The sequence below is a fragment of the Octopus bimaculoides genome, chromosome 4 (assembly GCF_046866305.1).
Source record: "Octopus bimaculoides isolate indiv1 chromosome 4, ASM4686630v1, whole genome shotgun sequence".
In the NCBI taxonomy this organism is placed as follows: Eukaryota; Metazoa; Mollusca; class Cephalopoda; order Octopoda; family Octopodidae; genus Octopus; species Octopus bimaculoides.
The window spans coordinates 85,151,563-85,274,062 of NC_142931.1; the positions used below are offsets into that span (position 1 = coordinate 85,151,563).

The 122,500-nt window shown below is 36.7% G+C and overlaps 4 protein-coding genes across 11 annotated transcripts; 2 read left to right on the forward strand and 2 right to left on the reverse strand.

Annotated features, from left to right (window-relative positions):
- Positions 1-20,981: 20,981 nt before the first annotated feature.
- LOC106870736 (leucine-rich repeat-containing protein 42) lies at positions 20,982-37,681 on the reverse strand. Of its 5 annotated transcripts, none has more exons than XM_089350909.1 (6): positions 37,531-37,681; positions 27,994-28,470; positions 25,646-25,764; positions 25,401-25,489; positions 23,042-23,225; positions 20,982-21,147 (listed from the first exon to the last, which is right to left on the reverse strand). In XM_089350909.1, exons 2-6 carry the CDS (start codon positions 28,386-28,388, stop codon positions 21,065-21,067), a joined length of 870 nt encoding a protein of 289 aa, XP_089207035.1. In that variant the 5' UTR covers positions 28,389-28,470; positions 37,531-37,681; the 3' UTR covers positions 20,982-21,064. The 5 variants fall into 5 exon arrangements, with proteins under 5 accessions (XP_089207035.1, XP_089207036.1, XP_014772407.1 ...); XM_089350910.1 differs by lacking the exon at positions 37,531-37,681 and adding an exon at positions 37,441-37,464; XM_014916921.3 differs by lacking the exon at positions 37,531-37,681 and adding an exon at positions 33,240-33,421.
- Positions 33,515-46,562, forward strand: LOC106870737 (intraflagellar transport protein 25 homolog). Its single transcript, XM_014916923.3, has 4 exons — positions 33,515-33,707; positions 40,915-41,021; positions 43,714-43,788; positions 46,195-46,562. The coding sequence occupies exons 1-4, from the start codon at positions 33,616-33,618 to the stop codon at positions 46,338-46,340; spliced, it is 420 nt and encodes a 139-aa protein (XP_014772409.1). The 5' UTR covers positions 33,515-33,615; the 3' UTR covers positions 46,341-46,562.
- Positions 46,563-51,449: 4,887 nt separating this feature from the next.
- Positions 51,450-68,528, forward strand: LOC106870728 (leucine-rich repeat-containing protein 42). Of its 2 annotated transcripts, none has more exons than XM_014916898.2 (6): positions 51,450-51,586; positions 58,849-59,387; positions 61,699-61,817; positions 62,662-62,750; positions 65,343-65,532; positions 68,297-68,528. In XM_014916898.2, exons 2-6 carry the CDS (start codon positions 59,011-59,013, stop codon positions 68,365-68,367), a joined length of 846 nt encoding a protein of 281 aa, XP_014772384.1. In that variant the 5' UTR covers positions 51,450-51,586; positions 58,849-59,010; the 3' UTR covers positions 68,368-68,528. The 2 variants fall into 2 exon arrangements, with proteins under 2 accessions (XP_014772384.1, XP_089207037.1); XM_089350911.1 differs by lacking the exon at positions 51,450-51,586 and adding an exon at positions 57,741-58,120.
- Positions 68,529-72,969: 4,441 nt separating this feature from the next.
- On the reverse strand, positions 72,970-110,845 carry LOC106870730 (uncharacterized). Of its 3 annotated transcripts, none has more exons than XM_089350907.1 (9): positions 110,540-110,845; positions 102,998-103,052; positions 97,386-97,491; positions 95,456-95,538; positions 94,702-94,781; positions 88,947-89,117; positions 87,258-87,661; positions 79,754-79,873; positions 72,970-77,416 (listed from the first exon to the last, which is right to left on the reverse strand). In XM_089350907.1, exons 2-9 carry the CDS (start codon positions 102,999-103,001, stop codon positions 77,410-77,412), a joined length of 975 nt encoding a protein of 324 aa, XP_089207033.1. In that variant the 5' UTR covers positions 103,002-103,052; positions 110,540-110,845; the 3' UTR covers positions 72,970-77,409. The 3 variants fall into 3 exon arrangements, with proteins under 3 accessions (XP_089207033.1, XP_089207034.1, XP_014772389.3); XM_089350908.1 differs by having other exon boundaries at positions 110,536-110,845; XM_014916903.3 differs by lacking the exon at positions 110,540-110,845 and adding an exon at positions 108,679-108,794.
- Between the last annotated feature and the right edge of the window lie 11,655 nt (positions 110,846-122,500).

Consider the following 122,500-nt stretch of genomic DNA (forward strand, 5'->3'; position numbering starts at 1 on the left):
AAATTGAGTATTATCACTCATAATCCAGGAATGCGTCTATGATTAACTTTAAATGATTAGTTTTCATTGTTTTTTCTTCTTGTTTTTGCCTTTGTGAGTTACAAGTAACTGTTGGAGTCTCAGCTTTTTTAGCTGCTATTTCTGAACTTCGGTATGTGGTGAAGTAAATGCTTGCTGATCCCTTAATTATGTTTTTATATATATATATATATATATACGTTTTCTGATCAATAAGTATCCGGACTGTTGCTATAGTAACGAAGCTAAAGCACAGAGAGTGAAGCCGCTTGGCGCAGATTGACCTTGAACTCTACTGTGCATGCGCACTAAAGTTTAACGTTTTAGCTCATTAATGTCTTGCTCTTTATAGCAATGCTTGGAAGGAAGGTGTGTAGTGTGTGGTCGTCGCATTGACCATAACAGAGAAAGTGGAACAAAGACTCTGCATCAAATTTTGCCAAAAGCTTGGTGATACCTACTCAGAGGCCTACGCAAAGTTTTCAAAGCGTTTTCATCGTTCCCAACACAATGAAGGAGATCTTGTGTAACTGAAACCCAAGTGTCCTTTTGGTCAGCTGAAAGCAATTTTGGCACAAACTTGGCAGACACGCGTCTCATACTGAAATCTTCAGTGATAATGGACTGAACTGAACCGTAACTAATCTGCACATACTCTGATAACTCACGGATGGTGATTCGACAATTTTGCCTCATAGCTGCACGCACATCTGCTATGATTTTCTCAGTTCTGCTCGTTGCGGGTCTCCCAGAACGGTCGTCAATATCGTCATTTTTCGGCCATCTTGGAAACGTCTGAACCACTCGTACGCTTTTGTGCTGCTCATACACTTCTCTCCATATACTTTCTGAAACTTTGCGTAGGCCTCTGATCAGGTATCGCCATGACAACTTTCTCTGTCATGGTCAATGCAACGATCACACATATATATATAGCTTCATCCATGACAATTTGAAATTTCAGAGTGGGTCCAGACTCCAACGCCTCTTTGAAACTATCTAAAATTGCTATTCTCTATCTCTTGGAGTTTATGAATCAAATCAAACTTTGTGTTTGAGAAGATGATATAACTATTTGGATCTTATCTCTTTAAGCCACTAACAATATGCCGTTAGAAAAACCAGCTCTCTTTATCAGAAAAGATATTGAACCCATCTAATCTTAATGAATCACTTTTTATTCCAATGATGTTGGTTACATAAAAAAGAACATTTCTAAATTTGAGTTGAACTTTCTGATGTTCAGTAAAAATGTCTGGATTCTTTGATAAAAAAAAAACTGTCACAGTTGATATAGTGGACTTGTAAAAACGATCAATTAACTTTCTCATTGGTATAGCACGTGTCAGTTCCGTTTCTGACTTCGAATTTATCACAAAGTTTGTATTGTATTTGGTGACAGATGATGCTATCTTTTCAGAAGCATAGTAATATCCAGAATCATATTTGAAAGCACTCCTCTTCCACCAATATATACATGTACGTTTATGAATTCGTTTTGCAAGATTCCTGATGTGAAATCGTGTGTTGAAACAGATATTGTTTTACCCTATCTAATGGTTATCTAACGCTTTTCTAAACATTAGATCAGTATTAGATATGGTAAATCTACGGATTAAAGTAGTAGAACGACCAGGAACCTCCATAAAATCCTTGATCTATACAACATATCCATTCGATAGGTCACCATGTATGGAGAACGATTGTATAGTAAGATGAACCCACAGGTTAACTGTAAGATTAGGAATGTAGTCTATAGCTTACGATGTACTGAGGAACGGAGCAGAAACAAGACAATTTACATTGGGGAGACAGCACGTAGCATAGGGGAGCAGATAGGCGAACACTGGCGGGAGCTCAACGATGAGAACAGACATGACACTTAGACAGATTACAGCGGCCACACACATAGTAATAGACAGACCTCAACAGAAAACATGAATGAAACAATAACACCCCCACGACCACACTACGCAACACAACGACAAAGACAGAAAAGGAAAAAAAGATACAGATACAAACAGTATAATACATAAAGCCATATACACACATACAAAAGACAAACATACACATACTTATGAAATATAAGAAATAAGGTTAAATAAGTAAATAAATGGGGAAAAAACTATATAAAGGGCACGGATACAAACAATATAATAAGCAAACCCATATACACACTCATGAAACATGCAAACAAAACACATGAACACGCGTACACAAACGTGGTGGTGGTGGTGGCGGCGGCTTTTCTTCTTCTTGCTAGTGCATTGATGTTACTGTACGGTTGTTAATGTTATCACTATTGTTGTTTAACCCCATATTAGCTTCAAATGAGCAGACCTAAGTCCAGAGACATTCTAGCCTTGACCATCCCGTCGTTTTAAATATATTTTCCAGTATCCGGTACCCTTTTCTTTCTTTAATAAAAAATCAAAAAAGGTAGTACCTCGTGGATTCCAGAAACGCTGTTATTATTTCCTGCAGGTCAAATAACCAGATAGGGGTGTCCCCATTTCGTTGTCGATGTTGCCATGCAATTACGGCTGTTGTTTGCAGTTGTTACTTTTTGTTATTGCTATTTAGTTCTATGATATTTCAGCTCTAATCCACTAGATCCAGGAGTCCAGCTGTGATCATCCAATCTGGGCTTTTTAATAAATTATAATCTCTCTCTCTCTCTCTCTGTCTCTCTCTCTTTCTTCTTTCTTACTTTCTCTGTCTTTCTATTTTTATGTGTATCTTTCTGCGCACGTGTGCATCGTGTTTGCCTCCAACGCCAAAAAGTACTGTCGATATAACAAGCTGAATATCCAGTTAGCCGTGCCAAATCGTCAGCGTCCAATCCTCTCATTCCAATATGAGAAATATTTTGCTGTTATTTCAAGCAGATCGAACCTCTACCTAGATGCTCGTTCCAAAATATTATATTACAACCAAAATACATTCCTACAATCAAATCATTTCATGATTGCGTATTCCGTTAGCACATTTTTACGTTCAAATCATTTAAAAATATATTATTAAAGAGTCCATATTATATAATCACATAATTGAATATTTCGAAATACATAATTACAAACTAGTTTCACTTTTAATGGGTCATATTCATTGCGATGCATGTATGTAACGGCTTGCTACTAGCCTTCTCTTAATATGTATGTATGTATGTATGTATGCATGCATTTTTTTCTATATGTTTCTATGTAGACATGATGTGTACTTATATGTATGTACTAGCTCCTGTGGAGGTCTCTTCACTGGGCCTTGGGCCCAACAATGACACTTCATGCATTGAGCATATATTAAATTTTATTAACTTCAACAATATTTTTCAAGCAATGAACAATTTTCATCAAAATTATATAATTTGTCGACTTGGAACTTATTGCAAAGCTGCATAATAAACAACATTTTTTGTCTTCCCATTCAGGGTCTGTGCAAATAGCTTGTTTCCATTCCTTATCTTTGAACAACCAACATATAGCTGGCCGTAAGCAACAATAAACTTACCTTAATTCTTCTACCACCGCTTAATTTAAAGACAATTTAATGTACGTAGGGCCTTACTTTTCGTACAAACAATTATTTGTAGTAGCTGGTACGTATCTAAACTCCTGTTCGTAGTTTGAAGAAAAATTACACCACTGTCGCTAAACACTATTTTAAAGTGCGATTTTTATGGTTTGGAATTGCTCTAAACGTATCTGACCATAAAGATGTTTGAAATTTAGTATTTTTTAGGGTAATAATAAAATTAATCGAATCTATTGGGTTGTCCGGAAAGTTCGTGCCGATTTATAGTAGCTTACCTTTCGACTTATTTGCCATGAAACCACCTCAATTCTGGGAAGAGGGTATTTTCAAGTTGAAGGAAAGATGGAGACGCATTGTGCAATAAAATGGTTCATATTTGGTTGATCTAAAATGTAATGGCAAGTATTTATTGACCGTTTTCTTTCCTTTAAAAATCGGCACGAACTTTCCGGACAACCCAATATTTTCATGCGGTCGGAATGCACTAAGTTTCGACGGCCGACGGCATGAAAATAGGTCCAACAAATTTTATTAATATTTGACAAAATACTAAGTTTCCAACATTTTTATGGTAGAGAGTTATGAGAGGTAATATTGTATGAGAGAATTAATTCAATACGTATTTCAGTTCTGAACGTTATGAAGCACGTCTTATGGTTAAATTACTTGATACAGTTATAATATTTAGAGAAATATTTTTTCAAAATGTTTGTTTTGGAAATTACTTTTGGAAATAGTTCCAATATTTAGAGAAATATTTTTTCAGAATGTTAGGATTAAGAAAAAAACAAGAATGAAGAATAGGAGAAGAGTCATTGAATAGTAACAGAGGGGTAAAGCATGAGGAATAGTAGAAGTGTCATTCAACAGTAAGAGAGTATGAATGCATGACTGTGTTATAAGGAGCTAAGCATTGCATGGACACTTGTACCCTTAGCATTATCTTCAGATAGACTCAGCAGGTCATTGTGTAGAGCAAAGTCAAACTCATGTCCGCTTACCCAATTTCTCCCAAAGGGTTTGAGTCGACTCGATGGTATGATATGCGATACTTGCCAATGGTTTTTACAATGAGATCAAATGCTAAACTTTGTGGTTATAAAGCAAGCTTGTTAGCCATTCAACTGTCCATTCATATTGATGTACATATTGGTTTCAAATTGGTTTCAGCTTTTAGTACAATGCCAACAGGTTTGAGGAAGGGCTTAATCAATTACAACGAACCCAGTATTCAGCTGGTACTTACTTTATCAACCCTGAAAGGATGAAAGGCAAAATTGACCTCGGTGGAATTTGAACTCGGAACATAGAGACAGACGAAATGCTGCTAAGCACTTCGCCTGACATGCTAACGATTCTGTCAGCTTGCTGCCTTACATATCGATACATATATTAAAATCATTTATATATCTCTATGCTGATACATGCATATTGGTACAGATATCACTCCCGTCATCAGATGTCCTTTTTCAGAACTCTGACCATTGGAGTATCTCTAGAACTGCAGTGTCTTGATTCTTTGTCAGTTAGGTTACTTACAAACATGTCGTACCCATCACCTCTGTCTATGTTATAGGATTCCTACACAGCATTGTCACAATAGATACCTACCGCCATCACTACAAAAATAAATGTATCATCAACACTTCCACAACTATTACTAACACCACAGCGACAACAATAACAACACTATCATCACAACCACAACAACTGCTACAATCCCTTCTCCACAACTAATTACAACAACAATAACAACACCAATAAGTTTGATTATGTTCCTTACTTCCACATGGAAGGAGTTATCTCCAACAAAAAGAGTTAATGTAAAACAGTTTATATGGGAACAATATTATTGAGACTGCAAAGGCAAGTTGTGACAATAACCTCAAAGTATAAAACCATTTCTAGTTGAAACATGAAAATATTGGCACTGTGTCAACTACTGCTACCACCACCACCACCACCACCACTCCTATTTGTACTACTACCAGCACAGAAACTAATGTGGGTGTTTCAAAGTAACCACTTGACATGCTAGAAATAGAAGTCAAATCCTCAAAAAAAAAATAATAAATAATCCCACCTTGCTGTCACCCTACTATTTTAAAAAAGGAATGAGACTTATGTCTAAGCATAATTTATCCTGGGTACAGTAAATCTTGGACTAAGATACGATGGTCACAGCATGAACACTTTTGATCATAGAACTGCTCATCAGAGATAACTTGAGGTTAAACAATAACAACAACAACAACACCAATGACAATAGCATCTTTTTTCACTGAACTTTTTAAATGTTTACTTTGAGCTCCAAAGATTTTTGTAGGCAACTTTTGGCAGTTAAGGTGAGGACCTGTTAGACAGGAGAATAAAGGGACTATGTTATACCTGTGCCTAGGAATTTATTGGGATCTCATAAAATGTTTGCAGGAGTGGCTGTGTGGTAAGTAGCTTGCTTACCAACCACATGGTTCTGGGTTCAGTCCCACTGCATGACACCTTGGGCAAGTGTCTTCTACTATAGCCTCAGGCCAACCAAAGCCTTGTGAGTGGATTTGGCAGACGGAAACTGAAAGAAACCCGTCGTATATATGTATATATAGATATATGTATGTGATGTGTGTGTGTATGTTTGTGTATCTGTGTTTGTCCCCCTAGCTTTGCTTGACAACCGATGCTGGTGTGTTTATGTCCACGTCACTTAGCGGTTTGGCAAAAAGAGACTGATAGAATAAGTACTAGGCTTACAAAGAATAAGTCCTGGGGTCGATTTGCTCGACTAAAGGTGGTGCTCCAGCATGGCCACAGTCAAATGACTGAAACAAGTAAAAGAGTATACATTGAAGAATAACATTCACATTTTAAGAGGCAGTGCCACAAGAAATTTTATGTTTCCTGATAAGATTCCTCTCAGCAGCCTGGGGTGAGCTCAATGTAGCTTGAGCTGGCAGAAAATTCCAGAATCCAATTCTGAGGAGGAAGCATTGGAAAAAGTGTTTAGTGGGAGATTTTGTGAGTGAGACACAATGAGCACTTCACCATCTTCCTGGATTAAACAATTAGGATTAAGGATGGTGTAGGAGCTGTAACAGTTGCACCAAATGGATCTGGGTAGTTATTGGTGTTTTGCTGTTGCTGTTGTGTAGCCCCCGGTCTACCCTGACTGAGCGTGGAGGCTCAATGGCCCAGTGATTAGGGCAGCAGACTCGCGGTCATAGGATTGCGGTTTCGATTCCCAGACCGGCCGTTGTGAGTGTTTATTGAGCGAAAACACCTAAAGCTCCACAAGGCTCCGGCAGGGGATGGTGGTGAACCCTGCTGTACTCTTTCACCACAACTTTCTCTCACTCTTACTTCCTGTTTCTGTTGTGCCTGTAATTCAAAGGGTCAGCCTTATCACATTGTGTCATGCTGAATATCCCTGAGAACTACGTTAAGGGTACACGTGTCTGTGGAGTGCTCAGCCACTTGCACGTTAATTTCACGAGCAGGCTGTTCCGTTGATCGGATCAACTGGAACCCTCAACGTCATAAGCGACGGAGTGCCAACAACAACAACAACCCTGACTGAGAAGACTTATAATCAAAGGCATTTCAGTTATGAGCACACTATCATTTTCCTATGCGTAGAAAATTTGTTGGTGAATCTGTTTCTTCTGTGATAACTGTAGAAGAAACACCATCTCTGTGTGATAATGGCTATTGTGTGGTTGAGTCAGATACTGCTATAATCACAACAGAAGAAACAATACCTCTGTGAGATAGTGGCTGTGGTGTATTGGTGAGTTTGTCTCAGCCAATCAACCAATCAGCCTTTTTTTTAAGATATGATCTAGGATATTTATATATTAACAGTAATACTGTAACACATATGTGACCAGTAAAACAATTATGAGTTGAGGTGAGCTTTGTGGTAAGTTTTCAACTGATCAGGGTTGATATAATTTCTAGTCAAGGAGCTGTACTTTAGTCTTTGGGAACAATGTTAGTAGTGATATGATCCTCTGACAGTTTTGACAATGTATCTTTTATGTTGTTCGTTCATAGGTTGCATGTAATGTAAGTGTATTTATTTGATTTGTCTAGTGATTGTGTTTTTCGGTTTTTGAAGAAAACAGTGCTGTTATATGTTTGTTGGAGGCTGTTTTTCAAGTATGCTTTGTATGTGTTATTTACACTTTATCCAGAGGATGATTCTATGTAGAAAGTCATGGAGGAGTGACAGTTAGTATCATCTGAACAAGTATGTATATGCATGTGGTTAGATGCAACAGTGATTCATTAATGTTCAGAATAAAGAGACTAAAACACATTCAGCAAATCTGGGAAACACCAGATTTGATAAAATATAGTTAGATGTATGTGATAAAATTTTGTTTCTTTGTTTCTACCAATTAAGAATTGACGTAATTAAAAAAGAAAATTCATAGATTTTTACATAGATACGCACATACATACAAACACACATAGAAATGGAAAAGTAAAAATATGCAAGACATTTCTAAAGCTCAACATGTAACACTTATCATTGTTATTATCTGAAGCCTAGCAAGCATACAGACACATACATACGTATGTACATCACACACACACTTATATAGACTTTCTGTATGTATCTTATTTATGCATCCATTTGGCTGTGGGATAGTGTCAAAAGAAGAAATCCCTCTGAGATGCCACGTGTTAAAACACATCATCATCATCATCATCATCATCATCGTTTAACGTCCGCTTTCCATGCTAGCATGGGTTGGACGATTTGACTGAGGACTGGTGAAACCGGATGGCAACACCAGGCTCCAGTCTGATTTGGCAGAGTTTCTACAGCTGGATGCCCTTCCTAACGCCAACCACTCAGAGAGTGTAGTGGGTGCTTTTACGTGTCACCCGCACGAAAACGGCCACGCTCGAAATGGTGTCTTTTATGTGCCACCCGCACAAGCCAGTCCAGGGGCACTGGCAACGATCTCGCTCGAAAATCCTACAGGAGCCAGTCAGGCGGTACTGGCAACGGCCACGCTCAAAATGGTGCATCTCATGTGCCACCCGCACAAGAACCAGTCCAGGGGCACTGGCAACGATCTTACTTGGCTTGCCGGGTCTTCTCACGCACAGCCCATTTCCAAAGGTCTCGGTCCGTAGTCATCGCCTCGGTGAGGCCCAATGTACGAAGGTCTTGCCTCACCACCTCAGCCCAGGTCTTCCTGGGCCTACCTCTTCCACGGGTTCCCTCAACTGTTAGGGTGTGGCACTTTTTCACGCAGCTATCCTCCTCCATTCTCACCACATGTCCATACCAGCGCAATCGTCTCTCTTGCACGCCACAACTGATGCTTCTAATGTTCAGCTTTTCTCTCAAGATACTTACACTCTGACGGGTATTCACACTGAATACTTCAAACCAGGCAAGACAACTAACCTCATAAGTGATTGAGAATGATGGTTATCAATATTTTGCTGTTTTTGCTGCTCTTCAACATTGTGTACTCAAGTTACCTCAGAATAAATTGCAATTGCTAGTCTGAGGCTTATATGCAGTCCCTTCTTATTCATCATTGTCCTCCAGGCCAGAACAGAAATTTAAGCCCCACTGCTTCTGGGAACTACTATATACTGATGATTTCATTCTCATAGTGAAATCTGTAACAGAATTAGAAAGAAATTCTAGGTGTGGAAGCAAAACCTAGAATCAAAGGGCCATGGAGTTTACTTAGCAAAGATCAAAGTTTTAGTACACTGGAAAACAGACAGGACACCACCTACAGCAATGTAAATGGCCCTGCTCTATATGTAGGAAAAGTGTAGGCAGGACTTCCATAAGTGTAAGCTAGGGACACACAAGAAGTATAGTGGATTCACAGGAAGACTACCAGAGAAATGGTGTCGTATATGGAAGATACACTGGTAGATAATTGTTGTTACCTAGATGACCTAATTAGCAGTGATGGAAGATGTTCCAAAAGTATAGCTGCTAGAATAAGAATAGGCCAGAGAAAAGTTCAGAGAGTTATTACATCTGTTTGCAATAAAAGGTCTCTCTTCAAGTGATATGCAGATTGCATGTACTTGTGTATGGACAGCAATGCTATATGGTGATGAGATGTGGGCCCTGAATGCAGAAGACATGTGAAGAGAAGAGAGGAATGAAGTTAGTATGCTCTGTTGGATGTGCAATGCCAGTGTACATGCATGAAGTGCTAAAGTACTGAATAAAAAATTATGTATAAAAGGAGTCAGATGTAGTGCACAAGAAAGAAGACTGCACTGGTTTTGTCATAAAGTAGCACTGGTCACTTAAAGTGACCAGAACTGGGTCTCCCTCTTGTGGAAGAGGGTGACCCAAGAAGACATAGGACAAAATAGGGAAGGCTGATCTCAAGATGTTGACCCTTGTGGAGGAGATGACAAAGGACTGAGACAATTGGTGATTTGCTGTGCTTGAGACGATCCTTCCATCACAGCAAATATGAGGTCCTAAAAAAAATTTGTCTATACTTGTACATACTGGGCCCATTCCCTACACCCATACTGCTCAGTCAAACATCCTCTGTATCTCATCTCCCTACCCACCTCTTTCCCCAACATCGATCTCTCCTTAATACATATAACATCTCCTAACTCTGTGCTACCAATTACTGCCATCTCTCCACTTCCATCCCTCATTCTCATCTCTTACCACATATCTCCAACTATTCCCCCCACCTCCTCTGTCATGCTTCATTCTAACACCTCACATATCAACCATCATTGCCAGCAGTTTCTTGTGTCTACCACCACACCCACTCACTATAGCCACCCTTATGTACCTTTTCATCTCTCTTCCCATGGCACCTCTGCTTTGTTCATCCTCACCTACTTCTTGAACTATCATCCCTGAGTCACTCCTGTCTCTCTCACTTTACCATCCTCCACCTCAACCATACTTGTATGCCCTATCAAGCCACTCCTTCACTCTGTTCATTACTCTCTACATTCACCCATCTCTGATCATCTGTTACTCTTCCTTCTCACTCTTACAACTGCATATGTGGAGGTGCATGGCATGGTGGTTAGGGTGTTGGACTCAAGATTGTGGTTTCAATTCCTGGACTGGGTGACATATTGTGTTCTTGAACAAAACACTTCATTTTACATTGCTCCAGTCCACTCAGTTGGCAAAAATGAGTAATCCTGCGATGGACCAGCATTCCATCCAGGTGCAGAATATATATACCATGAAACCAGGAAATGAGCCATTATGAGACAGTATGACTCAAGAAGATAACTTACTAACTTACTTTACTTTATAACTTCCTCCACCACCTTTTCTGATCCACTGCTCATATCATCTCTAACTCCTTGGGGGTTTTACTCTGGCATCCCAACACTACCATTTAATCTTCTTCACAGATACTCTCACCAACCCTTATATAAATGCAGAGTAGCTATCTATCTTCTTTATAGCAAGATACCTCTGTTTGCCCTTGGCATAAAATCTTCTCTCCACCATCTCAAATTCCCCACTCACTTAGTCAAGAGGGCTTTTCCCTTTTACCCTTTTAGTGTGTGTCCAGAATATTCTCTAGCCCTGTAGCAAACAACTTATCTAGAGCAGCAGTATGATAAAACTGCACCCATTTCCAGCTGTAAAGTGGCTGGTGACAGGGAGGCTATCAAGTTATAAAACCATATGTAAAATGTAAAACATGATATACAACACAAGGATGGATAGCTTTCTCTGTTGTTGTAATTTTGAAGGGATGCAGTGGCTGGTGAGCTGCTATGGGACATGAAAAATCCATGATAGCAAAAAAAAAAAAAGAAAAAAGAAACTCAAAATGATGAAGATACAGAGGGAAATAGTGTACATGAAAGGCAAGAACTCAAATCCTCATGGTCCCAGCTATTGCGTGTACTTCTACAGGATGCTATTATTGTTGATGTTTTTTAGCCCCAAGTCTACTCTAAGTTGACTTACAGCCAAAAACATTCCAGTCATGTATCTAGGAGCACAGCATGTCCTTTCTTTAAAAAAGCAGAGAAATGCAACTTTAAAAACATTTAGCAGTTATTTCAAATAGGGCAAGAGATCATATAGAGCTCCAACAATAAACACACATCTCATTGTCTGGCAATAAATTCATAGGCTGATTCTCAAAGTGGAAAGTTCAAATGGGGTTTCCAGAAATATTGCTGTAATTCCTGGAAAGGAAAGAAAGGGTGAAGTGCTTAGTAGGTTAGACAGAGTAAGCTGCAACTAGACAAGATTTAAGTGGTTTATTTAGAAATACTTGCATCATATGAAAAGATATGAACCACCGATTTTTCAGATGTCAGACTATCATGTTGCCCCTTCTTCAACTTACCCCAGCCAGCTGCAACATTCAAGGGTGGATTAGTTAGTCAGTGGTAAATTACTAATTGCTTCAGTAAAAACTGGTACCAGTCTTAATAGCAGACAATGTTCTATCAGCTGAGATATCAGTTACAGGGAAATTGTATTTATCTACCCCAGTGGAATTCTTCCTTCTTTTGCAGTTGTACTTGTGCCAACATAAAGAAAATATAGTTACAAACAAAAAGCAATATATATATATATACATATATATGATATATATTATACACATACACACACTCACACACATATACCTCCCCTAGTGCTTATAAATGGTTCCTACAAAACTATTAAAGTTATATACATACCATAATATGTATAGATAATAGAAAATGGATTGAACAACATTTTTTATTTTAAATCACTACAATTGTTTCAACACATTTTTTCATTTGAAGTGCATTAGTGAGATATAATTAATATGTTGTTTAATCAGTCATCCATCAAAGGTGTAAGATGCATTTCTTCAGGTGTTTGTTTTAAATAAGTCCTTCATTAAATCATTCAGAAGTGCATCTTACACATTTGATGGATGATAGCAATTAAACAGCATGGTAATTATATCATCTAACCAATGTATTAGTGTTGTGTCAAAACATTTGTAGTGATTTTAAATGAAGAACGTTTTTCCTGCACATTGATGCTTGATGAATAACAGAAGCTTTGGGCATCTCTCAGCTCTGATTGCTTTGGCCTTGGCTGTTAGTAGGTGACGGCATTGTTGAACATAGTTAGTCATGCCAAGGTTCCTGTTCAATGTGGAAAGGGACACATTGCATTTCTTTGCAAAGGTTGAAAGTTGGACATAAATGGATTTACATGGCATTCTCAGCGAACGTTAACTGATACATGTCTTCATTTACAATAGCAACTTTTCAATACAATTCTGATCCATGTATGCTGTCACTTGCTGTCAATGAATAAATACCATAGTGACTTGCCTGAGGGTCCTATGAAGCTGCTAAGTCCTGCATGCACACACACACACACACACATTTTTTTTCCTCCATAACAAACTGCAGTGAAAGACCTTAATAGGCTCAGATACCTTTCAAACTTATTTTCAATGGTCTTGAGTTTGTATTCTCTCCTTCACTGCTTCATGCACCAACTCAATAGATTCTGACATAATCTTCTTATGTAAGCACAAATTTTATTCCACATTTGCCCATTACATAAAGCTTTTATGATTTCTCATAATTGTGGTTAAGCCCTTACTTATTACTTAGCTATGCTAGCAGCATTTTATTTCTCCATTTTCCTTGTACCATTTCCTTCTTTTCTCAGCAAACCTTCCACCCCTGTTACCCCCACTCCTGTGCCTTTCCTTCATTACTTATCTCTTCCTGTCTCTGTCTGGTAAGCTTCCATTCCTAACTGATTTATTGTCTGTTTAGTGAGACTCCCTTGACCGCCAGTGCAATTTCCTCTCACCACACTGACCTTAACTCCTCTCCCCTCCTCTCTCTATTCTACCTCTGCTCATTTCCCACTATGTCAGAAATCCTTCTCCCTCTCCTTGCCTTTTGATCTTATTCTACTTCCTTTCACTCTTCAAACATTTAAATCTCTGGTACTACTATATGAACTACTTTTACCAACCTTCTCTTGATGAGGGGAGCCAGACTTACCATAATATCTCCATATAACTACTTACTGGTTGTATCCCCTGGGATTTTGGTAAATTCCATCAGCAAATTATGAATATTATGATTATTACGTAACTCCAAGTTAAAAAATTATGTATTTTCTTCTTACTATTCTGAACTTTTTATACTCTATGTAAATATATTTGTGTGTGTGTGTGTGTGTGTGTGTGTGTGTGTGTGTGTGTGTGTGTGTGTGTGTGTGTGTGTTCTTCTTTCTGAGTATATGTATATATATTTGTCTGTGTACATCCATCCATCTATACACACACACACACACATATATATCATCATCATCATCATCATCGTTTAACGTCCGCTTTCCATGCTAGCATGGGTTGGACGATTTGACTGAGGACTGGTGAAACCGGATGGCAACACCAGGCTCCAGTCTGATTTGGCAGAGTTTCTACAGCTGGATGCCCTTCCTAACGCCAACCACTCAGAGAGTGTAGTGGGTGCTTTTACGTGTCACCCGCACGAAAACGGCCACGCTCGAAATGGTGTCTTTTATGTGCCACCCGCACAAGCCAGTCCAGGGGCACTGGCAACGATCTCGCTCGAAAATCCTACAGGAGCCAGTCAGGCGGTACTGGCAACGGCCACGCTCAAAATGGTGCATCTCATGTGCCACCCGCACAAGAACCAGTCCAGGGGCACTGGCAACGATCTTACTTGGCTTGCCGGGTCTTCTCACGCACAGCCCATTTCCAAAGGTCTCGGTCCGTAGTCATCGCCTCGGTGAGGCCCAATGTACGAAGGTCTTGCCTCACCACCTCAGCCCAGGTCTTCCTGGGCCTACCTCTTCCACGGGTTCCCTCAACTGTTAGGGTGTGGCACTTTTTCACGCAGCTATCCTCCTCCATTCTCACCACATGTCCATACCAGCGCAATCGTCTCTCTTGCACGCCACAACTGATGCTTCTAATGTTCAGCTTTTCTCTCAAGATACTTACACTCTGACGGGTATTCACATCGACATTACACATCCAACGGAGAATACTGGCTTCATTCCTTGCGAGCTTACGTATGTCCTCAGCAGTTACAGCCCATGTTTCACTGCCATGTAGCATGGTTGTTCGTACGCATGCGTCATACAGTCTGCCTTTTACTCTGATATATATATATATATATATATATATATATACAGACATACAGGTTATATATAAATACACACATAAGTGCAGCAAAAGATAATATCAGTACATGTACATATGCATACATACTGATATGCACACATATAAAACACAGACACACCTACAAACACATCTGAACAAATTTGTGTCCATATGCAAATGTGTGTGTGGGGGGGACATATCTATCGGTGCTTTAGCATCTTTGCTTACTAGATTACATTACCATAGCCACAGCAAGTTGTACAGAGATCTAACGTAAGTTCTTCCAAATCTTTCTATGTCATTAAAAAAACAGAACACAGAGTGATAACACACCTGCTTCTCACCAGGTTTGAACCTGCATGGCTTCTGTTTAATCCTAAACAAATACATTTTTTGTTTGTTTATTTAGTTAATGTTTATCTTTATGATCAATTTCAGTTGGTTGTACTTACTGACCTCATTTAAGTAGTATGATAAAAGATTTTTTGAAATGTTGCAACCATACAGCTGACAATAGACAAGAGCAACAACAGTAATGGACATAACAGTAAACAGAATTGACGACAATAACAATAAGAATAAGAATAACAATAACAATAACAACAACAGTAACCACAACAAAAGCATGAACAACAACAAAAAGTAGCATTATCAAAGACGGCACATTGAGAAAAAAAAAAACTAATTAAAAAAACTACTTTACCAGCAATACCCTGAAACAACACCAACAACAATACTATCTACTTACAAAATATAAAAAATAAACAAATAAACAAAACAAACATTGGCAACTGCAGCAACAACAATAACAACAGAAAGAAAAACATCAGCAATTTTCCAAAAACAATAAGAATTCTTCAACCACCAGTCAACTAATACTCATGTGTGACTGTATAGATATACAGGTGTGTGTGTGTGTATATATATATAAGACAAAGATAGATAGATAGATAGATAGATAGATAGATAGATAAATAGAGATATACAGGTATGTATATATGTGTGTGTGTATATATATATGTGTGTGCGTGTGTGTATATATAGTTATATATATATATGCACACACATAGATTTTGATATTTTGCTTCGGCATAGTGATACTAATAACCTAGTGTGGGAACTCAATATGCATGTGCTTCAGAACGAACCATCAGATGAGTTTAAAATGGTAATGAGAAATTGAGATGACATAGAAATAAACAATTATGCTATGAACTTCATTGGCTCACAGGTGTTTCTGCAATAAGATACAATGAACACATAGTTGAATGCTTGAGTATCACCCACTAGCTTAAAGACCGATGAGGCTATAGGGTGATACCCATGCATTCACCTATGAGTGCATTACATCTTATAGCAGAAACACTTGTAAACCAAGGAAGTCATAGCATAATTGTTCATTCATTTGTCATTCTAATTTGTGATAACTATATATATATATATATATATATATATATATATAGAGAGAGAGAGAGAGAGAGAGAGAGAGAGAGAGAGAGAGACAGACAGACAGGTATATACATACATTGCCAGTACCGCCTGACTGGCCTTCGTGCGGGTGACATGTAAAAGCACCCACTACACTCTCTGAGTGGTTGGCGTTAGGAAGGGCATCCAGCTGTAGAAACTCTGCCAAATCAGATTGGAGCCTGGTGTTGCCATTCGGTTTCACCAGTCCTCAGTCAAATCGTCCAACCCATGCTAGCATGGAAAGCGGACGTTAAACGATGATGATGATGCAAACAGATATCTATATATATATACATGCATATAAATATATATATATACATACACACACACACACATATATATATATATATATATATGTTAATATTGAACAATGAGGATGAGTGCCCAACGCCACATTGTTGGCTAAATATTCTTTATTAATGATTTTAATCCAAAATGGAAACAAACACCGATGTTCCGTGTGATAGGATTGTATGTGTGTATGTGTATACATATATATATATATATATTTATATCTGCAGCATCAGTAAAGCTTACGTCCGCAAGGCTCATAACGCTTACAATTACAATGCCCCAAACACTTTCATATACAATGCTTCCTTATTCCCACCTACCAGTAGAGGCAATAACCTTAACAATTCTAACATGTTTGAATGATAGTAGCAAGGACAACTATTATGACGTCTGTTACCAAACGATCACGGAAACCTTCTTTTCAGGTACTGAATAACATTTCTCCTTCCTGTGTTACCTCCCAATATCTCTTTCCCAGTTTTCAGAGTTAGCACCCTAAATGTAGGTACACTGAAAGGTAGGTCTAGCAAGATTTGCTTGAAAGGAGATGTAAAATCTCTCCTCTAACCCGTTGGCCTGTGGATGGTAGGCTGTTATGCGCTTCATTGTGATTCCAAAAAGATCACACATGTCATTCCACAGCTTTGAGGTGAATCATGGACCCCGGTCAGATGAGATGCTGTCTGGGACACCGAAACGGGCAACCCAATTTGTGATGAAGGCTCGGCTGACTTCTTATGTTTCCATGCTGCGGAGAGGGATAGTTTCAGGCCAATGAGTGTAGCGTTCTACGAAGGTCAGTAGGTATGAGTAACCCCGTGTAGGTGGTAGGGGGCTGACAAGGTCAATGTTGACATGGCTGAAATGGGCCTGTGGTGGTTCATAGTTGCTGAGGGGTGCTTTAGTGTGTTGATGAACTTTGGCTTGTTGACAGGGGATGCAGGTCTTGGTCCACTCCTAAATTTGCTTGGCCATACAGTGCCAGATAAATTTGCTTGACAGCAGGCACTGTATGGCTCTAGTACCTGGGAGGGACACAGTCTGTGAATGACGTCAAAAACCTTCCTGCGCAAAGTTAATGGGACGATCGGTCGTGGCTTCCCAGTGCATACATCACACAGTAGGGTTGTGCCGTTGGAGCCAAAGTGCACGCACATCTTGCAAGGAAAGTGATGTGGTGGCAGTGTGGTAGGCCCTGATCTCATCATCTGTCTGTTAGGCTAGGTAGATGAGAGAGCTAGACACTGACACGAGAGAGTGCGTCTGCAACTAGGTTGCCCTTTCCAGCTATGTGTTGGATGTCCATGGTGTATTCAGAAATGGCCAATAGCTGTCATTGCTGGCATGCAGACCAAGACTCCAAGAGCTTGCTCATGGCAAAGGTGAGTAGATTGTGGTCTGTGAATACTGTAAACGTGCGACCTTCAAGAAAATAGTGAAAGTGGTGGACACCTAGATGGACAGCCAGCAGTTCCCTGTCAAAAATACCATATTTTTGTTCAGGAGGTCATAGTTGTCAACTGAAGAAGGTAAGTAGTTGCCACTGACCATTTATGCATTGTTCCAAAACACCCCCAATGGTTGCATCGGAGGCATCAACTGTGAGTGCAGTCCATGCTGACATATGAGGATGGGACAGCATAGGTGCTTTATCCAGGGCTTGTTTTGAGGATTTGGGCTGAGAAGTCCTGTATGTGTAAAATGGGACTGCTGTCGGGTGTGGTGTCTACGTTGAGATGGAAACATGTCCCCAGTTGAAACTACACAGCTTCTATACACACCTATTTATTTCTATTATTATTTAGTACATTCCTGGTTATGGCATATAACTAGTTGGAAAGTTATCACTGGATCTGCATCTACTATTGCACTTGACAATACTGACAACTCATCAGACATGTTGGCCAGAAGCACATATCCTCTTTAATGCTGGAGTTAGTCTTGGTTAGCTTAGTGATAAAGAAAAAAAAACAGAACTAAACCCCCTTTTCTGAGAAGGAAGGAAGAGTTCCTCCTGTTTTGCAATGCCAGTCATGGCTGAAGTGGGGTCAGACAAGTATGCATATTTTTTTCTTTTCCATATTTTCTAGTCTGCAAAAAGGAAAGACCTAGTTTCAAAATAAACTTTCTATCAGGAAAGTAGTGACTAAAATTTCACTGAGTTCAAGAAAGAACCCAGATTGTGAGAATTTTTTTAGGATTACTCCCTTCTCAGCTAAACAAAGTTTGCACCATCTGCTTCCATTTAATTTTGAATGGTATCTTTTTCTCCTTTAATTGATATATATAGCTGGTTAATGTAACATGGGGCAATTTTTTTTTCTTTAAATAGGACCTGCAGTTATTTATTCTGCAATGCTCTACCAGTACCTGCCTTCCATTGTTCCAATATATTTGTGTATTGTATTGCTGTTGTTGGACACCACCACATTTACCTCATAGACTAGTGTCACATTGACCATTCACTGGGCACTCCGTGCTAATCCTACAAGTGCATCTTGCCTCTGCACAGGGTTTTGGCATGTTCACTAATGTCTTTTTGACACTAGGTACACAGCTGTATGAGACACTTAAGGTATGTCTTGAATAGTCTTTTATGCTTACAAGACTATATGAATCTACTAATCTAAGGAAGAGCTTTCCATGCAGGTGTGGCAAACCATAAAACTTTACAACATTGCTTTATTTCGTGGGCTTTAGGTTTAGGCATATAAGTAAAGTAGTACTTAAACCTGTTAGTTTTTAGGCCTTGTAATGGGCAGAAGAGACTGCTGCTTAAAAAAAAAAATGTCTATTCAAGGATAGGTTCAACACTCTTACTGACATTGTTTACAAGATTTTTAAAGACTATTAGAAGGTGGCCGTGTTGCTATATGCCAGCCTTTCATTAGGTTTGCCGTATGGCCTATTTGAACCCGTGCTAAAATCAAATATTACATCTAAGAAATTTACTAACGCAAGGTTGTTCTCAATGATAACCTTAAGCCTAAGGGAGTTATGGGTGTGAATCAGTGCCTGTTCATGCCACTAGAAATGGCTAAAGCATCAACCCTATATAGACCAAACTTGAGAGGAACTTCTTAAGATGTCAAGTAAAAAAAATCCTATGATGTCACAGATATCGCAAATAAAAACTTTGCTCATTGTAGTTGTATTGAAGTAGAGGGGTCCTTAGAGCACCAGTAAATTCCTTACAAAAACCAAAGTTCTATTGAAGTAGTCAGTAGTGTCTGTTAGTTAGGTGGCCTAATTCATGGAGGGAGGAATTTATGGCCCTCTGTTGCTGGACTAATTATCTCCATGTCCAATCAGAGCTTTGAAGAATGAAGGTTCCACAAAACCCCAGCAGCCTACTCCAATTACCTCATATGCTTGCCAGCCCTGGTTTCTGCAATGCTCTACCAGCACCTGGTGTCTAGCAACATCTTAATTCGTCAGAATTAACAATGAAAGAAATTTACAATCCAACTCCATCATATACAACATGAGTTGGATTGTTCCACAAATGACAAGATTTGCAGTACTTTTACAACTAGGTATACTACAAATTTATGTCTAGTCATACACAAATAACTCAAACATGAAACAGTAACACTTCCTTTATAGCAGCCAGATAACTGAAGGAATCAGTCAATCTCGCTTGGAATTGCGTCATACTCTCTGTATAACAGAATTCAATGTAGCAAACTTCAGCTCTTAACTACCAAGTCACTTTATTAGAATCTATAAGTCTATGTATATAGAGTGGATAATGAAAAGCAAAAACATGTCCAGACTGCAACACTGCACACCATACAACCAACTATAGCATGTCAGTGCAGTATGATCCTCAGCCAGGTAGAAGTTTGGTATAACTGGAACAGTAGATTTTTAGGTTAAACCTAGTTATTCGATTGGCAATGTGTGTGTTATGGGTCTACTCAATCAGAAACTGACTTGAGCCAACTCAACAGTACTTTAAGAAAAATATAAATCAGAGAGCTGGAGAACAAATTAAAAAATATAAAAATAAAAAAGTATATAAAAATAAAATAAATAAAATTTACATAAGGTTATGCAATCATATGCTACAAACCAAAGACAAACACACTTTCACCAACAGAAATATTCACCCTCCCACCCTGAGTTGAAGAGCACCTCCAGTTTCTACAGAATTAAACAGATGAGAAACCTGTCTCATCTGTACAAGATACCAGTCTATCTCAAGTGACATTTCAATGATAAAATTGTGGAACACTCTATGCAAGCCAAGACATTTGTGAAATTTACAGTTTAGCTAGTGCCTATTGTAATGAACAACTTCTATATTGAAGTGTCTATTTACAAGTAAATGAATTGAGCTAATTGAAGTTAACTATCTTTGTCACAAACAATTCACCAACAGAGGCAAGATATGAAGTACCAACATAGTTTGGAACTATGACTGGAGTCCTTTGCTCTGCTTCTCAATAATCAAGAAAAAAATCAAATTAAAAAAAAAAAAAAAAATGGAAATAAGCAAAGAGAAGAAATGAAAGAGTAAAACAGTTGACCAGAATATTATTACTGTTATTGTTAATATTATTAATGTTATTTATTACAAATACAAAAATAGAGCAATGAACCAAATTTCACTTCTTCAGAACCAATTGGTATCTTGGTTTGGCGTAAGATTCACATTTGGTCAGTCGAAATTTTAACCTCTGCTTTGAATCTGAATAAAATACAAAGAAACAGAAACATTTATAACCCTTCTTTATCATCATTATTTGTTTATTTATTATGCCAATAGGGAAACATTAGGTTTTTTTTATAAGAAAGAAAAATGAAATTGAATGACATTCATCCTTTTCAAGATCATTAACAAAGTGAGTTTTTTGTTCTTATGTTAAAATATTCAGGAAAGAAGAGGCAGAGTCCATGACCTTTGCAACCACATAGTTTTGGTTCAAACTCATAGCATGACATCTTGAACTAATGTCTCCCACAACAGCTCTGAACCAACCAAAGCCTTGTGGGTGGATCTGGTAGATAGGAAATGGATGAAGCATGTCGTGTGTGTGCGTTTGTTTGTTCCCCACCACAGCTTGACAACTGGTATTGGTGTCTTTATGTCTCCGTGCGACAAAAGAGACCGATAGAACTAGTGCCAGGCTTTTAAAGAAAATTAAGTACTGGGGTCAATCGGCTCGACTAAACTTCTTCAAGGCGATGCCTCCAAAATATATACACACAAACATGAACGCTATCATTCAAATTAAAAGTGTAAGAAGGGAGACAACTCCAACTAAGGGAAATAATTCCAGATGAAGTAATTTATTCTGGAATGGGACATAAATTTGTACTGGAAAATATAATCAAAACCATCTCACAAAATAAAAAAAAAAAAAAGAAAAATCAAACCTATATGATATCTCGCAGATTTATGAAAATTACATAAATAAAAGCAGCACTCTCCACAAATGATTTACGTCACACTGTCTTACATAAGCAATGAGAATTCCCAAAAAGTCAGAGGACATGGACAACTAATCCAATCATGATGGAATCTCCCATTGAAGACAACAAATGAGTGTTCAGTTTTTTGCTGAGCCAACTGCACAAATGATCTGTTTATAAGTGATAAAATGTGCTGTACATTAGCTCATTCCTGCCATCAAATCAATGTTGCCTGAACAACTGCTTGGTGTACCACACATCAGGTGTCAAAGTGATTACAGAGCAACGTAATATCAAGAACACAATGCACCACTCAGTCCAAGAACTGAAACCATGATCTCGCAATTAGGAGTGCAACACCCAAACCACTAGGCCATGTGCCTTCACCTACTCAGTAACATTGAATAAATACTGACTTGGACAATTGATCCAATGGGTGGGTCTCTTACATGGGTTAAAGCAGTGGTTCTCAACCAGGGGTCCATATCAAATTTTGGGGGATTCATGCAACAAAATAGTAAATTGGGGATCCACGATTGTATTTTAAGGGTCTATGAAAAATGTTTGCTTTAGATGTATGCATTGCAAGAAACAGCTAGGTTTCTTTAACATCTTACAGAGTTCAATCTCATCATCATTTAACGTCTGCTTTCCATGCTAGCATGGGTTGGACGATTTGACTGAGGACTGGTGAACCGGATGGCTACACCAGGTACCAATCGGATTTGGCAGAGTTTCTACAGCTGGATGCCCTTCCTAACGCCAACCATTCCGAGAGTGTAGTGGGTGCTTTTATGTGCCACCGGCACGAAGATCTATGCATGAAAAAACAAAATTTTGAAAGTTTCAATAAAACTAGTTTTTAAACATCAAATGGCATGGGGCTCCACCAGAATAAAATAGTAATCAAATGGGTTCATAGATAAAAAAAAATGGTATAAAACTCCTGGGTTAAAAAATCCTTGTTTCACTTGAATCTTCCATTTAGATTGGTTTGGCTGACCAAAATGTAATCAATAAGACAGTTCTTTGATGTATGTAGGAAGACATTAACACTAATTAAGAACTGACAGGTCAGAATACATTTGCTCATTAAGAGTTGGCATGATGTTAAGTAATACAATTGAGTTACATTCCAAGCAAGAGGGTGGGGGTGGGGTTATACTTACAGAAAGAATTTTCTCCCAACCGAGGTCGTTTGCTCTTGTTGTTATACCAAGTCAACCAAGTATTGATCACATTGCTTGCCCAGCCTTCAGTCTGTAAACGAAAACAGCTATCTAGTCCACCAGATACACCTTCCTCTGGAATACACACTCTCATTGACAGTAATTGCAGCTTGGTATCATTTTTCTGTGAATAGAGTGAAACAAGGTGTGAGAGAGAATTCATCGTAATCATCATCGTTTTAATGTCCATTTTTCCATGGATCAGATGGATTTTTTTATTGAGGTAGATTTTATATGGAAGAATACCTTCTTATCGCTAACCCTTACTAGTTTCTAAGCAAGGTAATATTTTCTCTTGGCCAGACATGTTTAGACAGAATATTAGAAATGATTCATATCTATTTACAACAATCATATGATGTCAAAACAAGGAGACACACACACACATGTATGTTTGTGTGTGTGTGTGTGTGTGTATATATATATATATATATATATATATATATATATACATATATATATATACATATATATATATAATGTGTATATATACATATGTATATAATGTGTGTGTGTGTGTGTGTGTGTGTGTGCAGGCATGGCTGTGTGGTTAGGAAGCTTGCTTCCTAGCCACACAGTTTTGGGTTCAGTCCCACTGCATTGCACCTTGAGCAAATGTCTTCTGCTATAGCTTTGTGACAATTTGGCAGGTGGAGGTTACTGTCATGTGTAAGTGTTTCTGCCTTCTAACAGAGAGGGATATACATATACACATACATATATATATATATATATATATATATATATACACACACACACACACGAGAGCTTTCAGTTTCTGTCTACAAAATCCAGTCAAAGTTTTGGTTGGCCCAGGGTCAAAGTAGTGAAACTGAACCCGAAACTATGTGGTTAGGATGCAAACTTCTTAACCATACAGCCATGCCTGCACCTCTTCTTAATTGGAGACAGATAATAATTAAAAGAGACTGCAGTAAAAGCAATTGTTTACTCTCAGTTTTGCCTTGACTGGCTACAGTACTCAATGTGTCTTTCCTTATTTAAGATAAAAGGGTGTAATCTAAGAGACATGTCACTGCTATTTCTAGCCTATTCAGTAACTGCATAGGCACTCTCTCCCAAGGTTAGCTTAGTGAATGTTAATTGGTAGAGTAGTTGTTTAGCCCTATGTCAACCCTCGTCAAAAGTATTCTAGCAATAAACATCATGTCTTTTATTTTCAATCAGTGTATCAGGGACTATATTATCCAATGTAAGGCAAGACTTGGCTGCTATTTCTAGCAATTAAGTGAGTAGCTAGAGGTTTCCTCGTTTAAAAATGCTTTACCTCTAGTTAGCTTAATTAGCAGATTTATAATTAAAGTCATTCCAGTCACGACCACTCCATCACTTTGTATTATTAGGACTATATTGTTCAATGTGTCCATTCTTTAAAATGCTAGGCTGTGAATTGAGGAGATTTGGCAGCTATTTGCAACTGGTCAAGCAACTGTGTAGAAGCTCCCTGGTTACAGATAAAAAAAATAACAGTTACCAAATTTAGAACAGAAACTCAATCACTCAAAGCAGTAGAGATGAGAGTAAAAGGTATCAAACTAACATACTACTTACTGGTTAACAAGAAAACAGAGAGTCTGCTAACAAAAGCTATGGAATAAATTTATCTCTGAAGATTATATCATAAAATCAATTCGTCAATTGAGAATATTGATTAAGTTATGGATGCAGGCATGGCTGTATGGCCAAGAAGTTCACTTCTTAACCACATGGTTTCAAGTTCATTACCATTGCATGGCATGTTGGGATAGAGTCTCCTACAATAGACCCAAGCCAACCAAAGCTTTGTAAGTGAATTTAGTAGATGGAAATTGAAAAAAAAGAACAAAATGTATTTGTTCTTGCTTACTGTGGCTGGGATATTTGTCTCCTTCCAATACATATTGAGTTTTTAAACACAGAACCTGTATAAATGAGGCTACTTCAGGACAAATACTGCTTGCCTTTCAACAGTGTATTTACATTAAGTGTGAGAGATAAATAGTACTGCTTCCACTGCATATAACAGGTGGGTATGCATGTATTATGCACATACATATGAGTGTATGTGTATGCTGTCTTGTTTTTATATTGTGCGATAGTTGTAAGCGAACATCACTGTTATACAGTATAATTTATTTCCAGTCTTCTTAGAAATATGACCAATCATACAAAATCTAGCTCAACAAACTCCATCTGAGGCAGGTAAACATAGAAACCTTCAAGGTGGTGCCCCAGTATGGCCACAGCCCAATCAATGAAAAAATAAAAGATAAAAATAAATAAGTAAAAAAATACTCACACTAATTGCTGTATTAGAGAGGTTAAGAACACAAAGCAATGGGTAAGCTTTCAAGTAGCGAATACCATGGATTGTTAATTCAGGGTTTTCTAGGAAATATAAATAAATCATAAAAGTAAGTAAATTTAGTCTGTGCCGGAACAAGAGATTTGATGAATATGAATGGTAAAGAATAAAAATGTATAGCACAAAGTGAGAAATTTAGAGAGAAAAATTTTTTTAAAAAAGGTAAAAAGAGGAGATACCTGAAAGATCAAGAGCCTTAAGTAATTTTGGTCCTCGGTTGAACATCCGCAATGGCAGAGTCAGTTTCTGCAAACCGCGGCTTGTTAAGGCATTATCTTGAAGTGATAGAGTATTCAAGCTGAAACAGTTAATGAAAACTTTATTAAATGTCTCTGTTAGGCTATTAATAAGATTACCATTTCCCAAACTAATTAACCTCATCTTTAGAGGCAATAGATATTTATTTTTTTACCTCAGTATTTACATCTATACTATATTTTAATTGATTCTTATCCACTAAGATACTGATGTTAATTTTTAGTTTAGAAAATAAGATTCCAGGTTCAAATCTAATCAGTGTACTACACATCTTGGAATAAGACACCTGGTGACAATTCACACATCAAAGCTATCAAAACATTATAGATATAAACTACTTTAAAGAGAGTTTAATAGTTTGAAAAAATCTTATTAAGCTTTATTTTTCTCATTCTAGAAGAGTTAGGCGATTCTAATTTTGATGTTACAGTCCAAAGAATAAGTTGTAAATTTTTTAGCAACCAGATGATCATTATATTTGAGGCTTCAGAAATAAACAAAACCTATAAAATGTAAATTATTGAAAGAAAATACTGCTGAAATACCATAATTCCTCACATGTAAAAAAAAATAGAATTTTTCAATTCTTAAGGAAAAAAGTCACACACACAGACTCACTCACAATAGCAGATGCCCTTTCCAGTGGATACCTTTCTATGACACAAGTAAGTCACTGCATGGTCACTCAGCCTACTAGAAATCACAGCCAAGTATCCACGAATCACATCCTACCAACTTTAATAAAGGAAAGGACACATGAAATAATGTAGACTTAAATACCCTTGAAAAAATGGGATGATCACAGCTAGTTTGTCTTTGGTCATAGGTCAAAACATTAATAACCAAACAACCATGATGAATGACCTGATCTGAAAATAGGATTCCTCACAGAATTAAAAAAAAAAAAAACTATATATATAAAATCTTGTGGCTGAGTTCCTTTCGAGTGTTGGGCTTCACAGAGGCAAGGTGGCTGAGTTCCTTTCGAGCATTGGGCCTCACAGAGGCAAAGTGACTGAGTTCTTTTCGAGTGTTGGGCCCCGCGGAGGCAATGACCAAGATCTTTTGCATTATGTCATGCTTGAGATGAAGACCCATTAAGGCAAGCAAAATCGCAGTCGTGGCAGATACTGGTGTCATGCAAATTAGCACCCATACCAGTGGCACGTAAACGCACCCTGGTATCACACAAATGGCACCCGTGCCGGTGGCACATAAAAGCACCCATTACACTCTCGGAGTGGTTGGAGTTAGAAAGGGCATCCAGCCATAGAAAACCATACCAAATCAGACTGGAGGCTGGTGCAGCCTTCCAGTATGCCAGCCCAGTCAAACCATCCAACCCATGCCAGCATGGATAACAGATGTTAAATGATGATTGTCTCTATGTGTGTGTGTATATATATATATATATATATATATATAGTTTCTAATGTATCCTTTCCTAATTTTAAACAACAGGCTGTGATATAATGGTCCAGCTAGATATAGTGTATGACCTACTATATTTAGCAAGTCATGGGCTTGAAGTAAACATCATCAACATCATTTTAACATCTTTTCCATGCTTGCATGGGTCAGCGTTTTCTACAGCCAGATGCTCTTCCTTGTGCCAATTCATACGTTTCCAAACAAGGTAATAATCCCCCAGTCTCTTGAACAAGGAACAGCCTGGACATGGAGAACTGGAAATAACTGACACCATTTGAATGCCCTCTTTGTTTACAAAGACCATGTAGCATGTCAAGAAGCCCAGATGTGCTTCAGCCATGGACTGCAAGGAAACAACATCACCTGTTTGAAAGTAATACTTTTGTTTACAATCAGTGAATACACACAAAAACGAGGGAAAATATGAACTCACAGACAAGCACAGAAGATTTCATGCATACTATGGCCTTCTTTAGTTTCCAACAACCAATTTCACTCACAAAGTACTGGTTGACCTGGAACTCTAATACAGGATGCCAGCTGACAACAGCCATGCAGTGGAACTGAACTCCTAAGCATGTGGTTCCAAAGTGAACTTCTTAACCACACATCCATGTGCACATCTCAGGTGGTAGGATGTAATTTCAGGGATATTTGGTTGCTATTATTAACAAGTTGAGTTACTACAGATAGGAATTTTTATTGTTTTCTTTCTTGAATTTTATCTAAGTACATAGATTAAATATAATTTAAAATGTAGTGGTTTGAATAAAACATTCAAAAGTGGTTAACTGAATACACAAACTTTAATATAGGTAGAAAAATGTAATGAACTTACTTTGTAAAACAACTCAATTTGTATAAAATTTCATGGTCATCAGATAATCCACAGTGGCTGAGGTTCAAGGACTGCACACCAGCAAACAGAAGGAAATCATCAGACAAATAGTTCACCAGCAGATGTTCTCGACTTAAATATAAACTCTGTAGGAATTCAGTGCTGAAGGCTGTGGAAAAGAGTTCAAGGCGTTGGATAACAGTAGAATCTGGTTGAGCAAATTGTTCATTGCGTTCGGCAGCAAGGAAGATTTCTTTACCAAGAAGGTCAGGAAAGTGTTGGAATGATTCAACCAAGTCCAAATTGTCAGCTACGAAGTTAATACATAAAGACAAAAGGGATGGAACAGACTGCCAGGAAAATCTCTCACAGTTAGCTGGAGAACCAGCTGACATCTTACACAAAGAAATCCTGTCTCAATAATGGTGTAAGATACACTAAATTCATTGTGACAGATTCATGCCACCAGATTCAAATCTACAATGAAAAAAGAAAAAAATAACATCAAATAGATGGTATGTAATTCAATGAACAGAGTTCTTCAGGAGGCGCTATAGTAATCCACCGGATTATTGTGATACCGCTATTTTCATTGTGGTATAGACTAAAAGAGGATTTTTATTTTAGAAAGTATTTTTATAACATTCTTTAAGCTTGTAGCAAGTGTGAAAACTATAATACAAGCTAATGAAACAACTATTTAGTGCCCCTGTATTACAGCAGTAAACTGTACGTCCACGTGATAACTAGTTATAATTAGGTTAATCCATCCATGTAATCATGTAAATCCATGAACAATGTAGGCGCTCTAGAATTACCTCCCTTCTCTGTTTTTTAGCTGCAATAGTTGACTTGTAAAAGTTCAAGAGAAACATTAATGGCATCAATTACACTAGTCTTAGAGGGCCAGCAAAGCCTCTTCTACCAGATCCAGAAGATTAGAAAAAAAATAAAGTGAAAATAAAGGTATCAGAGGGGCGATGCATACCCGGCACGCAGATAAATCTTTTCACAAATTATAGTGTGGCTTACAATGCGTTGCTTACTCATGCTTTTTAAATGAACTGAATTAACCTTTGTAAGTGTTTGACTAAACTTGGTTAAGAAATTTGTACGATTTAAAAAAATTTTTTTTTTTTGTTAAGTATCACTCCGGTGAAATTAAGAAATCAACTTGTAAATAAGCAAAACACTCAAATCCATCGCTGCACAGACACACACACAGTTACATATCTATGAATGTATTTATGTATGCTTGAAGACAATCAAACCAAATTTTCATCATTTTGAACCACTCACCCACTGAGTATTTTTGCCAAATTTGGTAAAAATCTGTTCAGCCATTTTCCAGTAATTTTGCAACCACACAGACAAAGTGATTACAATACCCTGCTTTCGCTTATGCACCCAGGGTAATTAAGTATGGTAAGCATGGACATAATACAATACTGATGACAAGATATAAAATACTGATTTTTGACAACCAACAATCAACCACAAGGAAACAATTTTGAAACTCACATTCTCTAGTCTTGAACAACACAGTTAAAACCATCAAAACTGAAAAAAAAAAAAAAAGCCAAGCCCCACATAGTCTATCTTTCCTGGCAACACCCACAAACATAATAACCAAAACAACATTCTAAAGATGACCTTTTCTTGAAGTTAAAAAAATACTTCAATTCCGAAACACAGTGGCTATTGCTGCCCCACCCCATTCCACATCCCCAAATACTACCCAACTGATTGGCGAAGATTCACTGACCAGTATGCTACAACCTGTGGCAAGATGGCAGAATTGTTAGCATATTGGGCAAAATGCTTAGTGGCATTTCATCCGTCTTTATGTTTTGAGTTCAAATTCCACTGAGGTCAACTTTGCCTTTCATCCTTTAGGGATGTAATCAACTTTCCCTCTCCCCCGAAATTGCTGACCTTGCACCAAAATGCGAAACCAATATTAAAATTAATATCTTTCATTACACCTGTAATTTGACTGAAAATTCTTTGGGATTCACATTTCATCAGCCTGCACTTAACTATCTATTTTAAAGGTTATGGTGTTTAGCTCCAGGTCCCTTGACTAAGCAGCTCTATAATCAAAAGCTGTGCAGCCATGTCCATCTTGATTTTTGTATAACAGGGATTACCACACTGTCTACTTTATTCTTTGCTTTTTAAGACAGTAGGATGTGGGTTGAGGGAGATTTGGCTGTTATTTCTAGCAACCATTTAGAGGCATCCTTGTTGGCTTATCTAAATTTCATCTTGTATCTTTTACTTGTCTCAGTCATTTGACTGTGACCAAGCAGGAGTAGTAGTGCATTGGAGAATTTTTAGTAGAATGAATCAACTCCAGTACTTCTTTTTTTCATTTTTAAGCCTGGTGTTTATTTCATCGGTCTCTTTTGCTGAATCTATTACCTTCAAATACATCTCTATATTATATTCATGAAAAATTTCATGAAAAAATATGCACTACTGAGTTATAAGAAAACGTCAGGTTGGGCACTAAACTGTAGATAATTGTTAAAAGTTCCTCACATTACTCTAATTTGATTCAGCATCTAACAATATCTCAGTAACTCTTTTTGTAATATGCCTCTGAGGTATTTGGTGACTTGCTGTACTCAACAAGACCCATATTCCACAGCAGAAGTGTTAAGGCCACTCCCCCTGGTGAAGAGGACTGGTCTGCAAGAGTTCTGTGCCAGTGCCACGTAAAAAGCACTCAACACATTCAGTAAAATGGTTGGCATTAGGAAGGACATCCAGCTGTAGAAACCATGCCAAATCCGACTGGAGTCTTGTGCAGCTCTGGTCAAACCATCCAACCCATACAAGCATGGAAAACAGATGCATGGTGATGATCACACTTAAGTAGAATTAGCACAATTTCTTATACAACCTTTGAATTTTAGGGATCAAACTGAGATGGTCTTTAAATTATAGTTATCATATAAGTGCTTGCATGAAGAATTTTTATAGCTGAATTTTTCTTATGTGCATCCATCTCTTTCCTGTAATAGGATTTAGAATTTCAAACAGAGAGTTTGAGCATGTTAGTCATTATTTATAAGAAATAAAATAGGGAAACCATTAACTTTATTTTCTATTAAAGAACCCAGTGACAAACAAAAAGTCTTTAGTGATTTGAGAGTATTATTACAATGTAAGTACATCATACACCCACAAGTAAAGACATTAATATTTCTTAATCTTTTCTTCTTAGAATTTAAATTTCAATAACCTGAATATTCTGTAACATTTCAGTATTAAACACAATTTTGCTAATAAGACAACAAATGGAACACTGGGATATGCCCTTCAAACAGAGACTGTCCAGGTCAAACTAGGTCACATGGTAAGCCTACAAATTCACCAACTACGCAGAAGACTGTTCTTGTTGCACAGATGATTTATTTCTCCAAATATAGTGCACATAAATTGCAAATATAGAAACTTTCCCCCTTAATTGCACTTACAGAAACAAATTTGTCCATGCCAATTACAACTTGACAATGTGGAACTTGTGTGTTAAAAACATTACAGCAAGTTTATTGACTGAACTAACAATCCTGCTTATTGAGAAGCTGAACACGCTTAAAACTCATAACAAAACGCTTACATACATGTCCATGTGTTGCATGACTAGGGGGAAAAATGACAAAAAAGAAAGATTACTAAATTCGTATCTAGATTGTAGGAAACAGAAACAAAATGTATGAAAATTGTTAAATTTCTCTCCAAAAGACTACGAGCGTAAATTCGCAACACTGCAAAATTTACGAGTTGCATTAAAAGGTTGATACAATCGTAACTATAGTTGAATCATAAAATGACCTGTTACTAGTTTATGTTAATTGTCTTCTAGACCATGGTTTGCTACTAAGTTGGTTGAAAATAACAATTATGCTGCAGGAGTTAATGACCAGGTAGTGTATGAAAGAGCACTTCCTAAACAACCACTCTTTTTTCTAATTAGATAACAAGCAAACCTAGACCACGTAAGCTTTTATTAAAAATCTCCCACATACACGCAATCAAGTCAATGTGTGCGTGAACAGAACGATCTACTACATTTTCCAATGTATTTTGACAACTTTTCCAAAACATTTATTTTTGCCATTTCATACCTCAGTTGTCATTCTTATGTGGCATCAAGTCAACCGTAAAAAAAAAAAAAAACAGACCTATGATGAAAGGCATTCCAGTCGGGACCACCACATAGTATTACCGAGTTCAATGAATCCTTCTTTCTCTAAGTTAAGAGCTATAACATGAAAGTTCGGATATTATTTCTAGCAGGTCGAACGACGATATATTGGCTCCCTCAATTAGTTAGCATCCTTCGTTGACATTTGAATACTAGAGATAATAATTTTCTTTTATGCCGACCGTGGAATTGTTTTTCAAACATACATAAGTACAGAGTGGCGAGTATAAACACTCGAAGATGTTAGAATTGTTAAATTTCACAGCTGTATTTTTAATAAAAGGTAGAGATTGTTGTTTAACCCGGGGTCATTACTGGTTGAACAAACGTCTAAGAATGGTCATTCTAGCCATGACCGTTGCTTTTTTTTCCTGTTTTGGAATAGTATACCCAAGACATTATCCAACGCGTCCTTTGAGAAGACCGTTGAGGTTTGAAGCAAATTTGGCTGCTATTTCTGACAAGTCCATCAATCACGTAGAGGTTCCGTAATGGTGATGGGTCGTTCATATAAAGAGCATATACTTATTAGAAAAGAATTCGGACAAAAAAAATTCGAAGATATTGACTATTATGCAAGCTGTAAATAATGAGATTAAGCGCTGACTGAAGTTACTAAACGATTGATATATTAAATATTGTAACATTAAACAGTAGATACCTAGCAAATTTACTGATGTTGAGCCTCAGTAAAGAGTAATACAAATAATTCAAATAGTGAAAAACAAGTTTATGCAGATAGAAAACTTCGTCGGCGGGAAATGAAATGTCAATTGGAATAGTAATAAAATAATAAACTTGCATAAATGAGATGAGGTAAAAAAAAAAGGATGAAAGGGTAATATGCGTAAGTTTGGAGGGAGGCGACAATGGTCAGAAAGGAGAAAATAAAAGGAAGCGCTCTCCAACGAAGAATTCATGCTCGAAACATGAGATTTATCTTCTTTCTCAGAATAAAACTTAGTCCATTGTATGGACGAATTATTATCACTGTTAACTCGACTGACATTAATAGAATTATTCAACTCACCTGCTCTGTATTGCAGATTCCCGCGGTTTTAGGCAGAGTTAAAATCGGAAATTTGTAAAGGAACGATCAAACCGCTCAGGTTTTATATATTTTATTTGGTTTCAACTAAAATGTAAATAATATTTTTTTTTCTATCTCGTAACAATAAATTAATTGCTTTAAAAAATTTATTATTACATTGAATTGTTTTATAAAATCAAATCATTTCTGAAAAGTAAATTATTTTTATTTTATTTCACTTTGGCTTGTTGACAAGACGTGGACATCGTTTTTCGTTTTCACGGTAAACATTTTATTCTAATGTTTTTTAGTTAACTATAAATCTGAAACTTGGCAGTTGTTACTTGTACAACGAAACTACAATTGATACAAGAGAATGTTAGATTTAGCACTTTCAGAAAATGGCACTAAAATTGGTCTGGCCACTTCCAGCGATGAAGAATATCCGCCAGAAAATATAATCGATGGGTAAGGGATTCTATTCCAACTCACATTTATCTAACACCTGCCTGCATTTTTGTTTATTTGTTGCCATAGTTTCAGAAACAATAATTTACTGTATTTACTAATTCTGTGGTCGCTTGTCTTTTGAGAAATAAAAACTAAAATGCCTTAAATCTCATCCTAACATTAAAAAAAAAAATGAAGATCACATTAAATGGATATTCCAGAGTTTAAGTTCCGAAACAGAAAATTTTCAAAATAGAAAATAAGTTGGTTGATCCATTTGCGCATGCAAAAATATGCATTATTTTACAAGTTACTGGGAAACGATCAAGTTAATGAAATTTCATAATTCTTTTTAAGTTTTCAACTTCAAACGGACGTTTTAGCTAGTACGCTGTCTTCTTTCCTTTTCTTAATACCTGTCTTTTTTATAGAAGCGTTCTAACCAAGACCATCCCGTTTCTTTTCTTTTTTTCTTAATCACATTTTAGTGACTTCCTTCCACCTAGGACTTTGTTTTCTTGTAACTTTTTTAATAAGGCATATTTTGTACAAAAAAATCAACCAACTTAATTTCTATTTTGAAAATTATGTTTTGAAGTTTTTGAACTCCGAGATATCCCATTAAATAATGTCGACCTACACGATTGTGGCTGGAATGTCTTTAATCGTTGGTCTGCTTGTTTAAGGTTAACCTGTGGTTAAACATGTATTTTGGGTGAAGGAGTTGATGTAAAATATCGAGTTCATTGCTCTTTTGTTCTGAGGATGTTTCTCTGCTATTCTAGATCCACTTGTATTTGTTCATTATTTCGAACCCATTGAAGCGCAAGAGATGTCAAAATCGGTAGAATGGCAAACAATATTCCTTGTTGTGCTTTGAAAATGTATGACCGTGTGCCTACGCTCAAAATCATTACGAAATCAGTTCGCAGTTCTTCAACATCAACTTTGCCTTTTCTTCTGCTGAGGGAATAAACACTAACAAAATACAGTTTCAAGTCAGTTGAAGAAATCTAACGTCCACTGGCATAATTAAAATTGGTCATCGCAACATCTCATTAACCCTCTTCTAATTCTATCTTTTCAAAAGCCAAAAAACTTCTACTCAATTTCAGTTTATTCAACATGAAAGCACTAAATAGAGTACTTTTCTATTGTGACTACTTCTTCCAGAATTTATTCCTTCAAGATTATCAGTAGCATTTATAATAAAATGGGGCGTCTGCACTTGGTTTTGAACCCATGAATTATGGAGTTGATAGTTTGATATTGTATCCACTCAATTATATAACTGTCTCCTAATTTTTTTAATTTCCAGTTTTGATTTTGAAAACAAAAATTTGTTACTTTGGCTATTGATGAGAAACCATCCACATGATGAGAGATGATGAGTGGTATACCATAGAGGTCAGAGGCTGGACCGTTGCTATTTGTTATGTACAAATATGCATTAATGAGAAGATCAAAGTCATCAATAACAATAAGCTACTCTTCTGTGGAATAAACAAAAAGATTCAAGAAAATGTGTGAAAGTAGTGACTTGGAAAATGTTTAAAAAAGTGGCTGTTGAAATCTCATCCCAAGAAAAGCAGATCTATAATAGAAAGAATGACATGAAGAAAATATGAAACATAAGAGAGCTGACTGGATACTTTGTAAAGGATAGATTTCAAATTCTGCTGTAGTTCAATTATTATTCATTCCACCAAGAACAATAAAATAAATCTAAGTTATACACTGAGAATCAGTAAAATAATATAAGTAATATACTAGCACCATTGTATTTCTATGAAGAAGATTACATTAAAAGTGTACTGCATTACTAACAAAGAGTTTTTAAGAGCCAGTGCATAGCTCTGATTTCATGGTATTAAATGGATGAAATATCTCATAGTGGGTAGGAATCTAGCCTTTCACAACTGACAGAAGAGATCTATGTGGTCACTCAATCTGCTAAAAATAGCAGCCGAATCTCCTTCACATCATACCTACCATCATAGGAAACGACTATTAAATTATGTAGTTTTGGTCCCCTGCACATCAAAAAAGGTGAGATTGCTTTGGCAGGTATTCCTTTGATCACAGTCTGCAGAGTTGGAACTAAGCTGAGGCTAAAATGTAACTTAGATGAACTAAGGCATTGTAGGATAAATTTTTCTCCTAGAAACACAATGAAGTGATTGCAATTGATTTGAATTCATAACTTATGAGCAAATAGTTCTGTACTTTATCCATATGAGCATCCCACCACTACACTCCTCTAAGCCTCTATGGAATCACTTGACCTGCTAGAAGAAGCAGCCATATCTCTCACAAACCACATCTTATACCCCCAGGAAAAAGAGACTCATTGGGTAATGTAATCCTAGCTGTATTCTTGAAAAGGAAAGTAAGATAGGATGGGCACGTCTAGAACACCTTTGATCATAGTGTACTGAATCTAAGGTGACTTGGAGTTCAATAATAACTAATACACGTCAAGCCATAAAATAACTCCCGTGTCACATGATATGCTAGAAATGACAGTGTACTCTCCCTCAAATCATACCCTATGATCTTAAAAAAGGAAGGACACATTGGGTAATATTGTCCTAGATAAATAAAACTGGATGGACATGGCTGGAATGCCTTTGTTCATAAGTTTGCTCAATTGGGGCTGATCTGGAATTAAACAACAAATCCATGACCACACTTCCTTTTTAAGATAGTAGTAGCAGAGTGTGATTTGAGAAAATTTGGCTGTTATTTCCAACAGACTAAAAGATCGGATAGGGCTTCCTTCATTGGCTTATTGGGTAACCCCGAGTCAATGGGATAAACCTATGATCAGACGTGTCTCTGCTGTGACCATTCTCATCTTTTATTCTGGAATTTATTAAACGTCTGTTTCCTTTTTTTGAAAATGGTAGGTTATGATTTGAGGGAGAATTGGCTGCCATTTTTTGCAGATCAAGTGACAGTATATAATTTTCGTCGTTGATTTGTTACTACTTGGAATTAAGAAATGGCCAGTGAACGTGAAAAGTTTGAAGTTGGGAAAAAAAAAAAGCTGCTTGCAAGGGAGGCCACTCTTGTAGAAAGGAATGCCAAAACCCGGCGCGATCATCGTAGCCTCTCATCTTTCAGGAACTAATAAAATTAAGTAGCAATCAAGTACTAGGGTTGATGGTATCGACTATTCCACTCATTTTAAAATTGCTTTTGTACCTAAATCAGAAACCGTTATTAATTTTCCGCGTGTGAGTGGTGAATGGCAGAATCGTTAGTGTCGGGGAAAATGTTCTTTACATTCTGCGTTCAAATCCCCGCCGATATCAACTTTGTCGGTCAATATAAAGATCTTCACCCGGAACAAAAAAATAATAAACCAGCCTGATGGGTGTCAACAAGTATGTAGTAAAACGAATAAGAAAAAAAATGCGCGCTGACAACACTGGGGGAGGGGACTTTCGGAAAATTCACAAGATCCGATTTTTCCGTCATAACTTCCGGTAAAATGGACATATATTGATTTTTTTTTTTTACGGAATCCCACGTTTTTGGTTATGGAGGATCCGATTCTGAAAAAAAAAATTTTCAAAAATCGCATTTTCAAAATTTCAATACCCCCCCCCCCCCTTCCTTTTCATTTTTCGCTTTTTCCGCAAATTTTTTGTTTTTTGCGAAATACGTTGAAAAATAAGAAGAGTACAATTCTGAAAAAAATTTGTTTGTAAAATTTCAATTTTTTAACCAAAAAAAAGAATATTACCTTCAGGCCTTCAAGCAGGCTATCCAAATGCTAGAAATAACAGCCAAATCTCACAAAACTGCGAAAACATAATGTAATCAATCTACTCACCTTTCTGCAAAGATTTATTTCAGAGTAATTTCCCGTAGTAATATGACAAAATAAGTCATGTGAAATTAAAGTGTGTGAGGGAGGTCGTTTTTAAACTTTTTTAAAGACTTTTTCCGAATTTTTTGTTTTTGTTTTTCCATCAATCTACGTGAGAAAATATGGAGATTAAGAATATGGAAAAAATAAACACAAATTTAAATTTAATTTTTTTCAGAATCGTAATCTTCGTGTTTTTCTACGTATTTCGCACAAAAAAAAAACTATTTCCGGAAAAAGTGAAAAATGAAAGGGGGTGGGGGGGTAATTGAAATTTTGAAAATGCGATTTTTGAAATTTTTTTTTTTTCGGAATCAGATCCTCTATAACCAAAAACGTGGGATTCCGTTTTTAAAAAAATCAATATATATCCATTTTACCGGAAGTTATGACGGAAAAATTAGATTTTGTGAATTTTCCGAAAGTCCCCTTCCTACCTCCCACCCACCCCGGGTCGTCAGAGCGCATTTTTTTTTTTCTTTTTCATATTCGTTTTCTACACCTACCAGGTTGGTTTATTTTTGTTTTTGTTCCCGGGTGAAGATCTTTATATTGACCACTTTGTCTTTACTTTTGTTGAATCCAGTGGAATCGATTAATGAACTCACCTTAAAACTGCTGGCCCTATTACCTCAATTAGAGATGATTATTCATTTTCCGAAAGATAAAATAACCCTCTCTATGTTGATTGAGAGTCCAGTATGTTCCCAATGTGTTAAAAAGTGTAGTGAGCGACATAATTCTTAAACAAATGTTTTTAATTAAAAATTAACTAGTTTGCTAAAATAATTGGATAAGTGACAATGTAAAACAATAAAAAGTCGCAAAAATAGATCTCTACCAAAAACTTAATGTGTGTATTATATCTTATCGCATAGTTTTTTTTTTTTCTTTTTGTTCCTTTTTATGACACGTTGATTTAGTTACAGTCAAAAAATTGTCGCTCATGTCCAAACAACATAGAGGGGCTATCTTCGTTCAATTTTATTCTATTTTGGAAAATTTGATGCTCGCTTGAGACTACCGCGATCTTCGGGAAACAAAAGTACTAGAAAGAGAGCGTTTGTGTGTGTGTGTGTGCGTGCGTGCAGTTGAACAGTGTTAAAAGGCACAAGGGAGACGGCTGCATTACTATCGGTATATATGATGCAGGGGAGATAATTGCGTCGTTGGTGGGGGCGTTTAATGTAAATGATGGTAGGAGGCACCAGCGGAAGCGAAAAATATGGCAAATGTGACCAGATCTCGAGAGAAATTGGATTTTATAAATGTAATTAATAAGACTGAGATGTATGGGAATATACTGTGAGGTAAAGCCTGTCCAAGTCCACTCCGTTTTGGAAAGACGATGCTCCACTGATTAAAAATATTTCCTTTGCCAAAAGAAATGTGACATAATTATTATTAGACAACAATATTTAAAATATTCATCTCCATCACTTTATGTTCTGAGTTCTATTCCTTCCAGAAAGACAGAGATATATTGAATCATAATAGGTTTTTTTCCACTCATAGGAGGTATTATTAGTTTCCCCTCACTGATGGAAATCAATTAAGTTCCTGTATGCTGTTGAAATTGTGTGTATATGGCACATCAGTCAAACCATGAGTAACTTGGGCTATTATGATAGCTTTACTGTCTCAAAAACAAAGCGTTGGGTAGATGCTACTCCAAACTCTGGAGATTCCCTGTAGACAGGACGCCAGTTTTCTGCAAAGTTAACCCTAACTGCTATTGTTGGTGCTAGATCTCATTTTCATCTGAATGAAGTAGAATTATCCTGCTCCAGGCACAATACATAGGCCAGTCAGGGAATCAAATGCATGGCCTTATGATTGTGAGTCCAGTGAACAGACCATGCAAATATAACATTGTTATTGTTGTTGCTAATCTAATTAAGGCCGGCAGACTAAATGCTTAATGGCATTTCAGTGACAAATGCAGAATGTGTAGTGAGAGGGGTGAAACGGTATGGCACATCATTAGTGAGTGACTGAAATTGGCACAATGTGAATATAAAAGACGCCATGACAATATGGAAAGAACGATCCATTGGGAGCTCTGTGAAAATCATGGCCTACAAAGAGCAAAGGCATGGTATGACAAACCCCAGAAGGAGTCACGGAGAATGAGAATTACAAAATCCTGTGGGATACAATGATCCAGTGCAATCACCTGACCAGACATTTGTTGTAGTGAATGAAAAAGAAGGAACATGCATGATAATCGACATAGTATGCCTCAGTGAAACAGGATCAATGTGAAAAAAGAAAAAATTAACAGCTATGATGACTTGAAGTGGGAAATATGAAGGTTGTGGTCAATGAGGAGAGTAGATATGATACCAGTAGTAAGTGGTGCACTTGGAAGTATCAGCACTCCACTACCAACATGGCTAAAAAAGATTGGTGTAAGTGTAAAGGTAGAACACCTTCAAAAATCGGCATTACTTGGAACTGCAACAATTCTACACAGAGTTCTTGAAGCATGACCAGTAAACAAGTATTACCTTAGTCTGCTGTGTATGGAGAGCTGACACTTTCCATCACACCCAACAGAATAAGCTATGAGTTTTTATCACATAATAATTATAGTTTTTACACAAAGCCAGCAATTTTGGGAAAGGAGGCTAGTCGATTACACTGACCTCAGTGCTCTACTGGTACTTATTTTATTGACCCTGAAAGGATGAAAGGCAGAGTCAACCTCAGCAAAATTTGAACTCAGAACATGAAGATTGACAAAATGCTGCTAAGCATTTTGCCCAGTATGATAATGATTCTGCCAGTTTGTCACCTTAATGATAATAATAATGATAATAATAATAATAATAATCCTTTCTACTAAAGGCACAAAGGCCTGAAATTTGTGGGGAGGGAACTAGTTGATTACATCAATCCCAGTACTCCACTGGTACTTAATTTATCGATCCCGAAAGGATGAAAGGCAAAGTTGACCTCAGCAGAGTTTCAACTCAGAACATAAAGACTGACAAAATGCCACTAAGCATTCTGCCCAGCATGCTTATGATGCTGCCAGCTCACCACCTTCACAACAACAACAACATAATAATAATAATAATAATAATAATGGTTTCAAGTTTTGGCACAAGGCCAGCAATTTTGGGGGAAGTGGGTAAGTTGATTACATTGACCCCAGTGCTCAACTTATATTTATTTTATCGACCTCGAAAGAATGAAGGCAAGGTCAACCACAGTGGAATTTGAACTCAGACTGTGAAGAGATGAAATGTCACTAACCATTTTGTCTAGCATGCTAACAATTCTGTCAACTTACCACCTTAATCATAATAATAATGATTTTTTTTTTTTTTTTTTTTTCTCCAGTAAGACTGAAACATTTTGGACCATGACAGGTCTTTTCCCACAAGAGTTTGTACTCAGTTTTCCGTCACTGATGGAGATCAATGAAATTGCTATATTATGTTGTAATGGTAAGTACAGTTAATTATTAGTAATTATGTCAGATTTGGCCTTATAAAGAGATCAGTAACACTATGTGTATATCTTGATTAAGCTTTGGGAATAATAATTGTTTCTAACATAAGCACAAGTCTACGAACTTGGTGGGGTGGGGATTAATCAAGTAAATCAATCTAGTACTTGAATAGGTACTTTATTTTATTGATGACAGAAGAATAAATTGAACCCAGAATTTAAATAACTAGAACAGATTTTGCAAGGCATTTTTTCCAACACTACTAATTTTGCCAATCCGCCACTCTAGGTGTAAAAATAGATCTAATGCATAGAGGACCGTTCATAGTGTTGTGAGATTATAATTTTGTGGATTATTAACTTCATCTTCAATTCCTCTTGCAAATAAAGTCGCTCATCTAGAGTAGACTAGCATTCTATCCAGAAGGGTATTTGTCTCTCAACAATTACTAATGCTTTACTAACCAAATCAACAGTGTGCTGGACTACTATTAGACAGAGGATTTAACCTTGTGAAGATTACATCCACAAATGTTACACTAAACTCTCAAATAGGCCAAACCAACTAGTTATAAATAATTATATATTTCTGGCTCATTAGATCACCTCTTCTGGTGCCCTCTCTTCTATAATGATGCCAAAACTACATCCTAAAGATTTTACTTCCTCTTTAGAGCTGGAAAATATTTCAGTTTTGTTTATTTGATGACCCTCTAGAAAACTCAGTGTGACCCACATTGGAGTTCCTATTCCTATTCCCACGTTCCTATTCCTATCCCTCTGGCATAAAGCCACCTCCCTTCTACTGCACTCCAACTCAGTCAAGGTAACTTTTTTTGCCTTGTGAGTTTTTTGGCAACCTCACTAGTGCAGGTGCCAGAAAAAATGCACCCACTGCACTCTGGAAATAAGAAACGTTAGCACGCTTGGTGAAATGCTTAGCGGTAAAAAAACAGAAATTAGAAAAGGTATCCAACCATAGAAACTGTGCCAAAGCAGACATTGGATCTGGACACAATTCTCCAACTCACCAGATCCTATTGATTTGTCCAACTTATGCCAATATGGAAGACAGATATTAAATGATGATGATAGTGGTGTTGATGATGATAATGATGGTGGCAGTGGTCTTATATGCGAGTCATGTGATAATTGAGTTAATTGATTATATCAGTTATTTCACTATGTTGGTTCTGGACAGCATAGAAAGACCATCCAACTGATTGACAAAATTTCATTTTGCACTGCCTGTCTGACAGTGGACCTTTATCACCTTTAGCCAGTCCCCAAAGGGTCTGTTTCTCTTGATAAGGAGGTTGGTGACAGGAAGTGGAATCTGAACTCAGAATACAAGGGACCAGAACAAATACTGCATAGAAATGAACCTGGTTTTCTAACAGTTCCACCATTCCACTGCCCTAGGCTGGTACTTCATTGACCTTAAAAGGAAGAAGAGCAAAATTAACCTCATCAGAATTTGAACTCAAGAAAGCACAATACCAAAACAAATACCACAAGGTATTCATCCTGATACTCTTGGTGCAGACATAGCTGTGTTAAGTTTGCTTCACAACCACATGGTTTGGGGTTCAAGGTGCCATTGTGTGGTACCTTGAGTAAGTGCTTTCTACTATGATCCTGGATTGACCGAAGCCATGTGAGTAGATTTGGTAGATGGAAACTGAAAGAAGCATGTTGTGCATGTGTCTGTATACATATATATATATACATAGGCGTAGGAGTGGCTGTGTGGTAAGTAGCTTGCTTACCAACCACATGGTTCTGGGTTCAGTCCCACTGCGTGGCACCTTGGGCAAGTGTCTTCTACTATAGCCTCGGACCGACCAAAGCCTTGTGAGTGGATTTGGTAGACAGAAACTGAAAGAAGCCTGTCGTATATATGTATATCTATATATATGTATGTGTGTGTATATGTTTGTGTGTCTGTGCTTGTCCCCCCAACATCGCTTGACAACCGATGCTGGTGTGCTTACGACCCCGTAACTTAGCAGTTCGGCAAAAAGAGACCGATAGAATAAGTACTGGGTTTACAAAGAATAAGTCCTGGGATCGATTTACTCGACTAAAGGCGGTGCTCCAGCATGGCCACAGTCAAATGACTGAAACAAGTAAAAGAGTATATATATATATATATATCATCATCATCATCGTTTAACGTCTGCTTTCCATGCTAGCATGGGTTGGACGATTTGACTGAGGACTGGTGAAACCGGATGGCAACACCAGGCTCCAATCTAATATATATATATATATATGGGGGGGGTGTATCCTCTTGTCTTGACATTGCATGATAGCTATAAGTGCCACTGTCATACAAACAGGGTCCATTCATTTCTAATATTCTGTACAAACATGTCTGGTCAAGGAAATATTACTTTACTCAGAAACAAGTGGGGGTTAGCAACAGTAAGGGCTTCTAGCCATAGAAAGTCTGATCCATACAAGCATGGAAAAGTAGACATTAACACAATGATGAATACTTTAATATCTCTGCTAGTTTGCTGCATTCTTTTCTCCCAATTAAATAATAGATGCCCAATTATTTGTTTGTTTTTACTTGCTCATTGTTCTTCCTTCTAACATCCAACATAAAACTTCACTAAACAACCATTTCAAAATATCTAATCTGATTGTAATAATGCTCTGTTTCTTTTCAAATTCATTCAGTGGCAGACTTGAGAATTGAATCAAGTATGAAAAGTAGCCTAGACAATGATGACTGGAATTTTCTGGCTGAAAGCAGTTAAGTTATGCTTTTATTATGTTTGTTTCTTTTTCATTTTCTTTTTTGTAATTCCTTTTATTATTTTACTCATTAATGATGTGGGAAGGTATAGCTATATAGTTAAGAAGCTCATTTCCCAACCACATGGAATTGGTCTCAATCCCACTGCATTGTACCTTGGGCAAGTGTCTTCTACTATAGCTCCAGCCAAAGCATTGTGAGTGAATTTTGGAAGATGGGGAACTGAAAGAAGCCCCTCATATACATATATAGGCATCTCTCTCTCTCGCTCTGATATATATATATATATATATATATATCAGGGTTGATAAAATAAGTATCAGTTGAGTACTAGGGTCAATGTAATCAACTTACCTCCCCCCCCCCTCCGAAATTGCTGACCTTGTGCCCAAATTTGAAACCTTTATTATTATCATTATTATAAAAACCACAAAAAGCTTTGAGGATGCTCATGAAAAAACAAGGCTCTTTGTGAGATGCTTACACTGGAGAGCCTTACAATTTGATGGCACCATATTTCACAAGGCTTTTTGTGACTTCTATTATAATAACAATGACTTTACTCTCTCAACCAGTCAAGTGCTATGCTACTTGGTGAAAATCTCACCACACAATGCACATGTGCCAGTGCTACATCAATGCATCCATGCAGGTGGCACGTAAAAAGTACCCGGCACACTCTGTAAAGTGGTTGGCATTAGGAAGGGCATCCAACCATAGAAATCAGGCCATGCCTCACAGACAATTGGAGTCTGGACAACTCTCCAGCTGGCTGACTCCTATCAAACTGTCCAACCCATACCAGCATGGAAAGTGGACATTAAATGATGATGATGATGATGATATATATATATATATATTGTTTATTTTATTCTTATTTTATATTGGTATTGAATTTTTTAAATCTCTGAAGAGGCCTAGCGAATAATGCATGTACCCCCATTACATCATTTTCATCTACTAATTACTCCAGCGTATGGGAGCTATAGAGATAGAATGGGGCATGCCAACACTAGGCCGAAACAGCTGTAAGATTTTGTCCCTTCTCCAATTGCTAAATGTCCTTTAAATTTGAAATCTTAATTGTTGATATGACATGGTATGTCATAAATGCCTGTATGTTGTTTTTTTGTCAATTCAGTTATAAAATAAACAGATTAATCAACGGAATACAGTGTCTGCAAGTTGATGATTACCTCATATTCCCCTCCATTTTCTTATTGCTATATAAATTTAGGGTAAAATAACCCCCTTTTACCCGCACCCATTTATTGCACTTGGTATAACACTAGTGTAACAATAATTGGGTACCCTCCCAGCAGTATATTGGATAGATATTATCCCTTAGTGGGTTCGATCCTCAACCCCTAACTCTCTTGAATATATATATATCTATATATATATATATATATATATATATATATATATATATATATATATATATATATATATATATATATATTTGCCTCTCCAAGAGAGAGAAAATGACAGGCTTTTTTCAGTTTCCGTTTATCATATCCACTCAGAAGGCTTTGGTCGGCCTGAGGCTATAGTAGAAGACACTTACCCAAGGTATCACACTGTGAGACTGAACCCGGAACCATGTGGTTGGAAAGTAAGCTTCTTACAACAAGGCTACGCCTTCACCTACTAATAAGTTTGTGTAATTACATTTGACTATTCATCCAAATCCTCTCCACCCAGCATGCCTGACTAAAAGCATATTAAAAGCAGTTTTTTCACCTCTTTGCTCTTGTATGTAATAATATATGCAAAAATACAGAATGGTGATAGTGAATTATCAGTTTTGACATGCACATACATACTTACATACGTACATACATACTTACATACGTACATACATACTTACATACGTACATACATATGTATGTGAATGTGTATGTGAAGGCATGTGGTCTAGTGTTTCGCATGTTCAACTCACAATTACAAGATTGGGGTTTTGATTTCCAGACCAGCAGTGCATTGTGTTCTTAAGCAAAACACTTCATTTCATGTTACTCTAGCCCACTCAGCTGTAAATGTGTTACCCTGTAATAGGCTAGTTTTCCATTCAAGGAGAATGGTCACTTGACCTCCTAGCCAGTGGAGTGTTATCATTCCAAAGCTACAACAATGCAAGGAACTGCATTGTTAGCAGTCGTACATAGCATTGTCCAATAGTCTGGCCAATACAGAATACAGATATATATATATATATATACATACGTATATATAGATAGATACATACATACATACATATAGACAGATAGGCAGATAAGTTTTGACTTGTCTTATTGATTTTATATGTGTCTGTATATTTCTATATTTTTCACATGTATATACATATGTGTGCATGTGTATGTATGTATGTATAAATATACATAATATCCTTTATATTTCAGCTTTACCTATGTTGGAGTCAGAACTAACAGAAGAAAAGTTTTTAGTTAATGCCAAAGTCCAATATTTAAGATTCCTCATTCTATCAGGACACGACAGTTTTGCCTCTGTACACAAAGTAACAATAAATGGCACTTCAGTTCGCTAGCACTATAACAGTTCTACATTTTCACATGTTCACATTTTTATTGATCCAAAGACCTTTTATGTCTGTTAAATATATTATTTATAATCAGGATTTACCTTTGGGCAGTTTGAATGTTATATAATAAAAGAATAATTGTATAATTGGTTGAATGTTTAAATATCTGAGAGGAATTGTAATTTATTGGAACTAAGACAGACTGCTATTAAACACTTCTTATTTTGACCAGAAGTCTTAAGTGCTACTTTCTTTTGCTTGTTCACTTGTATTTTTTTAATATTTATCTATCTGTCTGTGTTTGTGTCTGTGAAGATGCATGCTCTAGTGATTAAGGTGTTGTATTCATGATCATTAGATCACAGGTTTGATTCTTGGACCAGATAGCACATTGTGCAATTGAACAAAACACTTCATCTCATGTTACTCTAAGATTATTTCAAGATCTGATGTGTGGTACACTTACGCACCTGCACATGTCATGTTGATTTGATGGAGGGAGTGACATATGCACAAACATTTTATCACTATAAATTGATCATGAGGGTTGGTTGTTCAACATGAAGTTGCAGAACCATCTTCTGTTGTCTGATGACTGGAGCCTCCATGACATGTATATCTGTACCTACCTACCTGCCTACCAACCTACCTGCCTACCTACCAACCTACCTACCTACCAACCTACCTACCTACCTACTTACCTACCTACCTACCTACCCACCTACCTACGTAATGGGCGGACGCTAGTCAAAACGGCTCCACGTAAGTTGTCTATTTTTGTGTGTTTAAAAGTTTCATTGTCAAATATTTTGTGTCAAAAAGTTGTCCAACAACATACACTTCCAAACTTGATTAATATTTACATAAGATTTTACCCCTCTGTGAGCAAAATTTCCAAAACTTTGAAGGTTTTTGTTGATTCATTTTAGCCATTTTTCGTTTTGAATATGGCAACTGGAAACTACGAGGCCAGCATGCAAGTCATGCAGAACGCTAGCGAGGCGCTAAAAACAACCGAGGAAGATTTTCCTAGCCTCCTGCTACCATTAGTTACTGAACCTGACAGCTTGAACGCCACTGCCACCACCACCAACAACAACAAAACTAATGTCGCAAGGCCATCCACCATCACCACCACCAAAGACTTCAAGTCTGCCATCAACACCAACACTACTACTACAACAACTTCTGCTGTTACAACTACCTCCACTGCTACCACCACCACCACCAAGGACCAATCAAATTTTGCTGAAGCAATAAAACAAAAAAGAACAATAGTCAAATCCACCGCCCAACAAATAAATGACACAAAAGCTCTTCTTAGCAAAGAAGGAGATAATTTACATCACCACATTCCAAAAAACATCTTAGAAAACATGCAAAAAAGAACAATCATTTATAGAATTATCAACATGAAAACAAGAAGACCACATTTATGTGGAAATGTTGGACGAGGTGTTACTCTGGGTCATAGAAACCTTTGGTGACCATTATATCTTCACTCAAGATGAGGCTCCAACCCACATCCAATTTGACACAGAGGTGGTGCATAGAGCATTTCAGTGGTTTTTGAGACAAGATGGTATGGGCTCCCTCAAGTCCAGACATCAATCCCATGGACTCTGCTATCTGGTCCATCTGAGAGAGTAATGTTTCTGTTCATTCTTATTCAAATGTGTCAGATCTGAAGAAAGCCCTTCTGTCTTCATGGGTCAAGTTGGTTGAAGAGGTGGCACTGCACTCATGCAACTCAGTGACCACTCATTTGCAGGCTATGAACAAGGTGAAAGGTGGTCATTTTGAAATATAATTACTGCAATGACAGTTTACATTAGAATATGTGTGCCAACTTTCATAATCCTACTTAAGTCTATTTTGAATAATTAAGAAATATCAATGGGTAAATCTTTCTGGGACACCCTGTATATGCATGTATATGTATGTATATACGTGTGTGTTCTTTTATTTGTTTCAGTCATTTGACCATGGCCATGCTGGAGCACCGGCTTTAGCCGAAGAAATCGACCTCAGGTGTTATTCTTTGTAAGCCAAGTACTTATTCTATCAACCTGTTTTGCTGAACTGCTAAGTTACAGGAATGTAAAAATACCAACATCAGTTGTCAAGTGATGGTGTGGTTCAAACACAGACACAGAAACATACATATATGTATATATACAAAGGGCTTTTTTCAGTTTCCATCTACCAGATCCACTCACAAGACTTTGGTCGGTTCCTGGCTATAGTAGAAGTCACTTGCCCAAGGTGCCACGCAGTTGGACTGAACCCGGAACCATGTGGTTGGGAAGCAAGCTTCTTACCACACTGCCATGCTTGCACCTACATAAACAGAGCCTCGAGATGAGGCTAGAAGGCTCAATATATTAGAATCATACCATTTTGCAGTGTGAAGCTTGAAGTCAATAGGCAAAAGAGTGAACTTGCAAATGAGCTAGAGAAATGATTTATGGGTTATCTCTTTATGTAGGGATTCCAGGGTGTATAAATAGTAGTAGGATAAAACTAGTACTAAAGTAAAACAGGAATCGCCAATATGTCTAGAAAACAAATAGTATTTATGATTTCGTAAATAGAGCTAATTAATATTTATCCAAAACCAAACCTGTAGAGTTTTTATAATGGTGTACTTACTGAAATATTCTAGAGACCAAACGTCTGTTGTCCGTAATGGAACTGACCAAAGTCCTTCCATCTCTACAATTGGACAATTATATTTAAACCAAGGGTAAGTTAAGACCGTTACAAGGGTAGACGTAAATAAAGAAGAAAAATGAACCAGTAAATAAAAAGGTGTGGGGGAGAAGACTGTCATAAGTGGCACGAGGCCTCTTATGCCCTTCCACACCATCTCAACATAACATAAAATAAACAATAAAAATAAGATGACTAGCAAGCAATGCGGCTATCAACTTTTTTACAGTTAAGGGGAGACTACTGATAGTGGGGTGAATACTAGTGGAAATTACCTACGAAATATAATGCCAAATCTGCTATCTTAAATAGCCAGCATACTTCCACGTGGTGGTAATACTAGACAAACTAGTAAATGTCTATTTCTGAAAGAGTGTTGGTGTGCAGCTACTCTACTTTTCATTTCATTTTGGGTAGCTCCTATGTATATTCTTTTACTAAACTGTGTTGTGACTGTGCACTGGTAAATTACATCCTTACTTTTACAGGTATTTCCAAGGCACAATTATCCTTGTACTTTTGCCTTCTCGTATGTCTTAAGAGGCAGAATGCACTCAGTAACGTGTAAACATTTACTTGTTTGCGGCTGTGTATCACTGAAACTGTGCCAAGAATTGAGTTACTCGTTAGAAAAAGCCAAGCTTATTCATCTCACTAAAACATGTAAGATTAAATTAAGTTAAATTTATTTTTCACATAGGCGCAGGAGTGGCTGTGTGGTAAGTAGCTTGCTTACCGAGGCCTCTCCGGTGGGAAGTGTGCCCCCGGAGAGGAAAACTCTGCCAGCGGGAATTGTGCCGATGACAGAGTAGCGTGACGTCCCTTCCAGTGAGGATAATGATTATGTTATGTACTATGAGGGAGGGGCGGTGAATGAATTCTTGGACCGCGAGTGCGGCCAAGATAGGAGCTACTCGGAATGTGCGAGTAGTTCCACAGGGCCTCCGCAGGTGACTGCGGAAGTTATAAATGACAACATAATGACAAAAGTCATAGAAAAATATAACCATAAAGATTTCTTCTACCTCGCCGCAAATTCAAGCCTAACAATAGACACTTGTTTGGCAGGGGTAGCATATCTGCTTGCAGAGGGGTGGAATGAGGAAAATTATGATATTTTTAATTGTTAATATATTGAAATTGTGTAAAAATTGTAATTTTAAAAGGAAAAAAAAAAGAACATTGTTTTCGAGGGGTTATCAGTCGGCGGGCGCTGGTGCCTCTCTCATTATTTGTTTCATCCTTATCACCCTCATCTCATTAATGTCCATGTCCAGCCCGCAGCTACTTTATGTCTGTCTGTCTTTGTCTGTCCCCTCTATGTAACGCCGTTAATGGCGAAATTTATTGAAATAAAGTAGCTTGCTTACCAACCACGTGGTTCTGGGTTCAGTCCACTGCGTGGCACCTTGGGCAAGTGTCTTCTACTATAGCCTCGGGCCGACCAAAGCCTTGTGAGTGGATTTGGTAGACGGAAACTGAAAGAAGCCCGTCGTATATATGTATATGTGTGTGTGTGTGTGTTTGTCCCCCAACATCGCTTGACAACCGATGCTGGTGTGTTTACGTCCCCGTAAGTTAGCTGTTCGGCAAAAAAGAGACCGATAGAATAAGTACTAGGCTTACAAAGAATAAGTCCTGGGGTCGATTTCTTCGATTAAAAAGGCGGTGCTCCAGCTTGGCCACAGTCAAATGACTGAAACAAGTAAAAGAGTATAAACATATGGCTCGAAATTTTGCGGGAGGGAACAGCTAGTTATATCGAATCCTAGTCTTTGAACTGGTGCTTTATTTCATCGATCTCAGAAGGAAGAAGAGCAAAGTTAGCCACGATAGGGTTTGAATTCTTTATATTAAATCAATAAAAATAGAATCTATTCTCTGCTCTATGGTATGCTTTACTCTGTATTCTTCACACCTAATACACCAATATTACCAGATATGACAAAGTAAAGGTATGAGAATTCCTGGGTAGTTTCGTTAACAAGAAATATATATACAATACAAATCATTAAATACGAAGCAGAAGAAAGGAAAAAGATTTTGCCTGTTTTCGCAACATAACTCAGTATCAAATTTTCATGTCAGTTTCAGGGTATTTAAAGCTATTAAAAATATGTATAAATCCAAAATTAGTAAAATTATCTCCCAGATAAGCGAAATTTACCCTGGAGGTAAATTTTCCCTCAGTTTGGTATTGTATTGTGCTAACAGAACTGCTTCATTACTGACTTTCATTACAATACTTCAATAAGAACCATTTAACGACTACAGCTAAAATATGATAAAGACTTTTGGGCCGTTTCTCCCTCTACATTGCATGTATGCACATACACAACAGACATGGTATACAAACTATATGGCAAGTTCTGGAGAAAAAAGAGAACACCGATTGCTTCGACATAAAGAATGGTTGGTATTACGTATCATCAATTCAAATGACGTCAGATTAGAAATTCGTAGTTCGCAATTGAACGATTTCTTTTCTGTTAATTCCTGTTTGCATCGCCTTAGCTCTTTTCTTTTGTCTGAGGTTTCAGGTAAGTTGACGAGTTATACTCATTGCTTTGTTCTTCTAATCGCAGTTATTTTCTGTGTTGTGTTTAATCTGACTGACATTGTCCGTTGAAACATAGAGGTCTGTATCTTCAATAGATTTCGAGAACCGCTTTCCAAGGGTTATTGGTCAGTACCGATCGCCGATTAAGCAGACCTATAATTAAAAACAGTTCGGCTGTAACTATCTTGTCTTATATTTTTCAATCAGATTATCTAGCATCACTCATTATCCAAAGTATCCTTTCTTTAATATGCTAAGGTGTGATTTAAAGGAGATTTGATTGCCATTTCTAGAAAGCCACACGACCGAATAAATGCACTTACATTCATCTCTGATAGAGTGATGTTGGACTATTCGTTTAGTCCACTGCTCATATTCCATCATCGGCACTTTGTCTATGCAGTAGCGTAACTAGGAGGGGCAAGGGGACGGTCCACTCTGAGCGATGTTTTTATGAGGTCGGCGTTTTTGGGTCTGTTGCATAAGCCTGTATAAAAGTGGTACGGCAAACTCAAGTTATTCTACTGTGTCTATGACCTAGATTTCTAACACTTGTAAATTGGTAACAAGTGGCAGTACAGCTAACCATTTTAAGTTGCTGGAACATTGTGTAAATGGCAAGTGTTTGTGCAATGCTAAGACAAGATTCCTCCTATGGTTGTGCCTTAAATATAGAGGTGCTCTAGTAAGCAGACTTGGCTTAGTTTAATGACAATCTTACCAGTTATTGTTCTTTGATAAGTACTGACGTTCAATATTTAGTGTACGCTGTACTTCTATCCAGTCTCTACCACACACACACACATATATATATATATATATATATATATATATATATATATATACCGGAGTAAGCACATAAATGTGAAACAAGGTGGAAAAAAAGAGTACTCAAATACCAGAGGTAGAGTAGTATGCTTTATTTAAAAGCAGCAGAAATATCACAAAAACTGTTACTCAGAGTTTCACGTTCCCGTTCGTTGGACAGTTTTGATAGAATGGAACAGAAATGACGATATAATCAAACAAAAACAGGAAAAAAAACTACTTTAAAAGATACACCTTTGAAAATGGTTTTGTTTCATTGGTCCTTTCAACTAATGGTCTTAAGCATGCAATGAACAAAATAGATTCAGTATAAATTCATCCTATTGTAAAATCGAAGAAAACCTTAAATCGAAGGACAGATTCCTAATACATATGGTAAATAATCATATACGAAATATAAGTCAATTAATACATTAAAATTAAAGTTAAAAATTTTCACGCTGTATTACATAAATATTTTTTCAGCAGTATATACGCATACTAGACCATCTATAATATACATATATGTACACCAAAGTACACTGATACATGTTCATAGTTATATACATATTGAGACACATATATAAGACATAAATATATACACAAATACACACATATATATATATACACGCACGCGCACAAAACCTCTTAGTGTATACATATACAGGACGGTTATTACAGACGGGAGAAATAGGAAGTATACCTTAAGCGTAGGGAGGTGGGGGAGAAAAAGAAAAAGAAACAGAGACGTAAAAACTAGCGAGCGAAAGAGAAGAGAAAAAAGAAGTTTGTTAAAAGAAGTTATTATTATTATTATTATTATTATTATTATTATTATTATTGATTTGACTCAGGTTCAGTCTTATTCCTGGCAGGATTTTTGTGGGTAGCGGGTTACTACCTGTAACCTTAAGTATCCACTAGCTTTCAATAGTCTTTCAAGTACTTAAAACCCTCCTGATAATCTTTCCTGTCCCTAAGAGGCAAATCTTCTGTAGAAGCCCTACAGGACATTCTATTCCAATCTCCTTCAACCATTTGTCTATACCTTTGCTTATTGTTCCCAATACACCAATTATTATAGGTACAACCTTTACAGTTTTCATATTCCACATTCTTGCAATTCCAAATTTTAAGGGATTGTATTTTTTTGTTTTTCATCTTCTTTCTTTACGAGCCTGGAATCAAACGGACATAATGGATAAATTAATAAGCAACTTCGCTTTTCCTTGTCTATTATTATTGTGTCTGGTCTATTATTTTCTAGCTTCTTGTCCGTTTGAATAGGAAAGTCCCACAAAATCTTACAATTCTCCGACTCCAGCACTCTTTCGGCCCCGATGTTCACACCGTGTATCTCTCACTTCAGATCCCTATTTCTGGCATAGTTTCCAGTGTAAAACGTTTACAGATTGGCCATGTCTCCATTTCTTATATTCTTCCTGTGCCAACTTGGGACATTCTGCAACAATGTGTACCACTGCCTCCTTTCAAATTTCGCAGACTCTAGTTTTTTGACACATTCTCCCCATATTAATTTTTCCTCAAGTTTTTTTTTATCGTTTGATCCTGGGCTGCTACAGTCAGGTTCTCTATTTCCTTTTTTAATTGCCCTTTTTTTTTTATCCAAGCCCTGGATTTTGTTCCACATACATCTTCAGTGGCTCTCTAAAATTGACAACGCAGAAGTTTCTCTTCTATCTGTTTAACGTGCGCTCTTTGAATTCCATTCTTGTCCTTTTCTCCTATTCTACACTTCATCATTTGCTCCTCATTCACCTTCTTTAGTAGTTTCTATGTGCTGTTCTGTAAATATTCTAGCGAGCTTTTTCTTTCCATCTATACACACTCTTCCACAGCAATTAAGCCTCTTCCACTCTGATCTCTCTTCAAGTGCAATCGGTTGATATCAGCTTTCGGATGGTGGGCACCATTTATTGTCAACAACTTTCTAGTTTTTCTCTCAAGTTTCTGTATATCATTTGTAGTCCAGTTTACAATTCCAACTCTATATCTGATTAGGGTAGACTGGGTAAAGAGCCCACCTGGGGTAAAAGGCCTACCCTGCTTTGCATGGAGATGCATCAATACCCACATTTTCTGTTACAATACTTCCTGCCTTGATCAAATTATTTGTTTCTGTGATGTTGTTTTTCTGATGTATTTCAGAATTTCATTGACATTTTCCGTTTCTTGGTTGAATTTCTACCGGTCAACCTTTTTAAGGTTGCAAATAATGTCGCTATCGTTCTCCTGTAGTCTTGCCTTTATTCTGTCGTAGGTTGCCTTTTGTCCATCTGTCATGTCGCCATTAGTTTTATTGTCTTCTTTTAGATCATCTATTTGTCTCTCGTCAAGCAAACTACCACTGTTCCTTTCCTGTGTTATGAGATTACTATTATTAGTAAGAATTGTACTTTCATCGTTATCTCTGCCTGCTATTTTCCAAGACCCGTCATTTGATGGCTTCGAGCTCTACTTCTGTGAACCAACGATATTTTTCTTATTGCTCTAGCTTGATCACATAGTTTCTGTTCCATGGGTTGAAACAATCCCTTTTCCCTCCAATGATCATACATACGTTGTCGGTAACCCCTAATTTGAGCACCATTTTACATCTACCGGGTTGCTCAGGTTGTAACACTCCATGACCACAGCATTAACTTGCTTGCTCCATCTACGCCACGTGTGGTTGTCCCTTTTTGGATATCGACAGGCTGGAGCCAGACCAGAATTTCTGAGCCTGCCGGGTGCAACACTGTCACCATTAATGGCTTCAGTTTCATTACCACCGTTATTCGCAATATTTTGTCTATTTATTGTCACTCCTATGAGGTAGCGATTATCAGGTTGCGCAATTACCAGTGTTTTTATTGTAACACCATCACTAGATGTATCATTAATCAGGACATGGGGAGACACCACCCGCTTCCTTTCATTATTATTATTATTATCATCATCACTGATATCACTGATATTATTACTTTTACTTTTTTACTATTTGTCATTGTTAAATTAACAGACTCAGGGGTTATACAGGCCTGTGCAGGGCAGGGGTGGCACCAATTTCCAGCACTCTTCACGTGGACAGCCGCATAGAAAATTACACACTATTTTATCTAGCCTTTCTCAGCGATGTTCTGTCATGCAGAACAACTTTCCAGAGAGTCCATTGCTCACTTGTAATCTTCTTCGGTGAACAGGCTCTTCTTCAGTCTTCTATCGCTGTTGTCAATTACTGCCTTTATTGTTGTATCTATGTGTAATAGCAGCAGTGGTGGCAGCAATAGAAACAGTAGTAGGGGTGGGGTTAGTGGTAGTAGTGGTAGTTAAGCCTCAGATTCCAGTGCAATCAGAATAGTAGTAGTTGTAGTATTAGCAGCTGCAGCATATTATTATTATTATTATTATTATTATTATTATTATTATTATTATTATTATTATCATCATCATCATCATTATCACCATCACCACCACTACTACTGTTATTATCATTATTACCATTTCCAATTATTATTAAAAGATTTTATTAAATGTTCTTTATTTTCAACTTTTGTCTTGTACTTGAGATAATCATAAATATGTGGTTGTTGAAGGAAATAGTTGGGGGAAGAGTAGCAGCTTGGTGAATAGATCAAATTCTACAGGTCTATAAATAGATTCGGCAGATCGTGAGGAGATCAGCCATAGCGACAAAAGAATCTTCGCACCCTTTGGGTCAGCAGAGGTCAAAGAAGACTTTCACCGGTGTGACATGAAAACTGATAAAACCAGGAACTTCCAAGGCCTCAGGTTTTATTTCGGAGATTTCCTTCTCTTGGGTAGATTACCAACCAAGGTTAAAGAGCTTCTACCTGCCCATGAGGTAAGCTATCCCATTCCAGACAGATCACTCTTGAGTGCTACTGGTAACATGTAATCCAGTACAACCTGTCGCATGGTTGGATCGTTTGCGACGAAACTAACCCCAGCAGGCTTGCTTGGGTGAAGAGGGTGTTGTTGGACACCCTGCAGGGTGAAAAATAAGACCCGTCAAAGGGCGGAGGAACTCATGAGCAGTCAACAGCCATCCAACAAAATATCTATAAATATGTATAGATCTTTTTTCTTTTTCCTTTTTTCTTATAGTTATACATATGTATATTTTTACTTTTATATATATATTATTTATATTTAAATCTTACTTTATTTATATTTTTACTTATACTTTTTTTATATTTATATATATCATTTATATCTAATTCTTACTTATATTTGCAAATTACATATCGTACTTTTCTTTTTTTATGTATGAATGAGCTACTTCGCGTCGGTCACTGGAGTGATATTTGATCCCTTTATAGAGTGTTTGAGTGTCGGTTTGGTGCCTGGAATATATATATATATATATATATATACATATATATACAGACATGCAACAAGTAAATAGACACCTTTAATTTTCAAAATCTTTTATTTAATACGCAGAGCGAACAATTGAAATGTAATCGATAGGTAGGACTACATTCTTTAGTATTTAGTTGACATTCCCTTTGCAGTTTTTAATTCAGAAACTCTTTTTGGCATTGAACCTATGAGCTTTGTGATTGTCTCTTGTGGAATTTCTGCCCACTTTTCACGCAACAATCGAAACAGTTTGTAGTAACGCCGTGCGCATGCGTAGTCTCACGCATGCGTGGAATTAAACAAGCAAGCTTTCCCGCTTAATTCTATCTCTTTCTCGGTCGGCCGACCATGAGCATGGACGTGTCAAGCAGTGTCTCCAACATTCCAACTCTGGAGACAGTCTCTTTACGTGTTTAGCTGTCACTCTCCATCTTTCGGACTTACACTCGACAGCTCGCTTACATCTACATAACAACGTCCCAACAACTATGCTCACATACACAGAAGCTGGAACAACATGAGCTAAAGATGTATATATTTACCACCTAAATAAATGTTGTTTAAGTTGATAGTCCGGAGTTCAGCGTTCCGTTATATTCTTTAATTTTATATAGGAAAGTCAGGTATACATCTAATGATGTATAACCAACTTTCCTATAAGTTCATTTTTAGATTTAGGTTTCTGTCGAGTTTTTCGTATAGCTCTATCTAGTATGCTCCAAAGATTTTCAATTGGGTTCATGTCAGGATATTGGTTCGGCCAAGGAAGCTTTTTGACCGATTTTCAGCCAGCCATTGTTGATTTCTTTTCGCTGTGTGGCATGGAGCTCCATCTTCCATGAATAAAATCTTATTTTTCGTTATGTTATCGTGTGAATTCATCGGAAGTAGTCCTTGCTTAAGTATTTCAATTTATTTTTCAGAGTTTATAGTTCCAACACATTCTATCAGCTCAGAACGACCATTGCTGGTGACAGCTCTCCATACCATTACAGAGATACCGCCATGTTTCACAATTGGTTGGAGTCGTTTCAAATCAAATCTATCAATTTCTTGATTGGGAAGCCTCCAGACCCAAACACGTCCACTGTCTGAAAATAATGCAAATCTGGATTCATCTGAGAAAATCACTTTATCCCAAAATGAACTGGATTTTTCTGATATTTCCTTAGCCCATTTCTTTCTTTTCATGATATTCATTGGTTGAAGGAGAGGTTTTCTTCTAGCTGCTCGTTCATAATACCCAAGCTTATGCAGATATGTAACACACGTTCTTGGACTAACTTCTAGCTGTTTTGCAATGTCAGAAGCCTTCAAACGGGTTCGTTTTCCACAATTTTCTTCAATCATTGAAGCTTCCTTTCCGAGGGCCCAGGTCGACCGGGACGAGAATTTGTTGATTCTTTTCCTTGGGTCTTGAATTGCCTTATAATTCTATTAACAGTAGCAATAGGAATTTGAAGATTTTTGGCAATTTTTCGCTGGCTAAGATCAGCCTCAGATTGCCCAACAATACGACCTCTTTGAAAATCTGACAGTTCTGCTGAATTTTTTATACGTGGCATGGTTACTCTTTGCAAATGTTTAATATAATGACACCTGGAATGAAAATGAATAATTACATTTTAAATTCTACACCGCTGAAAACATAGACTCTTAGATCAGAAATTTTGAAAATTAAAGGTGTCTATTTACTTCCTGCATGTCTGTGTATATATCGTCTGTAAAACATAAAACCGAAAGAAGAAGCGCACTCTAAGATATAGAGCAATACATATTACAAATGGGGAAGACTGATTTATGGGATTACCTTAGGTTTCCCGTCCATAAAGGATTTAGCTTTATGGCGTGTCGTCAGACCCCAAAACCTGTTGAACCAAGACCTCTTAGATATATATATATATATAGAGAGAGAGAGAGAGAGAGATGTGGGTGGGTGGATGTGTGTGTCCGTGTGTTCACGTCAGACTGTTTTTGTTTGTTGGTTTGTGTATGTGCAATTTTTTGTTTGCATGCGTACTTTTAACGCAGTTTTCTCCTTTTTATCAGATTTGACAACTAAGACTTCGACTATACTTGAAAAGGTTTCGTTTCTTCGCCGATGATCTACGACTTTCCAGAGCTACTTTTAAATTACTAATCCATCTTACTGTATAAATATTTGTCTATCTATCTGTCTGTCTGTCTATTACTTTCTGATTTTCTGGTCCCATGGATGATACAGCATTTTTCACTTTCGAACCGAAACCTCTACAGACAATATGTATCGAATTTTTGGTGGGGAACCTGGACACATACCAGTCTTTACATACATTACCTGTCACAGTAGCTCAAGAAATATTTATTGCTGCCGACCATAATAACCAATTTTCGATTCCTTCAACAACGGTCTTCAAGAGATTGGAATTATTTTCGTCGACTTTCACCAAGTATTTTGTCTCAAGCCTTTCTTTGCGCCATTCAAGTCATCTGATTAATTATTTGTCCAGTGAATTCACAGTATTTTCCGGAGTTAGTTCCCTCGATTTGAGTCACTGCAAGCTTGGAGATCGCCATTCAATCTTGTCCCAGTTGAATTATTTTACTAAGTGAGTATGTTACTCTGGGCATTATATGTCTTCGATTATTAAACAATAAAAGCACGTGTTTAGGCTCCCAAGGCGGGGTGGGGGAGTCACCTCAGAGTCTTTTTTTTTCCTAGTGCCAGATTTATCAAGGTCAAAAAGTAAAATTATAGTAGTTTTATTTAAAAAAAAAAAATTTTTTTTATTGTTGAATATTCGCATTTTTCCTATATAATATATCGTATTGATGACATATAAGACACAAAAAACGTCTCAAAAAACCACCCTGCATCCTATATGCGAAGTTGCTTTAAATACTACATGCTTTGATGCACAAAACCATTTTTTCCTTAAAATTGCTGCTGAAATTGGAATGCGATTAACATCCGGCTTGTATACCATCAAGTACGGTAAGTAAATATTCTTATGGGTATGTAAAGAAAAGCGAGAATCAAACGACTTCTCCGTATGAATGATGGACGTAAATACCAGTCACTACAAGTAATGTCAGTGGACTAACAGACACCGGAGTTTCGATTTGATTTTGCCTCCTCAATGGTAGACATTACCCAGTGGAGACGCGTGGCTTAGTGGTTAGGATGTTGAACTCATGATCGTAAGATTGTAGTTTCGATTCCTGAACCGGGCAACGCGTTGTGTTCTTGAGCAAATCACTTTATTTCACATTACTCCAGCTGGCAAAAATGAGTAATCCTGTGACGGACCAGTGTCCTATCCAGGTGAGGAATATATACGCCATGGGAACCGGCCATTACGAATCGGTATGACTCGAGAAGGAAACTGAACTTTGTTTTGAATATTACCCGGTCCTTTGGAGCCAAGCGAAACACGTGTTTCTGTCAACGGAAATCAGTAAGCAAAACATTTGTTGGTGCGAGCAAAGACTTACCTAACTGAAACAAACAGTACCATTCTTAATACATTCTTCACACTCGAACTTGAACATGGCTTTTTGCTGTTGGATAGATAAGTATCCATTTCCTTCTATTTTTTACTGCTCTTTAGTTAGGACTGATATAGTTAGCACTGATGAAGTAGACCTATGATCAAAGATGCTCCACCTAAGGCAATTCCACCTTTTCTTTATATTTTTTGATAATGTATATCAAGAACATTATCCAATATATTCCCATTCTTTTTTTAATTGCACACTCTGTGGCATGAAGATTTGATGACTATTTCTAATAAATAAGAATCATCTGGCGACAATCACCTGTGAATGTTCTTAAATCTGACATATTCTATTCTTTTCCAAGGTGGTAAAATATGATTTTAGGGAGATTTGGTTGCTGTTTGTAACAGACTAAACTGATCTAGTTTTTTTTTTTTTCATTCGCAAAATATGCAGTAAAAGATCTGAAAATCGGCTATAATAATATAGTTTTCCAGTCTAATTGCTATGAAGGTATGATGTTGTGGAGAAAGTAATTGGAGGAAAAAGTTACAGATTTTTTAAAATATAAAAAAAACTGTATTTTTAACCAATAGCGAGAGAGAAATTTTCTGTGTTTAGCGGAGCAGTGTCAACTTTAAAGTTGTACCCTGTGAAATAATACCTGTATCTTATATTCACCTTCATAATGCCAAGAAACTGTATAAACATCGCAAACAACTTTTGCTATATATGAAAAATATGTAAAATATTAAGATGATTGACGAAAAATATCTATAATAAAATTCTGATTGATAAATATAAATTTTTATTAAAACAAAACACGAGGGTGAAGTAAATCTCGTGGTGCGAAGAATCAACACAACATGCAGATGAAACACAACACAATGTGCGGTTGTCATGGTAACACGTTGTTAATGCCTCGCTATCTGTTGATTGGCTAAAATTACCTAAATTTCCCAACTTTACTTCCAAATAACATCAGATTCTTTAATTCACGAGATAACATAATTGGTTGGTCATAGTCAAAATTCAGAGTTGCATCGATACACCAAAATTGAAAGCAATTTGAGCAAAATAAAAGGGGGTTCATTTTGTGAATGAAAAATACGAGATCCGACTAAACGCCCATATAGAAGTTTCCACGTAGGCGTATGACAGAGCGATGAATTGGCAGAAATTATAGATCAGTTTATAAAAAGCCTTACAACATTTAGTTACGGTCGTCTGCTTCTTGAGTTGAGTACTAGTGTAGATTTAATCTCCAGCTTTCTCTCCCAAACATCAATGAAACTGATCCCCCTTTGATGAAAACCTTTGATCACTGAATTGGTGGCTAGATAAATTAATAGTAATAATTTATGTTGCATTTGTTTTTGTCTTTTGACATATTAACTTTTAACATATAGTGTTGTATTACAGCTTGACATTGCTTGCTCTTCGTGATAATGGGCTGAGCCATCGAGGTATTGATCACATGACGATTTCTTTACGCCTTCTTAGAGGCGGGCAAAGAAATTTACAATATCTTGATATTTCAGGTAGGTATTTCTTTCGTTATAATCAAATCAACACATTTTGTTTTTAATTATTTGTAGGGTGGAGCATTGACAGAGACTGAAGAGCACGAAATGCAACGCTCTGTGTTATTAAGTTACGAACTTTTAAGCTATGATTTCAAACCCTGTCAAGATCAACTTTGCTTTCATTATTCATGGGTCGATAAAATAAAGTATCAGTCAAGTGTTGGGAGTTGATATTTTTACAATGCACTAGCTGTAGTATTTTGTCTACTGGGAGGCAGGCTATCTCATTAACCCAGAATAGTGGTAGAAGCCTCTGATGAGAAACAACGTCATATTGGTCAAATTTTGAAATCACGTGATAAGGTTTTGTCCAAATACTTCATTCTGTGAGTTTATCTCACCAGGGAAAGATGTTTTGGCTTGCTCACTCGCAATTCCTGTATATCTCATTGAGGTTAGTGCTTTATGTGGCTGTTTGAGTTAAATTTTGACTCATTTCTAGCAATTGCCAGTGCTATTTTACACCTTCGTTTATTAATTTTACCTTTTTGGTTTTAATTGCTAATGTGCCACCTATATTATAATGTATTTAATACATCTTACTATATTAATTTATTATTATATCTTATTGTATTATATATATATATCATATCATATCATATCAGTCTATGGATGATTAAATTATAACAATTATTATAGTGCATTGTTGTGTCATTCAAGACACATTATTTTTTTTACAAACAATACACAATGCTTCAAGCGAACTACAATACTCTCATATATATATATATATATATATATAAGGGTGGCATTTATAAAGCTCTATCACTTTATCTAAGTTTCAATCTTTATTTCACAGACAATCAAGATTTAGATGCCAGTTGTTTAGAATACTTAAAGGTGTTTCCAGAGCTCAAATACTTAGATATATCAAATACAGCAATATCTGTAAGTCTTTCTTGTATCTACTTTAGTGTGTGTGTGTGTGTGTGTGTGTATGCCTGCGTGCGTGTGTATTTGAGAGAGAGTGAGAGCCAGTGAAAGAGAAAGAGACAGATAGACAAAGGAAGAAAGGATGTATGCATGTGTGTATGTCTGGTTACATTTGTTTTACACTATCCGACACTTCTTTTATGTTACAGTTCACTTTCCTATATTTTAAACCTTCCTTGTATACTTCTATTTCTCTTATACGACACTCAGGCACCAACACGCATGTGTCTGTGTTTGCCTTTTCTTCCATGTTTACGAACTTTGTATAGTGTGATGTCACAAAAACAGTAGAAACCACAGCAATACAGTATTCTTTAGATATAGTGCCATAATGTATCAAGGACTGCATTATCCAATATATTACTGCTTTTTTAAAGCAAATGAAATTTTAAAATTAGACTGAGGTTTGTGACAAGTTAAGCAACTACTTTTTGTACTTTCTTGTGTCTGCTTCTTTTTTTCTTTTCTTTTGTGTCGGCGGGGTGGGTTTGGTGTCTGTGGGGGGAGGGGGAGTTGAGAAGGTATGGGTGGGATAGGTGCGGGGTTCACTCTGACTTTCTTTCTCTTCCTCTGCTTTCTTTCTTCTGCCACCTTCCATGGTTCTTCTTCGTTCACTTCTGTTACTGTTACTTCTACCTTTTCCAGTTCCTTTCCGGCTTCCTCTTGGTTTTCCTTATTATTTTTTAAAGGGCAGTCCGCTCTAATATGGCCCTTTTGGCCACATATAAAGCAACGAGGGATTTTGACCTCTACCCAAACTCTAAGCACCGCTTCTCCTATTGTTACTGTTTCCGCCATTTTTTCTAAGTACTCTGCTGTACTCTGCATTATAATGTCCAACACCTTTCCTTTCCAATTAGGGGCCTCTGTCTCTGTGGCTTGGAGCACAGTCACTTCCTTTTCGCTTCCTTGAAGCACACCAACGCCACCCAAGCCACATCTTCTTCCAAGGTACATGGGTTGGAGGATCACCCTTTCTGTTCTTAAAGGGTTCTCTGAATGTTCCTTTGCCTTTCTCATGCTTTTGAAATGATCTTCTACAGTACCATATCGGCTTCCTCTGGCAAGATATGTTATATCCTGCCAGATTGGCCTCAATGCCTTTTCTATTGTTTCAGTTGATTTGTTCTCTATATTCTTCTCTTTCACTGAGTAAACTTTGTATACTATCGTTTTTTCCTCCATACTTTTCATTACTTCCTGAGGTGGTGACGACTTCACATCACCACCTTCCCTGTTTATCATTTTTTTCGAAGTTCCTTAAATTGGTTACATTCACCTCTCTTCTTGAGACCTCTGTCGTCTCTGCAAAACTCCTCTTCCTCAGATACTTATCCACCACGTCGACCACTCACACAAAATCCTCCTCAGAAGACGACAATTCAGTCCCACTAAGGTCTGAATAGAACGTATTCCTTGTTGAAAACCTAGCCATCTCTCTTCAAATGTGGAGAGAAATCAGACAAACAAATCACTGCAAAGCAGCACAAAACAATCATCTATTCTTTAACTAATACAAATCGACAATGTAACAAGTGTAACCAATTGAATCTAGACAGACACTGAGAACGTCACTTTATATGAGGGATGAACCGGAAGTCCCTGACTTCCACGTCAACCGGGAGCTTCTAGAATGTCTGAGAACTTTCTAGAAGGTCGAGGGGGATTACTCTTGTTAAATCCCTTTTCCGTTTTGCTTTCTTGCTTGATCGCTAGGGTTCACTACATATTCACTGGTATTACATTACTTTCTGTAACTGTCACAATATACTTTTCTAAGACTGAAATTTTTGTGGGGAGGGGCCCAGTCGATTAGATCGATGCCAGTACACAACTGGTTCTTAATTCATCGAGCCCCAAAGGACGAAAGGCAAAGTTGACCTCGGCAGAATTTGAACTCAGAACGTAAAGACAGACAATCATAATATACAAAGATCTCTCATGGCACCAGTACACTGTTTACAAACGCTTACAATTTTAATATTTTCCATGAATTTTTCACAGGTCCAGCTAGTATGTATGATCCTTCCATACTTGCTTCCTTCACGTGCAATGGAAAATATCTAAGACATACTTGTTATTAAGTCAAGTAAGCACAAAATAAACAAAAACCTTAAAACAACTGTTTTTATTAAATGAAATCTATCCAGAAAATGTGTGTGAATGATTACGTTGCATGCATGTTTCTGTTTGTGTAACTGTTACACTGGTGATGATGTTTTAGATTAACATAACCTTCAGTTTTCATCTGCTTACAATCTCATTTTGATATTCATATCTAAATTTATGGCAGTTGGATGTAGAATTATTGTAGTGCTATATCTCTGGTGGTCTACTGCTGGAGAAGATGGCAATAATAATGCTGGATTGTAATGGTGGCAATGGGTTTTGATGTGAAGAAATAGCAGCCAAATCTCTCATGTTACACGTTCCCATCTTTAAATAAAAATGGCCACATTGAAGAATGTAGTTTCTGATATACAACAACAGCAATAATGTCGTATTGAACTAATATATTTCATTATTATTTCCCCGCTTACTTTGCAGAATAAAGATGCTGCTTTGAGAAAATTTCCTTTAAAGATATTTCTGTCATCAACAAAAGTGGATTATGAAGATATAAAAGAGGATGTGTTTCGGATTGAAACCCTAGGTTGGGCAAGTCATGTCTTCAATTCTTGGTCAAAATGGTACAAAAATAAAACCAAACGATCTAAACATAGACAATATGCTCCCTGTAAGTCATTTGCATCATCCTACATTTTTATAGTTTAACTGTTTTAATGATACATGGTTCCATCCTAATGCATGGTATCTTGCATGATATCTTGTGCATGTGTCTTTTTATCATAGCCTGGAACTGATCAAATTCTTGTGAGTGAAATTGAGTAGATTGAAACTGTATGAACAGCATCTGTTCTTAGGTAGAGAGAGCTTTAAAACTTACCTGTCACCAGGTTTCCCACCACCACCAGCCTTTGAACACCTTCAGCAGAGTTCATTCTATTGAAATCATTTGATCAAGGACTCCAGTTTGGGAATAACTCATTGTTTTGATATGCTACCTCCCACAACAGCTAAACATTAGCTGTGGTTTTCATTGTTCTTTTTTACACTGGTATCAGAGACCCTGCAAAAGTCATGAGCAATGCCTTTTGTCTCTGACAAAATCATAAAAAAAATTTGAGGTCCCACCTTCTCAGGTATAATTGATTACCTTAACCCCAATAGTTATTTTTAACAGGTTGTACAAATTTTATTGACATTTTGAAGGGTGAAAGGCAAAGTGAATCTGAGTGGGGTTTGAATTTTAAATGGGAAGGGACATAAACCATGTTGTACAGGTTATTTCCTTGCCTACTATTGGTGGCAAGCACTCTTCTAAATATTGAATATCTTACATGGGGCCTACTATATTTGCGTTAGTTTCTTGTGGAGATATGTGGTACAAAGATATCCCTAAAATTGTATAAGATTCACATGCCTAAGATAATGCCTTCAAGATATTTATTCACTTGCAATAAATGAGAGCAACTGAAGGCTAAATAGGAGAGGAGTGTAAAAGGAATTTTAAAAAATGGAAGAAAAACAGATTGAGGAACAAAAAGAGAAGGTATGTAAAATATAAGAGCACCCTGCTCCATGAGATAACATGAAGTTCATTGTCTTGCAAGTGAGCAATATGTTTCTGTGATCTAAGTTGGGTTTTACACAGTAGTTGAAGATGATGTTGGTGTATTGTGTGGAGAGGAAAATTTAGGGTTGATTTGCAAGCTACATGCAAAATTTAGGGTTTATTTACAAGCTACATGAAAAATTTAGGGTTGATTTACAAGCTACATGCTAAAATAAGACGTGTGAAAACCACATCAATGATGTATCAGTAGGACTGAACCTGGAACTACATGATTGTAAAGCAAACTTTTTAACCAAGCAATCAGATCAATTATTGATTTCAAACTCTGGCACAAAGCCAGCAATTTTGGAGGAGGGGGTATTACTTCATCCCCCACCCCCACCCCATCCCAGTGCTTAACTGGTACTTATTTTTATCAACTCTGAAAGGATGAAAGGTAAAGTCGACCTCAACAGATTTTGAACTCAAAACATAAAGATGGATGAAATGCTGTTAAGCATTTGGCCAGGCATGTTAATGATTCTGCCAGATCACTGCCAACCAAAACAATAATTAACCACTGTAATTATTCATTATTGCATTTGTTTGTAGTGCACAATTCATAATTTTAGTGGTATAATAACAAATAAAGAATGAGAATAAAACTCTCATTAGTTTTATTAGTATTAATTTAAACCCTCAGAGTTTTGCTTTTTCTTAATTTTCATTTACCCCTTTAGCATTTAAACTGGCCATATCCAGTCCAAATATTCTACATCATCATCATCATCATCGTCGTTTAACATCCGCTTTCCATGCTAGCATGGGTTGGACGATTTGACTGAGGACTGGTGAAACCAGATGGCTACACCAGGCTCCAATTTGATTTGGCAGAGTTTCTACAGCTGGATGCCCTTCCTAACACCAACCACTCCGAGAGTGTAGCGGGTGCTTTTACGTGCCACCGGCACGAAGGCCAGTCAGACGGTACTGGCAACGGCCACGCTCAAAATGGTGTATTTTACGTGCAACCCACACAGGAGCCAGTTCGGCGGCACTGGCAATGATCTCGCTCAAATGTTTTTACACATGCCATCTGGCACAAGTGCCAGGAAGGCGATGCTGGGCACAGGTGCCATGATGATTTCGCTTTTGCTTGCCCCAACAGGTTTTCGCAAGCCGAGTTTCGTGTCCAATGAAGGAGACGACGTTGGCATGGGTGCCAGTCATCGAATTTAATTCGATTTCGATTTCACCTCTTTTATATTTGAACTTGCTAGATCTGACATCTCACACATATCCTACAAAAAATAACCATTGAAATCTGAAAGCTATGAGATAATGCATGATTAATTACAAAAGAATGTGAATAAATAAGCATTACATTTGACAAATTAATCTGAATACTAAAAGGTTTAGTATGTAATTGTCCAGAAGTCTATTATCTAGGAGCAGTTGTCCTAGATTGGTCACTTGGCACAGAAAAGCACAAACATGATGATGATGATAATAACTACTGAGCTGCACTCAAACTGAAGGTGACTTCTCCTTTCTTCTTTCAGGTGCTTGATAAAATACAATACCAGATAAGTATTGATGTTCATTTAATCAACTATTCCCATCCCTCAAAATTTATGGCCTTATGCTAATATTAGGGATCACTTTAATATAACAAGCTGGCAGAATCATTAGCACACCAGGCAAAATGCTTAGCAGCATTTCATCCATTTTTATGTTCTGAGTTCAAACTCTGTCAAGGTCGACTTTGCCTTTCTACCTTTTGGGGTCATTAAAATGAGAACCAGTTGAACACTGTTGTTGTTGTTGTTATGATGGTAATGTGGATAAGGATGATGATGTTCTTTATTCTTTTCTTTATTGACAGATCCAAAAAAAAAGATGAAAAAGACAAAAAACAAAGGCAAAGGAAATTTCCAGTTGATACTAATTAAATAAACCAATAAACAGGATTAGAATAGAAGAATAGGAAACAGAAAAGAAACTGTTACTGATTATGATGATTGTTGTGATGGTGGGTAGTGGTACAGGCCAGTTCAGATCAAGCAGTTCATGTAGCCAAAGATACTCTATCCATAATCATTTCATCTTTAATTTCATACACAGTGTTACTTGTTTTGTTTTTTTTGAGATGGTATTTTGTAATATAAGGGAAAAGTTGCTGTTATTTCTAGTAGGTCTAGCAACCCTCTAGAGTCTTTCTCAACAGTTTTGTGGTCATGATAGTGATGATGACGACGACAATGGTGATGGTGGTAGTGAGAAGTTGGAGGAGGATGGTGATGATTATGACAATGATTATGATGATGATGATGAGGAGGAAGAGGACGAGGAGGACAAAGACGATGATGACTTGTAAGACACCAAGCTGATTAACTCTTATTAGCAACATCAGCTGTACTTGGGCTCCTACTTATTCATTACAATGTAGATATTCCCAGGCAATCTAGACCAACAGTTGTTGCAATGTATAGCTATACAAATTCCAGTCTATATAAACACCAGTTGCAATCAAGCTGGCTGTTCTCGTATCTCTGATCCACTTGTCTCCTCAGCTTTTGTTGCATCTAAACCCCTTGGCCCTGTACTACCCACTATTCTCAGTCCTTCTACCCACAAACATCTGGAATTTTCACCCTGCTCATGTTTTACTTGCAACAGTTTAAATCAATGACTCTCAACATGTACAGGGGTTCGTGTTAGGAAGGACATCCAGCTGTAGAAACCATGTCAAATCAGACTGCAGTCTGATGCAACTCACCAGCCTGCCAGCTCTGGTCAAACTGTCTGACCCATGCCAGCATGGACAATGGACTTTGGGACACAGAATTGTGAAAACCTTTTTTTCACAGCCAATATACTACACCTATTCTCAGCCTAGCCAAACCAATCCCTCCAGCCAAGCATACTGTGTGAAAACTGTTTGCTATTCTAATGCTCTAGTGTGGATGTTTTGTTAAGTAAAGGGTATAATTATGAGATATTAAAAACAAAGTTTTTTCCAACCACTGTTGGGGCACACATTTTTCTAGGAAGTTATAGCAAGGCCTGGGGGAAAATAGGTTGGGAGATGCTGGTTTAAATGGAACCTTAAGAACAAGGTCACTGATCTTGAAGGGCCTACAAAGGTGATGAGCACTGCCTTGTCTAGACTCAATGAGAAAAGAGATATATCTATTGCTAAACCTACACACATGTTGCAATATACACCTTTACTCATTATAATCTAAACATACAGCCATTGCAATCTAGATCTACATAGAAGTAATCTAAATCTAAATATTGCAACCTAGACCCAGATATGCTGCAATTTATACCTACACATTAAGCAGTAAGCTGGCAAAATCATTAGCATGTCAAGTAAAAGGCTCAGTGGTATTTCATCTGTCTTTATATTCAGAGTTCAAATTCTGTTGAGGTTAACTTTGCCTTTCATCATTTCAAGGTCAATAAAATTAATTACTAGCTGAGCACTGGGGTTGATGTAACCGACTATCCCCATTCCCCGAATTTCAGGCCTTGTGCCAATAGCAGAAAGAAATTTATACTTACACATTAAAATCTAAACCCATACATACCATAATCAAGATCTATATCTATAGCATTCTTAGCCTATTCCTGTAAAATAAAACCATGTTTTCATGTTGCATTTAAAACACACATCTGTACCTAAAACTTTTGTAATCAAGATCAACATGTGTTGCAATCTCAACATGACTTTCTGTAATCTAATCCTTCTACAGTATTCTGTTACTACTGGAGTTCAAACCCTGGTCCCCCACATTTACAGCTGAAGGTATTTCTGTAGATTATTGAAGAGGATTTCCAAGTGTGACCAACTGAAACTGAATATTATCCAATCATCTTGTTCTTCATGAAATCGGTCCTGTCAAGAAAGCCTTTCCTGTGCACTTTGTGTGTTAGTGGAACACCAGAGACAAGTGAAGTTTAAGTATCTTGAGGCTGTGTTCTTGAATGATGGGAAGTAGGAGGTTGAATTGGATGCTAGAGTAGCAGGTGCGGGCATAGAAATGCACCAGCTTCAGCATTCAGTCCTCAGAAGAGGAGAGATTGGCATAAAAGCCAAACTCACTATCTTCAATTTGGTTTTCATGCCTTTCCTCACCTATGGTCATGAATGTTAGGTAATGACAGAAAGAGTATGATTGTGAAGAAGAGTGGCTGAAATAGGGTTCCTCCAAAGGGTCTCTATTCAACAGGGTGCAGAACTCTCAGTCTCTCTACATTGTGCTACTTACCTACTTTTTAATTGCAATTGATAAAAACAAAAATTTGAAGTCCATATTCCAGAAATGGAAGATGTAGAAAGAGAAAACACTTTCAACCCTTTAGCACTTAAACCTGCCATATCCAGCTCAAATATGCTACCTGTTTTATTTTCAAACCAGCCAGATTCAGCCTATCACACCTACCCTTCATTGTTATTCTAAGAAAAAAGTAACCACATCACTGAAATCTTAAAGCTACGAGATAATGCATGATTAATTTAAAATACTGAGAATAAATAAGCATTACACTTAACAGTAATCTGAATGCTAAAGGATTAAGAGTGTCAAAGATTTTCCTCTGGAGCTTGTATTTTCTTTATAGGAATAAAACAAGGATGTTGTGTACTTAAAGCGTAAAGAGATAGTGTGGTCATAGAAACCACAGCAATACAGTATTCTTTAGATATAGTGCCATAATGTATCAAGGACTGCATTATCCAATGTATTATTGTTTTTTTTAAAGCAAATGAAATTTTTTAATTTGACTGAGGTTTGTGGCAAATTAAGCAACTATTTTTTTGTTTCAGTCATTAGACTGCAACCATGCTGGGACACTACCTCCAAAGGTTTAGCCAGTATTTAATTTACATTTGGTACTTATTCTATCTGAACTGCTAAGTTAGGGGATATAAACAAACCAACACTGGTTGACAAATGCAAACATAAAAGCCATACACAGAGTTTCTTTCAATTTCTGCCTATCTAATTCACTCACAAGAGTTTGGTTAGCCTGGAGCTATACAGTAAGAGACAATAGTGTAAGGTACCATGCAGTGGGATTGAACCCACATCCACATTGTAGGGAAACAAACTTCTTAATACACAGCCACACCTGTTGAGTCTTCTTTATTTCCATCTCTTTATCAGTCTTGATTCAGATGGTCTTCTGGTCACCTTTAAATCATGCAATCAAGCCAACAGTGGAGCCTCTAAATGGTCATTCAACCTGCTAAAAATAACAAAGTTTCCTCAAATCACTCCACTTGGAAGAAGGTATGTTGAATAATATGAACCTGCACAAAGAAAAAAATATAGGACAGTCACAGCTGGAATGCCTTTCATCCTCAGTCTACTCAATCAAGGTTTACCTGGGATTAGACAGTTCCATAAGCCTCTAAATGGTTGCTTGCCAAAACAGGGTCAGCAAACTGTCATGTTTTATGGTCAAGCCTGTGTAGTGGAGACATCTGGTATTCTTGACCCCAGACAATATCCCTGCTTACTGCTATCAGGGCAGAGATTACTGTCTGCAAGTGTGAGTCTGAGTGCTGTTATAGCACATCTCTCATCATCCTCTGGGGGAACACCTTTTCCATTTTGTCTGCTGGACCCATGAGAAATATTTCTACATTATAAGAGGCAAGATTTTTCAAAATTAATTCAAATAAAGACAGTGTCTTTCATTTATACAAAGAGGCAAGATTTTTTTTTTTTTAACTGGCTGGTAGTAGTAGTAGTCAGTCTTGGTAGTTTCAGTATCTGCTTCTTTCTATTTCTGCCTCCTCCCTCTACCACTGCATGCAAAATCCAATTTGTCAGTACTTAGGTAAGGTAGAAACAACATCTCCATTCCCTCATCCATGAAATAAACAAGGAAAGCTAAGCCATTGATTCTGTTTTTGATTTTGTGGTGCTAGAGATCAAATAGAACAATGGTGCACTTCACACTGGAAGCTTCAAAGTAGCATTAACACCTTGGTCAATAAATGCTTAACCATATTTCTGAACAAATTTTAAGTGCTTGAATAATATTTTCTAAAATAAAATTCAGATCACCAAGGGCCAATGGGTTTAAACTACTGACCCTATTTTATGTCTGATATCTATCAATTTGGTACCTTAACTGAAATCCTGTTAGACTTGGATTAGATTCTCAGCCAACTCACTGCATATGTTGAAGCTGAGCCATATCAATATCACAAGTCTGAGAGAACTTCAAAAATCATGGGCAGACATGCCTCTCCTTATAAAACAAAAAAAAATTGCATTTATCTATTTATTCCTATACATTTTACATGAAATAATTCAGTCCTTACACTGTAAACCAACAAACTGTTTTTATATATCTAGTGACATGCAAGATAAACCCAATGCCCTGCACAGAAGGATCAAACTCACAATTTTTCAGCCACTATATTGGTACAATTTTTTTCAAGTATGATAAATAGTAAGATATTGTTGCTGGAATTCACTGGCAGAAGAATGGAAAAGAACAAGAGCAAAATTAAAAAAAACACAACTAAGTCTGTGAAACATTTCCAAAGAGTTTATTATTCACATGAAAAGATAGTTCCACGAGAGCTGTCCCAACCCATACCTATATCGTACCTTTGATGTCCATCCTTTCTACCTACCAATCTTCCAAATTCCCTCCTGACTATAAGCTAGAAAATAAGGCAAAGAGTATGGTTGTATTTGAGGAAAAACACTCACACACAAAGTCATTCAATCCATCTCAACAGACGAAAGAGAACATGTAAAAGTCACATACACACAGTAAACTCTAAACAACAAATCTGTGATTACAATTTAATCTGGCAAGAAGCCTTTCCTTGCAAGCATAAGTTGAGTATTTTGCTCCAAGGAGACAATACATTGATAGTGAATTCTGGACTGGTGACATGAGCATGGTTTCTGAAATTGTCTAAGTATTTCTCATATAGGCAAAAAGCCTTACATCTATGGAGTTAAGGTAATTGAAAATATATGACGTTCATGCTTATCCCAACGTTAGTGCTATATGGGATACTAAATCAGGTTGAAGACAATAGGTTTACCAATAACTTACCTCTCCCAGAGTGGTCATCACCACAGTACAAGGAAATAGGGATGAGAAGTAGTAACATTCATGCATTGAGGAATTACTCTCAGATGTTACTAATTATAGTTCAGTAAAAGGTCAATTAAATGACGGTTGTAAAACTGACTTTAATCTATAATTTTACTGATATATAGATATTTTTCTTTCCATCAACATCAGAAAGTGCTATACACATTAACAGGCATTTTGTACATAGGCACAAGGCCAGGTGAATGGTAAACTGTGATGTTCACATATCTCGAGTGAAGTGAAATGGCAACCATGTTGTATTAAAACAATTGCAAACTTGCTTAAGAGTAGTTCACACTGATATTCAAGTCAAAGTGCCACAATTGGAAGGGTGGCAAAAGTCAATAAGATCAACCCTGGAAGGATGAAAGGCAAAGCTGAAACAGCAAGATAATCAACTAAGAAAACAGCAATGCAACTTAATACCACAATGGTCTGATGCTCAACCAATTCTGCTAATCCACTGCCATAAATAATGATAATGAACTCTAATGTAAGCACAAGGTCACTAATTTGAGGGAAGGAATAATAGCTGATTAAATTGACTCCAGAAGGATAAAAGTTAAAGCTGAGTCAGCAGAACATAAGAGGGACATAACTAAATACTGCAAAGCACACTGCCTGTCACCCTACGGATTCTTCCAATCCACTGCCCTATAAACAATAAGAGATCTATAAGAGATTATGTGACAATTCAGAGGCAAGCAATATTTCTTCCTTACCTAGTTACAAATTTAAATTCTATGACTGAACAAACATGCACCAGTAAATATGAAACTGGATAAGTGTCTTTTGTAACAAGTATGCACTTTGAATGCAGACATGCATGTGCATCAAATGCAGAGTTGTGCCATTATTATGCAGTGTTGTGAAAGTACAAATTCAATACATATATATATATGGCTAAAATGTCCAGATTTCCAGAAACAGCCAACCTCATGGACAACATATAGTAAAGGAAGCTTTTGTGTGTGTGTGTGTATGTATATATATCTTACCCAAGATATGCTGCATGGCTGCAGCACCCCAACAACCCCTAAGGAGTTAAGGGACTTAACACATATATATATATATATATATATTTAATCCTTTATATTGAACACTCAATATTTCATCTATTCAATACTTTATTTCATTGTACCATCTATTTTTATTTTATATTATATATTGTATATTCCATATTCTATACCCCACATTGGTTTTGCAGGAATATAAATAAAACATAAAAAACAGACAGTGTTGGAACTCTTTTAAACAAAATAATATATATATACATATACATACACACACACGGAAAAAAAAATCAAAATGAGGGATGGAAATTCTTTTATCAGCCATAGAGACCAGGCTACAGCATTGTTTCAACACGATTGCACCAAAACTGCATTTATCTGCTTCCCATACCTGATATGTGTATTTCTATGTATATTTATCCTCTTCTGTTGTTTTGAAGTTTTGATTTTTCTCTAATGTTCGTGTTGCACACAGCCTCAACATTTTTTCATGTGTATGCACACATGAGCAGTGGCATTAATCATCAGCTTTGAATAAATAAATTCTTCTACATATATTGAGGAAATTTTCTCTGTATATATTTGAATCCATCATTACACTGAGTTTTCTATTGTTATTACGTTCTTTAGACTGTAAAGAATATCAAAACAACTGGAAACTTCAGTGATGAACTGGAATCATAATTTTCAGTACTCTTGTTTCCAATCATTTGTACACACACACACATACATATAATGTGCATGTATGTTTATGTTCTTATAAAAGGTATACATTGTTTCCAGTGAAAGCATGAAGGGATAGTTAATATTCATTGACTGATGCTCAATGAAGCTCATAGTTACGTTTTTACAAAACAAGTTGTATGGCTAACACTTTTGAAGCCTCTATTCACCTCTGCCCAGTTCACCCAATAAGTTTAAACAAGATTCTGAAATTGAAATTGTCTTGCTACTACCTATGCTTGTCTTTTTCTTACAAGAGATCTTGTACTGAACAATATAAAGATTCCACATTATTCTGGAGTTCCTATATAAGCCTACCATGCATATATAACATTATCTACACATCCTCTATATACACCCATATACTGACCTCATCTGCTTTACAATGAGAAATAAACATATTTCTTTTAAAGCTGTGAAAATCTACATTTGTTAACTTTACATAACTGAGGACTTCTTTAAAAATGTAATTGTCTTTGTTTTTAATATTTATATGTGACTGCGCATTTAGGTTTGTTTTTCCATGCTAGCATAGGTTGGATAAGGATGTATTTGAGGTAGGATTTTATAGCTGAATACTTTTTACCTGTTTTGCAAGTAAGGAATTATTTTCTTTTTATCCCACAGGCTTTAGAAAGTGCAGAGAAACTGGTTATGTCAAAGGATTGTAAATATTATTCACTGTTTTACACAAATAAAGTCATGGGATGGCTATGTTCTAGCATATTCACACATACACACACACACACACACAATGGACTTCAGTTTCCATCCACCAAAATTAACTTAAAATGCATTGGTCAGCCCTAGGATATAGTAGAAGACACTAGCCTAAGATACCGCACATTGAGGCTGAACTCAAAACAATATGGTTGCAAAGCAAACTTCTTAACCACACAGCCAAGCCTGTGCCTATATATATAACATATATATCAGCAGTTATTAACTACATCACATGAAGCAATGAAACATGAAATGGATACAAAGGTGAGAGAAGAGAGAATGAGTTGTCGTTCTTTTTCTTTCTTGTTTCACCAAACACCGGTTGTTTGTATCAATAAAGGAAGCAGTGTTACCAAAGAATGGACACAGGAGAAAAAAATATGAGTGAGAAGTGGATATAATGTCATCATTTAGATGATGTAACTAAATAATATAAATGTAGAGTTTAGTAGATGAAATTCAAACTAAGGTTCATGTAACATTAGAACTACACATTACCAGCAGCATTATTGAACACACACAAACACAACAGGTATATTTGTTGGAGGACTGATAATCACATAATGATGAGATCATGTACATATATCCCAACACACAAACATACACACACCACTTTTTGATCAATTATGGGCATAGTTTTGAACCAGCCTACACACTGACTGCATCTCCAGTCTCACAGCAGGATAACATCAATCGGTCAACTTGATGCCATGATATTGGCCAACTTGGTTAATAAGACCAGCTATGTCTGGTGCACAATGTGACTATATATTCTGGGGATAAGCAATATGACCGAAAGTGTACTGTAACAGACAGGAGGAGGGTATTAACTATTTCATGTCTGATTGTTTTTTAAGACAAATAGCACAGCAAGAGAGGAAGAGGTATTAAAATTATCACCATCATTATTACACCAGACTCATCAAAGTAGGAGTATTTCTGTAAAGAGGATATGTGATGTTACTTTACTAAAAAGCTTGAGAAATGAAAGAAAGTCATAATTAATTAGCATGTTGTTACTTCCACTAATTGAAAGATTACAGAAGTAACATATACAGTCAAAGGTGTGTATGAATGTATTTATGTGTGTATATGTATGTATGAGTGTGAGTGCATATATATATGTATGTATAATGAAGAGAGAGTGAAGAAGAGAAAGAGAAACAAAACTAAAAGGAGGGACACTAGCAATTTTTTAAATAGACAAATGGTGGCTGGAAAGGAATCAATGTTTGGAATAAAAAGTGAAAAAAAGGGGAGTATCGGGGAGAGAGAGAGAGAGAGTGTGTGTATGTGTGTGTGTGTGCGTGCGTGCATGCGTGTGTATTCTGTCTCTAACTGTTGGTGTAAGTGGAAGAATGGACAGCTTCTCTGGGTACTGTATATTGACGGCAATTCAGTATCAGCTCCTGAAATGACAACAAGGAAGTGAAATCTTCATGAATAGATGAGCAATCTTCAATTTGGCAACAGACTTTTATAAAATACAATTTCCACATTTGTTCTACATCCAAAAGTCCTCTACACTTGGTTAACCTAATAGATCTACAAATATTGATCAGATTCAATTCTTTCTATCATTAATTTCAATCAAGGGTTTACACACATTTGTTAATACAAATCAAGATCATTAGCTGAAGCAATACAAAGACTCAGGCTTGAAAGCTGTTCAAGTCAAAGAAATTTTGCATAATAGACCACAAGTGTGTTGCCAAGTTTTAAACATTTTGGAAACAGATATGGGAGATTTCTACCTTGCTTTTAAGGCAGGTAAAAGTAGAACAGTAAAGTAGAATAATCAAAAATCAATACTACTTTATCTAAAACACAAACAAGTATTTATAGTTATGTACAGAATCCTTTACTGTTCAATCCATATATTATTATTTTTTTAAAAATTTAATTTTATACTGATGCAATTTTATCTATTTGCTTGTATTCTTATAGACATATACAATTTTTAAGGAATAAAAAGTTGGAAGTTTCTCAGACTAAATCTTCAACTGAGGATTTTATTCGGGGTTAAAATTTGAAGGAATTAAATCACATGTCTTAAAATGGTGATATCTTTTGATTAACCTGAAACAATTTTGACATAGTGTTCAAAACATGATTATATTAATCTCAAAAACATTTTAGAGGGTGACAAATTTGAACTTGGTATATTATTGCTATCTATCTGGTTAACCCCTGTGAGACTCAGGACAATGAGATACCAAGCTAATTAGAATACAACATTCAAATCAATGTTCTACAGATTCGGTTATCCCGATTACCCTGAAAATTCTTGAACATTGTATTAGAGTGAACAATAAAAGAGGCCATCATCAAATAGCATCAATGTTTTTAGAAGTCAACAGGGAACAGTCATTGTAACTTCACATTTTCTAGTTCCTTTGACTTTTAAGTCATTCTGGAGCTTTGCAAAACACATTTTACAGGTTAATTATGGTCTAACCAAATGTAGTATTAGCTTTTATGAACCTGCTGACTTTACAATGGATCCAGATAAACAGTGATAACAGACTGGTTAGTGGTGAGTGCACAATATCTCTTAAAGAACTGCAGTATTGTTTTAATAAAGTAAAATTGGTGTGTAGCATCTATTCATAGCTTTTAACTTAGTGCTACCAGATGTACATTTAAATGCAACACAATCTTTAAGCCTTTACATGGTATTATTATGGACACAACTTGTGACAGGTGGTGTAGAGTAGCAATAATTTACTCAGAATTATTTCACTGACTTTGCTGACATGAGACAGGAATGTCATAAACATCAGAACTACTCATTTTCAATCCTTTATAACATGTGACTTTTTTTTTAATCCTGAAGTTGGTTCAGTGGTTTTTGGAAAATGCTGAACATCACGACTTCACATTTCCTAGTCCCTTTGTCCTTTAAGTCATTCTGGAGCTTTGCAAAACACATTTCACAGGTTAATTATGATCTAACCAAATGCAGTATTAGCTTTTATGAACCTGCTGACTTTACAATGGATCCAGATAGACAGTGATAACAGTGGTAAGTGCACAATATCTCTTAAATTGAGTACACAGGGGATATCAAATAGACCTATGCAAGGAATATAACTAATACACATATAGATAAAACTAAGAACTTTCATAGTTGCAATGAAGCAACTGGGTAAAAGCCATCCAAACAAATGAGATTTAGACTGAAACAGCCCATGGGACTATGTATAAAATGTTATCTTGTACATCTTTCTAACTGATTGACATTCAAACAGCTCAAACTTCTATTTGAATGCACTAATTGCAATAAATAAATAAATAAAAATTAAAATAGATAAAACAAAATACATGGATCAGAATTTCCAACAGCAAAGCAGCATATAGTATGTATGCAGAAATATGTGTGCATGTATGCATATATATACATATATAAATATATACATACACACACATATACATACAGCTAAAGTGCAGATTAAAAACTGGTGGGCAGGTGTCTATTATTTTTAATATTTGGCTTAGAAGTTCCATGTTAAAAGTTTTTGTGGCTTGTGATTTACTTAAAGGAATTTCATATTACAAATATTTGATGGGCAGGTAGGGTTTGGACAGTCAAACATTTAAAGGGTATTTTTCAAGCTATACAAAAGGATCTAAAATTAAATTTTAAAAAAAAAACAACTAATATACAGAAATCTGATCCATGCATTTATTAGTTAAAAATTTTTTTTTCTTTTTTTCTTTCTTTTTAGTCAATCCACAAATCAAACCTCGACCGATTGGATCCAGATTTTCTGCTTTTGGATCTTGAGCCTGATCTGGAACGTGAAGACGACCTAGAGCGGGAACGCCGTCTTTTTCTAGAGTGCTGCCTCTCAGTTGAGCGGGACCTGTTATAGACCATGTAGATGTTATAGTTACGTAGTCACAGCACACACACAACACATACACACACAAAAATATATGGAAACATTCAAAAGGAAACGCAGTTTAACCCTTTAAGGATAGCCATAGTTTAATTTCTGACACTTAGGACCAGACTCTTTATTCTTGCACATATTCAAACCGAACATCAATTACATCAATGTTAACAATCTGGAAGGAACTGCAGAGATTACAGGCAGTTCCCCCTCTGACTCACTGATTAATTTACAAAATATAAAGAACTTAGTCTTAAGACATGGTTCATTGTCATGGTACATTACAAAAACAACAATAGAAAATAATACCTCTCTTAAACAATTTAAAAAAATGTACACCTCAACAACTGCATTAAAGATGGTGAAATTGCAACCATCATTGAAGTAGTTTTTTTTTTTTCTTTATTATTATTATTGAAGATTTTAGTCTGGTAGAAACAAACAAAACATTTGTTTATTATACCAGTGAGCTATATTACCTCCATATAAATATGCCCATGAGAGAGCCTTTACATGGCCACTTGACATACTAGAAACATCAGTCAAATCTTCCACCAATCAAACCCCTATTGTCTTAAAAGGGGAAGGATATACACTGCTTTGGAGGAAAAAAGTGGGGTTAAATAGGCTGGCTGGATTGGCAACATGTAATAATTTATATAACTAACCAAACAAATCTATTCAGAGACACGAATTATCATTGTTTATATTGCTTAAATTGACTCATGTTGATGTATTGTACAAGTCTTCTTAACCATGGCTATCCTTTAAAGATTAATTAAGTAATACTGGTAATAAACAAATACCACTAACAAACAAGTGATATAAATAACAGTAACAAAATAGTTATACATTTCTGAAATTACATCAAAAACTAGAATTTAAAATATAACAAAAACAAGCAAAACTGTCTCAATGAAAAAAAAATGCTTTAAACAGCTGTAAAACATTGAGTTTAAGTATGTGCATACACAAATTTTATATATATATATATTATATATTATATTATATATTGTATATTCCATATTCTATACCCCACATTAGTTCTGCAGGAATATAAATAAAACATAAAAAACAGACAGTGTTGGAACTCTTTTAAGCAAAATAATATATTCCTCTATACACAATCATACAAAAAAATCCACCTTTTTTTGTATTTATTTTTACTCGCATATATATATATATATATATATACATATATATATAGTAGGGTCTCGATATGTGAACATAATTTGTTCTAGAGTCATATTTGTCAACCAAATTATTCAATACATGAGTAACTGAAATACATATAAATAGAGATAATCTTTCTAAGTCAAACCCAAACATCACACAAAAGCATAAATGATGTTTTATTTATCCATTCTGATCCAAGATTATGTTTTTAGTAAGACATATGAGAAATATTTTCTTTAAAAAATATGAACATCTGTAAGCTACATGAAATGCATGCATGCATTAGTCTACGAGTGGTTTGCAGTTCAAATTTCAGCTCATTGGCTGAATAAAATTTTTTTCAGAAAAACTGTTCGCCATACAAGTTGTAGATTTCACTTATACTCTCCTAGCATGTAAATACATGCATAGTCTACTCTTAGTTCAAGTTTCAGTTTATGCGGAGTTTCATTTTCTTCAGAAAAACCATTTGTTATTTAATTTGTTTGTTTAGAGAACTGTTCATATACAGGTACCCCAGTGTGTGTGTGTGTGTGTGTGTGTACATACACACACACACACCACATACATAATTTTACAGCTGAATAAAGTATACATTACATTCTCTCTCACACACATACATAAAGTGAATATGTTTACAGTTTTAAAAGATTTTATAAGAAACTCTATATTAAATACCTCAAGAGAACCAAGTATCACAATGAAATACATGTAATTAAAAAAGTAGAATGTGCAATAAGAATAAGACTTGACTGTGTTCAATAAATTACTTATTGGCAGAAGATAGTAGTAACTAATGCTGTCAACACAAAGATAATGATTACAAGCAGGTTGGACTGGAAGGAAACAATGATTGTTTAAGGAGTGGTACATAATTCTTCAGAGTAATAGTATATGTCAGATCAAAACTTCAGTTTAATAAGTGTGGGAATGGGACCAAGACAATAAATTGGAGAAACAATGTGCATGAGCATGAGAAGGAATTTCCAGAAATGTGAACTCAAAAATAAGTGGTTAAGGTGCTGTTATTGCCTTAAAGGAACCATGGAGAATGGAGTGAGCTGAAGAAGTTTTGATTGATGTGTTGTTAAATGGATGAACTACCTACACAAGTGTTATACATTAAAACTGAGTTAATGCTATTTTCTTAAGTCATCTCTCACTTTTCTCATGCATACAAACAGAGCAGATTAGAAAAAATAGTTAACCATAAAGAATGAAAAGCACCAACAATACATAAAGGAGTTTGGATTTGAAGATTTCTGAAATTCATGTAGAAATGAAACTAAGGATATAAGACAGATTTTAAGATATCATGAAGGAAAGAAAAATGGCATTGGATATATAAAGAAAATAGCAAATGAGATCCATACTATTCTCCAATTGAGAAAAATGCAAACAGCAATGGAAGAGTCTAAGGAAGCTAGCTTAACTCCTATTTAAAGGATGACATATTTTACATTTTACATTAGAATTTATGGAATATTAATATTTAACAACAAGGGTTAGAAGTAGACACCTCATCAACTGTGATTTTATGGATTTTAACAAAAAAAAAAAAAAAAAAAAAAGTTTGACTTGTTGATAAAGATAGAAATTTTCAATCAAATTTTAAGGAGCAGCAGGTTTCCAATATTAAATCTTACAATAACAGGACTAATAAACACAAATCCATGTTGTCTGAAGGTTAATGCAACAAGATTTCATCAAACTTAAGAGGCCAAATTTAAAGAAGAAATAATAGTTGAGTAAAAGAGAATCAAATATTGATTTTATAGTCAATTAATGAGCAGATGTTGAGTACTGAACAACTGCTTGTCTCAGAACCAATAAAAGTAACATGCTGTAAAACAGCCGATTTTGTTAGAGTGAGCACACTCACATAATAGATCTATCTACTCAGAGTTAATAAACTCCATCCAGTAGCAACAAAGATATCAACAATAGGTTTTGGTCATATTGGGAGTTTCTGTGTGATCATGTGATAATAGCAGTAGAGTTGCTCTCAAATCACACTGTCTTAATAAGAAAGAACATAGTGAAGAATGTAGACAGAGATGGTCATAGCTGGATCACCTTTAATTATAAGGTTGCTCAAAAAGTGCTAACTTGAAACTAAACAATAACAATAGATCTTAAGATAAAAATAATTTACTGAAAAAAAAAAAAGCCTAATCTTCCTCTAAATTTACACATATTTTTAATTTAACATTCTGGAACAAAAACAAGTGTTTAGAGTTTAACAACATTGAACAATAAAAAATGTAATGTCAGTTATAAACACATACACAAATACATACAAACATATATATGCATGTGTGTCTTCAAACATTAAAAGCACACAGTACTCACCAATAATTGAAATAAAAGGGGAGGAAAACAAAGAGCAAGAAGGAAAGCAACAACCAGTTATATATAGAAATGCATGAACAGGCAATGATAATACTACAATAATTTGGAAATAAATCAGAGCTTAGAAAGTGTTCTTAACATCTAATCTTACAGATTGCTAAATTGTAAATAAACAGGGACAGCTGTTATTTTAAGTGTGTGTATTGGGTACCATACACACATCTATGTGTACATATATATATATACACACACACATAGATATGATCAATGGCAGAATCATTAGAGCATCAGAAAAAATGCTTTCAATATTTGTTAAAGTTCTTTACATTCTACATTTAAATTTCACCAAATAAATTCTATCTTTCAGTATATAGGCACCAGTCTCTATTATGTACTGACAGCAAGTTACCTGAATGAAGTTAAAGACAACATCAGACTACTGATGTTGTCTTTAACTTCATTCAGGTAACTCCTGCGACAATATTGGTACCAAGCTGTACTGGCCCTTGTCTTTCCTTTGGACAATATCAGTGATATGGAGAGGGACGACCAGTTGCAGAGACAACTGCTGGTCTTCCTTACAATCTTGCCCAGGCCTGTACTCTTGAAAACACACACTTATGTTACTTCACTGCATTCTATCAATGGAGGCTGAAGCAAGACATTCCAGATTCAGGTTCTTGGTCTTATAAAACATACAAATACCAAAGAAGAGAGGATATACTAATCAGAAGTGATTACATTATGTCAAATTGTAGTACTTACATATGTCTATTACTTAACATTGATTTTACATATAACCTTTTTTTCATTCTCAAACTATTATAAATATTCTCATGTTTTATAGTTTAGAAATGAACTTCAATTGTTAGAGTATCTTTATTTGCAACAGACACATAACATGGAGACAGCATTCGTGTACTATATGCATCACTCTCCTTATTGTTTAACATCAAGCCCACTCATAAGCAGACCTATAATCAAAGATGTTCCAAATGTGAACATCCTGTCCTTTATCCAGACAGTATACCTAACTCAAAGTATCCTACAGGGTAGAATGCAATTTGGGATTTGGCTGCTATATCTATTTAGCTCTCATCCCTCTCCATGCTCTAAAACTATAGCAGAAGTCACATTTGCCATTATAAGCTAACAAACATTCAGGTATTATAAATTACTAACAATGCTATCTGTTGATTCTTGGAGTATGTTTACAGCTAATTAGCCTGATACCAGGAAACCAAGTTCTATGTGTTCAATGGTCAGCAATTTAACAGCCACTCCACCCACCTTTACAGTGTATGAGGTGAGTGTGTGAGCATCCAGTGGATTCATTATTTATTTGCTGTGTTTGGAGGAAGAAGTGATGTCCATGACCTTTGCAGGCTCCCTGAGACTAATGAGCTTCATGTCTTTATTGTTCTATTTAGACTACTGCAGATCAACAACATCTGCAGGAAATACATGGGCAGAGAGAAGATTCTTGAAGGCTGATGTCCTAAAAAGGAAGGACTGAGCATAGAGGTTAATGTGTAGTTGGAAGGGAGGTTAAATGTGTAACAAGGGTGATGAGATACGGAGGGATGAGTGGGTTGGGGTGCCTGAGTGGCAGAGGTACAAGACAAACCAGCTCTGAAGAACAGAGTAGTGATAGAAGAGACAGACAGAGGAGAGAGAGTATGCCTGTGCACTAGAGGTTGGAATGTGTTTGTGAATGATTGAATGCAAATCAGTTAAGTGGCCTGACCAAAAATAAAATCTGTCAAAGAGCTGAAGAACCAAGAGAGAAGTCAACAGCCAACCATACTTGAGGAATATATGGATGCACCAAGGTGTTTGGCTATTAAAATAGACATTGTTGTACAACTAAGACTTCCTTGGGAATGTATATTTTGGATGGATGTATCGATGGACTGGATCAAGAAGAATCAAGTTTTGGCTACGCAAATGTTTCAATGTCAGTTCTGAGATACAAACTGCTGATTAATTTTAGCATCAATTTGTCCAGCTGTGACAATTTTGAAGTCACACACATACTAATTACAACTTAACTTAGGATATATACACAACAGACGGTGCAAAAATAAAGTTGTATGTTGCTGGTAGATATTTAAGAACCAATATACTGGAGCGAGAATGTACAACAGGAGGTGGTGGATGATTGAACCAGTAGAGAATTAGACCACATATCATATGGTTCTGGAGCTGATAAAAAAAGTACTGGACAAAATCCTTAAAAGGGATGCAGAAGCAACATGTCTAAGAATGAGCCAACAAAAGAGCCCTTTCCTAGTTGCTGGACTTGCTAGAAATAGCAGTGAAGTCTACCTCAAATCACACACTAACATCTTGAAAAAATGACAATTTAGTCTTAGATATACTGTCTGAATAGAAGTTTGAGATAGTCACAGCAGAAATGTATGACCATAGATCTGTCTGTCCTATAAATTCGCACTTGGAGTTAAATAACCCAATGATTGAATCAAGGTAAAGCAATAAAAAAAATATCAGAATTTGAACCAAATATCACAGTCTGTTTTAACTAGCCAAAACTGGAATGTTTCAATAACAAAATATTAAAGAAATCAAAGCGTTCACTTTAATAAGCCACCCAATAGCAGCTTTCCACTGGTTTTCCTCATAAAGATATAAGCTATAGATGGAATAAAAGATGTTTAACACTGATAACAAGACAAAGTGTATTTGTGTGTGAGTAATATCTTTTTTTTTACAACACTATTGTTAATTCTAGGTGCTTCAAATACCACATTTTTAGGGAAGAAACTGACAAAATTGAAAGCTTGGACAAGCTCTAAAGAGTCATTACATTTGAACAACATTACTACATGCATGCAACTATTATCTGGGGCAATTGCTGCAGAATTACTGACATTTAAATAATTTAAGCAAATTTAAATTATTTTTTTTTTACATCGAACATACTCCTTACCCTTAAAAAAGCTGAAAAAAATCCCCTTTTTTTGTTGCATATTGATATTTTAGGTTATAGAGAAACAAAACCGTTGTCACCACCATCAGTCAGCACACACCTTTTTCAGGACTTATAAAAGAGACATTTTGCTTTGTGCATTTGTATAGATATGGGTGTACACAAATGTTTAAAAGTTAGAAACTAGATATATTAAAAGAAAGAAAGACAGAAAGACAGCCACACACACACACACATAAAAAGAAAATTAATGAAAAAAATTGTATTCAACAGGCCAAATCATGACAAGATCTGATAGCATGATACATGACGATGCTGTATTATGTTGTAGTGTAAACTACAAGTTGTTTAAACTTGTCTGTTTAACAATAACAGAGCTTAACTTGGCCTGCTAGTGGAACATTAGCTAAATAATAATGATATAACGTCTTGGGACAGGATGTGTAGAGACAAAAACCTAATAAAAGTTTACAAGCTGTGGTTTCAAGCAAAGAAAGAAAGGTTCAGAAATATTTCTCAAACCATATCTTTATATTTTCTTAATTATTTATTTATTTTGTTTATAGTTATCAGTGGCTTGCTGAAGAGAAGCAAGCAGCTGTGATTAAGCTGACTACTTACTGATATGTATGTGTTTGTGTGTGTATGTATGAATGTATGTATATATATATATATATATATATATATATATATATGTATTAGGTGTTCAGAAAGAGACTTGCTAAACACAGCTATATTTTTTTTAGAATAACAGGGAGAGCCAGTTCACATGGCACCCACCCAAAAGATTGCATAATTATATTTTGTCTTCAATATTTTTTCTTATTCTTTGTTTTTTTTTTTTGTATTTTTTTTTTTACCCATTTTACCAGTTACCTGGACCTGGAGCCTGAACAGTTTCTCCTATGTGGCTGCCTCTTCTTCTTCTCATCTGACTGCCCTCTCTCTGATTCAATTTGTTGGTCTGAGGTGGCGCTGGATACTGAGGAAGACCGTGATCGAGATCTGGAAATGGACCGAGATTGCGAGCGCTGTGAGCTGGATCGTGATGAACGACTGGAAGATGAAGAAGGACTGCGAGAGTAGGACCGAGAACGACTCCGTGATCGGCTGCCTGAACCGGATGATGAACTGTAGCTGGATGCTGACTGAGAGGAAGACCGAGATGAACTAGACCGGGAACGAGATTTACGACTTTTTGATTTGTCATTCTCTTCTTCAGAGTCAACCAGTTTATATTTAGATAAATCACCATCTTCATCATCATCTTCCTCATCCTCCTGTTGAAGATATTAAATAAAATTAAATAAATGAGAACAATGGAGCAAAGGTAGGTGTAATGATGTGGGGAAAAATTGATGGAGCAAACAGTAGATAGGTAGAGTGTACAGGAGATAGATGATGGGAAAATATGAGTGTAGTGGAGAGGGGATGAGTGGAGGAGAGAGCAGATGAGTGAAAAGGAGAGAGAGACAAGAGAAAATGAAAAGGAGATGGAGCAAGTCTGTCTCTAGCTTTCTCTCTAAACCTCTCCAACCTTCCTTGTCCTACTGGGGTAGCCAAGTATTGCCTCTATAGTAAGACAACTATCTCTGTCCCTCTATCATAGTTTAACCTCTCACCTGGGGCAAGAAAACATGCAACAAAGACAGAACATACAGGGCAAAGGTGGAGAGAGAAACAAGGAATAAGTAATAAAGATCAACGTTTATGTATGTGTGTTTGTGTACATGTACATGTGTTTATACTTGTACTTTTCCAAAATTACTATACTACAAGCAATGATGTTGCCATTTCCCCTATTGACAAATCATCCAATGGCTTTCAAACTTTAAAGACATATGGAATAATAGACCTCTTACTAGAAAAATAGATAAGAGTTAGGGACAAGAAAGGCATCTGGCTGTAAAAAATGCTTTAATAATAAATATTTTTCTAACCTATACAAAAACAGATATAAAAATAAACAAAACATATTATATATATACATGCGCGCGCACACACACACATTTATATATCATCATCATCATGTCGTGCTTGAGAAGAAGACCCATCAAGCCAGATTGCAATCGTGGCAGATACCGGTGTCGTGCTGGTGGCACGTAAAAGCACCTATTACACTCTCAGAGTGGTTGGCATTAGGAAGGGTATTCAGCCGTGGAAACCATGCCAAATCAGACTGGAGTCTGTTGCAGCTTGCCAGCCCTGGTCAAACCATCCAACCCATGCAAGCATGGATAACAGATACTAAATGATGATGATCATCATCATTGAAACTTGTGGCAGATTTTCTTGGGCTGGATGCTTTTCCTGACACCAACTATCATTGGCTTCGAAGTAAGGTAATACTTTTTCTGGTCCTTTAAACAGCAATCAGTTCAACAGTCAGGCAGGTTTTCACAGAACACTTTAAACAAACAACACCATTTTGTATGAATGGTGTCTTTGTTTGCAGTTAGTAAGAAAATGTCCAAAGAGGAAGTCAAAAATGCATCCACATACACCTAGGGCTAAAAATAAAAAAGAAAAACTACATAAAAACAATAAAAAGAGAGTGATATTTACCTCAGAGTCCAGTTTGTACTTTGATACATCACCACCTCCATCCTCATCTTCTTCATCCTCTTCCTCCTCTTTATTGTCATCCTCATCAACACTATGAGCAGTATCTTTTGGTATGGTTGTCTTATCTTTTTCATCATCAGCTTTTCGGAACTTTTTCTTTTTACGTCCAAACTAAAAATGGAGAAATAAATTGACATGAAGAGATGTCAACAAACCATAGAAGCAACAAACAGAAAATAAAACTATCACCAGCACCTTACAATCTGACCAGAAAGGAAAGGAACAATCTGTAACTCATGTTTCTACCACAGTCAGAAAGGCAAAGTGATGTAAAAAAAAAAATGTTAAATTTGTAAAACTGACAATATATTTACGGAGATGTACTTGCATAGCAAGTGACCTGATCTGAGATCGTGTGCTGGAACGAAAACAATTGCAGCGTGGAAGGTGTTTATAAGCCATTTAAGAAACACACAAAAACCGTTAGATTCACTTAAACATTTAAATTTAATCTGCCAAAATATTTTCGTCGCTTTGAGACCGCGACCTGTTCACTGACAAAATACTGTGATGCAGCACAGAATTTTGTCAGTGAACAGGTCGCGGTCTCAAAGCGACGAAAATATTTTGGCAAATTAAATTTAAATGTTTAAGTGAATCTAACGGTTTTTGTGTGTTTCTTAAATGGCTTATAAACACCTTCCACGCTGCAATTGTGACTATATTTATTAAGTCAGTAAATCTTAGTCTCAGATATACACACACAATCATTATCATCATCATTTAATGTTTATGTTCCAGGTTAGAATGAGCTGGACAGTTTGACAGTATCCAATGAGTCAAAGAACGACATTGTGCTCCAATCTCTGCTTTAGTATGGTTTCTACAGCTGGATGCCTTTTTTAATGCCAACCACCTTATAGCATTGTACTGGGTGCTTTTTTTAGTGCCTCTAGCAGGACTACAAACCCTAGGAGACGGAAATTGGAGTGGCTGGGATGGGAGATGGTGAGAGCATGGGCAAAGTTAAGAGAATTACTATCTTTGTTGGAGAAGAAGGGTGTGGAAGCTTAAAGACCCTGCAAACGGACAGAGACTTAGAGACAAGTTACTTGAAGCATTTAACGAAATAGAAGGGGATATAGCATCATACAACGTGGAAGACAATTGGAGATTTCTGCGGGACAACCTGTTGAAAGCCACCGACCAGATTTGTGGGTGGTGTAAGGTCCCCTCCCAACCCAGAGTAACGTGGTGGTGGAACAAGGAGGTAGACAGGGCTATTAGACAAAAGAAACAAGCTTGGAAGGACTGGAAGAACGGTGGTAGCAGGGAATTGTACCAATGTGCCAGAAGGGAGGCTAGGCGACAGGTTTATTTAGCCAGAGGGGAAGCAGATAAGGAAAGATTTGCCAATGTTCTGCGCCGTGAGGACCAAAGACTCGAGGTATTTCGGGTTGCAAGTGAAAGGCAAATTGGATGATGCCTGAATATGTACAGCCATGCTACATGATAGTGATACATGGGCTGTGACTGCAGAGGACAGGCAAAGGCTTAAAAGAAATTAAGCCAGCATGCTTCACTGGATGTGCAATGTCAGTGTGCATATGTTTTAAGAAAAAGATTGGTTATAAGAGGCATCAGATGTAGTGTGCAAGAGAGATGACTGCACTGGTATTGTCATGTGATGTGTATGGATGATGACAGCTGCATAAAGAAGTATTGATCTCTAATTGTGGAGGGGACCTGAAGAAGAGATAGACCCAGGAAGATGACAAGTGACTTCTGGTGATTTGCTGGGCTTGAGAAGACATGTCAAGCTAAGTGAAATCATGGCCATCCACACATACATGTTCTTTACAGCCATGTCCCCTACCACACACATACAATTATCTGACCTCTGTCAAAACATTTTCCCAATACCTGCTGCATGCCCGTTAACTCTCTCTCTCTTATGTGCCTATCTGCCCATAACTCTCTCTCTCTCATGTGCCTATCTGCACACTTTCCATGCCCTCACACATCTTCCTTATTCCTGTCTCAGCCACTCCAATTTTCCTCACCTTCACTTGCTAGTCATGTCTTCCCCATATCTAAACATACCCCTCTATTCTCTCTGTACTATTTATTCCCCACCACCACCACCACCATCACTGTTCTGTGTAAGTAGACCCCAATACATCTCCAAAACCATCTGTCTCTTTATTTCTCTCTAAATTTCTCCCACTTTCTGTCTCTTACTGGATATTAGGAAGAGCATCCAGCCATAGGAACCATGCCAAAATAGACAGCTGGAGTGTGGTACAGCTCTCTGGGTTACCAGCTCCAATAAAACAGTTCAACCCATGCCAGCATGATAAACAGATGTTAAATGATGATTATATACACAGGGAACACTGACGGGGTCGGGGGCGTAGGAATACTTCTAGCGGAGAAATGGGTGGATAAGGTAATCGAGGTCGTTAGAGTAAGTGACAGAGTACTTAAGATCAGACTAGTGCTTCATCATAGATTAGCTACTGTCATCTCAGCCTATGCACCTCAACCTGGGCTACCAGATGGTCTGAAAGACCAATTCTATGACACCCTCTTGCAAACTACCTCGTCGACGAGTGACAGGGACCTTCTCTTTGTGGCTGGAGACTTCAACGGTCATGTCGGACGTCGTGCTGGGGGCTTCCATGGCATACATGGAGGCTATGGCTTCGGTTCCCGCAACGAGGAGGGAACCAGACTGCTGGAGTTCTGTGATGCAACCAATCTTATGGTCTGCAATACCAACTTCAGGAAACCTGCCAGTCACCTAGTCACCTACCGCTCCGGCAGACACTCTAGCCAAATCGACTACATCCTCGCCAGAAATAGGGAAAGAGGGCGGCTTATAAATGCCAAAACCTACCCTGGCGAAGAATGTACCCCACAACATAGATTAGTAGTTAGCGACTTTGGGATCAAGGCAAAATGGGTGCCCAGAATTAGACAGGCTTGGAGAAGAAGGGTGTGGAAGCTTAAAGACCCTGCAAACGGACAGAGACTTAGAGACAAGTTACTTGAAGCATTTAACGAAATAGAAGGGGATATAGCATCATACAACGTGGAAGACAATTGGAGATTTCTGCGGGACAACCTGTTGAAAGCCACCGACCAGATTTGTGGGTGGTGTAAGGTCCCCTCCCAACCCAGAGTAACGTGGTGGTGGAACAAGGAGGTAGACAGGGCTATTAGACAAAAGAAACAAGCTTGGAAGGACTGGAAGAACGGTGGTAGCAGGGAATTGTACCAATGTGCCAGAAGGGAGGCTAGGCGACAGGTTTATTTAGCCAGAGGGGAAGCAGATAAGGAAAGATTTGCCAATGTTCTGCGCCGTGAGGACCAAAGACTCGAGGTATTTCGGGTTGCAAGACAGTGTAGGAGAGAGAATAGTGATGTTGTAGGAGAGAAATGTGTTCGCATGGATGATGGTACGCTTGCATTAAATGAGGATGCAAAGAAAGAGGTCTGGAGATGCCACTACGATAGATTGCTTAATAAAGAGAATGAATGGGAGAAAGAGAGCCTGCCTTATGTCGACCCAATAGAGGGACCAGCTATCCGAGTTGATAGTACCAGGGTAGATAAAGCAATTAAGAGTATGAAGACCGGGAAAGCCCCCGGCCCATCAGGAATCACTGCAGAGATGCTCAAAATATCTGGCAGTGTTGGCTATAGCCTAGTCACCCGTATTACGAACCAGGTGATACACGAAGGAGTCATACCCTATGACTGGTGTAGCAGCATCATAGTCAACTGCTACAAAGGTAAAGGGGACGCTTTAGATACAAATAATTACAGAGGCATCAAGCTGTTAGATCAGGTTATGAAAGTTACAGAGAGGGTCATAGCCCAACTAATTAGGGAGCGAATCAATTTAGATGAGATGCAGTTTGGGTTCGTGCCAGGTAAAAGCACTACTGATGCCTTATTTCTAGTGAGACAGTTGCAAGAGAAATACCTAGCCAAGGATAAACCTCTGTACCTGGCTTTCGTTGACATGGAGAAAGCCTTTGACAGGGTCCCCCGATCCTTTATCTGGTGGTCAATGAGGAAACTTGGGATAGAAGAATGGCTAGTGAGAGCTGTGCGAGCCATGTACAGAGATGCGGCCAGTAAGGTGAGGGTTGGAAATGAGTACAGCAATGAATTCCGGGTAGAGGTAGGGGTCCACCAAGGTTCCGTCCTCAGCCCCCTATTATTTACCATAGTCCTCCAGGCAATCACAGAGGAGTTCAAGACAGGTTGCCCCTGGGAGCTCCTCTATGCTGATGACCTTGCCCTAATTGCGGAGTCACTATCAGAACTAGAGGAGAAGTTTCAGGTGTGGAAGCAAGGTCTAGAATTGAAGGGCCTTAGAGTCAACCTAGCTAAAACCAAAATCCTAATAAGTAGGAAGGTAGATAAAACACAAACCCCTTCAGGTAGATGGCCCTGCTCAGTATGTAGAAAAGGAGTAGGTAGTAACTCTATAAGATGTACCCGGTGCAAGCTATGGACACATAAGAGGTGCAGCAACATCAAAGGCAGGTTAACTAGCAAGTTAGTTTTTGTTTGTGGCAGATGTTCAGGTGCAATAAAGACTGCAAACAAACAGGAAACAACTTCTATCTCATTCCAGGGTGAAAAACTAGAGGTAGTCGATAGCTTCCGCTATCTGGGCGACCAAGTTAGTAGTGGGGGTGGGTGCGCTGAAAGTGTAGCTGCTAGAATAAGAATAGCCTGGGCAAAGTTTAGAGAGCTCTTACCCCTGCTGGCGACAAAGGGACTCTCACTCAGAGTAAAAGGCAGACTGTATGACGCATGCGTACGAACAACCATGCTACATGGCAGTGAAACATGGGCTGTAACTGCTGAGGACATACGTAAGCTCGCAAGGAATGAAGCCAGTATGCTCCGTTGGATGTGTAATGTCAATGTGAATACCCGTCAGAGTGTAAGTATCTTGAGAGAAAAGCTGAACATTAGAAGCATCAGTTGTGGCGTGCAAGAGAGACGATTGCGCTGGTATGGACATGTGGTGAGAATGGAGGAGGATAGCTGCGTGAAAAAGTGCCACACCCTAACAGTTGAGGGAACCCGTGGAAGAGGTAGGCCCAGGAAGACCTGGGCTGAGGTGGTGAGGCAAGACCTTCGTACATTGGGCCTCACCGAGGCGATGACTACGGACCGAGACCTTTGGAAATGGGCTGTGCGTGAGAAGACCCGGCAAGCCAAGTAAGATCGTTGCCAGTGCCCCTGGACTGGTTCTTGTGCGGGTGGCACATGAGATGCACCATTTTGAGCGTGGCCGTTGCCAGTACCGCCTGACTGGCTCCTGTAGGATTTTCGAGCAAGATCGTTGCCAGTGCCCCTGGACTGGCTTGTGCGGGTGGCACATAAAAGACACCATTTCGAGCGTGGCCGTTTTCGTGCGGGTGACACGTAAAAGCACCCACTACACTCTCTGAGTGGTTGGCGTTAGGAAGGGCATCCAGCTGTAGAAACTCTGCCAAATCAGACTGGAGCCTGGTGTTGCCATCCGGTTTCACCAGTCCTCAGTCAAATCGTCCAACCCATGCTAGCATGGAAAGCGGACGTTAAACGATGATGATGATGACACACATTAACATGAAATATTCTATGCAATGCATGGAAATAAACATTCAGCAAAACTAACAGACAACAATAGTTTATAACGGACAAATGGACAGAGGCTGGTGCTGAACTATTAGTCCCAACTTACTTCATCATATTCATCATCAGACTCATTCCTTTTGATGTATTCTACTACTTCATCTCTTTCCATATAACCACCACCATAACCTGAATATTAAAAGAAAAAGGAAACAAAAACAGAGGTTAAATCATCGTTGCTGCCATCACAAACACATAATATACATGGTTGTGTGGTCAAAAAGTTTACTCTGCAACCATGTGTTTTGGGGTTCAACCCCACTATAAGACACACTGGACAAGTGTCTTCTACTATAGCCCCAGGTCAATCAAAGCTTTTTGAATGAAACTGGTACAAGGAAACTCTTTACAGAAGCCTATTATGTGTATGTGTGCATTAGTTTATGTGCCTGCACAAGTGCACAACTGTTTATAATCTTTATTGACATCATTTCCAGTTATTCTATGCTTTCAAAGATCAGAGGAATAAAAAAAAAAACTATTAAAAAATGGTTAATAAGGAGGGTGTCTAACCATAAAATGCTGCCTTAAGTAGTCCCTATTCAACCCATAATAGCATAGGAATATGGACATCAACTGAACAAACAAATTTGGGGGAAAGCTCTCCACCAGAGAAACTTCCTTTTCAAGGTACACTTCAATTTTAGCTTTTTTACTAAACTGATAAAATGACCCAGTTAGTTTTTTCAACTTCTAATAAAATGAAATTCTATTTGGAAAACAGAATTAAATAACTTACAAACGATACAGATTAATCAACAATAGAAAAAAAAACTGAATAAATAAATAAAAACCACACTTACCCGTCCGTGGTTCAATCCTGCCATATTTCGGAGCATTGCACATGTTACAAGCTGTCCTTCGAGCCCAGTTCACATTACCACAACTAGATAGCACCACAGAAAAAACAACAGATAATCAACAATTGTCTTCAGAGTTCTGCATAAAAGTCATATAAGACAACAGGTTTAGAAATATTTTTTTAACAGAGATCATATCTCCAGCCCTCATACCTCAGTTAATTTGTCTGTGAGGAGTAACATTCTGAGAGTTGACCCACCACTTCTTCCCAACTCTACCTCTGACAAAATTATCTTCCATTCAAAACCAGCATTTTTATATTCATCACTCAGCATCCAATTATAGTACAGGTCCACACCAGAGCAGCCGTCTCTTACATACATTAGCTGATGTCTTTAGTGTTCAGCTGACTGGAGCTCTATCACCATTATATATGATTCACACTGAATAAATGCTCAGATGCATACAAAGACATCGCAGACAGTACAGATACCAACACCAATGAAGGAGCCTCTACATAGTCATTCAACTTGACAGAAAGAGCAATCAAATCTTTAAAAAAAGAGAGGGGGTGCACACTGTATAATGTATTAAATGCAATGTCTCAGGGGGAAAAAAAGGACCCACTACATTCTTGGAGTGGTTGGTGTTAGGAAGGGCATCCAGCTGTAGAAACCATGCCAAATCAAACCGGAACTTGGTGCAGCTCCCCAGCTTACCAGTTTTCTGTCAAACTGTTCAACCAATTTTAGAAATATTACATTTCTAAATATCTCACAGAGATTTATAAAGCAATGGTTTGTTGCTTGTGTCACATGGCCAACTGGAAACAGTGTTTCCTGGGGCTAAATAGCAGTAGCAGTTTTCCCTTTCCGGGGACTGCCACATTAAGTTGGCAACAAACCATCACTTTGTCTAACCAATGTCGGCATGGAAAACAGATATCAAATGATGACGATAAAAACACCCATTCTGTTGTGTCTCTAGACAAGAAACACTATATTTATACCAGTCTGTCTGAAAAGGTTACTTCTACTTCAGGACTGAGTGGTTCAGTGATAAGGACAATCATCAAATGATGATTACAACAGAGAGGAAAGTAGTCATTATCATCATCATCATTTAATGTTCACTTTTAGGTGTTTGTATGGATCGGATGGAATTTGTTGAGGTGAATTTTCTACAGCTGGATGCTTTTCCTGTTGCCAACCATCACTTGTTTCCAAGTAACACAACATTCCCCATGACCAGACATGTTTGCCTTAAGGTGACATTTGTTTAGAACTGTCACATCAAGTCAGGGTAAGGAGACAATAACACACATACATATACACAAACACATACGTATTGCATGCATGTATGTGATGGGCTTTTTCAGTTTCTGTTCACCAAATCCACTCATAAGGTTTTAATCAACCAGGATGTATAGTAGGAGACACTCACACAAGGTGCCATGCAGTGGGACTGAAACCAAGACCATGCTGTTGGGAAGCCAACTTCTGACAACACAGCCACACCTAAGAAGGATAACTAATTATAAAAAAAATACAAAAAAAAAAAAACCTTCTGCTCAAACTCCCTGTAAATATCCAAAAATTGACAGGAGTCAAGTTTGTAATACAAGTTTGATCCTTTTAATATCAATCTTGCTTGACAGTACTTGTACTTAAGTATTCATATTTAAATTAAAATCTTAATTAATATCTAATTAAAACATATTTCAGATGGTCAAGCCAATAAGGGTGCTTCTATATGGTCCCATGACTTGCTAGAAATAGTAGTAAGACACCTCTAAAAAAATGTGATGATCATAGGTGGGGGTAGGGGTCAAACAATGACACCACCCTTTTACTGAACTTCACCTTGGTAATGCTGAAAACATAGCAATTTACTTATAGTAACAAAAGCTTTATAACAAATTTATCAGCTTACCTTTTACACTGCCAGTCATCAGCACTAAATAGACCCCTGCTTTTTTCTGCCATTGCCTTGCCAATCTCCGTTCCACCTTTCTTGTATGAGACAATTTCTTTTTTATCTAAAGAACAAGGAGTTTTAGAATTAGATTTGAGACATAAGAAACACAGTATAAACACTATTTGGCAAACTAATGGGGTAGCCAATAAGTAAATATGCAACCTGCTGGATATGGAAACTAAATCTCACTCAAATCACACCCTTCTGTCTCAAAAAATAAAAGAGCTTTGGATAATTTAACCCTAGGTAAACTATTCTAGAAAAAAGGAGAAAAGTAGGTTGGTCACTGCTAGAACTCTAATCATAAATCAGCTTGATAAGGGCTGAGCTGAAGGTACACAACAAAGAAGAGAAAAGAACATTAGATAATGTTTGTAAAATGAAAGGAAAAAAGAAAGAGATGATCACAACTGGAACATCTCTGATCATGTCTGCTTGGTCAGAGATGACCTAAGACTAAACTTATTTTACAGCAAGGTTCAAAATCTCAAATGTTAAATCAGAAGTGTTACCAGATAAAGTTTATCACAGAATTAACTGAGCCAACAAGGAAACTTCTCAACCTGCTAGAAATAGTAGATGACTAAATCAAAACACATTATACTGTCTTATAAAGCAGTAGTTACCAAACTTTTTCAGGTTACTGCCACATTCCTAGCTGCCCTTCACCCTCACCACCACAAATATAAACCACTTTCTGCAGCAAATTCAAAACTGTATTTCACAAATAAAACTCAAACCTAATTAACCTATTAATATATTTTTTTACATCTGTCACCCCATTATCATCCCACTTTTCTTCAATGCTCCTGCCCCTGGATCTTTCCAATCCCCACCCCCACCTCCAAGGGGACAGTACTGCCCACTTTGGAAACCACTGTTATAAACCAAAGGAATGACACACATTAGATAATATAATCCGAGATATCCATCAGAAAATACACTGTTTTTGATCATATTTGATTAATCAAAGATGGCTTGGAATAAAACAACAGTTAATTCTGTTAAGAATCACAAAGACATATAGAACTGTGATTCCAGTTTTTGTTACTTCATAGATGATGACAACCTATGCAAGTAGTTCTCCGAGAAAAGTTTTTAAATGTATTAAAGGATGTAATATGTGTCCTGTGCTGAAGAAACACAATGAAATATATGCAAATTTGAACTTACATAATCATCATTTAATATCCTTTTTCAATGCCAGCAGGGGTTGGATAGTTTGATAGGGTACAACAAACCACAGGGCTACATTAAGCTCCAATGTCAGCTCTAATGCCAGCCACTTTATAGTGTGTACTGGGTACTTTTTTTTTTTTTTTGGTGCCACCAGCACTAGAGAGGGCACCTGGTAACTTGCAAGATGAGAAAAGAACAGGAAAAAGGAAAAAGCCCTCTCAGCTAAGTTGGAGCAAGTATTTGAATGGAGTGGTGGTATTATGCCAGGAGTAGAAAGGATAAAACATGACCGAGAGGCAAGCATAGGTGTCTTGTCATAGAGGAGATACAAGGCTACCCAACATTTTATAAGAATGGGAGTAACTAGAAAGGCGGCAGAGATGGTAGTAATGAGATGAGATAATAATCTGACAGTATCTAACTGGCTATTTGGCCTGTATTCTTGGAAAATACACTGCTCAATGATGATGACAAGAGATCATGGCAATAGTGATGATGATGGTGGTAATGTGGATCATGGTGATGTCAGTAATATTGATGGTAGTAGTGATGATTTACTGTAGCTTTATAGTTATTTCTTACAACAACAATAATAATTTAATTCTATTGGGAGAAATTGGAATTGACATGAGGACAGAGCAGGCCCAAAGCAAGTGCTCTATTGGGGACAGCTAGGATTTTGAGATTGGTGCTTGGGTGTTGAATGTCTTCCACAATAAGTTAAGATCCAAGTACCAAAAGCTTATAGGTTGTGGAAAGAGATCTTGTGAGACCTCTAACACATTGCTGTCTTCTCTCACAGTATCAACCAGAACAAGACAAAGCACTCTGAGTCATAGAATAATAATAATAATATTTTCAGTTCATTATAGCCAAGGCAAGTCTTTGTTGAAAAAGGAAAATGAGATATAATCAATTGGGTTGAATCAATATCACAACTACTGATTTTATTGAGCCATGAGAGATTAATGATAAGACTGACCCAAATAAGATTTCAGTATGATTACCAAACAAACTAAAGCATCCAGGCTGGTTGTCAATAATTAATCCCTGTTTATGGCTTCCTGATAACTTTCATAGGAATTAGATTACAAGTTGTGTATGTATGTATGTATATACATATATATAGTACGAAAAAGGAGGAAGAGAATTTCAATTATCCCCACATGGTGAGTTGTAATGCAATATATATATATATATACTACACTCGGAGTGGTTGGCGTTAGGAAGGGCATCCAGCTGTAGAAACTCTGCCAAATCAGATTGGAGCCTGGTGTAGCCATCTGGTTAGCCAGTCCTCAGTCAAATCGTCCAACCCATGCTAGCATGGAAAGTGGACGTTAAACGATGATGATGATGATATATATATATATATATAAAATAAAAGAAGGAAAATGCACAGTTTTCATAGTTTTGATATATTTTAAATGAAAGAGTATTGTGGTTGTCGACCGGTTTTACTTTCGCTAATCATGACATTGAAATTATTGTAATTTTGTATTAAGAAAAGTTTAGTCCATGTTCTTGTATGAAAGTTTGTGACTGAATCAGCAATTAGAAAAATCTAAGTGGAGGTAATTGGTGATAGTTATTACACGGGACAGGGGAGGTAATTGCTCATTTTTGGAGTGTGATAAATAAACATACAAAAACTCATTAGCTAAAGTAGTGAGATGAAATATGAAGTGATGGATATGTGATCATGAATTAAAATATATACTGAGACCAAAGTTGGTTATGCATTCATATTTAGGTGTGTTCTGTAGTTTTCAATAAATAAATTTTCTTTATTTAAACATTCAGATTTTTCTACTTGTTGATTCATTCACAAACATTCATACAAGAAATTGGGCTAAAATCTTGAGAAAATACAAAATTACAATAATTTCAAAATCATGATTAACAAAAGCAAAAGCAGTCAACAACCACAATACTCTTTCATTTAAAATATATAAAAACTATGTAAACTGTGTGCATTTTCCTTCTTTTATTATGTGTGTATATATATATATGTGTGTGTGTGTGTGTGTGTGTATCATCATCATCATCATCGTCGTTTAACGTCTGTTTTCCATGCTGACATGGATTGGATGGTTCAACTGGGGTCTGGAAAGCCAGGAGGCTGCACCAGGCTGATCTGGCAATGTTTCTACAGCTGGACGTCCATCCTAACGCCAACCACTCTGAGAGTGTAGTGGGTGCTTTTTATGTGCCACCAGCACAGGGGCCACGGGGGGCTGGCATCACCACGGTTAGATGGTGCTTTTTATGTGCCACCGGCATGGGAGCCAGTCAAGGCGGTGCTGATATCGGCCACGTTTGAATGTTGCTTTTTATGTGCCACCGGCACAGAAGCCAGTTGGAGCAAGGGGGCTGGCATCGACCACGTTCGGATGGTGCTTTTTACGCGCCACGGGCATCGGGAACACAATTACTATTTCCATTTTTGATTGTGATTTGATTCCATTTTGATATTGATGTACTTGACACAATAGGTCTCCTCAAGCACAGCATGTTGCCCTACGATCCAAGGGTACTTTTTGAGTTGGCTGGTTATGCGACACTGGTGTAGGTTACAGTTGTGATCTCACTTTATTTGCCGGATCTTCTCAGTCACAGCACATCTCCAGAGCTCTCTGTCTTTTGTCATTTCCTGTAAGGCCCAATGTTCGAAGGTCATGCTTCACTACCTCATCCCATGTTCAGTCCCACTGCATGGCACCTTGGACAAGTGTCTCCTACTATAGTCTCAGGCTGACCAAAGCCTTCTGTGTGGATTTGATAGACAGTTTATGTCCCTTGTAACTTAGCAGTTTAACAAAAGAGACAGATAGAATAAGTACTAAGCCTAAAAAAATAAGTCCTAGGGTTGACTTGTTCAATTAAAACCCTGCAAGGCAGTGCCCCAGCATGGCCACAACCAAATGACTGAAACAAAATAATTCTCACTACCTCAAGCTGTAAAGTGATCAGAATTACTTTTATTTTATTTTTTGTGTGTGTACAGGATAATAGTAACTTTTGTCACATATTATTACTTAGCCACGTATTGTAACAGAATTTCATGACCAGACACAATCCTTGGACTGCAGTGGCTGATAGTGAGAACTAACTGGTTTCAGCCATTGGACTGTGGCCAAGCTGGTACATTGCCATCAAGAGTTTTCATTGATTATATTGATCTCAGTACTTTCTCTGATAACTACTTAATCTCAGAAGGAGGAAGGGCAAAGCTGACACAGGAAGATTTTACACTCAAAACATAGTGAGATAGTCAATACCACAAGGTATTTTGTTTGATGTTTGATTCTTCCACAAATTTCTTAAGACTACAATGTAAGCATGAGGGATGTGCAATGAACAAAGGCATCTTCGGTAGTCTGCATAGTGGACTTGGAAGAGCTGCATTGCTGGGTAAACAATTCTTGGTTTGGAGGAGTTAATGAAATTCTCCAGGTGTTGTAGACATTGTTTTTCGCTTGAACAGCTACAAGTGAACCACTTGAGAAAGTGAGTTTTTGTAGCATGTGGAACGTGGAGGGGACATGCCTAAAAGGATAGTAGACAGTTTGAGAATGTCACATTGAACAATAGAGAGAAAGAAGATTAGAAAAACAGAATTAACAAGGTTGATTCATGGGTACTTCATTGCAATAAGAGATTTTTGTGGTGATATAAAATTGTTGTTTAGCTCTAGGTTAGCACTAATCAAGCAGACCGATGCTTAAAGAAGTCCCAGTTGAAACAATCTCATCTTTTCTCCAGACATAGTATATGGAGACCTACAGTTCTTCAGACAGTATATTTAGGACTGTATTAAGCAATATACTCTTCAGGCATATTGTATCTACGGCTCCGTTAAACAGATGTACTCTTCAGACATAGTTTATCTAAGACAATAATAACCAATGTATTCTTCAGACAATATATCTAAGACTACACTATCCAATATGCTCTTTCAGGTATAATTTATTAATAAGTACATTATTCAATGTGTTCTTCAGACAATGCATCCCTCATTTTTCTTATCATGGTTGGGTACAATTTAATCATAGCTTTGCTGCTATTTCTATAAGATCAACCAAAGTTACAAAGGCTCCTACATTTGTTTCACTGATTGTTAGTAATGTTTCGACATTAGGTGATGCTCTTAATTTACATGTTCTAACAGGAGAGATAAAAAGGTTTGTGATCAGTAAGCTATGTAATAAGGTTTGTGATTAGCAAACTATGTAATGAGTTCATTTTTATTACAGTTCATATATAATTACATTTGTGTATTCAGTAACACTGCTTTCCTAACAATTTGTAAATTCTAAATTTCAATTCTTTAAAAAAAATTAAATCACAATAAATGAAAAATGTTTTTGAAGAAAAATTATAATTACCCATTTTGGAAATTTCGTTTTCCTCAATAGAGACAAGCAAATCACAGCTTTCCTCCTGGAATAAAACAAAACTATTTAATATTAATAAATGCAAATTAAAAAAGAAAAAAATGTTTTTTCATGCTAATAGAAAGGGAGAGGAAAACAGTATGAAATTTCAGAAGGAAGACATGTGAAATAAGATATCCTTAACTTGCAAAACAACAGTTAGAGACATGAAGGGCATTTTGGTTATAAAACGCTTCAAAAATATATTTATTCATCCTAAGCTACTAGCATAGAAAACTGACATAAAAATGAATGAATTGAATATATATATATACACAAATACACATACACATAAATACATACATATATGTCTATATACACATAGTATGTATGTATATATACATACCATAGTAGTCATCAACTCAATTTCAAGCTTAGCAACTTTCTCATTGCAGACATCTAACAAGTTTAATAAGGTTTCTACCTACTTCTGATTTTGTTTTAAACTTTTTAAGAAATGCTGCACATAATTTTATCAAAAATCACATCAAGAGCAGCTCCCCAAGTGTGCATTCATTACAAATGAATTTTCAGCCCAACAGTATGAGTACATCTTGGCACATAAAGGACAGCATATATATATATAGACATACACACACACCTGTGTGTATATGCATGTATCTATGTATGTACGTGTGACAACTGCCATCTGAGAAGTGACAATACTGAATATGCAGGAGAGTAGCAGCTATGTAATTCTATAAGGTGTATTAAATGTACACCATGATTATACAAGAAGTATGGTGGGATCAGAGGTAAGCTGACAGAGAAGGAAGACTTTGCATGAGTAGTTAGCAGTAAGAAGCAACTGTAAATAAATTCTTTCAAATGCTTGGAAGATTCCATAGAGGTAACCGATAGCTTCACTTACTTACATATTTTAATTAGCAGAAGAGGTGAGTACTCTGAAGGCATAGTAGCCAGGGTAAGAGCAGGATAGAAAAAACTTTAGGGATCTATAACCTCTCTTGGTAACAAAGGAATTCTTTCTGAGTGAAGAGTAAATTGTATGAAGTATGATGTTGCAAGACAATGAAACCCGGTCATTGAATGTACAAAGACTAAAAAGAAATGGGATGAGCAAGCTGGGCAGGAAATGAGATATTAGTATGCATGAAAATGAACCATAAATGAGCTGAGAGAAAAACAGGAAGTAAAGTCAGAGGTAGTGTGCAAGAGGTAAGACTATGCTTGCATAGGTATGTGATGTGTACACAGGATGACAATTGAATTAGAGAAGTGCCAAGCAATACAAGTAGAAGCAATCTGTGGAAGAAGAAGCCCAATGGGTAGAAGAGGTGAAAATCATCTGAGAAGGCTGAATCTCATGAAGGAGGGGATTGCAGTAAGTGGTGAGACCCTGCATGAGAGAAAAACCCACCCAACCCAATCAAGTATGGAAAAGCAAACATAAATTGATGATTTTATTTTTGTATTTGGTTTGCAAGATTCTCAATATGATCTTGTACATTGAAACACATTTTGCTGCATTCCTGTAGATTCATTATACTAATAATGAATCTATAATTATACAGCAAAATCTGTTTATCATACTAATAATAAACACAGTGGTTCTATTTCATTTATTATTATCAGTCAGTTAACATTAAACCAATTGTTTGATTAATTGTTCAGTCAATCAGCTAGATTTATCAAAATCCTTTTATTGCCATTCACAATCTTAGCAACAACATACCCTATCTAACTAGCAGACAGACCTGAAGCTGACCTGGAATAGGAAGGGCATGTCATTGATGAGGGTGAGAATAGCAATGAAAGGACTTCGACAAACATGACTGATTGATAGATTGACCGAACAATTAATCAAACAATCAATTAGTTAACTGGTTAAATGTTAGCCGACTGACTAAAAATAATAAAAGTGAATGAAATAGAACCACTGCACATTTATTATTGGCATAATGAACCTCCCAAGATACAACAAAACTGGTGATGATTCATATGTACACACATAAGCAGTCTTTCAAGTATGTATTGTAGGTCAGACGTACAGATGAGCAAACAGGTTTCATATATACAATGGAAGTGAGGGATATGAATAGCAACAAGTAGATAATATGTATACAAAGAAAAAAACTGTATTGATGTATGTAACTGCACATATGTACACATAAACATATATATATATCATCATCATTGTCGTTTAACGTCCGCTTTCCATGCTAGCATGGGTTGGATGATTTGACTGAGGACTGACGAACCAGATGGTTGCACCAGGCTCCAATCTGATCTGGCAGAGCTTCTACAGCTGGATGCCCTTCCTAACACCAACCACTCTGAGAGTGTAGTGGATGCTTTTACGTGCCACCAGCACGAGAGCCAGTCAGGTGGTACTAGCAATGGCCACGCTCAAATGGTGTTTTTTACATGTCACCTGCACAGGAGTCAGTCCAGCAGCACTGGCAACGACCTCACTCGAATGTTTTGTTCACGTGCCAGTGCCACTTAACTGGCTCCTGTGCCAGTGGCATGTAAAAAGTACCATTTGATCATGGTTCATGCCAGTACAGCCTGACTGTCCCTTGTGCCGGTGGCACAAAAAAAGCACCTACTACAGTGAACTTTGCCAGATCAGATTGGAGCTTGCTGCAGCCTTCTGGCTCGCCAGCCCTCAGTCAAACCATCCAGCCCATGCCAGCAAGGAAAGTAAACGTTAAACGATGACGATGATGATGTATATATATATGTTCTGTGAAAAACATGTCTGGCCATTGGAAATATTACTTAGCTTGGAACCATGCAGCAGTCAGTAACAAGCATTGCTGTTGAGTCAAAGCAAAAAGACTCCGACTCCTCTACTATTGGTACCTCCAACTCCAACTTCTCTTTATGTAATTATAGTCTACATAACTCATAAAGCATATGCATATGCTTGTACTTTGAGTAGGCCTATATGTTATAACTGGTTTATATAAAAGAATAAAGATATTGTGAGTTGGAGTCATAGCCAATATAGTTTTACCGACTCCGACTCCAGCTACCCCTTAATAGTTTCTGACTCCAACTCCATGGCCCTGGTAACAAGCCTGTCGCAGTAAATTCCATCTGACCAATATGAGCATGGAAAAGTGGATACTAAAACAGTATTGAATACACATCAGTCATTGTTTAAGGATTGTTTTACTACCTCATTACAGACTAGACAAGATATAGGGAAACTGTTGCCAAACAGTTTCCCCATGATTTTTTAAGGGTGATAGCATGGTCCAAAGGCAGAAAGTCTACAACAATTAAAAGCAAGTAGCAAATTGTTTCAGCCTGTACACCTGTTGATAGTATGTAACTCACTGCCACCTGTTTCACTAGACTTTAAACATCACTGTAACTTTGGCGTAAGAGGCAAGAGAGTTTGTTTACACTTTGCTCAAAGTGCTGCCTCAAGTTTCCTGAGGGAAGGAGTGACTAACACTAAATCACTTGCAGTACAAATAGTGACAAACAGACAACTCCTTTGTATCAAATGATATTTTAGTTGATTTTGTCTCAGACAAAACAGAAAACAATTAAGAGTTAATAGCATCCTTAGAGAATTCGGTCAAACTATTCTATTTCTTTTTATTTTGAAACACTAATTTCATCTTTTTGTTTTTCTTGTTACTCTAAATATGAAGGATTTCTTATTCCATTTCTCATGTTTTTGGAGGAGACGTACTGTCCATGGCTTTCCCATATATGTAAATGAATTGTAATATATTATTTTATCAAGAGAGGAAAAAGACTTTTCGCACATTGACCATCAGAATAGAGACTTGGTGGATAATAGTTTTAAACTGACGTGTGTGTTACAACACTCATAAGATGTCACGAAGCTTTGAATTCACATAAATGACAATCATAGGGAGTTATGGTAATGAGACCACAAAAACCTTTACAAATTAGAAAATTTTCTGCGATATCCCTCAATTGTTTTTACAGGACAAATTGGATAATGTAACCCAAGTTACACTATCCCTGAAGCGATACGAACAGGTCATAGCAACAACAACAACAACAACAACAACAAAGACTGGGAAGAAGGGGTCTTTTGTGGTCACCGAACGTGGAATTGATTTTAATACTCTTAAACGCAGAAAACTGAAGTTCGGTATTAGGATAAGGTTAAATTTTGAAATTTACTGTATCTCTCCTCATCTATAATACGTGCTGTTTAACTTGAGGCCAACCGTAACTGATGACCATTACATCTTTTTTGTATGTCTAGTACAACATCGGCCAGTTTATCTTTAAGATAATTGGTATGAGGGAGTGATATGGGGGAATTTGGCTGCTATTTCTTGCAGACCGAGCAACTGCGATTTATAAGTGGAAAGAGAACGGAAAGTTGTCGCTGTATATATTATATAACCAACGACATTGTAGGAAAGTAAGTCAAATGAAATCGTTTCAACAAGTATTATTTACAACCAGTCGGTGATATCAGGTGTCACAAAAACCACCACGTATCTGAAATTATTCTAGCGTGGGACACACTCACTCTAAACATATCAGCAGATGGAGAAATGAGGACGGCGTGAAAGATTAAATGATTTCTCTCACCCCAAACGTAAAAATAGAAAAAACATTTCCAACAAGGAATGGGAACTTGTAATAATTATTGTAATTTCTCCATCTTCTTTTTCCTCATGTGTATATATATATATATATATATATATATATATATACATGAAAACATGGGGAAAAAGTTTTAGACATTGAAGGACATCATGATGTTTTTTTTTTTGTTTCAACGTCTACGTTTTGATTTGGAGGGGGGGGGGTCTATCGGAAGTGACTACAGACCACGTCGAAACATTCAGCTAGGTGTCGTAACACGCACAAAAGACTAATAGTTTTTTTTTTTTTTTCATTAATTCTAATATTTAATTTATATTTGCCAAAAACGAAACATCGCTTGTATATGTTTATTTACTAAGTTTCTTATAGGATTACATATTCATTTTATCTTAATATGCGACACAACGCGGAAAGAGCTAAGGCTATGTAAGAATGTGGATATTAAGGGTTATGTACAATAGCGAAGGCATGCTTACTTCCAGTATGTCATGTATTAGGGAATCCCGTCTCCAAAAAAGGAGGTAATGAAAATAGCCAAGCAATTTAGATAAGGAGAAAATGAAACTGCTGTTAACTGCTCAGAAATATTGCTTAAGAAATGCTTATATACCGAAATACGAGTCGAAAATGTCTTTGTTTTCAGTTTAAAAAATACCAAAATAAAAACATGGTTAAATAAACAGAACTGAACATCGTTTTTGTATAATTGAGTCTCATAAATTCATCCATGTGACAATGTAATTTTTGTACGACAAATCATTTCAGAATATTGTTTACATTTTTTCCAAATGTTTTGTAATCATACTGTAGGAACCCCAGACAATGGATCCATGAATTTCATATCACTAATAATATTCGTATCTTATTTTTCAAATAAATTCATGTGAATACATATTGAAAAGAATTCCCAAACTTTGGTTTGTAAGGTGACTTGAAAAAATAATAATTTCTAGCATAGGTATAAGGTTGCAAATTTTAAAGGAAAGAGTTAGTGGATTACATCAATCCCAGTACTTTAGTTTATCGACACCAGAAGAATGAAAGGCAAAGTTACCCACAGCGGTATTTGAATTTGAAATGTAAAGAACCGCAAAATATTTTGTCCGATGCGTAAAGCATCCTACCAAGATACTAGCCTCACTTGAAATGTTCCATTTTCTAATTTCAGTAACTCTCATTAACTCCCCTAGTCGCGGGCCCCCCCCCCAACGCTTATTACCGAATTTGTGTTTGTGTATATATACAATTTTGTTTTTAATAAGTGAAAGTCACAGTATGACTCAGCGGCCTAGTGTTTCGCACACGGCATACACAAGACTCTCGGCCCTGGGTCACTTTGTAATTTATGCCGATTAAAAGTAAAATATATATACTAAATGTATTGAGTTCTTTTTCTCTTTGTTCTAGCAAGCATACACGTATATAAATCTGTTGATTCACCAGAAGCGATCAATATATATATATATATATATATATATATATATATATATATATATATATATCACAAATACAATATATTATCAACGTATCAACGAACTAATGAAACAGCTTCTCAGTAATCGATCGGCAAGAAATAACAGCCAAATCTCTTGATGGCACATAATGCAATCTTAGTTACGTTTGAATTTAACAAAAAAAAGTCATAGATGGAAAATCTTCAATTGTAAATCTACTCGATTAAAACTAACCTGAGAACTATATAACTAAGAACAAATACATTGGGAAAATTAAGAGCGTACTTCGGAACAACCAACCCTCTTTTAAACCACACCCTAGTTGTTTGAGGCACGCGCACAGACGAAAACAATGTGGTCATGGCTGGAATGGCCTTTGATCATAGGTCTGTCTGTTTTGGCAGGACTGCCCAATGGTTAAACATGTTTAGAAAAGGAGTCTGATTTTCACATCCTCAATATATATATAACGTCAGTCATGCCTGGCATTGATTTTATCGATCCCTACAACCTAAGTAGATAGCAAGGTGAAGTCTACACCAGTAGGATTTGAACACTGAATCAAAAACATCGAAATTATTGGCAAAGATTTTGTCCAAGGTCGGCCCTGATCACATTGACCTATATAATCAAAAGCGTTCCACAAGTGACCATCTCGCATTCTTGTATGTTAGGGACTACATTATCTATTCTATTCTTGTTTAGCCGACAGGTCGGCCCTGCTCGAGCATACTTATCATTAAAGGCCTTCCAACAGTGACCATCCACTTTTTGTATATTTTGTATATCAGGGACTATCTTGTCCAGTATACCTTTAAAGATGATAGGGTGTAATTTGAGAGATTTTTCTATTTGTCAGGTCGCTCGCCTACATGAGGCTCCTTCTTTGACACGAATGGAAAAAGCGTTTGTGCGGGCTGACGCTCAAGTGTTTTAGATGTAAATTGTCCCTATAGGCCACAATACTTCAGATTCATATATTACATTAAAGAAGTTAGAAAAAAAGAAAGTTGAATCTGTTTATGTGCGTCTCAATGGTATTTACCTTATTTGCCATAATAGCCAAAATATACATAAAAGTTTCAAAACTACACACATTGCCTACGTTTATCTACGTGGTGCAGAATGTGTGCATCTGCATATATGTTATGCAGTTTGTTCTTAACGTGCACAAATTGTGATGCGGTTTGCTTGTAACATATACACGTATCGATATTGTGTAGTGTTTATAGCATGCATGTGTACAGATGAGTGTCTGAAAATCCGAGGCAGTTATATATTTGTAGCTATCTGTATACATGTTGCAGTTAGTGTTTATAACATGCATGTGAACGTATTCGTGCATGTATTATTATACAGTATACAGGTATTTTCTATAACGACACGAAGCTCTACGTAAGGTGGTGTGATGATTATAGTATGGTATTGTGTAATATAGAACTAGGAAAAAAGCAAACATACAAACCAGTTTGTTTATTGCTTTCTTTCACGTCAAACACAAAGACTGGGCCGGTTTTTTTCGGTTGTTATTTATTTGTTGTTCTTTGATTCCGGACTGATACAGCAAATGCAACAACAAAAATAATACTAATAATTAATTTTTTTTTTAAATAGTTATTTCCTCTTATATTGTTCTGATCAGAGATGAAAAAATAATAAATAATACCAGTGAAATTTATTCCCGCCAACACCCGTCAGTTGGGATTATTTCGAGTCCGAGGTGGCAAGAACTAGACATTGACAGTAACTTAACATGACAGACATTGTGTGCAAGATTAAAATAAAATCTCGCCCAAAGTCACGACAAGACTCCAACGAGATTTAGCGGAACAAATTCGACTTTCAAAACAATTAATTAAAAATCTTAATCATTGTTTTACTTTACTTTTGTTTGAAGTTAGGAATATATATATTTATGTATGTGATAAAAAAAAAGTAACAAAATAAATCGAGAAATTTCTGAACATGTAATGAAATTTTTTTTCGTAACAGGAAGCTAAATCGCAACACCTTTTTCCGGCTCGCCGGGCGCTTTAAAGTCGTGCCCTGCAGGATGCGAATTAAGAGCCCACTAAGTTGATTATATTGTAGCTTTAATGCATCTGTTAACTTTTTCTATATACAGAACTTTCAAGGAGTTATAGAAGTAGGATTTTCCGTGTGAAGATCATTCCTTGGTCGGGCAAATCAAAATAATCACCCATACCTACTTATATCTTTATCTTTTATCTGTTTCAGTTATTAGACCCCCAGTACTTATATATATATATATATATATATATATATATATATATATATATATATATATATATATATATATATATATATATATATTGTTTGTTTTTATGTCAAGTTGTTTATAAAAGCAATTTAAACATTAAACGAAGGATTACTCAATACTTTTTACTTGAGTATAAAATTTTACAAGGAAAAAGGTTGACCATAACTTCAAAATTTCAGTTTCCACGCCTTCAGTACAGTCTTATGACAACAAGTAAATATATGTCTGTGCAAATAAGTGTTTTTTAAACACATAGCGACAATGAACATTAATTCAATAAAGGACTCAATACATTTATGATTTATTAAAAGTGACATCAAATATATATTTATATATATATTAACTCTCTATATAAATATATATATCCAGTTTCAGGCAAGGAATGAAATTCATAGTCCTAGAATCACTTGGTAACTTTACCAATTAGAAATTATATGTGCATGTATGTACGTATGTATCATTTAATATACACAAGATTTAAATTCAAACTACTATTAAATCTATACATTGTCAGGCAAGCATGTATAGTATACTGTGTGTTTCCATGCAATCTTTCAGGCTCAGATATACAACATCGCCGGTTCTTTTTTGAAAGTAAGAAAGGACACTGGTCTTTGAGAAAAACGTGAGAAAGGTTGAGAGGACGAGAAAAGGAAAAATGAAAATTCAGAATTGTGTCCTCTTGGCACATTTGAATTGGAATTAATGTGGTTGGTGTAAGTTGATTCAATGGGAGAAGGTCAAAGTTTGTAAGACTACATGCTAAATCTGCAGAGGTTGATGTTACAAGTTCAATAAAAGAAATTTGATCGGATGCTTACATTTAATAAAAATTTCAGAATGGGAATTGGGAAGTTAAGTAGTATATAAGAGTGCTTAAATCTAAAAAGGATATGGGATCTTTCAGCTACAAAACCTGCATCTCATTGAACCATTAACATATGGTGTGGATCATTCCAAAATGCACCACTTGATGCTGTGCAGTGTGTAGTTGGCCTTTGTGAGTCCCAAACGTGGCCAGATAACTTTGTAGCTTTTTTCTTATCCATGTGTTAGAAAGACGAAAAGTGGTTAGCATATCATTTTTTAAAACCACTTTCTCATATACCAATGGACTTTTTCTTTTGAGTTTCCTTATTTTGGAACACTATATTGACTTTAGTTTCATAAACCACTGAGTTAATTATACATTCTTGATTGAGTGGGCAAGTTTCTGGCTCTCAGCAGTTACGACTCGGAATGGGTACCTGGTGTGGCACGCATATGACAATATTTTTCATGCTTGGGCAGCATCTATATGAGACTTTCACTGAACAAGTAGGTAGTATCAAGAAGGGCAAGCAATTGTAGAAATTGCGCCAAAACAGATTATGGAACCTGGTGCAGCCCCTCGCCTTACCAGTTTCTGTCAGTCATTCAACCCTTGCCAACATGAAAAACATGCTAAATGATGATACTACATATATATATATATATATATATATATATATATAAAGGAATACAAAAAATGGGACAAGAACACAAAACATCCAGACAGATGATGCAAAAAAGGGACAAGAAAATGCAAGGATGGGTCATTTGGAGATTTCATTCCTCAGTCGAGTTCCAGATTATCTTTGCAATTTCAGCTGGTTATACTCGAGATTGCTCCAATCTGGCCAGCCCCAAGGAAAAACTAAGCTAAGAGCACTAGATTCTTTAGAAGAAAGCAGCGAATATATCCGCAAACAAGGACAGGAAAAAAACCCAGAGAAATGGTACACAAATACAAATGCAAATAACAGGATATCTACAACAGGTATCTTTCGACTAAAGACGAACTAAATTAAGCTGGCGTGTGTGGAGGTGAAGCCTTACGGCAGGGACATAAGAGATGACAGGCATGGGAGGAATATAGATGTTGCACAGATGGTAGCTGAACCAAGAAAGAAAGGTCAGGCTTGTCATGTCGAGAGAGAGGAAAGAGGTAGAGGCAGAGGGATAGAAGAATTACGGAGGGACGGGGGGAAAAAAAGAAAAGAGACAGTGAAGTGAGAGAGGAGGGAAGGTGAGAATGAAGAGAAACCCAGGAAATGTGAGAGGAAGAAAAGAAAGAAGAGTGGAAAGAACGAAGTATGTGCGAAGGAGCTGATAGAAAGAATGAAAGAATAAGAGAGTCGTAAAAAATTTATATATATATATGTACTTACAGATATAAACAATAAACATGTCTAAAGATATATTGAATATCATACTCAATAAATTCTTGATTTATTGTAATTATCTTCCCTTCAACAGAAGAGTAAACTAATTCTTTGTGGTAATCGCGACCAAGTCCAAAAGAGGAGTGGAGGTAATCCCAGGAATTTTCGAAATTGACATCCATTAAAGAAAATACAAGTCTAATTGTCTGGTGTGGCTCTTTGTTTAAGAAGCTTACTTTCCAGCCATGTGATCTTGGGTTAAGTCCAACCACCCAACACCTTAGGAAAGTGTTTTCTACTATAGCACCAGGCCAACCAAAGCCTTGATAGATGGAAAATGAAAGAAGCCCATCTTTTATATGTTTGAGTGTGTGTGTGGTACCTTTGTCTTGACATCTTGTGATGGTTGTAAATGAGCATCACCAATGTTAGGTTCCAGTCTTCCATGGAAAACATGTTTGGTCATGGAAAATTTTACCTTGTTTGGAGACGAGAGAGTTGGTGAGAGGAAGGACATCCAACTGTAGAAAAGCTGCCTCAACAAATTCTGATATGTACAGGTACAGAAACATGATAATGATGAGTATATATATATATATATATATATATATATATATATGAAGTTTTGAATGGAAAGAGGTTGCTCTTTCACAGGGATGTACACCAATTTAGCCCGGTATCGATTAATATACTTTGGATTTCATTAATTTGTGTCAGTATTAGTGTTAACACTTATGAAGTTCTAGTTGTTGTTATAGATGTTTTCAACTATTTGATATAGGAGAGCAGAATTTTAATAATATGATGTAAGGAAAATAGAAAGGCTTCTTCTTCTTCTTCGTCGTCGTTGTCGTCTTCTTCTTTTTCTTCTTCCTCTTCTTCTTCTTCCTCTTCTTCTTCTTCTTCTTCTTCTTCTTCTTCTTCTTCTTCTTCTTCTTCTTCTTCTTCTTCTTCTTTCAGTTTCTATCTACCAAGACTTTAGTCAGCCTTGGGCTAAAGTAGGAAACACTTGACCAACATGTTGAATAGACTACATGGTTGGGAAGCAAGCTTCTTACCCACACAGCCACACCTGTACCTAGATATTGGCTTCTAAGTTAGGCACAACTTATTATATTTTTGACTTTGAAATGAGTTATGTTGTGCTGACAAGTCCAAAAAGGGGATGAAATAATGCTATCCACAGCTACCAGAGACTTCAAGGGCTTTATCTCATGAAAATATAAAAGAATAATATGGAAATATATGCATACACTTTTCACTCTTTGATAATGAGTTCTCAACATAAGAAAAAATAAACTTAGAAGCGATTTTCTCCCCTTAAGTAGCACACTCTCCTCTTAAATAACAATTCCCAATACTTCCACCTCATTTATGTTGCATCTTGTCCAACCAATACTGATATTTTATTTCAGCAGATAATTCAGGAAGTAGAAATAACCCAATATTTTCACACAATTCCTGACTGTCACTTAGGTGGCCAAGTTTTGTTTCCCAGTGTGGGAACTCATTAACATAGGCACAAATGTCTTCTGATTTGGCTCTAGAGTGACCAAAGCCTTGTGAGTGAATTTGGTCGGCTAAACTGAACGAACCTTGTCATATGTATGTGTGTGTGTGTGCTTGTCTTTGTGTTTGTCCCCCACCATCACTTGAATTGGTGTTGGTTTGTTAATGTCTTGTAACTTAGCAGTTCAGCAAAAGACACAGATAGAATAAATACCAGGTTTAAATATAATAAGTATTGTAGTCAATTTGTTTGACTTGACTTTTCAAGGTAGTGCCCCATTATGGCTGCCGTCCAATGACTAAAACAAGTAAACAATGAAAGAACTGCAAAACTGTGACATCAATTTTTTACATGATCACTAATACACATAAGTATGCAGTAATAAAGCTGTATGTAGAATTGTTATATTTTCACATAATAAACTGAAGACTATTATGTTTAATGACCTTAATTAAATAAAGACTAATTTGTTTTATGGCATTGTTTATGACTAATTCCAAATCTTGAGGTATCAGTTTCACTGCTAAAACTCAACAATAAAAATGATGGAATGCTTTTAACCTTCTGATAATCTTATGTTCTTGCAACAGAACTAGAAATTTTCTTTTCCATACAAGCAGCTCCAATAATCCAAATACTTGAAAAACTTTACACGAAATTTCATTTTTTTCTTCCATAAATGTATAAATGAAATTAGATATTGCTTAAGGTTGACCAATTAATAAGTCTACGTCAGTGCTACCTTCATAAATACAGTGATAAAAGTAAAACTGTTAAACCAAAAATGTTATTTGACTTATCCATTAAAAAAATGTTCAGCTTATTTTAACCTATTAGCTCAGTTTCACAAAAATTTGACATTTCCTGTTATGTGCCTTGAAACTGTGTCATTAGAAAGTCATATGTTAATATTTTCAACATTTGTTAGCTGCTATACATTGTACCTAATTCTTTTGCATATGGTTTTATTAAGTTTTCTAAAATTGCATGTGCTTCATCTGTTTTTTCTTTTATATATTTTTGACAATCAATGTGAGATGAAGCAAGTATAGCATTTTAATTTTTACTCTTTTTTTTTTTACAAAATGACAAAAAATAACTTCCCTTGAGTCAGTTCTTAAGAATTTTCCTTTAAAATTCTTCACTTGGATTGTTAAATTCTATGTGTAGCTGTGTAGTTAAAAAGCTTGCTTCCCAACTGTGGAGTTTTAGGTTCAGTCTTGCTGCATGTTACCTTGGGCAAGTATCTTCTACTTGGGCCAGTTAAAGACTTGTGAGTGGATTTGGTAGATGAAAACTGAAAGAATCCTGTTGCACACACACACACACACTCATTTATATATAAGGGTCAAAGCCCAATTAATTAGGAAGAGAGCATAGATGAAATGCAGTTTTTTGTGCCAGGAAGAAGCACTATTGGTGCTATTTTCTTGGTGAGACAACTGCAGGAGAAATATTTAACCAAAAATAAACCTCTGTATTTGACTTTTGTTGATAAGGAGAAAGACTTTGGCAGGGTCCTCTGCTCCCTTATCAAGTGAGCAATGCAGAAGCTGAGGATAGATAAGTGATTGGTAAGAGCTGTACAAGCTATGTACAGGAATGCTGTCAGTAAGGTGAAAGTCAGAAATTTGTATAGCAACAAATTTAGTGTAGAAGTAAGAGTTCACCAAGGATCACTTCTCAGTTTTCTCTTGTTTTTCATAGTCCTCCAGACCATAATAGAGGAATTTAAGATGGGCTGCCCATGGGAGCACTTCGATGCTGATGACTTCGTTTTTATTGCTGAATCATTACCAGAACTAGTGAAGAAATTTTAGGTGTTGAAGCAAGGTCAGGAATCAAAGGGCCTTAGATTTAATTTAGCAAAGACCAAAGTCCTACTAAGTAAAAACAAATGACAATTTACTGATCCCTTCAGAGCAATGTTGTGAGTAGAAACTCCATATGGTGTACCTAGTGCAAGCTACAGACATATAACAGTGGTATCACAGAGAGGATAACAGAGAAAGTAGTCTTTGTGTGTGGCAGATGTGCAGATACAATAAACACTAGAAATGTGCAGAAAATGGACTCCCTCAAATATCCAGTGGGACCCTTAGAAATAGTAGATAGTTTCCATTACCTAGGTGACCAAGTCTGCATTTGAGGACGAAGCTCTGAAAGTGTAGTTTCAGGAATAAGAACAGGTTGGGCAAAGTTCAGAGAGCTGCTACTTTTGTTAGTAACAAAGGGCCACTCCCCCAGAGGGAAAGGCAGATTGCATGATGCCTGTGTACAAACAGCTATGCTACATGGGCTGTAACTATTGTAGGCATGCAAAGGCTTGAAAGAAATGAAGCTAGCATATTCTGCCGGATGGGTAATGTTAGTGTGCATGTACAACAGAATGTAAATTACTTAAGAGAAAAACTGGACATAAGAGGCACCAGATATAGTGTGCAAGAGAGAAGATTGTGATGCTATGGTAATATGATGTGTATGGATGAGGACAACTGCATAAAGAAGTGCCAATCTCTAATTGTGGAAGGAACATGTGGATGAAGTGGTGAAAAAGGATCTTCAGACACTAGGCTTCACTGAAGACCAGACAAGGGACCAAGGCTTCTGATGATTTGCCATGCTTGAGAAGATATGTCAAGCTAAGTAAAATCGTGGCCATCTATACATACAGGCATGTCCCTCTGTCAGCCCATAGGTCTTTGCCCTGCAGGCTCGTGGCTGCTGGTGTCATGTAAAAGCACCAGTGTTAGTGCCACATAAATGCACCAGTGCTGGTGCCACATAAAAGGCACCTATGTCAGTGCCACGTAAGAAGCACCTGTGTCATTGCCATGCAGGAAAGCACCCATTCAGGGTTGTGTAAAAGTCTCTCATGCCAGAGCCACATAAAAAGCACCCAGTTGGCATTAGGAAACACATCCAACCATAAAAATCATGCCAAAACAGACAAACAGGACCTGGTCAGCTCTCCTGTCAACCTGTCCAACCCAGACCTACATGGAAGACAGATGTTAAATGATGATGATGATGATAATGACACACACACACACATATGTATTATGTGTGTGCTTGTATGTACTTTTATCTTGACAGATTGTGATGGCTGTGAATGAGCATCACTGTGATACAAGGATGTTGCTCATTTCCAGCCTTCACTGAAGAACATGTGTGGCTATGGGGAAATATTACCTTGCTCAGAAACCAGTGAGGGTTGGTGACAGAAAGGGCATCTGGTTGTAGAAAATCAGCCTCAGTAGATTCTGTCTGGTTCATGCAAGCATGGGGAAGCAGACTGTAAATGCTGCTGTTGCCACTGCTGCTGCTGCTGCTGATGATGATGATGATGATTATGATTTGTCTCTAAATGTTGCTCTAGTTTAGCTGGATATAAGCAGCTGCTACTTAAAACCTTTTCCCATCCAGCACACTGTCAACTGAGTTTGGTCTTTTCACCAACTTGGGTGAAACCATAAGCAAATAAAAAAATGTCATCACATTTCCTTTCATCTTATTGTTTTGATGCTGATCTTTTGAAGATGAACTCATTGTTGCATCCAACTAAATAATTTCAGGCAGGGCTCTGTGGTAAGAAGTTTCTTTCCCAACCACTTGAAACCAAGTTCAGTCCCACTGCATGGCAGCTTCGATAAGTGTTTTGTACTATTGCATTGACCTGATAAAAGCTTTGTGAGTGGACGTAGTAGATGAAAACTAAAAGAAGTCCATTGTCTATATATATATCATATATACATACACACACACACACACATATGTATTTATACATATATATATGTATATATATATATGCATTTATATATATATATATATATATATATATATATATATATATATATATATATTAAATTCAAATTACGGCAAACGTAAATAAACAAACAAAGTTTGCTTTTAGAAGCGTTGAGATGTCTTAGAAAGTTAAAGAAGTGATTTTAAATTCTCAATGCAATTATCATGCGATTGAGAATTTTTATATATATATATCTATATATATATATATATACTTATATAATATACATATACATACACACACACACATATACATATACATATATATATGAGTATGTATATGTATATATGTATATGTATATATATATATATATACACATACATACACATATACATACATACATACATACATACATACATACATACATACATACATACATACATACATATATGCATACTATTTCAATCGACACTTTGTCGGTTACAATGATGAGGATTCCGGTTGATATGGATCAATGGAACCACTTGCTCATGAAATTAACATGCAACTAGCTGAGCACCCTACAGACATGCATACCTTTAATGCTGTTCTCAGGGAGATTCAACATGACACAGAATATAACAAGGCTGGCCCTTTGAATAACAGGTACACCTCATTTTGCCAGCTGACACAATGCACTGCCAGGTATTGAAACCATGCCCTTACAATTGCGAACTGAATACCCTAACCACTTACCCACGGATTCCTAAGCAGATGCTCTATGGAGAACTTGTGAATGGAAGGAGACTCCGGCAGAAACCAAGGCTGCGATTTAAGGACTGTGTCAAGTCCTCATTAAAGGCCTGTGATATGCAGGACACTGACTGGGAGAACAATGCCTGTCATCACCACAGATGGAGGAAGCAGGTTAAGGAGGGGATCAACACTTTTGAGAGAGCATGTATCCAGCATGAAGAACTTAAGCGAGCTGCGCGAAAGTGCACAGCTCGTATAGTGAATGGGGAAAGCTCGGTCTGCAATGTTTGCAGTCATGTATGCTTGTCAAGAACAGGGCTCATTAGCCACCAACGGAGCCGCAAATGCAAAATATAAGTTAGTCCTAGAGCGCACAATGTTCCCGAAGGTCGGCAATGGTCTTCTTCGGTCACGAGTGGGCGGCCATCATGTATGTATGTATGCATGCATATATATATATATATATATATATATATATATATATATATATATGTATATATATATATTCTTGTTTCTATTTCTTTGTCTTTGACATTGTGTGATAGTTGCAGAATGGTTGTCACTGTCATACCGGCAGTGTTCATTTATTTCCGATATTCTGTGAGAACATATCAGGCATGGGAAAAATATTACATTGCTTGGAAACAAGTGAGGGTTGGTGACAGGAAGGGCATCCAGCCATAGAAAAATCAGCCTCAATAAATTCTGAATGACCCATGCAAGCATGGAAAAGTAGGTATTAAGATGATGATGATGATGATGATGATGATGATGATGGTGGTGGTGGTGGTGGTGGTGGTGGTGGTGGTGGTGGTGGTGAGGATGAGGATGAGGATGAGGAAGGATGTGGGGATAAGGAAGGGGTGAGGAGGAAGAAGAAGAGGAGGAGGAGGAGGAAGAAGAAGAAGAGGAGGAGGAGGAGGAAAACGAAGAGGAGCAGGGGGAGTCTCAACACTCAGATCCAATGAAGAGGTAAACAGGGTGCAATTCATTGATTATAAAGAATCATAATTTCCCAAAGCTTTAAAAATTATAAAAATATTGCCCAAAGCATACAAAATTCACTAAACTAGTCAATGCCGATTGTACCCTTTTTAACGACTATTAGAAATTTGTCCTTACTAAACAAAAAACAACAGAAAATTATCACATAATATCAACTTCTGTCACCAAATTTCACAAACTGAGTTGAATGCCTCTAGAATTATAATAATGTTCATATATTAAAAGTACTAATTATCTAAGCAGAAGTTACTGTAAATATCCTATATATAATTGCACTGAAACTATACAAGACATACTGTCACCCCTGCAGAAGTCTATATTGTGCAATCATATTACTTTTCTTTGCCTGCTCCACCACTGCATTTGGCTGAGTAAGTGTACATGTATGCATCTGTGTGTGTGTGTGTGTGTGTGTGTGTGTGTGTGTGTGTGTGTGAGGTATGACAACTTAGTGCTGAACATGTGTAAAACACTGGTTGTGGAGTTAGTGACAGAAGTGGTATACAGAATAAATGAATAGAGAGGGAGAAAGAGAGAGTGTGTGAAGAATTTTAGAATGGGAAGAGCTATGTCCTATATGTGTGTGTATATTGCATCAGTGTATGTTAAGTTTTCTAAAAAGCATGTTATATATATATATATATATATATATGCATATGCATGTGTGTGTGCGTGCGGATGCACGCACGTGTGTAAATATATATTGTGCGCTATTATGCAAAATTGTTGTAACTCCAAAACATTGCTTTTTCAGAAAACGAAAAAGTAGTTTCACCATTCCTTAGCAAAACCGTTGTACTACACTTTGACAATTTTTGAAGCAGCTATTGCAAGCAAAAATAAATATTGAGAAAAATGCGTTTTGTCAAATTTGGACACATGAAAGTTTAACATAATAGCAATGATTTATATATATATATATATATATATATATTATTTTATTTAAAAGAGTTCCAACTCTGTCTGTTTTTTATGTTTTTTATTTATATTCTTGTAAAATTTATGTGGGATATAGAATATGGAATATATAATATATAAGAATGAAACTGAGAGAAAATGCAAAGAAAAGGACTTTATTAAGAAATTCAAACCTACTCTTAACAAACAATGATTAAATTTATCTTACTTGGGGTTTAAAAATCTTATTCCTATAACTAAAACAAAAAATCTCTCAAATGTCATCATTTCTAAAAATAGCCAAACACCTACTAGGGTTCAAAAATCTTATCCCTATAACCAAAACACAAAAGATCTATCAAATGTCATCATTTCTAAAAATAAACTTGGCATCAACTCTAAAAATAGCCAAACACATACTGCTGCTGTCCAAAGAAATAGGTATAAAAGACAGAAAACCAGCCAATCTATTACAGTCTGTTACAGTCTGTCATACCGGCCATGATGAAATACCACAAGGTATAGAAAATACGTATTCGCCTTTATATATATATTTATATATTTAATCCTTTATATTGAACACTCAATATTTCATATATTCAATAAGACATACTCCATATATTCAATAAGACATTCAATACTTCATTTCATTGTACCATCCATCTTTTTTTATATTATATATTATATATTCCATATTCTATATCCCACATAAATTTTACAAGAATATAAATAAAAAACATAAAAAACAGACAGAGTTGGAACTCTTTTAAATAAAATAATATATTCCTCTATACACAATCATACAAAACCCTTTTTGTATTTATTTTTACTCATATATATATATATATATATATATATATATATATATATATATATATATATATATATATAAGATACACACACACACACACATATATATACACAATATACATATATATGCATGTGTGTATGTGTGTGTCCATTTGTGAGCATATCTATGACTGCATTGACAGCAGTCTATATCAATCTTTTACTTGTTTCAGTCATCGAACTGCAGCCATGCTAGGGCAATACTCTGCCATATTTTT

Bases quoted from the DNA above. Each gene is read 5' to 3' on its own strand.
- LOC106870736 (XM_089350909.1), bottom strand. From the start codon at position 28,388: ATGTCAGCTGGTTCTCCAGCTAACTGTGAGAGATTTTCCTGGCAGTCT. The intron at 25,490-25,645 runs GTATCTCCTCTT...TATATTTCCTAG, and splicing joins TAAGGCTCTTGATCTTTCAG to AAAACCCTGAATTAACAATC. The intron at 21,148-23,041 runs GTAAGTATAACC...TATTTTATTCAG, and splicing joins GTTGGGAGAAAATTCTTTCT to ATTCAAAGCAGAGGTTAAAA.
- LOC106870737 (XM_014916923.3), top strand. From the start codon at position 33,616: ATGTTAGATTTAGCACTTTCAGAAAATGGCACTAAAATTGGTCTGGCC. The intron at 41,022-43,713 runs GTAAGTACAGTT...AAATTCATTCAG, and splicing joins TGCTATATTATGTTGTAATG to TGGCAGACTTGAGAATTGAA. The intron at 43,789-46,194 runs GTTAAGTTATGC...TTTATATTTCAG, and splicing joins GAATTTTCTGGCTGAAAGCA to CTTTACCTATGTTGGAGTCA.
- LOC106870728 (XM_014916898.2), top strand. From the start codon at position 59,011: ATGGATGATACAGCATTTTTCACTTTCGAACCGAAACCTCTACAGACA. The intron at 59,388-61,698 runs GTGAGTATGTTA...GTTGTATTACAG, and splicing joins CAGTTGAATTATTTTACTAA to CTTGACATTGCTTGCTCTTC. The intron at 61,818-62,661 runs GTAGGTATTTCT...TTTATTTCACAG, and splicing joins ACAATATCTTGATATTTCAG to ACAATCAAGATTTAGATGCC.
- LOC106870730 (XM_089350907.1), bottom strand. The intron at 94,782-95,455 runs GTAAGTGTGGTT...TTTAATATTCAG, and splicing joins CAGGATTGAACCACGGACGG to GTTATGGTGGTGGTTATATG. The intron at 79,874-87,257 runs GTAACTGGTAAA...GGTCTATAACAG, and splicing joins TGTTCAGGCTCCAGGTCCAG to GTCCCGCTCAACTGAGAGGC.